Source organism: Centrocercus urophasianus, unplaced genomic scaffold (assembly GCF_019232065.1).
Source record: "Centrocercus urophasianus isolate 14NV4802_14NV808 unplaced genomic scaffold, USGS_Curo_1.0 seq_13, whole genome shotgun sequence".
Classification (NCBI taxonomy): domain Eukaryota; kingdom Metazoa; phylum Chordata; class Aves; order Galliformes; family Phasianidae; genus Centrocercus; species Centrocercus urophasianus.
Window position 1 is genome coordinate 4,964,197 of NW_024884475.1, and position 140,722 is coordinate 5,104,918.

The 140,722-nt window shown below is 44.1% G+C and overlaps 5 protein-coding genes and 1 non-coding gene across 15 annotated transcripts; 3 read left to right on the forward strand and 3 right to left on the reverse strand.

The window, feature by feature from the left end:
• Positions 1–2,441: 2,441 nt before the first annotated feature.
• MRPL35 (mitochondrial ribosomal protein L35) lies at positions 2,442–3,956 on the reverse strand. Its single transcript, XM_042812336.1, has 4 exons — positions 3,908–3,956; positions 3,628–3,781; positions 3,100–3,244; positions 2,442–2,713 (listed from the first exon to the last, which is right to left on the reverse strand). Exons 1-4 carry the CDS (start codon positions 3,939–3,941, stop codon positions 2,525–2,527), a joined length of 522 nt encoding a protein of 173 aa, XP_042668270.1. The 5' UTR covers positions 3,942–3,956; the 3' UTR covers positions 2,442–2,524.
• A 293-nt stretch (positions 3,957–4,249) lies between these two features.
• On the forward strand, positions 4,250–17,134 carry IMMT (inner membrane mitochondrial protein). Of its 5 annotated transcripts, none has more exons than XM_042811686.1 (15): positions 4,250–4,320; positions 6,326–6,402; positions 6,598–6,787; positions 7,787–7,907; positions 8,486–8,566; positions 9,076–9,177; positions 9,341–9,477; positions 10,164–10,267; positions 11,216–11,351; positions 12,360–12,489; positions 13,705–13,719; positions 14,662–14,885; positions 15,172–15,303; positions 15,698–15,827; positions 16,165–17,134. In XM_042811686.1, exons 1-15 carry the CDS (start codon positions 4,276–4,278, stop codon positions 16,770–16,772), a joined length of 2,232 nt encoding a protein of 743 aa, XP_042667620.1. In that variant the 5' UTR covers positions 4,250–4,275; the 3' UTR covers positions 16,773–17,134. The 5 variants fall into 5 exon arrangements, with proteins under 5 accessions (XP_042667620.1, XP_042667621.1, XP_042667619.1 ...); XM_042811685.1 differs by having other exon boundaries at positions 4,261–4,392; XM_042811683.1 differs by lacking the exon at positions 4,250–4,320 and adding an exon at positions 4,848–5,046.
• Positions 10,557–33,134, reverse strand: PTCD3 (pentatricopeptide repeat domain 3). Its single transcript, XM_042811688.1, has 24 exons — positions 33,055–33,134; positions 32,283–32,332; positions 31,674–31,713; positions 31,077–31,122; positions 30,045–30,113; positions 29,292–29,396; positions 29,008–29,131; positions 28,029–28,147; positions 27,280–27,353; positions 26,922–27,009; positions 26,766–26,826; positions 26,392–26,474; positions 25,577–25,721; positions 24,719–24,769; positions 24,276–24,359; positions 23,917–23,945; positions 23,317–23,420; positions 22,468–22,546; positions 22,298–22,388; positions 21,791–21,876; positions 21,066–21,214; positions 20,190–20,231; positions 19,134–19,292; positions 10,557–18,418 (listed from the first exon to the last, which is right to left on the reverse strand). Exons 1-24 carry the CDS (start codon positions 33,120–33,122, stop codon positions 18,355–18,357), a joined length of 2,010 nt encoding a protein of 669 aa, XP_042667622.1. The 5' UTR covers positions 33,123–33,134; the 3' UTR covers positions 10,557–18,354.
• LOC122157329 lies at positions 26,552–26,694 on the reverse strand. Its single transcript, XR_006167861.1, has one exon. It is a non-coding gene; the product is annotated as a small nucleolar RNA SNORD94 (small nucleolar RNA).
• Positions 33,135–33,258: 124 nt separating the features above from the next.
• Positions 33,259–63,184, forward strand: POLR1A (RNA polymerase I subunit A). Of its 2 annotated transcripts, XM_042812375.1 has the most exons (35): positions 33,259–33,402; positions 33,881–34,085; positions 34,362–34,511; positions 34,600–34,707; positions 34,955–35,040; positions 35,122–35,231; positions 36,198–36,284; positions 36,859–36,961; positions 37,275–37,437; positions 39,453–39,626; positions 39,835–39,957; positions 40,703–40,930; positions 43,358–43,612; positions 44,009–44,200; positions 44,530–44,673; positions 45,383–45,566; positions 46,188–46,270; positions 46,398–46,556; positions 46,864–46,962; positions 47,419–47,571; positions 48,096–48,178; positions 48,570–48,735; positions 49,162–49,383; positions 50,745–50,959; positions 51,595–51,762; positions 52,707–52,842; positions 53,352–53,509; positions 54,513–54,627; positions 55,181–55,300; positions 55,600–55,884; positions 56,863–57,063; positions 57,812–57,929; positions 59,098–59,262; positions 61,934–62,049; positions 62,889–63,184. In XM_042812375.1, the coding sequence occupies exons 1-34, from the start codon at positions 33,326–33,328 to the stop codon at positions 62,032–62,034; spliced, it is 5,136 nt and encodes a 1,711-aa protein (XP_042668309.1). In that variant the 5' UTR covers positions 33,259–33,325; the 3' UTR covers positions 62,035–62,049; positions 62,889–63,184. The 2 variants fall into 2 exon arrangements, with proteins under 2 accessions (XP_042668309.1, XP_042668308.1); XM_042812374.1 differs by having other exon boundaries at positions 61,934–63,184.
• A 28,524-nt stretch (positions 63,185–91,708) lies between these two features.
• Positions 91,709–112,955, forward strand: ST3GAL5 (ST3 beta-galactoside alpha-2,3-sialyltransferase 5). Of its 5 annotated transcripts, none has more exons than XM_042812599.1 (8): positions 100,835–101,035; positions 102,838–102,929; positions 103,048–103,159; positions 104,339–104,453; positions 106,799–107,142; positions 108,738–108,924; positions 110,936–111,094; positions 112,603–112,955. In XM_042812599.1, exons 3-8 carry the CDS (start codon positions 103,050–103,052, stop codon positions 112,864–112,866), a joined length of 1,179 nt encoding a protein of 392 aa, XP_042668533.1. In that variant the 5' UTR covers positions 100,835–101,035; positions 102,838–102,929; positions 103,048–103,049; the 3' UTR covers positions 112,867–112,955. The 5 variants fall into 5 exon arrangements, with proteins under 5 accessions (XP_042668530.1, XP_042668533.1, XP_042668532.1 ...); XM_042812600.1 differs by having other exon boundaries at positions 100,840–101,035; positions 103,048–103,169; XM_042812596.1 differs by lacking the exons at positions 100,835–101,035; positions 102,838–102,929 and adding an exon at positions 91,709–91,770.
• Positions 112,956–140,722: the final 27,767 nt, after the last annotated feature.

Consider the following 140,722-nt stretch of genomic DNA (forward strand, 5'->3'; position numbering starts at 1 on the left):
ACTGAGGTCACCTCTCAGACTCTTGTCTCCAGGCTGGAACCCCCCAGTGCCCTCAGCCTCCTCACAGGACGCGCCTCCAGCTTTGGGGCCTCCTCTGAATGCTTCCAAGAACCTTAACATCCTTTCTGTGTTGTGCAGCCCAGAACTGCAAGCAGTATTCAAGACGAGGCTGCACCAAAGCTAAATACAGGGGAGAATCATCTCTCTTGACCTGCTGGCTGTGTTCTGTTTAATGCATCCCAAAATACATTCAGCTCTTCGCTGCACACTGCTGGCTTGTGCTGAGCCTGCTTCAAATAGGTCAGCCCTAGAAAATAGGGCTTTTAACCAGCACAAGGAACATGCGTTACTTTAAGTTGATGCTGAAAGGAAGGAAACTGCATCTGAAGATGGTCTGTGGTAAATGAGTCTGTAAGTTCACCAAGTGCACCATAAACACACCTCAGTTATGAACACAGTGAGTTCAGAGCAGCTCAGTGCAGTCCCCATGCCTTCGTTCTTGCTGTTGTGGCCAATGTCAGTGCAGTTAGTGCTCTGCGATTGCTCAATCAGGATCACATCAGCTAGAAGGACACCATGTATCACCACCAATCATTGCAATAACCCCACACTGATCTAAATTGTGTAAGTGCAAACCCAGCACAGACAGAAAAGGAAAATCAGGCTATTTACTCTTAATGAGAAGGAGAAAGCTGCTTGGAGAGACCCACTGCCCCCTAGGCTCATGTAAACAACCTGCTGCCTCTGACTGCTCTGCAGTGCCCTCATTTAGCAACGAAACCCCTGTGCTTGTGACAGTGCTCGTGAATACAGCCGCCTTCTGGTTCGCTTTGGGTACCTGCGATGCACCTCGCACTGCATTTGGAATAGCAGAGAACACCGTGCTGGGAGTTGTGTTACACAAACTACATAAGGATCATCACTGGGCACCTCGTGATTCCTTCCCTGTGATCAGCAGAAGAGACGCGATGAAATAAACGGTAGATGTGATGTCTCACAAGAATGCCAAAAGCATTCCAGAGGTGGATGTTTTGCTGGTTTCGTTACACTGCTTGATGTGTATCTGGAATAAAGTCTTAATCTTTTCTTTAAGAAAAATCAAAACAACTTCAGTCTGTTCAATGTATCTGGCAGGCCAGAATCATTCCTTCGATCGCTGTATGATTTTTACTCTCACTTTTGGCTGACTGCATATAGATGTACTCAGTGCTGCATGTCCTTCACAACTTTTCTGTATGATGAACTGGAAAAAATACAGCTGCTGAACACTCTGAGTAACCAGTGAATTCATTGATGCACAACAGCCGTGTGCAGCAAACCATCTCTTACTATTGCAGATGGCTCGGGAGCTGATAACAGGGACTGCCTAATTAATAATGGGCTCATTTCTAGTGGATGTGTTCAAACTGCTGCTGAAAGCAACTGCTTTTCACATACTTAAGTCACTGATTTTGTGAGAAACCCTCTACCCTAGCCCTCTGAAAGTGAAAGCAGACCAGTTACACTGCAGCTTACACTGCAAAAGGACCCTATGATAAATCCTTGGCCTTGGTTCACCTGTGCATGCAAACTGAGATGTACAGCATGCAAAGAACAAGAGAATGTTAAAACTGACTGTTTGAGACTGCATTGTGGCCTTTCGATATTTGAGAGTATAAACAGGAGGGATACAACTGTCTATGAGGGTGGATAGTGATAGGACAAGGGGAATGGTTTTAAACTGAGACAGGGGAGGTTTAGGTCAGATATGAGGAGGAATTTTTTCACACACAGGGTGGTGATGCACTGGAACAGGTTGCCCAAGGAAGCTGTGGATGCCCCATCCCTGGAGGCATCCAAGGCCAGGCTGGATGTGGCTCTGGGCAGCCTGGTCTGCTGGTTGGTGACCCTGCACATAGCAGGGGGTTGGAACTGGATGATCATTGTGCTCCTTTTCAACCCAGGCCATTCTGTGATTCTATGATGGTGTGAGGACCCAGCAAATCTACTCCACTACTTAAGAACCAACAAAAGGGACAAAATTGAGTCCTACAAGGAAGGTTCTGTTAAGAAATTTGGCTAATGCCTCTTTCAGTAAGTTAGCAAAGCTGCATGTAACGGTGGGTGCTAACATGGAAACAGGGCAAGAGTTTGCATGGCACAATAACAGGCAGCAACTCTGGAATCCCTCTCTCCTTTCTTCCCATGCCTAAGGAAGGTTCCTTGTAGCAAGCTACCAAGAAGCAGAGACAAAGAATATCCTTAAGTTAAACGCGTTTCTTTTAACAAAATTCAAGATTAAATATGTTTAATTATTCACTGTCTTTTAGTAATGTTTAGACTGCATTCATCCACAAACATTATGTTAAACACAATCGTAGGAAACCACCAGACATCTGAACACGCAGGTGACAAGTCTGGCTGTCATCACTGCCAAGTAAAACACAAGTTGCTCCTCAAAGGAGTCTTTACTATTCCTTTATTTTGGGCCATACTTCTGAGCAGATGATATGCATGTGTTTATTTATAAAATAATTACAGATTCCTACAGAGGAAGATTTGTGCGGTCGTGATACTTCTGGTAGGGATCATCAACATACCAATTTCTTCTTTTCCAGAAAGAAGTGGTCATCTTATCCAGGAGTTTACACTGCGTTCTGTTGCACAACACAAACTCTCTCAAGCGCTTCTTCTGGGCAGTAGACTTCTTCCACAATTTCTTCTTGTAACCAGACTGCATAGGAAATACACAGTGAGTTGCTGCCAATACAAACATATTGCAATACCCATAAGCAAACTAGCATAAATCCCCCACTTTCAGGAAGTGGAGGAGATGCACATTTCCATACCAGCTCTGTCCATCAGAACAAAAGCAATGAATCACAGAATGGCCTGGGTTGAAAAGGAGCACAATGCTCATCCAGTTCCAACCCCCTGCTGTGTGCAGGGCCACCAACCAGCAGACCAGGCTGCCCAGAGCCACATCCAGCCTGGCCTTGGATGCCTCCAGGGATGGGGCATCCACAGCCTCCTTGGGCAACCTGTTCCAGTGCGTCACCAGCCTCAATGAGCCCACTGTTTTAAATAGGTTTATAATACCAGAACAAAACAAAATCATACCTTTCTCCTAACCCAAAGACCATTGTGCAGTCGGAGAAACCTCTTAACAACAGCTTTCACAGACTTCCTCTTTCCCTTCCGTAGACTACAATAAGTGAGAGGCCGCACGGGCTGCTGAAGTAGGTTTGGAAGTAGAGGTGTGAGTCTGAAGACAACAGGAGGAGGCAATACAACAGGAATGTAAATGTGGTTAAATGCTAAACTGTAAACACTCAGCTGTACTGGTATTCAGAAGTTATTTGGAGGATATATCTGGATTTGTTTAGCTTTGAGAAGGGTCTGGGAAACCTCACAGCAGCCTCCCAGTACTTGAAGGGAGCTTACAAGCAGGAGAGGGACTGACTTCTACATGGAGTGATAACGGCAGGTCGGGAGTGAGTAACAAAATAAGGATGAATAATAAAACCTCTCAAAAAGGGGAGATGTAGGTTAGATGCCAGGAGGACATGCCCTGCCCAGAGGGCGGCGATGCCCTGGCACTGCGGTGCTCAAGGCCGGGTCGGATGGGCGGCACGGCCAGCCCCGTACCTGCTGAGCAGCGCGGAACCCCCGCCGGGCACGATACCGAGGGTCAGCGGTTTCCCCAGCGGAGCTGCCGCCCGCGCTCGGCTGTGGCAGCAGTAGACGGACGCGGTTCGTCCCGCAGCGACGGGAGCCCAGCGCGCGAGCGGCCGCAGCATCCCTGCGGAGAGAGACGGCCTTCAGCAGCGCCGAGCGGCCCCGGGCCGCCGCCATTTCACGGGCACCCCCTCCTCCGACATGGCCGCCTGCCTCCCTCCCGCTCCCCTCCCGTCCCTCACACACAGACCCGCCAGAGCCCCTCGCACCGCCGCTGCCGCCATGTCCCCGCGCCCAGCCTACGGCAGCAGGCGGAGATCAGGCCGGGCCGCGCCAACACACGGCTGCAGAGCGCCGCGTCCCCGCTGGGAGGAGCGCGGCCCCCTCCGAGCGCTTTCTAAAATGGCGGACCGAGCACGTGACCCGCTCGTTCCTCTCTGATTGGGAGCGTCGCCCGTCACTCTCTCGGAGCGGCGGCCACGCCCCCCACCGGAGGGGCGGTCCGCGCATGCGCACCGCGCCCTGCTCGCGGTGAGGGGCGGAGGCGGGAGGCGCTGGGAGTTCTCGTGAGCGGCGCCTTCCTGCAGCCTGCCCTCGGCCGCCGCCGGTTCCAAGGCGATGCTGCGGGCCTGTCAGCGAGCGGGGGTCGCGGTGGCCGCGCAGGTGAGCGGGGCTGAACAGAGCGGAGCGGGAGGGAGAAGACGCGCGGCCTCCTGGGAGAAGCTCCACCAGTCGGTATGAGTGGCGTCTGCCCTCTGGCAGACGGCGGCAGCGCGCTGCGGGGCACGCGGTTGAGGCGCTGAGGAGCAGCGCGTCCTCCAGCCGCGGCCCCATCTGCTCTGAATGACTCCCCACGCGGCCGCCGCGGTTGGCCGCTCGGCTTCTGAGGGACGGCCGAGAGAGCGAATGGGACGCCGCGGCGGGCGGGAGCCGTCAGCTCGCTTCTGGGCTGCACTACGAGTACCGGCGTGCAGCGCGGCCTGATTCGCGTAGGGCGGTGGGAAGCCGCGGCCGCGAGGCGTGACGGTCCTCGGAGTCCGCTTGGGTGACCCGGATGGAGCCGGGTGGGCCCGGAGGTGGCGGCGCTCGGCCGGCTGCCGGGTGGCGGGACGGCGGGCCTGCCGGCGCCGGGAAGGACGTGACCTTGCGGGGGGTGGGCGCCTCGCGGCGGTCCCGCATCGAGGCCTGGGCCGGCCGTTGGCTGAGGGAAACCGCCACTGAATGAGGCTGCGGGGCTCCGGCCAAGGGCAGCCGGTGCGCGCTGAGATCAGGGCCTGTGGAAAGTCTGAGCTGAGAGATGGAAACCAGACTTCCGCTGGTGTTTGTCACATAGAGCTCTGTGCATGCGCGAGAGCATGTCCAGAACGGCTGCACAGTGCTGGAAATCAGGTGCTGTGCTTTGAATCATAGAATCATAGAACGGCCTGGGTTGAAAAGGACCACAAAGATCATCCAGTTCCAACCCCCTGCTATGTGCAGGGTCACCAACCAGCAGACCAGGCTGCCCAGAGCCACATCCAGCCTGGCCTCGAATGCCTCCAGGGACGGGGCATCCACAGCCTCCTTGGGCCACCTGTGCCAGTGCCTTTGCCCTGTTAAGGTCTGACAGACTCAGCGCAGTGTTCTGTGTGCGTTGTGTGTTGCTGATGGGTCACCCAGGCACTGTTAGCTTTGCAAGGCTCAGCCTTCCCCCGGGTTTCCTTCCAGTGTTGGTAAAGTTCAGCCCTTTCTCACCTGACCGCTCCCTCAGCCATCACTGAAATCCATCCACTTGCAGCTGTAAGCACATCAGCTGCTCCTTCTGTCAGTGCATCTGGTGTCACCTTTACGAGTCATGGAATCACGGGATGGTTTGGGTTGGGAAGGACCTTACAGATTGCCCAGAATGCTGGGGGTGCCCTGTCTCTGGAGGTGCTTAAGGCCAGGTTGGTTTGAGCCCTGGGCAGCCTGAGCTGTTATGGGGCAGCCAGAGGGGAGCGGGAGGTTTAGCTTGGACTGAATGAATGCAGAGAATGAGGTTGTGCTCTCTGTGTTGCTGCTTGAGGCTATGCATGAAGCACTTGTGTGTGAGGCAGGGCTTGTTAATTATGTGGATCATCTCAAATTCTGGAGTCCCTGCTGTTCTTCTGTTGACTGCAGGGAAGGTGTGATGTACCTTGTGGAGTGGTTTTTGTAGCAATGCAATAGCAGGTAATTAATGTAAAACAAGGAGCTTTCCAGGATTTAGGTAAATTAAATAGCACAGGAGTGCTGAGTAGGAGGAAGAAATGGCAGCAGCTGTTCCCAGTGCCCTGTGCAGGGGTCTGTGCTGTCTGCCTGGCTTCTTAGGTCAGATTTATGTCAACCCACTGCTTAACCGGTCTTTCTGGTAAATCTTCATTTTGAGGTAAAATAGGAGATAAAAGTCTTAGGTAATGTTATCTCTGCTAAGTAGAATATGGTAAAATATCACTCCTCACATGGTAATTTCATTTATAATATAATCAGATCTCTCTTGAAAGTGGCTGCGTGTTTGAAACGTGTTTGTGTCTCGTGAAGGAGCTGCAAGCGTACAAGCAGCTCTGGTTGCTGCCGTAGCTCTCAGACCGAGCCGAGCTGCTGTGCGTTGGGATGAGGAGAGGCTGAGATGTGCTCACTGCCTGACTTTGCTCTCCTCCACCCCTCACAGAACTGCCGGTGCAGGAGGGCAGCGCTCCGTCCGCCACGACTGAGCTGCGGATATGCGACCACGTCGGGGGAGTCCGGGTGCGTCGGAGGGTTTGGAGGGGTGGAGGTGATGCTTCCATCCCTTGGTCTGTCCCACACCCTTGGGTTGGTGGCCGCCTTCTGGATCACAGTGGGTGTTCCCAGGCATAGGCTGAAGTTTTAAAATCTGTTGGAGGCTTTCTTGTCATACAGTGGGATTTACGTCATTTTTGCTCTTTCTCCCTTTCCCTCCAGCGGTTCTGTAGGCAAAATCATTGGTGCCAGCGTCTTGTTTGTGGGTGGAGGAATAGGGGGAACCGTCCTGTATGCCAGCTACGACCCGCGTTTCCGGGAGAATGTAGAGAAAGCCATTCCCTACTCTGACAAACTGTTTGAGATGGCGCTCGGTCCTGCGCCTTACAGTGTGCCCATGCCAAAGAAACCGGTAAGCGGCTCCCATTCACCGCCCTCCTGCACACTTCACTTTTCCTTGTTTAGAGAGAGATCTGCCCTTAGTTTTCAAATTCTAATCAGTTTTGTTATGCACTAGGGTTAAGAATTATGAACTGAGCACTTTTGGTTTAGATTGTTACTCTTTGAGATGATACCGAACCACACTGTGGGTCCCTTCGTGTTTCAAACTCATCTCATGAATTACTGATTCCATAGAACCACTGCTGACTACTGTGTAACAGTGCTGCTTGTACGTTTCCCTTTATAATGGAAAGATCATAGAACGGCCTGGGTTGAAAAGGCCCACAGTGATCATCCAGTTCCAACCCCCTGCTATGTGCAGGGTCACCAACCAGCAGACCAGGCTGCCCAGAGCCACATCCAGCCTGGCCTTGGATGCCTCCAGGGATGGGGCATCCACAGCCTCCTTGGGCAACCTGTTCCAGTGCCTCACCAGCCTCTGTGTGAAAAACTTCCTCCTCATATCTGACCTAAACCTCCCCTGCCTCAGTTTTAAACCATTCCCCCTTGTCCTATCACTATCCACCCTTGTAAACAGCCGTTTCCCCTCCTGTTCATATGCTCCCTTCAAGTACTGGAAGGACACAGTGAGGTCTTCCTGGAGTCTTTTCTTCTCTAAGTTAAACAAGCCCAGTTCCCTCAACCTTTCTTTATAGGAGAAATGTTTGGCACATTTTGAATATGACAGTGTAGCTTTGTATACATACCTTAACTCATTTTTATTTGTAGGAGAAACTGCCACTACTGAAATGTTCAGCTTTGCAGGAATGAAAATTATAAGCATTCTCTCTAAATTAAAAATTAAGGTGAAAAATTAGATGGCCTTGCTGTCATTCTCATTTGTACTTTGAAGGCTGGATTTACGATACAGCTGTCTGGATGTGGAAGTATTCTTTGCCATTCAGTGGAGTTGGTGACACACAAGAACTGTTTGGAAAACTGACGGTATTTCTTACTCTTGGTTCTCAAGGTACAACAAGGTCCACTGAAGATCTCATCCGTAGCAGAAGTAATGAAAGAATCCAAACAGCCTGCTCCCAAATCCCAGACAAGCAAAACAGAAGCTGTTGCTCCTTCAGAGGAAAAAGAAGGTAACTTACAGAATGTCACACAGAGAGAAGCAGAAATGCAAATGTTCTCTTGTACCATGCATCCCAGAGCAGATGAAGATAGGCTTTGGGAATGGTTGCAGATGTGTATGCTGTAGGTTTTTAGAATTAATATTCTTTTTAATCATAAGGAAGTTTGCCCAGAAAGGCTTGAGCTGTTTTTGCTTAGTTAAGTTTATGTACCTTAGAATATTTGGAATCTAATATAAATGACTGTGCTCCATAGTTCTACATACAAGGCTCACTTTGGGTGCTGGACTCTTGAGATGTTCTCTCTCTTTTTCTTAAGCAAGTGTAGTATGGCTTAATTGAGATAATTGTTGAGCTGCTTGTAAAGCCAGATTAAAAGGAACATAGAGCCACAGTTGTCATCTTTGTTCCTTTATGTGACATGTCAGGTGAAGATTTGTGTGTGTGTAATTAATGCCGTCTCCTTTTCTGTAAATAAAACATGAAAGTCCAAATAATGTTCCTCCAGAGGAAAAACCCAGTGTTTATTATTTCCCTGTTCTCACTGTAGTGCATACTAACTGTTTCAGTTCTGTAATTGTCCTTAACAGCAGGCACAGCTGCAGCACAGATCATCTCTGCAACAGGGGTAGCCGTGTCGGTGCCAGCTCCGGGGATACAGACTGAAGAAGGTGAAAAAGACTGCATGAATTCCACACAGAAAATCAAAGTCTTGTCACTTCAAACGCACCGATTTTTGGTTCTGGGCTGATATTTGTCATTTTTGAGAAGCACTCTTTGTGCCTTTTGTAGATCTTCCATCATTTGTTAATAGATTTTCAGCATGCTGAGCAAGTGAGATTGATGGTGGGGAGAGTTACAGGGATGGATGTGAGGGGAGAGTCTGCCTGTCTGCTGAATGGAAGCTGCACGGCCCAGTTTGCCTCTGCTGTTGGTGGCTTTCTGACTGTGCTTTAGAAGAGCTCTGCAGGGCCAAGTGAAGCACCTTCACTTTACAGTTATGGATACAAAAAAGCTTGAGGTACTTTTGGTACGGCTTTGTTCGGAAGTCAGATTTATAAAATGATGCTAACTACCAAAGTCAATTTTAAAAAGAAAGTTACTTCCTACAAGTGGTCTGTACAGCAGTTGGGATGGAACAGTTGAATCTGATGCTTAAACAATTTCTCTGCTTTTATAGATAAAGAACACGAGGGTTCCCATGCTATAAAAGAACGATCACCAGACGAAGTTGCAGCTCGTCTTGCCCAGCAAGACAAAGAGGAGCAAGAGAAGATCTCAGGTAAATCCATACCTGGGGTTTTCCCACACACACTGTAAGGGACTGAGGAGTTGTTTCCCAACTGACCAACTCCTGTGGGCCACAGAAAATTGTAAGGCTACATTTGAGATGTAATGTGGCACTGCAGTGATGAGTCTTCAGTTAATTCCAGTATTTTTTCCAGCCCTTGCAGCAACGTTGGAAGGAGCCCTGAGCTCTACGGCTCGTATAACACTTCAGGCAATCACTGCACAGGAATCTGCTGTGCAAGCAGTGAATGCTCACTTGCAGATACTGAAGGAGGCAATGGATGACTCAGAGGTAAATTGGGCAGCTGGGGACTTGTGCTCAGCAGCAATTCATCTCGTAGTTAAAATCTGAGGTTTAATCTTTGTCACAGTTTTACCTGATCTTCCCACTTGCAAAATGTATGAATTAATAATAAAGTGCTTCTGCTTTTGACATGTTTTTTCCCTCCAACTCATTCCCTTTCTGTGAGTAGAAAAGTTAAGTCAACATGCTGATAATCTTCAATGCCTTGTGGTATTTTGATTCCCAAGCTCCTTGTTGTTAGGCTGAACAGTGTGACACCCCAAGATAATTCTGTCAAACCATTCCTTTTGCCTAAGTCTTCCTAGAATATTGTTCTATTCCTGGTCTGGAATGGCTTTGCATTGTCTAGAGATGGGTAGGGGTTGTGAGCAACAGCAGCTTGTGGTTCCGGTGTGCTGATGTCCCACTTTGTGTAGGACTGCTGCTTCCTGATAAGTTCTGTTGCAGAGGGTGTGATGGGGTGGTTAATCACAGCGTCAAGGATCAAAGCCAAAACAAAACGTTGGAAGGAAGAAATTGTTAGAGCTTCAAGCTGCGTTGTTGGTGAAACAAAAGCATTTGCTCAGGCTGAGTGAAGTGAGCATAGCAGATTCTGAATCTTGGATGTTATCTGTGGGGTGATTTTGTAATGTAGGGATTGCCATAACACTGATGAAAAACGTGTTGCTTCTCAGACCGCTGGGGAGAAGAAATCAGCTCAGTGGCGCACTCTGGAGGAGGCTCTGAAAGATCGAAGGAGGGCAGTGGATGAAGCTGCTGATGTCCTTCTGAAAGCCAAGTGAGTCCCTGGCTTTACGACACAGCGCGCGTGGGCTGGCAGCCAGTAGATGAGTTTCTAGACAGAAAGTAGCATCACTTGTGTGTGACGAGTTGATGTGTTTGTTCACATCATTAAAATAGGGTGAATATCTGTTGATGAATATCTGCAGGTTTGCTGCCTGCACATCTTAGGTGCCTACCATGTGGTACAACACTCTCATTTCTCTCTGTAAGAACTTATCTCCTGTCTGTACTTACATACAGTGTTGGCTAGTTCAAGTAAGATTAAATAAGACAATCAGCCGTAATCCTTTTAATATCATTGTGGATAATTTAATCATTATGCCTACTGTAAGAATTCCATTGCTGCACTGTGTGTCTGTTGAGTCAGTAACATCATTAGCTTCTCGTAGCTGCAGTGTAAAATTAAATCATTAGCTTCTCCTAGCTGTGATGTGAAATTCTTACAGCGCTGTTTGTTGGTTCCATCCTTCAGCAGAGCTGCCCATAAGGCTGGATATTTCTGAGATGGGTGCTTAGTGAAAACCTGAGTTCTGAAGCGAGGCACTGCTCGTAACCTCAGGTTCTCTATAAATTACACTGATGTACCTGATAAGGTCATTATGCAGTGATTGTAGCAGCACAAGTAAGTTGATGGACAAAAGCTGTTCTTGTAGTGAGGATAGAAATAAATTTGGGAACTCCTGAACGCTTCTGAGGCTGAGGGGGCAAATAGGAAATAGAGGGGAACATCTTTGAAGCAGCACAGTTGTAGGCTGTGTACAGGCTGGTAGAATCTTTAGGAAGAAACCTCTCAGATCACTAAGTCCAACTTTTAAAGCATCACCAGTGCACCCACTGGTTGTCAGGGATTTCTTCCTGTAGAAATAGCATAAAGTGATCTTTACTCTGGGGTTATGCAGTAAGACCATTATGTGTTATAATCAGCAGCTTCTTTTCTTTTCAGAGAGGAGTTAGAGAAAACAAAAGGAGTAATTGAGAATGCCAAGAAGTCTCAGATCCCAGGAGCCAAAGCTCACATTATTGCTGCAGAGGAAAATCTTCATCATATGATAGTTGACTTGGACAACGTAGTGAAAAAGGTAATGCTTCAGCTGTTCTTCATCAGCATTAGAACGAGGACTCCGTGGCAGCTTATGAGTCCCCCTTTCTCCAAGTCCTCTCTAGTGGATCAAATATTTTCTAGTTTAAATCCTTTTTCTAAATGTTATCTTTAGCTGTAGTCATTCTTTGAGCTGATTATGGTACCAGTGGGTAGACTTGACAAGGACTTTGCAAGAAAAACCTGAACTGTCTCCTAGAAGATTGTGCAGCCAGCTTGTTCGGTGTCTGCTCTTTCCTTGGGCGGCTTGCAGTTCCTTCTGTCTGATGCTGGACTGGAATTTGGAAGATGAGACAAAGCATTCAGTGTGCAGATTGGTTGGGGTCCTCTCACAAAGTGTATCCAGTTGTTCTGGTGGTGGCTCTTCGGCAGGGCATGGGAGACTTAGGGCTGACTGCTGAGAAGGTTACTTTTTAACCTTGAGAAGGAACTTGTTTCTTTGGATCTGGGGCACACCTATATAATGATCAGGTTGGGGAGGAGTCTGCTGATGACTTTGTGGGTAGATCACTTTACAGCTCAGGAAATAGAGGATGAAAAGCCAAATTGAAACCATGTCCCTTTGCAGGATAATTGATTCCTCTGATGCATTTTCAGTGGAGAATTTCTCTTAAGAGTGGCAGTAGGGAACTTACCGAGGGTTGGGCAGCTCCCTGCTGGGGCTGTGTGATAGCAGCACTGCTCTGATGGCAGAAAACATTCTGTAATGAAGGAGTAGAGCTGGATATCTTTAAAGGCAGCTACTGAGTTTAAGATACTATCTTGGTTTTTTTCTGGGCTACAGATTGACTACAAAGTTACAGTGTGCATGTGGAGAAGTAGATCTGTGCAGTTGGTGTGAAGAATTGCTTTATGCAAGAGGCTTGATATCACAGGCCAGCTTTTCCCCAAGTGAGGATAAAGATCTCTGCCACTAACTCAGGTTTGCTCTTAGATGAAGTCTCCATGCCTTGAAAGATAAGCCAGTGTCCTTTTTTGTTTGTTACAGGTTCAGGCAGCGCAGTCTGAGGCCAAGATTGTGGCTCAGTATCACGAACTTGTGGCTACAGCAAGAGAGGAGTTTCAGAGAGAGCTCGACAGCATCACCCCCGATGTGCAGCCGGGCTGGAAGGGGCTCAGTAAGTCTGGGGTGATGGCAGTGCAGTAACCATAGAGCAGCTGTAACAGTGTCTGCTTTCAGGATTCCCTGATTCTTTTTAAATGACTGAAAGAGCGAATTCACTGCTCTTTACATACTTTACCCATCCTGCTATGTTAGTTCTAAATGAGAGTGACACAAGAGCTGATCTGGAGTAACAGAAGCAGTGAATGGCTGCATGGTGTTTTCCAGCTGATACAGTTCTTTGTCTGATGTCTGATATCTGGCACACCCATGTTTTTGAGGTGCTTGGGTTTTTCAGCTGGAATTCTTTCCTTCTTTCCTTATAAAAGAAAAAAGTGAAGCAAGAAATGTGATCCAGAAGTACAGTTAGAATCTTTCAGCCTCACTAGAGGGATAAATGTATCACTTGGAGTTGTTGGAAGGTTCAGATACCACATCAGGCAAGCAGGGAAGAAGTCAGGTTCACAATTAAGTGCTTGTGGCTTAAGTAAGTCAGCTCCACATCTGTGATCCTCTTTCTTAATAGTACTTAATGCTCTAGAAACATGAAGGTTAGTCCACAAACGAGCTTTCAAAGCTAAATGAAAACACTAGGTCTCTGGAACGCTCAGGGTCTTTACTGTTAAGAAGTTAGAAAAACTTGCTAGGTTAACAAACTTTGCAATTTGCTGTGCTGTCTCTTATGTACAATCTTCTGGGGTATTAATTCTGAAGAAAACAGGATTTTGGGATCTGGAGATGGAGCTGCCATTCCTAATGCAGGATAAGGGAAGGACGTCCTGAGTGTTGTGAGCACTGCACTTTTCTGAGAGGGAACCTCCTGGCAGCTTTCAGGCGTTCAGTTTCACACCAGTGTGACCCTACGAAGTGTACAGGACTGACCTGATAGTGGCTCTCACTGCTGCTTGGAAATTTGTCTTTTAACCAACTGCTCCTCATTGCTAAGAACCTGGAAATTCTGTGTCCTGTTGCACTTCTTTACTCCAAACCTGTATTCCTCGCTTTGGCTGAACCTGGAGGTTCATCTGTGGGTTTCCAAAGGCAGCTGTGGTGAGGATGTTTCAGGTTACATCTTGCTTGTAACGTAGAGAGATCAGCATGCTGTTCTTAAACTCCTGAAGCCTTGGATCATTCTAGAGCAGAAGCTGTTAGTTGTCTCTTTACTTTAGCACGACCGACTGCTATAGTGAATGTGCATTAACTTTTCCATCCTCTCCTCTTTCTGTTGCAGACATAAGTGATCTAGGTGAGTTCCTGCAACTTTTCCTGGTCTTGTGAATGTTCTCTCTTTCCTCTTTGTCCTTTTTTATGTTTGTGTGGTGCACCACTTTAAATTATACACAGTGTCAACAAAGTGGTGAAAAGTATCCCTGAAACATTTCAGACTGGGCTGTGCTTTGGGATCCTTCCCACTAGTTCTGCATGTGCAGCTTAAACCAGACTTTGCCTAGCAGCTCTCACTTGCCAGGTGAGTGTGGTTTGCATCTGAAAGCCACTCTTCCACTTGCTTTGTTAATTTCAGCCAGTCACCAGTTGAGCTCCTGAGATTCCAATGAGAAACAGAAACTAATCAATTCTAACTAACAGTGGTTAATTCTAATTGGAAGGCCCAACTTCTGGCCTGATTGAGGCCAGCTCCTGCCATACTGCCAGCATGCCTGGGTGCTCTGAGCTAGGTCACCAAATCGATTGACTGAATTTGAATTTCATCTTCATGATTGATTTACTCTCGATTCTGAGGTTGATTTTCTTTTTTTTTTTTCCCCCTTTTGATCAAAGAAAACTAAATTTTAAAACTGAAGTGGGGTAAACCCCAGCTTTGTTTTATAATAGCAGTAATTTCAACTGCTGAGCTCCCTAGTGGTGCTGCTCAGCTTCCGGGTCAGACACGAGCACTGCTGCACCAGATAACAAACAGCAAATCTGGCTGTGAACAGTTGGCCTGGAGAACTGCTGAAGAGCATAAATCACAGATGTGAATGATTCGACTGAACTATGGTAATTTTTCTCCAAGTGATAGGAAGTACTTGTAGATTTGGTTCAGAAAGGAACATCGGGTGGGCATTACCACCAGTCAGCATCTCCTAAAAGGTGCTCACAGGTCAACCGTGTGTGGACCCTTGGAGCTCTCCAGGGGGAGGTGGGGCAGCTTCTCTGCAGCCCTTTCTAACGTCCAGTTGTTTTTCAGCTGGGCAGCTGTCAACAGACGACTTGAATTCTCTGATTGCACACGCGCATCGTCGCATCGACCAGCTGAACAAGGAGCTGGCTGAGCAGCGGGTCAGGGAGCAGCAGCACATCGAGTTGGCCCTGGAGAAGCAAAAACTTGAAGACAAAAAGGCACTTGAGGCAGCTGTGGCGAAAGCACTGGAGCATCACAAAAGTGAGATTGAAATAGAACAGGAGAAGAAGGTAAAGTGGTGGAACTCACCTTGAAGAGGGGCACAGGGAGCAGCAGGGGGCTTCGGGTTGAGGCCCCCCTGCCTTGCTAAGCGTGGAAGGGAGGTTTTGAGTGGGGAAGCTTCTTCAGATATAGAACAGCTGCTCTTTGCAATCTTTAGGAAAAGGCTTAGCTGTAAGAGTGGCCCTTGACAGCTCTGTAAGATGAAATGTGAGCTTAAATCTGCAACACTTCTATGAAAATGTACTCTGATGGGTAACAAGTGCAGTGCAATAGCAGCTGTTTAATTGTGTGCAGGTTGAAGAGGTCCGAGAGGTGATGGAGAGCGAAATGAGGACGCAGCTCCGGCGGCAGGCAGCTGCCCACACCGATCACCTGCGGGATGTTCTTAAGATCCAGGAACAGGAACTGAAGGTGGAATTCGAGCAGGTGAGGCAGAGGAGTTCCCCCAGGGGCTGAGTGGGAATTTGGCTAAAATGCTGGTGGTGAAGCCTCCAGCTGGAGGAGACGTGAACCATCTTCTGGAACACTCAGTGGGAGCTGGGGAGGGAATGCCCTCATCTGCGAGAGAAGAAGTCCTTCAGCATGTAGGTTTTATGCTGAGTTGTCTTAAGCTCCTCGGCTATATGTGAAAATTTGGTAATTAGAAATTCATTAACTGTTAATTTCACCACCTTAAAAAGACTTATTACCAGTGTATTTACTATGTGTGTTGTCTGTAGCAAGAACAAAAGCTTACAGAAACATATCTTACAAAGAGGTTGAATACAGTTAGTTAAAGAAAGAGCTCTTTCTGGCCTGATGGTGTACATATCTATTTCAGAACTTGTCAGAGAAACTCAGCGAGCAAGAAATGCAATTCCGACGCCTTACTCAGGAGCAGCTTGACAACTTCACGCTGGATATAAACACTGCCTACGCCAGGCTGAAAGGAATTGAGCAAGCAGTTGAGAGTGAGCACTGAGATCTCATCTCTTTAAGGAGCAGTCACGGTTCTTATCCAAATCCGGTGCCTGAACACTGGATCAGCCATGTGGCTGATGGTTTGCCCTTGGCTGAGTACTCAATAAATCCCAGCTGCAGAGTCCAAAGCTGGTTCTGCCAAAGCCACAGCTTTGCTCTGTTGGCAGGGACTCTGACCCTGAGGTGTGGAACAGACTTGCTGTGAGCAGGTGGCAAGGGGGTGGCTGCTTTAGGAAGTGTTCAGAGGCATGGCTTTTGTTGCTTTCGTATTCCATGTTTTTTCTGTCTGTGTGCCCCAACTGAGAGCCCCTTTGACTTACTTTGCAGGTCATGCAGTAGCAGAAGAGGAGGCCAGAAAGGCCCATCAGCTGTGGCTTTCTGTGGAGGCACTCAAATACTGCATGAAGACAGCCTCTGGTGACAGCCCCACAGAGCCACTGGAGAGTGCAGTGAAGGCCATCAAGGCCAGCTGCTCTGACAACGCCTTTACAGAAGCCTTAACAGCAGCCCTCCCCCAGGAGTCTCTGACACGAGGGGTGTACAGCGAAGAGGCCCTCAGAGCACGTTTCTACACAGTCCAAAAACTGGCAAAAAGAGTGGCTATGATTGACGAAACAAGAAACAGCTTGTATCAGTACTTCCTGTCGTACCTGCAGTCCCTTCTTGTGTTCCATCCTCAACAGCTGAAGCCGCCAACCGAGCTCAGCCCCGATGACCTCGATACATTTAAATTACTGTCTTACGCTTCCTACTGCATTGAACACGGAGATCTGGAGCTGGCAGCTAAATTCGTCAACCAGTTAAGAGGAGAGTCCAGGAGAGTTGCACACGACTGGCTGACTGAAGCTCGAATGACCCTCGAAACCAAACAGATAGTGGATATCCTGACAGCATACGCCAGCGCTGTGGGGCTGGGAACAACTCAAGTGCAGTGAGCTTGGACTGTTGGTGCAGAGGCAGTTCAGCAGTTGCTCACGCTGCAGAGAAACCCAATGACCTCCAAGGGTGAGCTCCTAAGGGTTGCAAACCAACCAGCTGGTGGGGGCGGGCTGGAAGCGTTAAATCAAAGCGTGGGTCCCGTCCTGTTTCCTTGCACTGTATTTAATTTACCACCTGTTGTATTTGTACTGGTTTTGCGTTATCATGACCACCGACTTCAGGAAGCTTCTTCACAATTTGTGTAACTATTTTGTTTCCCCATCTTATCAAGCAGGCTTGTGATCCAACCAAAATGTTTGTAACCTATCATTATTGATTTGCCATGTTGTCAGCTGAATAAAACAAGGCTTCAACCACTCTCCCTGCTTTTCAGTTTCCTCCTTCATAGCAAAGACAGCTGCCATGCAGGAACTGCTTTTCTCAGTGAGCTGAAGAAGACAAGGCTTCATCTCTGTACTAATCCTGTTCTCAGAATTCACTGCTTTGTGAGCACAACTTTGACAAACGTATGTAGAACAGGCATTATGGTGGACACCTACCCTGTGTGGTTTTTATTAGACCCGTTCTGCAGTTTCAGAGCACGTGCACCAGGCTACAAGCCAGACTTCAGTTCAGCCTCACTAACCACAAAGAACAAGCTCCTTCCTTCCCTGGCTCCCAGCACTGCCTTAATTCTCAGCAGCACTGAAGGCAGTGATGAAACTCAGCACCCAGTAGCTGAAGTGAATGGCTGTGGCTTTGGCTACTTGCTGTTCTGTTAAATTGGTGGTAGAAAAGGCACCAAACAGGAGCTCTCTGTCTTTGATGCCCCTAACCAGTGAACATTTACTTCCTAGAGCAAACACTGCCTTCAAACAGCTTTACTCAGCCTTACAAATCTTTTACTGTTCTGCAAACAGCACTTTCAGACTTCAAGTTGTAGTTCAACCTTTAGCAGCTGCTGTCTCCCAGTCTCATTACTGACTGATCCCTAAGCTGCCTTCACAGCAGTCAGGACTTTTCCTGCAGCATTACACCCACCAAGGTTTTATTTTTTATGAAGGGAAGTGGCTGTTAACTCCTCCACCACTGGGATATTTTTCAGCACCATCCGAAAAAGGACCTTTGCAAGTTCACAATAAATTACCTCAAAAAGCCTACCAAGATTCCTCTGCAAGCTGAGAACAGGTTACCTCGTGGCCTCTCCCAGATCAGCAGCACTTCGTAACCAACACTTTTTGGACAGAGATTGCCAGAATTCAGCCATTTATTAGACACAGCATCCAGCTGTACAGAGGCTGAAACAAGTGGCAGTTTCTCCTCTACAGTCCAAAGCCTGTCCCAACACGAAACGGATGAGAATTAACACCACAGACAACGAATACCACGTTACTTACAGCATTTACATACAGAGTAAACTTCATACTTAAGTGAAGTCAGCATGGAAGGAATTAAATTAGTGCTGGTGAAGTCCCAGGAGGTCCCAGCAAAGTGCTGCTCGAGCTGCCAACAAGCTGTGCTGCTGAGCAGCCTCCAGAAAGCAGCATGTTTCTCACTGGAGCACTCCAGCTTTTCTCAAAGGGAAGGCAGGGAGGCCAGCTACTCATGGTCGCTGTCGCTGTCGCTGCTGTCACTGTCTGACTGGATGCTCTCCAGTGCCTTCCTGCAGATATTAAACAGCTGAGTAAAAATATGTTGAAAAAAACCTTTGGAACCTTTAGCTTGAAACAAAATATCCAAAACACAGGGTAATCCCACTCCAAGGAGCACACTATGGGCTGCTGATGCCTGTTGCCACAAGGGACAGGTCCACCCGTTTGGTCCAAGCACACCCATCTCTTTCTGGCACAGCAGACTACTGCAGTTAACCAGACTGGTGGGCCAGCTATCAAGGCTGCAGGCACTTCTACTCATTTGCTGGCTAGGAGCAGGCTAGGCCTGTCCTCTGAGAGTGACCGCAGAGGCTCAGCAATAAGCCGCAGTGGTCAACAGAACGCACTGAGGGTCGACCACAAACCTCAGAAGCTGTGAAATACACTGGTGGCCCTGTACCATTTCCCTGCTTAAATGCACCTGAAATCTATGTCTTTTCAGAGGCCAGAGCCTGCTCAGAAAAGATGCTGGGGAGGAAAAGGTGATAGCAGATCTGAGCGGTGTTGTGGTAACTCCACAGTGAAAGGTCACACTCATTCCCTTCCAGGTGTGATCAAGGGGGGGTTATTTTTCGAGGTGTAAATGCAGCAGTCAACACAAAAGCACATCATTCTGAAAGCAAGCTCTCTCAGCTGTGCTAGCAGAGAAAACTTTGCACAGGAATTACCCCCCAGCACCCTGCCTACTATACCCCTACAGCAATACCATAAAGCAGTCCAACTTACTTCTGGTTTTCAGAGAGTTCAAATTCCTTCTCTACTCTGCTTTTTAGCTTCTGCGATGAAGGAAGACCAAGGGACACTGCCAGCTTTACCAGCTTAATTGCCTCAACGGGAGAATTGGTTTGTTTAGCACAGTTCAAGAACTCCTCCATCACCAGGTCACTGTAAGAGCAAAGGCAAAGGGTGGTGGTTCACAGGGCCCCAGGTGAGGTGGCCATGAGCTCACTGCACGCAGCTGCCTTAGGAGGAAAGGCAGGACTCTTTTCAGATGATAAAAGCAGGCCAATTCTGCTCCTGCCAGAGCTGTTACAAGTGCATCTCAGCCTTCATCCCATACCAGTGTGATGCGCTCTGGAATTCCTAAACTTACAGGAAGCAGTACTGCACAAAAATAATGGCAGCAGCTCACTGCCCAGGATGAAGACCCCACCTTTACAACAGCCTAAATAAGCTTCCCTCCTTTACAGCCCCCCCAAAGCCTACGCTGTGGCTGGTAGAGGTACAGAAACAGCAGGAGAACAGTGATTAAAATCCCAGGCAGCGAGTCTCTGCCAGAGGCTGCTGTGATGTCCATGGGCACAGGGAGCCATTGACTCCAGCTCTGCTCCTCCAGCTCCTTCATGCTGTAGGGCTGGCTCTGCTCCTTTGCTATCTATGGCAGCTGCTGCACTTCTGTTGCTTTTCAGCAGGGAAGCAAGCAAGTGTTCACAGCTGGTGCTGCAGGGGAGCAGGGGACACTGCAACCAGAGAGCCTTCAGATCCATTTGTACAACATGGAAACCACCTTCCTTTCACATTCACAACCCACAAATTACCAACTACAGCACAATCTCAGAGAATTCCTTTCCCTATTCTCCAAACTGATACAGGGGCTCTGGAGGGACCTGGCAGTATGAAGCCTTCCTTCCAGACTAGCAGAAGCTTGCAGGAAAGGGCAAGCACAAAGTGCTGTTAACAGCTACCATCAGATATGGGCCACTGTTATCAGTCACAATGGAAGTGCAAGGGCTCAGCCAAAGGGGGTCTGGGTACACAAAGCCAGAGCCTGGATGTACTCACGTGGGAATCCTATTGATTTGCTGGAAACGCTCCATCATGCTCCTGTTCAAAAACAAAACACAGGCACAGACAGGTAGTAAACAAAGGGACAAAGCCTAGATGAAGCCTAGGTGAGTTCTGTTTCCTGGAGACATCCCCAGTTCCAGCAGATCCCACTCCAGATGCTTACAGATGCATCCTAACCTAACATCACTGAACAGCTTAACACAGAACATCTTCAAATACTACAGAACAAATGACAAGTGTGACTGGTGACAAGTTCACTTTGAAATCTTAGATGCTTTTAGAAAGGTTCTTACTAATTTTGTGTCCAAGAAACAAGTGCAAAGAAACACCTCAGTTTAACAGAAAATGGCTCAAAACCTCATGTTTGGAAGCTGGGTATTTTAACCTATTTTAACCTGGGTATTTTCAATTTGAGAGCATGCAGGACAGCCAATTCTAGCTTCTAAAGGGTTCTAAAAATGTTCACTTTAGTTTTAATCAGACATAGGTCTAATTAAGAATTTAATTATACCATTTAAACTCTTCAGGAGTTTGGTGAAGAGTTCTAAATATTAGGAAATGGGAAGCTGTAGGAAATCAGCTGTTCTTATTAAAGTGAGAGGAAGTCATACCTTGCCACAAGCAAATGGCCAACACTATGCCACACTTACTGTGCTTACTTCCAACCATCTTAAAGGCATACAGCTACAGCTTGGTATCAAAAATGAACAAGAAAATTAAGAAAAAAGCCCAGTAACATCCCCAGCAGGACTGACCCACATCCCTTTATCTGCACTAGCATTCCTAGAGAACCAGCCATTAAGATTTGGATTTTCTGATTACACCTGAGATACAGCATCACCAAAGAGCTCCTGACAGCCACAGACGTACCAAGCATCCTGGGTTCTCCCAGCCCTGGAAAACACCACAGTGACACTGCCCAGTGCACTGCCTGTCCATTCCACTGGGGCCTGATCCTTCCCAGATTGCTCTTGGACCGTTTTGATATCTTCTGCACACTTGGCAAATGCCTGCTGAATCTGTGAAATGATCACACTGTTAATGCTAAAACCTCTGCAACCAACGTTATCCACTTCAATGCCACTTCTCCTACATCCTCTACAGATGCTGTAGGTCTGCCCCAGCATGATTTCATTCTGCGAATTAACAGCAGATGATCTTGGCAGAAAGATCTGCTCCAAAACAACACTGGAGAGGAGAGCTGTGCTTAGAGATACAAGCCTATAACTGGTTTCTCAAGATGAAGAGTTATGGCAGTGACATCTATGGCAAAAATCCGTGAATGCTGCCATGAGCACCCCCAGAGATGTGTTATGTTCTTGCTCAACAGCCCTCACTGAAGGATTCCTCTTCCAAACCCTGGTACCAAAGTCATCCCTTTCTGTATGTGAGGTTTCTTTACACACTGAAGACAACCGGAAGAGCTCAGCAGATCTGGACAAACTCAGACAGATCTGGAAACTTGTAATGGCACATACACAGCAACTGGACCTCACAGATCCAGGGGCAGTAAGACAGCTCAAGCACAGCACAGCCTAAGGACAGCAACACCGTGCGCCATACACAGAAATGGGCTTTTTACTGGCCTTCCTTACCTCTTCAGGGTGCTGATCCCTGCTCATCAAGGACAAAAGTTCTTCCAAAAGATCTCGTCTCTTACTAAACCCTAGCTGTTTCATATCTGTTTAGATAAAGATAACAGTCAGAAGGATATTTTCTATATGCTAAAGCCCATATTTGCATTCTCGTCTCCCCAGCGTAAAAAGCAAAGAACAGGCAAAGAATTTACACGAGTCAAACCTGGGCAGTTGCTTAAGCTGCTGCTCCCTGGTAAGCATTGCGTTTCCCAGGACAATGACTTCTAATTCTTGCTGGCATTTAAACACGCACAGCCACCACTTCTCTGACTGGGCAGAACTGATAGCAGAGATTTTCTCTATCACAGTCCCCTCCCTGCTGCACTCAGGAATAACAACCTTCCTGCCAAAGCATCCGACTGCGGCTCTCTGAGCACCACCAAGTACCCCCAGCACCTCCCACTGTGCACTGCTGCCAGCTTATATCCCAGCAATGGCCCACGTAGCCACGTGGCTCCCACCAACCTTCCCAGACTGAAGGGATCACTTCCAATTGGTTGGCTGCATCCAGGGCTTGGAGGAGGTCCAAGATATTTTTAGGACTTGGATAGAAGAGCTGGCGAAGGAAGAATCACTTCAGTGAACTGTAAGTGTTCTCCACTGCAAAGCTTTAAAGCTTACAGTAAGAAACTCACCGAAGGGCTCATCTCTTTGTACCACTTCAACACGACATCAATTTGTTCCATCATACACAACAACGAGAAGAATCTTGACCTACAGGAGGGAAAACGGCTCTAATTCGGTAACAATCAGATCACACGAAACATAGAGAAGGACCAGATTATTGTCTGAATGAACTTACAGGAGCATCTCTAGCTACAATGCCTTAGTATGCTGTTCTTCAAATCAGAATACTCTAACTAGTTAATTACATTCTGTAACCACAGCACTTAATTACATTAGCAAAGATTCACATGCCATGATTACAGTCAAACTGCCTGAAGTTTGGTGCCTGAACGTATCTGTGATCATTACATGTAACAGAGACACAGCCACCACATTTGTGCTACTTTGTTGTGGTCTCCTAAACTGCCATCCTAAGTGGATAGCATGACTGTGAGGTTCAGCTGGTTGGATGGAGATTAAGCTAAACTGAGGAGATGGAAGGGCTGGGTTTACAACCTTCTACTGATCCTTCTCTGCCCTCCTGGACAGGTAACAATGTAAGAGGGACCATTAAGGAGGTATGACCTTCAATGATGACCATCTCCGACACGTTTTACACATTTGGCCTTCTGACATTTCTGAACTCATGAACTCTCTACACTCCAAGATGCTTTATTTCAGTTTGGGAAAGGCCATAAACCAAAAATAGATCCTAGCTACTGCTGTTCTTAAGAGCTTCTTTGTGAACTAATTTCCAAACTGCACACACAATATCTGATGTTTAACAAAGCATCTTCCCGCACAGTGTTCAAATCTCAGTTTGTACTCAAATTGATGACAACACTCAAGACACTGAATGTTAACCTCACTTCACTCACCAGTACAAATTTAACCGGTCCATGTCCAAGAACTTCCAATTGTCTCCCTTCTCCATTGCCTTATTTAAACGATAGGCAAGCTTGATATCCTTAAGATCACAGCACTGCAACAAACGAGTCAGATTTTAAAGCTGCCAAATGTAACACTTAATACTTTCTTCCAAGACTCCCTTTCACACAGACAAGTAATGGTCTGACAGCAAATGCTCTTAACAGAGTGCAATTCAGCACAGTGACTGCCTGGGCATTTTTCTTACTTGGGACAAATGAGGGCTTTGCCCTAGGGGGAAAAACAATGCTGCTGAATGAGCTACATTGACACTCTCTGGTGTGGAGGGAGCTGACTGCTGCTAGAAGCAGGATGCAGGCACAGAGCACAGGCAGCTGTGTAGCTCTGTGTACACAGGCAAGTTACCAACTGAGAAACATCACACAAAAAAACTCAGGATTGTGTAGGGAGGTTGCAGAAGGTGATGGACACAGGTGAAAAAGACAATGACACAGAGCTAAATCTTACATGACAGGCTGGAAAACTCACAGACAATCCAGAAAAACCTAAAGGGCTCAAACGATTTCTGACTGCAGGGATGAGTTACTTACCACCTGCATGGCACTGGTAAAAAATTTGGCTGAAAGGGAAAAAATGAAGTCTGTTAGTTTGCAGCTTTCAATGAGACATACAGCAACCCACAAACCCAGCCTCCCAAGGCAGACAGGACATTTTCAGTTAGAAACTGAATGTGCAGCTAAATTTGACAATATAGAAATATAGGTGAGCTGTCTGAGCCTGGGCAGTTTCACAAAAGCTACGTTCTCTTCTTTGACCCAAGGCAGAGAACACGTGCAACAAAGACAGGTGCTGGAGTTCATCATCCACCTTTTCAGCACACCCACAGCTGCCCAAGCCGTTACAACTGCCCCCTCCAACACCTGACTGCCAGACAGATTGAAATTCATACCATCATCAGGGTCCTGGGGAGTGAAGCTCCTCTTTTCAACATCATCTAGCACCTCGGAGATGATGCCTGATGGGGCAAGATCAACTGTGGGACAAACAAATAAACAGTATCACATCTCAGCTGTACTATGAACTTTTTGGTACAAAATCTCCTCCACAAAGACTGAGTAGCCTGTATCAACTCAAGAAAATAGGTTTTCTTTTCAGCTTCTGCAGTTAACACACAAAGCAGAACCCTTTCATCTCTTCACGAAGTAATGATACTCTGTATCACTTTGTTCACTCAACTGGAATCAGACAGAACAGTTAACAGGGCCAGGACTGCACACCTAAGCAGCTCTATGTGAGGTCATAAATCAATTGCTCTTATCCACTGCATTTGGAAAGCATTGAAACCAGATGTTACTTGAGATACACTCACAGCCAAGGTAATACTGCACGTACCAGTTCTATAAAATATGGAGAGAAGATGATCATACGTTGCAAGGCTAGGCTCTGAAAAGCAAAAAGATGGAAGTTACCACAACATTCTTGACTGAGCACTCTGCTCAAGCTCTGATTCACTGTCTCCAGGCCTTCTGGTCAGGCACTACTCACAATTTACTCAATCACCCCTCTCTCTTTTCACGCTGTATGGGAACTGCTGAGTCACGGCCTGAACCTCTGATTAATCACCTGAGGTGAGCCTTGAGTCAGCCAGAGGAGCACAGGTGAAGGCAATTCACCTGTGCTGCCGGAAGGGGTGGAGCCAGGCTCCACCCCTCCTGGACCTATTTAAGAGCTGGCTACCAGAGAGGAAGGATCTCTTCTGGAGATCCCCTCTTTTGGTATCTTCTGGTGAGCTCAACCCAAGGGTAAGCTCTTCCACTTATTCTCTTTTGTGATCGTTGTCTGCTTTGCCTTACTTTCTTGATTATATTGCAATTATAACATCTTGGTTATACACACGCTAATGACAGACAGACCTCGTTTACAAACACTGTACTGGAAGGGACAGTATCTAAGCATGAACAATCAGCAGGAGCATCATATTGCTAAGGGACATGTGGCCAAGCTTCCCTGCTCTAATTTAAAAGCAGTAAAGTTTTGTACCTAGTTTTCCTCTCTGCACGTCTTCAGCGTATCAGCAAGCTGCTATTTGGGCAAAGCACCCTCCACAACACATCAAATCTGTTGTGCCCACTGCGTGCCCACACCGCCCTTACAGAGCTAGATGTAACCAGGTCGACAATAACAGTAAGCACGGTCCTAACTTTAGCAACCAAATACTTTATTCTGGCTGTGGCACGCTGGTTCCCTTACCAATTTCAAGTGCTTCCATCTCCTTCATTACTGGCACAGCCATACTTCTGCCTACACCACCACATCTCCTCAGAGTCTTCAGAACAGCGTTAAAGGTTCGCACGTTTGGCTGCACTTCCTGCTGAGCCATGTGATTCAGGAACATCTCAAAGAGCAACAACAAAATCCTTAGTGCTTCATACACGATGGATCATGGTTTATCATCATGCAAGGAGGCAGAGATATTTGCCCAGTCTAAGCCTTCTCATGGCCTGCAAGTGAACAACACTGCCTCAAGTGATCACTTCAGGGAGAACTACCTCATCTTTAACTAATTTGACTGAGGAACAAGACTGCCAAATGACAGCACATCAGGTCTTTGAGACTTCTGAGCAGAACAAACACACTGTTAAGTTTACTCACTACTCTTCCTTACTGACGTTATCATCTCATCACTACTGGAACCTCTAACGTTACTACTCCTCTAAATTCCATTTCCAACACCATTAATCACAATTCAGAGAGGAGCTTTAAATCTATTTTTTAAACTTCCCATTATATCCTACGATTTTACGATCATAATTTCCACTTTCTGGCTTGGCAGTTCTTGGATCAGTGTGTTCTCAGAAAACAAACTGCTCTGCAAGGACAAAGCTGGATTTTGTACACTGTTCACTCCTCAACAGCTAGTTGGTATCTAAACCAGCATTAACTCCTTTGCAGCAGATACTGTTATCTTTTACAAAGCTCATTTTTAGCATCAATCTGTGAACAACTGCAAACTTACAATGCAGACTCAGTCCCTGCACTATTAACCCATCCTTTTACCTGCTTACCTTGACTAATTCCCATCTTTCCAGGAACCTGTCCTTCAGAAACGGGACTGCTGTAATCAGTGCATTGAAGGTGTGCACATCAGCTGCAAAACGTAACAAAAAACAAGCCTAACTCATTCCAACTGACAAGGATGTTCCGTGGAGAGCTACTTGTTGTAACATGGCTCAGTCTTTGGCGAAGTTCTCATGCAAACCTGTTTCCAGTGAGCCAGCCACACGCCAGCTGCACTGAACTCAGCAGTTTGCACTCAGCTCCCATGATCCAGCTGAGGTCCGTACCCCTGCGCCAATCATCACTGCCATGAAAGAAACATTCACCTACCCACAGCTTTCTACTACTTAGAAGACCATCATTAAAAACAGGAGATGCTTACCCCTGTGCCTGTCATTCAGCAGTTCTGTGTACATGTCATAAGCTTTAGCAGAAGCCCCATGCTGGAAAAAACAAACGAATGAAGCAAACAAACAATCTCTGCATGTGAAATTTCATGAGCTGAAAAAAGCCCTCCTAGCACTGAGGAGAATTTTACCTTCACCATGCCACGGATCACTGTGCAGTAGGAGTGTGCGTTCCTCTCCGGCATTACCTTAAATATCCTTTCAGCATTGTTGTTTTCCCTGGAATTGACACACGAGCTCAGAGTTAATGAGCTCAATAAAAGGTATCTTCAGGGCTGACACTCAAACACATTCATCCTCACCCTTTGAACTATTCTACAATCACTTTCTAGATCTCCACCAATACTTCAAACATGTAACCAATGCAGATGTACTTAAAGATTAGTATCTGCAAGTATGGACTGCTAATAAGTGTTCACATCATTTTTCTAACAACAGTGTGAGTGCACAGCACTCTGGAAACAGGAATAGTGGCAACACTTCCTGTACCTCCATCTAGAGGCAGATGGGTGCGATCCTCTCTGGGGAGGCCTCTTTGGAGTCTCCAGCTCTGAAGCATTCACCTGAAAAGATTTTTGCAGAAGTGAGTTTCATAGAATCCAAAGTTAAAACACATCATTTGATGTTTAATTGTACTTACAGAAGTTCAACAGCAATTTTTATGCTACCAAAGATGAGTATTTTGAATGAGTTATGATAAAATTGTTTAGACTATGATGTTTAAGAAGCGATAATGAGATTAAAAATACTGTTTGTTACTAAAAATACAAGATGAATTAAATGCACTTGTGGAGTGGAAGTGAATAATTACATCATACAAAGTATAAAACCCTCTCTCTCAACAACCGTCCCAGGGACAGGTAGTGCCAAACACATCTATTGCAGCATCCAAGGACTGATTCTCCGAGCTGTCAATAAGAAGCCCTCAGCTTCATTAAATCTGCATTAGAGAAGTCTTGGAGGTGAACGATAAAACCAAATCTGGCAGTGGGAACAGGTATTTAAACACAGTTCAGCAGAACGAGTCAATACAAGGTTCCAGATATTAAGCTCAGCTTTTGCTGGTAAGTCATACCAGGATTTTTATAACTGCTGTATTTGTAGGAGATGCTGACTGCATCTGACCTGCCTCACACCATCTGCCAGGTAAATGGGCACGGGGCAAAAACCTTGAAATCACCTTTATAAGCTCTTGAACTTAAGAAAGAGAGAAATAGAGCTCAACAGCTTTTTCATACCTCTGCGTCTTCCAAATCCTCTTTTTCTTCAGATTCCTTTTCCTGAGTAGATTCTCCATCTCCATAAAAGCATAACAAATCTAAAAGGCTGTTCGTGGTTTCCAGAGACACGGACGTACCTACAGGAAATAATGATGTACAGCAGTCACAAAGAAGTGAGAAAACATCACCAAAGTACAGTCGTAACAGATTACTATTTTCTCTTCCGACAAAGAAGTTCTCTGGCAATTCTGTGAAACAGAGGTATGAAATTAACACCTTAATGTAATCTTCTACTTATAGTAGAAGACAACTTCAGCAGTGGATATGAGTATTTCTTTTTCTTTTAGTGTTACTCAATGAGTTTTTCTGGTCAAGTAAGAGAAGGAAGTAGCAGCTGGCAGCCCAAACTGCGAACAGCAACTGAAATGTCAGCTGCTTTTCCTGACTACAGCTTGCTTTGAGACTACTGGGTAATTCACTTCCTGTGATACAAATTTAAAACTGACAAATGAGCAACACAGTCATGAAATTGCCTCCATACAAAGCCTAGACCTCCTCCAGTGGTAGTCACCCTGTGCAAAGAGAGAATTCTATCTTTATCATGGGTCAAACGACGCTCCCTCGCAGACAAATTCAGGCAGACGTGGCAAACGTGAACCAGCTACATTTCTCACTCAAGGTGACCATCTCACATTATGCCACAGAATCACAGAATGGCCAGGGTTGGAAGGGACCTCAAGGATTGTGAATCTCCAACCCCCCTGCCACATGCAGGGCCACCAACCTCCCCATTTAATACTGGACCAGGCTGCCCAGGGCCCCATCCAACCTGGCCTTGAACACCTCCAGGGACGGGGCATCCACAGCCACTCTGGGCAGCTGTTCCAGCACCTCCCCACTCTCTCTGCAAAGAACTTAAAGAACTGTGCCAGCTACTGAAAGAAGTTTTTGCATGATTTAAGCAGAGCTCCATCCTGGAACAAGGTGATGCCCATACCTGCTTGCAGGAGCTGATCAAACAGGTCCACTGAAGCTTTCACCATTCGGAGGTTGATGCGCTCTTTCAGAGCTTCCTCACTCACACCTTCAATCTGAGGTGTACAAATCTCAGGCATCAAACTCTACAAGCACAGAGGACAAGTCAAGCATATGCTCCAACCTCACCATTACAACACTAGTTAACAAAACCAACTGTTTACATTAGTTTTGGCTCAGTCTTACCGTTGATTTCACTACCTGACAACACACAAATACAATGAAAACAAACAGCAAAAAGCTTACTGGTATGTTAGGTTCAGCAAGGATCTTGTCAAAAAAGTGAGGAAATTCCTTAATAATATACTTGGCAGCATTTCTCCCAGACTCCTTCGACAACGAAAACAGACGCTGCATAGGAAAGAGAGAACAAGAGTCTGATGAAGCATGTAACTGTAAGGCTGACAGGGAGGAAAAACAGCTTCCGTAACACAGAGGGATTCAATGGGACGAATGAAACTCATGCTTTTTCTTCAACTCTTAATAAAAGCACAGGGAAGAGATGACATTCCAAATACATTTTCTGGTATTACAACAAGGTAAGGATGTCTGTTCCTTAAATTACACCATAATATACTTCTCTATTACTTAGCTATGGATTAGATGCCTTAAATCTCACATTAGTACCTCAAGATTCTCTTCTTAGACACATGGCATGAGGAAGTTTCTCCCTGTTTTATATCTACATTTGCTGGCATCACCCAACTTTAATCCACCCAGCTGTTCATTGATAAAGCTAAAATTCCCAGGGGTTGACTAGGATGATTAATTAATCACATGCTGTTTGTGTAGTAACAAGCATACCAGTAACTACCTGGTTTTAAATTACACGTAATTCAACTTAAATAAACTGCAATCACAAGATCTCTACATAGCACTGATTCACACTCTATACCCAATGTATGCAAATACAGCTACAATGAGTTAAATGCCCAGCCTGAAGACTCACGGTAGGATTCCAATCTGACAGCTATCAAGGATTTTACAGGAAATACTCACAGCAGTGGCTGAATTTCTTGGCATAAGGTAAGGGTCATCCTGGAACATATAATGAGCAGCAGTAGGATCCTGTAGGAAGGAGAACCCAGGACTGAAACTTTTTGTTATGCACTAAGGCACAGTGCCTCATGGAATGGAGGCATTACGGACAGCTCCACCACCTCAGCTGCATGCTACAAGAATTCCACTCTCAGAATGGGTTCAGCTATTTGGAAACTGTTTAAAAAGCATCTGCATTATGCACATACATGTGGGCTAACAGAGCAACCACAAAATGGTCTTTACTACAACAAGGCAAGCACTGAGTGCAAAGAAAGTAGGATCACCACCTCTAACACTCTCAGGAGACCTGAGATGATTTGCAAAACTTAGAATCCTAGAATGGCCTGGGTTCAAAAGGACCACAGTCATCCAGTTCCAACCCCCTGCTATGTGCAGGGTCACCAACCAGCAGACCAGGCTGCCCAGAGCCACATCCAGCCTGGCCTTGGATGCCTCCAGGGATGGGGCATCCACAGCCTCCTTGGGCAACCAGTGCATCACTGCAACCTTGGGTTCCAGTGCATCACCAGCCTTTGTGTAAAAAACTTCCTCCTAATATCTGACCTAAACCTCTCCTGTCTCAGTTTAAAACCATTCCCCCTTGTTCCTATCACTATCCACTCTGGTAAATAGTTGTACCCCCTCCTGTTTACACCCTCCCTTCAAATATTGGAAGGCTACAATGAGGTCTCCCTGGAGCCTTCTCTTCTCCAACTTAAACAATCCCAGTTCCCTCAACCTTTCCTCATAGAAGAGGTGCTCCAGCCCTCCTGCTTTTAGCAAAAGTCTGATCAAAATGCACAGCCTTCACTGGTAGTTGAGCAAAAGTGAGTTGAGCAAAAGTGAAACTGTTAAAAAAACCAAACTTGATGTGTGAATTCTGCCTTCTATTTCTGGCCATAGTAGAAGTCAAAGCCTTCAGAATGACAAGCAGTGTATGAGATGATGCACAAACCAACCACTATCCGTGATCATAACAGAACTACTCACCCTTTTTACAGTAGAAGCCAATGTTTGGAGAACTGCTAGTTTATCCCTAGGTGAAAAAGAAGCTTTCATTAATACCAGGTTGCAGATTTTTAATGTTAGGCAGCATAAGTACAGGATTGTAAAGATTTTCAGTTCTTAAAAAAAATAGTTGTTTTTGCTTCACTTAAAAAACATCTTTTCACAATGGGATGGAAAATTCAACTGCAAGAACAGTCTGTCCTCAAACCACACGAAAGACAAGACTGAGGAAAAAAAAACAAATCAGAAAAGAATTTAAACCTCCTGCTATGAACATTGTCTTTATTGTACATTACCAGAGAACATACAGAAAGAACAAAGAAAAAAATCCTTGAATGCTCTTCTCAGAAGCCCTTAAGAGTATCCCAGCTGTGAAGATGGATATATGAGTTCCTCTCTTCTACCAATGGATCCTTAAGACTTCGGTTATGTTTCAGGCAAACAAGGAACAGACTACTGAAAGCATTCAGGTAAAGGTGGTCTTATTTGGAGCCTGCATGCAGACATCATTTGGCTATTTAATTTCTGCTGTACTGTTCTGCAATTTCACATTAAGTCCTTCCCATAGTACACACTCACCAAGTTTTCCTTCGTGGGAGCACTATTTCTTCTTGAGCATCTACAAGAAACAAAATCATTATTAGAAACTAATAGAAAACCCCAACCTAAAGAAAACCAATGATTTAAGCTAATATAGTCAAAAGTACTTAATCAAAGTCTTCAAAACCACAGTGTGACATAGACCACTACTACATCAGGTAACAGAAGAAGCTGGCAGCAGCTGTGTGTAGACAGGATCACAAGTCTAAGTCTTCTACTTCAGAGAGACCTATCCACTTACTCATAGACATCTCCATAATCATCCTTATCCCATATCTTACAGCTTGAGCCCCATATTTTCTCAGTCCTCTCTGGATTCTCTAGACTAAATGACAACTCCTTGTCATTGGATGTTGGGGATATCAAAACCTTATTCCATTTCAAACAGTAATTGGGCAGCTTGTGGATTGGATATGGATAGCTGCCTGGAGTGAGGGGGACCAAACATATTAAGCAAGGAAATATCTGCAAAATGAAGATGATAAGGAAATAAAAAGGGGAAAGATGGCACTCGCTATCTCCTTTGTACGACAGACTATGCTGTGTGGAAGCTGGAAAAGGAAAGAACTCATAATTACAGCATCGTACCTTCTGAGTTTTCAATAGTCTTCCCAAGAGCTGTGTTAGTAGAAGAGCACCTATAAACCAATCAGAGTTATGAATGAATAGAGGTCAAACTATTTGAGCAAAACTACATTAATGAAGTTCTGGACAAGTCAAAAATTTGCAATTGAACTTGAGGGTAGTTTGGCTTTAAGGTAGCTTTCATGAACAGCGGCATCTAAGAAAGCAGATTGTGAACATAAATTAAAGAAGCTAATTCAGTGCAAAAACTGGAACAAGGCTGCCAGAGAGGTTGTGGTGTCTCCACTGAAGATATTCAACACCCTTCTGGATGCTGAAGAAGATGCTGTTAACACAACCACATGCTTTAAAGCGACGTAACAACTGCTCCCATCTGCTAGGTATTTATATACAGGCCATGCCCTCATCACCTCAGACACGAGCCAAGCTTTGCCCACATGCAGCACAGCAGGCACGGGAGCCTTTCACTCGAGGAACACCTTTAAATCAACCCCAGTCTGCCGCTTAGGCAGGTGTTAGGCCACTTTAACACCACAAGTCCAAGCCTGTGGTGCGGAGAGACCCAAGAGAGAACTCTACAGACAGCTGGGCCGCTCTGCCGGGCCGCTTCACGTCTCCCCGAGGCCGCATCGCGCATGCGCACGGCGCGCCCACACACGCGCACAACAAAGTGCCTGCGCGCCTTTTCGCGCCCTTTCGCGCCTCAACTCCCCTCCGCATCCCCTCACTGCCATCGCTCCCCTCTACTCGCCCTGAAGGAACGGCGGAGCCTTACCGGCCGCACCGCCCGCTCAGCGACAGCACTCGATGCCAGGAGCTCACCCCTACCCGCCGTGCCGCCATGCCGGCCCTCGCGCAGCGCTCTGTGGGAAGGAAGGCGCTCCCACTCCTGCGGTGGCGGGGGACGAGCTCTCCGTCCCGCCTCCCCCCGGCGATGCGTGGTAGCACCCGGCCCCGCCTCTCCCTCCGCTGCTGGGACCGCGTGCTTCCGCCCTCGGGTGCCTGGCGGCTCCGAGCTCTGTTTCGGGGAGACCTGCCCGTTCGCCATGAGGCCGCCGAAAGTGGTGCCGTGGTGGCGGTTCGCCAAGGTCTCCTTCGGGTTGTACACCGCCGAGGAGATCAGGTGAGGATCCGAGACGCGCTCCCGCCTTCCGGCCGAGGGGGCTGCCTGCTCGGCCTGAGGGACCGCAACTCCCAGCGTGCCTTGCGCGGCGGCGGCAAAACGCGGCAATGGACTGTGGGCGCGCAGCATGCCGGGATGTGTAGTCCGCCTGCGCCCCGGCCGCAGTGGCAAATGGTTCCCCCCCTGTGGTCACTGAGTGCGGGGTGCTGTGTTCCCTGTGGGGAAGACGGAATAGTTTTATGGCATGGGGCAGCCGGTGACGTTACGTCTTCCTCCTGCAGTTGTTAAATATATAAGAGATGTATTTACTGTGCGTGGTGCAGGCAGCCCTATCGATATGCCCGTGCATGCCCAGCATGCTTGCAGAAAGGAGTTTTCATCACTCAGTGTCAATGCTGGCTGTAACGTTAAAATGTGTTTCCTATTTTTCTTGTTTGTTTTTTTTTTCTGCCACTGATTTTTATCCTTTCTACTTCAGGAAACTGAGCGTAAAAGCCATAACAAATCCTCAGTATTTGGATAATGTGGGGAATCCTTCTGTTAATGGATTGTACGACCTGGCTCTGGGGCCTCCTGATTCCAAAGAAGCATGTGCAACGTGCATGCAGAACTTCAGCAACTGCCCAGGGCACTTTGGCCATATAGAACTGCCTCTGACTGTCTACAACCCTCTGTTTTTTGATGTATGTATGCTTAATTGTTGTCTCACAACTGAAGCGAGGGATGGTGTCCAACAACTACCTACTTTTATCTTAGAGTTTCCAAATGGGCATTCAGGTCCTGTTCAAGCTCACAGCAGAGATATTTGTGTATTTGTACCTGCAGGTCCTTGTACACCAGAAAACTAAGTCATTGTGGATGATACTTGACTACTTATATAGCATTACTCTTGAGTGACAACACACATGCAAGCTAATACATCTACCAGAATAACTTTTTTTTCCTTCTTTTTGTTCCAGAAACTATACCTTCTAATTCGAGGTTCTTGTTTAAATTGTCACATGCTGACATGTACTCGAGCTGTGGTTCATTTGCTGCTAAGTCAGCTGAAGGTTCTGGAGCATGGGTTGCTTCATGCTGTGCATGATCTTGAAGTCATCTTAAACAGGGCAAGTAGTCCGTCTTTCTCCGTTCTTTTTTTTTTTTCCAGTTGATGGTGCTGCAATTACAAACCTATCTGTATTCTATTTCTTTCAGTTTTTAGAGCAAAGCGCAGATGCGACAGCTCTAGAAATTGAAGAAGAATTAAATCGCCATGTTGATGAAATATTGCAAAGTCAAGAACTGAGTGATCAGTGTTCAAATGTAAGTAGAATCAGTGCTCCTCTTGGGACCTCAGATTTTGTCTGTGTAATATAATAATGTACAGAGGGAAGTCTGTGTTTGATTATGCATACTGTAGAATTTCTTCTTGAGATTTTGACCTGTGTTACATTTAGAGCAAAATGTCTAAAATGTGTAAAAATATTTTCCTCCCTGGCCCAAAGTTTGAGTAACTATTAGCTTTGTATGAAATATGCTTTCTTTTCTGCTTTCTGTTTTTTCTCACCAGGTAAAAAATGTTTGTGAGTGTAGAAATAAATTGATATCCCAGTTCTGGAAAGCACATATGACTTCAAAGAAATGCCCAAACTGCAAGTAAGTTTAGCTACGTGAGGAATTAAACGGGTGGTGTGAAGTCAAATAGTGTAAGTCTCTTCTTTTCTTTTTTCCTTTAAGATCAAGGAGATCACTGGTGCGGAAAGAGCATAACAGCAAGCTGACAGTAACTTATCCTTCTACAGTGTTTCATAAGGCAGGAGAGGAAGGTGTTGTGGATGAACCAGTAGGTAAGATGTTTGCCTTATGCTCAGATATGTTTGCACTTACTTGCCTTTATTTAAGATGGACAAATTTCTAACAATGAATATGAGCTTTTGATTTTTGTATTAAAAAATAAAAAATCAGAAAAACAAAAGGAAAAAACACAGTAAATTCAGCAGTAGGAGATTACCCAGATTCCATTAAATTCCAGGTGTCTGCTCTAGCATCCTATCTGTGACGCATTCAACAAAGGCAGGAAAGTGTGGATATCCCAGTGGTAGTACTTTTGAGTGACAGCTGTGACTCCATGAGGTTGTCAAATACTACTTTGGGCTTTCTATCTCTACACTCCTTAGAGCAGCTGCCAGTCTGGTGGCATGTTTTGTTATCTTAGTGATTTAAATAGTTGTTCTGGAGAGTCAAGAGAGTTGCCACGGTTAGAATAGCTTGCCTTATTCTTGTGGACACTTCTAATGTTTGCATGTGAAGTATTATTAAGAAATATTTCCCTCCTGTCAGTTAGCAAAGACCAAGGTATTTCTTGTATATCTTGACCTCATTAGTAATACTTCAGTCCTACTTGTGTCTTTTTGAGTTACAGGTGGGCTCTTCATTTTTGTTCTCGTCTGTGGAGGTGATCATTTAAGGAAGTGGTACAGTTTGCTGTTAATCAAATAAAACATGCTTCAGCTATTAGAGATGAGTTTTGTTTCATTTACTTATTTTGTCATCCAGTGGTCACACAAAAAGCTTACTTTTTCAGTACTGAGAAGACTCTTAGATTAGCATGATTGCTTTTAGGATATGAAATTAATGACACTACTTTAAAGAAGGTAGCACACCAAATAAATACATTGGTTACTATTTTCAATCTTTCCCTTTGCTGGAAACATCACTGTAAGCAAAACAAAACAAAAAAAACCAAAAACAACAACACACCTTTCAAATTAACTTATTATTCTCACCCCTCTCCCCTTCTTCTTTCCTTTTAGCTATTGATGAAACTCAGTTAGGGAAGAGAGGATACCTGACACCAATGACTGCCAAGGAATTCGTCTTGGCTCTGTGGAAGAATGAAGGTAATGTTTATTCCTTTTCAAATCTGTATCTTTTACCTTAAGAGCTCTTGGTTGAAAGATGGATTTTTAGGGACAAGAAGGGCTGGTTCCTAGTGAAGGCAGAGCATTTGGTGACCTAGTTTGATCGGCTGTTATCAAGTTGCCCTTTCTCAAAGCTTGGTTGTTGTTTATGGAGAGTATGATGTCTGTGTGGCTCTGTGCTTACCATTCCCCATGGTTTTATTGGTTGAAGATTGAATGTTCTGAATTTCCTATGCACTGGATGTGCATACAGTTGGAAGGAAAAATTGAGGGATTTCATGCTGTAGTCACAGCCAGTAGCTGTGGACTGTTTCTTTCAGCTCTTCTGACATTTTTCTTTTGTTGTGCTCTGCATTTCCATTCATAATCATTTCTAAAAAAAGATGTGACCGAAAAGAACAATAGCATTCTTTGTAAAGTATTTTTGCCTATGTATTCTCTTAAACAAGCTCTCTGGTATTTAACTGGGCAGAGTCTTTTGACTTGATTGACCAAGTGTATCTGGGGGTTCGAATTCCCAAACAAAAGCATAATGGTGTGTTCATCTCTTCAGGTTTCTTTCTGCGTTACCTCTTCCCTGGGATGGATCCCCATAAGGACTCAGCTTTCAGCCCGGATATGTTTTTCTTAGATCTGCTTGTGGTTCCTCCTTCAAGGTAAAAATTCCCCAGACAAGCACAAAAGAAGTCACAGGGTCCTAAGGAGTCAGAAGATGCATGCTAGTTTTTACAAAAGCATATTTTGGTATTAGTATTTCAGCTTCCAGAATATGTGGATATTATAGCTGTGTGGTGCAGTAGGATTTCTTCTGTATGACTGCCTCAGTGTAATAAATGAAGTTTTAAATGCTCACTGTTAGCTCTTAGGCATTATGTTTTACGCATTGAAGATTTAGCTCAGAATGCTTGAGGCTTGTTATATTCTCTTTTGGCAATGTTAATTTTCTAAAATGATTTTGATCTGCTGTAGGTATCGTCCTGTAAATCGTGTTGGAGACCGGATGTTTACAAATGGTCAGACTGTGAACCTGCAGGCTGTCATGAAAGATGCCACCCTGATCAGGAAGCTCTTGGTTTTCATGGCAAAAGAACAATGCCAGCCAATTAAAATTGTAGATGACAAAATTCAAACGGTAAGAGTTGCTGGTTATCTTATTATCTGCTTTTTTGATGTATGCTTGCAGTTCATGGTAGGCTCCTGTTCGTACTGTTCCAGTAGCAGGTTTTGCCTGGACTGCTGGAATGTATGCTGCTAGATCTGTTCTCCATAGATATGTTTCCTTGTCTCTTTCTACTCAGCTATCTGGTGCAAAAGGTAAAACGTGTTATGTATGCTTCCTTAATGCTGGTTTTGTGTTAGACTACTCTGTGAGACACAGCTCTCCTGTTACTGGAAAATGAAATATGTACAGCAGAAACAGTTTAGAGTAAATCTTCAACGTCTTCTCGAATGAAAAATGGTGGAGAGGAAAGCTACTTTATCTCCTAGGCCTAGCGGGGCCACTGAGATGATCAGAGGGCTGGAGGAAAGGTTGAGGGAACTGGACTTGTTTAGCTTGGAGAAGAGAAGGCTACATGGAGACTTCATTGTGGCCTTCCAGTACTTGAAGGGAGCATATGAACAGAAGGGGGAGCGGCTGTTCACGAGGATGGATAGTGATAGGACAAGGGGAATGGTTTTAAACTGAGGCAGGGGAGGTTTAGGTCAGATATTAGGAGGAAGTTTTTCACCCAGAGGGTGGTGATGCAGTGGAACAGGTTGTCCAAGGAGGCTGTGGATGCCCCATCCCTGGAGGCATTCAAGGCCAGGCTGGATGTGGCTCTGGGCAGCCTGGTCTGCTGGTTGGCTGAGGGGGGGAAGGAGGATGTTGAAACTAGATGATCTTTGTGCTCCTTTTCAACCGAGAGAATTCTATGAAGTGTAATCTTGGTTGTTTTTAACCATAAAAGTAATTAGAAACAATTCTTGCTTGCTTCCAACTAGCTTATGTAATAATATAGTAGGAATGAAGTGTGTCACTATTACTGATCCAAGCTATATGGCTTCATACTGTTTTTCTGTATCAGTATTGAGAAGCCTTGCAAGGAGAAAGCTTCTGTGTTCAGGCTGTGAATCACAGGGTTCCTCCACAGAGGGGTCTGACTGTAGGTTGGACTGTGAGTTTGCAGAGCATTAAATATCTGTGCAATCCATTTAAGTCATGAGAGCCCTTCTGAAAGAATAACTGACGTACAGTGTGCAGCTGTCAGTGCGGAGTTTTAAGGCATGTATCCTTTGCCCTTGAAATCCCCACTTTGAGAACATAACTGTGAAGAAAAATAAGCTAGATTTAATCTGGGTTACATACAAAGCTTTTGCTTGGTTTTGTTCTGTCTTACGGTTATACACTTTTTTTTGAGTTTCATCAGTGTTCCAGCTATTTGCTTCCATTGATACGAAACAGAATATTTTTCTGGAAGTCTCTGTGGTGCTGTGCACAACTGGAGGAAATCCTGTATTTCTGGCAGATATGCTCACTGCAATGTACTGCTCTACAAAGGAAGAAATTTGTATCTCATTTGGAGTAAAAAATAGTGCAGGTTAACCAACAAACATAACCTACAGAGCAGGAACAAATCATAAACGTGATGAATGCTCTTGTTTTGGATTTGTTTATAAATTGTGTTGTTAAGAATTCTTTGATATTGATGTAATTTCAGCTGGACGTGGTTTACATCCTGAAGTGTAAGGGTTTTCAGTACGTTTCAGTTACTGAAAATGTAACCACTAGGTGGGGATGTGCCCTTAAGTCTGTACACACTTCTTCTGGACTATGAGAACAAAGTGATGCAAGCTCTCAGATTTGTGCTTTTATTTTAACATTGGTCTTTCCAGTAGCATGGTGGTTCTTAGCCCACACTGACTAGCCAGTAAAAAAGCTAATTTAGATGGAGGACTGTTTACCAAGCAATCAGTTATTAAAATGCTGCTGGAATATAGCTGCAATCTTTGGAGGTCTCTATGTTTCTAAACTGTGACAACAGAGCTCTCTGAACACTTAGCTGTAGTAACAGTGCTAAATTAATTTTATGGATGAGTTGCACTTGCTATGTCGTGATAATCAGCAAGTATTTGTTTGTTAAATCCAAGTCTTCTCTGTTTCTGTAGGAGACAGGGGAGAGTGATGAGCCTCTGGACCGTTCTGTGCTGGCAACGATTCCAGGACAGACCATTGCAGACAAACTTTATAACGCTTGGATTCGTCTTCAGACCCACGTCAACATTGTGTTTGACAGTGACATGGACAAACTAATGACTGAGAAATACCCTGGTATTCGTCAGGTGGGTAGCAGGGGGGTCTTAAACTCTGATCTTTGCGTATCACTGGCAGCTAAAGGGAGAGAAATGGATGGAATAAGAAATAAATGAAATATTTGCACTCAGTATGTTGGTGTTTTCATGATTCTCATTGCTGTAATGTCTTGAGAATCTGCCTGATGTTGCACGCTTTTATTTTTCACCATTTAATTGTTAACTTTTGTTTTCAAAGCTATTAGAGAAAAAGGAAGGACTGTTCCGCAAGCACATGATGGGAAAACGTGTGGATTTTGCAGCTCGGTCGGTCATTTGCCCTGATATGTACATTGGTACCAATGAGATTGGCATTCCCATGGTAAGAAGAAATAAAGGAGTGCCTCCTTATGATACTGAACTGTACAGCAGTGCTTTCAGCTGCATAGTAAGCAGTTTAAAATGGAGAGGTTTACTGATTTTTGCTTTGACTTTATTCTACCTTACCAGTATGTTAATGAAGGAATATTGAAGAGCAAGAAATTCTTACAGTATAAACTCAACACTAAACCTAGGAAAGAGGATGGAAAAAGAAGAGCTGCCCTTGCTTCCTTGGTTAATGAATTAGTACACATTTCATAAGTAGGTCCTGTTTCAATGTTGATCTTTGTACAGTGTATCCTGTAACAGGCCTGACTTAAAGAAAAGCCCATAGGTGTGTTACAGCCTTCATCCTTAATGAGTCTCAGGGATAAAACCAGTCCTGAACTTATAAACAGTCTTTTCTGCTTGCCTACATGAGAACAGTGAACTTGATGGTTATGCAGTTTTTACCTTTATTGTAAGTTTGTTTGCAGAATCTAAAACAGTGCTTTGTTATTTTTAATTACTAATTCAGTGTTTCTCTTCTGCTCCAGCTGAAAATCGTAAGGCCATAGTTTACTGCTCTTAGACTGCAGATTTTAAAGCAGAAATGCATCCATATGGCATGACAACAGGTTGAGAAAGAATTTCTGTTTACATTTCATGAATTAACAGGCAGCCCTATTTTCTCAGTAGCTTGTTATTATTTTTAAAGCAAAAGCTGAACAACTAGTTTTTTCTCTCCTTTCTTCTTTCCTGTCCAGGTATTTGCTACCAAACTGACCTACCCTCAGCCAGTCACTCCCTGGAATGTCAAAGAACTGAGGCAGGCTGTCATAAATGGCCCAAAGGTTCACCCTGGGGCTTCCATGGTCATTAATGAAGATGGGTCTCGTACAGTGCTGAGTGCAAGCAGCTTGACCCAGAGAGAAGCCATAGCCAAGCAGCTCCTCACGCCTTCTTCAGGTGCACCCCAGTCAGGACTGAAGATTGTGAGTACAACAAAGACTTACTTATCAGAACCCTTCACCTTATGGTTGGATTTTTTGTTCTTGCTAGTGATTCTCAGGCCTGCTCACAAAGGCTGCCTGGGCAAGGTTCTCTTGTCTTATAGCATGTGGCTTGGGAAAGGTTAAGGTGCTATGTGAGAGGAAAAGCTGTTTGAAGTTTTAGGAGCTATATTTTCATCCTCAGTGTCTCTTAATGTGCAGTGTGTGGCATTCATCTTGCCAAGATGTTGAACAGTCACTCTTACAGCTCTCTTACAGTTTTTGGGCAGTCTTAGTAGCATGAAGGGCTTTATTTCATTATTTTTGCATTCCTCTGCCTCCCTGTCTTCAGCTAAAGTCAGTGGGTTTTTTAATCTCCTTTTGAAATATTAAAATACTTCGCTTGGAGCAGTTTTGTGATAGTAGCTCAGGTGGCTGAAATTCAGTATACTAACAGAGTAGATGTGACACAAGCAGTTTGTACGACCTGTCTTTCCTGATGGGTTGCCCACTGACAGAGCTGCACGTCCAAGATCAAGCATGGTGAAAGGAGCTGCTTTTGGTATCACGTGAAGTGGGAGTGTATGAAGAGTAGATATACTGTTGACCAGTACAGTGGTTTGTGAAGAGGGCTTCAGCTCCCAAACATTTGCCAAAGAAAACTCTGCTTTATTTGTTTTTAATTTGGGTGACATTTGAAACTGTGGTTCTCACATTTGTCTGCTGTGGCAGAAAAGCACCTGTGAATTGCTGTGCTAAAGATAAGCTTTTCTTTTTTTTTAGTAGGTTTTGTGAAGGGATTTTATTTTGGTGTATGTTTTTGGGGCTGAGAGTAATCCTTCAGGGCTACACAGAATCCTGCATGTGGTAAATATGTAATGAAGGAGTTTTCTGTAGGGTTTCCAAACACAGGCTCAGGCATTTAAGTTTGGGGTCCAGTTCTGAACTCTGTGGACATTTCCAAACAAAGAACAAGCTCAAGTCAATCTAACAGTTTCATAGAATGGCCTGGGTTGAAAAGGACCACAATGCTCATCCAGTTCCAACCCCCTGCTATGTGCAGGGTCACCAACCAGCAGACCAGGCTGCCCAGAGCCACATCCAGCCTGGCCTTGAATGCCTGCAGGGATGGGGCATCCACAGCCTCCTTGGGCAACCTGTTCCAGTGCCTCATCAGCCTCTGGGTGAAAAACTTCCTCCTAATATCTGACCTAAACCTCCCCTGTCTCAGTTTAAAACCATTCCCCCTTGTCCTATCACTATCCACCCTTGTAAACAGCCGTTCCCCTTCCTGTTTATAAGCTCCCTTCGAGTACTGGAAGGCCACAATGAGGTCTGTTTGGAGCCTTCTCTTCTCCAAGCTAAACAAGCCCAGTTCCCTCAACCTTTCCTCTCAGGAGAGCTGCTCCAGCCCTCTGACCATCTTAGTGCCCTCCTCTGGACCTGCTCCAAGAGCTCCATGTCCTTCCTGTACTGTGGGCCCCAGGCCTGGACACAGCACTGCAGATGGGGCCTCACAAGAGCCGAGTAAAGGGGGACAATTACCTCCCTCTCCCTGCTGACCCCCCCTTTTTTAATGCAGCCCAGAACACAGTTGGCCTTCTGAACTGCAGGTGCACACTGCTGGCTCATGTCCAGCTTCTGATCTGCCAGGACACCCAAATTCTTCTCCACAGGGCTGCTCTCAAGGAGATCTTCCCCCAGTTTGCATAAATATCTTCGATTGCCCTGACCCAACTGCAGCACCCTGCACTTGGCCGTATTGAACCTCATTAGGTTTTCATGGGCCCACTTCTCCAGCCTGTCCAGGTCCCTCTGGATGGCGTCCTTTCCTTCCATTTTCTTTGCATGCAAACAGTTATTGAATCTTCCTTAAATTCCACCCTATTATAAGGCCCCAGACTTGAGTGTTGCAGTGAGATTGGCAGGGGTCTCACAGGTGTTGGTGTGATTATTGAGAGCTGGAGTAATAATTCTGGGGGAGATTACTGCAGCAGGGACTGCAAAATTGCATCAGTTACGAATTCACACTTTTGTGACTTTTGGAATTGTCAGTCCCCAAACACAGTTTCACATTGGCTGTTTTTATCAGGAGGATGACTTGAAATGGGAAAATATAAGTTGGTTGATTTTTTTTTTTTTTTTTTTTTTTTTTTTTTCCATCGTCTTTGATCCCTGTATTGCCAAGGGAGAGGAGACGTTGATGGGGTATGGCTTGAATGCTGTTACCTTGGATTGATCACTGTGGTTTGTGGGTGTTAATGGAGTACACACAGTCTTAGTATATGGTTAGGTGGAGAGCAGAGAGATTTGGGAGCAAGTAGTCTTGTTTCATTCTCTTAAAACTTCAGCACGGACTGCTAATACTAGAAGGAAGATGTTTTGAATGCACGTGTATTTTAAGAGACAGTAACAAAAATCCCCTTGCAGGTTTGCCGTCATATTAAAAGTGGAGATGTCCTGTTACTGAACCGCCAGCCCACTCTTCATAGACCCTCCATCCAAGCTCACCGGGCCAGAATCCTGCCTGGAGAGAAGGTGCTGAGGCTCCACTATGCCAACTGCAAGGCATACAATGCTGATTTTGATGGTGATGAAATGAACGCCCATTTCCCACAGAATGAGCTGGGTAGAGCAGAGGCCTACACCTTAGCCTTTACTGATGAACAGTATCTAGTTCCAAAGGTAAATAAAACTTCTTCCCACGTGAAATCACATTGTTTAAAATGTTGTTGTTTTCTCTAAGGATAAACGAGGTTAAACTTGTTCTTTGTGGGGTTTGTTTGACTTCGTAGTTACTTTTCTGTCTCTGTTGCCAAAGGTGCCACATCCCTCAACAGATTCTTGTCCAGGCGCTGTTACTTGCTTCTTGTCTCCCCAATCCCTGCTGTTCTCCTTGTTTAGGAGCACCCACCACATCTAAACAATCTTATTCTTTGTCACTCTCAACGTCCAGAAGAGTTTCACTGTGAAGTGCTCTTCAGAAGTAACTTTGGTGCTTTTATTCAGCTGCGCTAACTCTGGGAGCTGCTAACACTTGACTTCTCATCCCCAAATCTTTTTTCTTCCAAATTTCTGTAGGATGGCAAACCACTTCCTGGGTTGATCCAGGACCACATGATTTCTGGAGTCAGCATGACAACCCGGGGCTGCTTTTTCACAAGAGAACAATATATGGAGCTTGTTTATCGAGGACTAACAGACAAGAAAGGAAGAATTAAAACCTTTCCTCCTGCCATTATGAAACCACAACGATTATGGACAGGGAAGCAGGTAGTCATAATTTATTGGAGTAGAGAATGTTGGTCATTCCAAAGTAAGCAGAACACTAATATTAAGACCAGTGCTGCTGAGAGCTGCTCAAAAGCTGGATCCTATTGTCTAGGCAACACCGTATAGATCTTGGTGAATGTTCCTACTGGATCTCCAAGATTATCTTTTCATTTAAAAAGCATACTCTGTCTTGTAAGCATTAGATTTTTAAGCTTTTAAAGATTTGCTTCTATGCATAGAACATTGTTTTTCTCCTTCTTGCCAAATTCTTTACACCAAGAAGGAAATAGAGGAAACAAATAACTCTTGCTGTTTCTGCTGCTTTATAGGTTGTTTCTACATTGTTAATAAATATTATCCCAGAAAACTACGTCCCATTGAATTTGACTGGGAAAGCCAAGATAGGTGGGAAAGCCTGGATGAAGGGACCTGCAAGCAGATGTCTAAATCTTGACTCAATGTGTGAATCTCAGGTATGCTGGTGGCTGGGCTGGGAAGCATTTTAATGTAAATGTGTATGGAGTGGAGGAATGAGAAGGGAAAGCAGAAGGATGATAAAGTTACCAACAGACATTTCAAGATATTTACTGCCCGAAGGTAGAAGTTGGAGGGTAGGTCTGGGTGTCTAGAGAAACTCTTCTGATCCTGACTGATGTGGACTCCATCTCGTTTTGTTAGACCACATCTTCATTGTTTTATTTTACAAGTTGAGAAATATAGATGGTATTAGAAGTTCTCTTTTTGCTGTAAGGACTGCAGCCTTCCAGTATTTAAAGGAAGATTATAAATGGAAGGGAAAACTCTTTACACAGGTAGGTAGTGATATTGAAAAAGGGAGAGTGTTTTTAAACTAAAAGGAGTGAGATTTAGATTAGATGCCAAGGGAAATTTTTCACTGAGAGGATTGTGAGGCACTGGAACAAGCTGCCCAGAGATGCAGTGGATGCTTCATCCCCAGAAGCGTTCAGGGCCGGGCTGGATGGGGCCCTGGGCAGCCTGATCTGGTGCTTGATGTAGCAGGCAGCAACTCTGCCACAACAGGGGGGTTGGAACTAGGTAATCTTTGAGGTCCCTTCCAACCCATGCCATTCTGTGATACGTAGGTAACATTGGTCAATGTATTTAACCTTTCACCAGCTGGTGGTGGTGGTGTTCCTCCTGAATAGCTGTTTTCTTTTTCAGGTTATTATTAGAGGTGGGGAATTACTTTGTGGTGTGCTGGACAAAGCTCATTTTGGCAGCTCTGCCTATGGCCTAGTCCACTGCTGCTATGAAATTTATGGGGGTGAAACCAGTGGAAAAGTGCTGACGTGCCTGGGACGCCTCTTTACTGCTTTTCTGCAGCTCTACAGGGGGTTTACAATGGGTGAGTATCACAAGGACTTATCCACTACTGCACTGCAGAACCTCGTGAGGTGTAAAGCAAACATTGTTGGGCAGAATGCATGCCAGGAGTTCTGTAAATAGTCTCATGAGACATTGTCTTTGAGTAGGATCACTGTCTGGCAACCTTTTTTTCTTTTTCTTTTTTTTTTTTTTTTCCTCCCCTCTCCTTATTTTAATGTAGCTGGCCTTTTAAGAATAAAGTATAACCTTGAGCATGTCCTTTAAATTCTCTTGTCTGTCCTGCCTAATCAAAATGGGTTGAGTCTTGTATATAAGCTTTGATTAGATACAGTCTCCGATGAGCCTGTATGCTATTTTTTACTTCTGTGGTTGCATACAAACCATAAAAACTGATGAGTGAAATAGGAGGACCTTGAGGGGTTCTTAAAGTCTTGCATATCTCAATTAACTGTAAGTCTTTTGGTAAATATTTGACTTTCATTATTGCCACATCTTTAAAAGCTACATAAATGCATCTCTTTGTCTCTCCTCGTCCATGATGTGTTCTACACACATACATGACTATTTCTGGTGACTTCTGCAGGAAGTGAATACTTTCTCAGTTCTTTTTTGGTCACTGTGGTCTGCCTGTCTTTAACAGGGATTGAAGATATCTTGGTTAAACCTGAAGCAGACCGCAAAAGACACAAAATCATCAGAAAATCAAACCAGTGTGGTATTGAAGTAAGTCTGTTTCACATAACTTTTTTCCCAGTGATTTAAAAATTTGGAAATTCTGCCCTGTGTGACTATTTGCTTGGCACCAAAAAAAAAACACCAAAGTACAACAACCAAAGTCTTTTACTTTCAGGTTGTTAGAGCAGCTCTTAATTTGCCAGAAACAGCATCATGTGAAGATGTACAGGGGAAATGGCAGGATGCCCATCTCTGCAAAGACCAGAGAGATTTTAACATGGTTGACCTGAAATTCAAGGAGGAAGTAAACAATTACAACAATGAAGTTAACAAGGTTGGCATTGAGGCATCTGTATATACTAATTTTGTTTAGAGCCTTTCTGTTTAAGTTAATTTCATGTTGATGCAGGGTGATAGACTGTTCTGGAGGCTGAAGCTTTCCATCTGTCTCCAGCATGAAGCTTCACATACCACCTTCCCAGAACACCTCAGCCTTCTCCTTCCTGAATGACATATTCAAAATGCTTTTAAAATTATAAACAGGCATGTCTGCAGTTGCTTTGCTTTCAACAGAAATTAATTGTGTTTATTATTTTATTAATAACAGGTTTTTTTTTCCCCTCACCACACCCCAACTATAGGTTTGCATGCCATTTGGTCTGCATAGGAGCTTTCCAGAGAACAATTTGCAATTGATGGTACAATCAGGAGCCAAAGGATCCACTGTAAATACAGTACAGGTAATGACAATCATAATTCTTAGCAGCTATGTGCATTGATACAATTTGTATTAGAATGCATGTTACTGGAACTTATTCTGTGGCTATCTAATAGCAATGCAAATGTTTATTGTGGGCTTGGGAATGGCAGTAATATAGGGACCAATATATGTGAAACTAAAATATTGTACATATATTTGTATTGAAATATTTATACAGAATGGAAGTGGAAGTGTTGACTCAAGTCAAGATGCTGAGATGAGATTATTTTAAAAGACCAGATATGATCTACATGCCTTTGCTGCCCATCGTTAGCAAGAACCTTCACTGAGCATTTCAGCATTTAATTAAAGAACAGTTAGTGCACGAGTCATTTTTCTTTTCGGTGTTTTCAAGGAAAAAAATCTTTCACTTACAAGAGTAAAATTTGATGGGGAAAAAATGATGTTTCCTTTTTTCCTTCCTGTTCAAATGTAGATTTCTTGTTTGCTGGGCCAGATCGAGTTGGAAGGTCGAAGGCCCCCGCTGATGGCATCTGGCAAATCTCTGCCGTGTTTCCAACCTTACGATTTTTCCCCTAGCTCAGGAGGATTTGTGACTGGCAGATTTCTCACTGGGATCAAACCTTCTGTAAGTTTAATATGCCTTCTGCTTTGTAGTGGAAGTGCTATAAGCCATGGCCTGAAACAGTGACTGAGCACCTGATGGGAAGGCAGGGCCAACCCAGGGGAGCTCAGGTGCAAGCAAAACACCTGAGTGACTGTAAAGGATGGAGCCAGGATCCATCCCTTCCCAGACCCCATTTAAGGGTTGGCAGTGGAGGTGAGGGCATCTCTTGTTGGAGATCCCTGCCTACCTGAAGTCTTCCAAAGGTAAGCAGCTCTTCTCCATTTCTGTGTCTGTGCTGCTGCAATTGGACTTGTTCTCGTTTGCTATAGCCGAAGACTTTGCCACCCTGCTATTATCGTACCATTATAGCATTACATGCTTATGCTGGAACTTATATAGATCTTGCTATTGTCAAGGTTTTTGTGATTACAGATAAATCAACTATGTGCACTGTACTTTCAAATATAGCTTTTCAGAAAGAGTGTGAATTACCAGCCTTGGTATACCTGTCAGCAGAATGCTGATGCTGTTGCTTTTGTGTTTAGGAATTCTTCTTTCACTGCATGGCTGGCAGGGAAGGTCTTGTGGATACAGCTGTCAAAACCAGCCGTTCTGGGTACCTGCAGAGGTAAGAGGATGTTATTCTGGATCCCAATCCAGGCCACGTCTGCAGTATGTAGAAGGTGGAACTTCTAAATTATTTAGAGATAGTGAGGGGTTCTGGTGGATGACTACTGCCTCCTTGCACTCAGCTGATTCAGTGTGACTATGGAAATAGAAAAAAAAAATTGCTTTTTGATTGTAAAACCCCAGGAAATTGCCAGAGAATCGTGCAGGAAGCTTTTCAGTATCATTGCATGTTTTGTCTGCACGTCATGTCTGTAAGAATTTTTCTTCCAAGGTTCCTGTTAAGTCCTTAAGTGCACTTAAGGTTTTAATGGAAGCAGTATTTTTCACGTTAGGATTGCATCATCCTTATTACTTTGTAGTCTCAATATTTGTTTTCTTCTTTGGGACAGGTGTATCATAAAGCATTTGGAAGGGCTGGTGGTTCAGTATGACCTGACTGTACGGGACAGCGATGGCAGCGTGGTGCAATTTCTGTATGGAGAAGATGGGCTTGATATCCCTAAAACTCAGTTCTTACAACCCGAGCAGTTTCCTTTCATTGCTGATAACTATGAGGTAGAACACTTAAATGTTAATTATGTGGTGTAAATAGACTGAAATGCATGGTTAATATCTAGCTTATCTCTAGTGAGGTAGTGACACAGCTGTGTGGCACTGCCAGACTATGCCATGCTTTTTTTGCCACTGTATTTGAAATACAGAAGTGACTGTTCAGTTTTACTGACTCTTCTATCACTGCACTTGAATTTGTATCAACAGAGATGATGTCTTTGCTCAGGTTTTCACATTTGATGACTTCCTTTTTTTTTTGTCATTGCAGTCACTACTTAATAAAGAGTGGCATTAGTCACATAAAGATGTATGGACTGAAAATTGTTTTACAGCAGCAGAATGTTTCGAGTTGCAGTAGATGACCTATTCATCTTTTCAGCTACTGCAAGTGTAGAGATTGGAGTAATCCCACAGGTAACTTTCTTCTAGGTGATCCAGAAGACAAATCATCTGAACGAAGCCTTAGCAAGGATGGAGTTGCACCAAGCGAAGCAGCAGTTTAAAGCCATCAGAAAGTGGTGGGCCAGGCACCAAAACCCTGTGCAGAGAGAAGGAGGTTTTCTGTTGTTTTCTCAAAAGAAAATGGCGAGTGTAAAGACACAAATCTCAGGAGGAGAAAGCAAAAATGGAAGAGATCCTGCTACTTTACAGGTAACACAGAAGCAGTTGAATTGACCTAGCCCTTAAAAAAGCAAAACAAAGGGAAGGAAGAAAAAAACTATGCAGAATCCAGTGACTTTTTTTTTTTTTTTTTTTTTGTCCCTCCATGTTTTGTTTCACAGGTAGCTTTTCAGGTTTTGAAGGGATCACATGTCAGCTGTGTGGGTAATGGAGATGAGATTAATTTATTGCTGCTTAAAGTCTTTAGGCCCAAGAGCTAGGGCAGAGGCCAAAACCTCTCAGGTAAAACTGGTTTTAGGAAACAGCCAGTGGCTGTTGCATGTAGAATATAGCTCTCACGCCAACCCTGTCTACTGTTTTAAGTGTGCTTATATACTCTTGTACATCAGGATACTGATTTATGTATTATTGCTTCTACTGAATGAATGTAGGACCATGAAATGCAAGCAGGTGCTACTTCACAGCCATATTTTTCACAAGGGATTTGTCCTAGTACAATGTGGACAGTTTACACAGAGCTCCAAACTGAAGGTGTTGAGATATATAACTTGGCTGCACATGTCACTAGGATGTTTACTCAGCTGTGCTGTTGGTTTGGTTTTTTTTTTTGTTGCTATTGGTGTGTCTAATGACATCTAGATCAATTTGACCTGAGGACTCATGCATTTGTTTTTTTCCTCCTTTCAACAGGTAAATAGTTACAGACAAATATATATCTGTCTCAGTATATAAGCTCAAAGCTCAGTGAGCAGACTACCACGTGACAAGCTAATTTCTCCTTCATAAAACAAAAAACCTTATAAAACATATATTTAGCTCATTCCCTGCATTGACTTTTTTCCCTTTTTATATTAATGTCTGTTAACTTTTACATCTATTAAATGTAACACTCAAAATGTGACTTGAAAATCTGGCCAACTGAAGAATAGAAATAAGGCAGATCAACATATATAATTAAGATATAAGCTGCATTTAAGATCAGTGCTAAAATCATAAGTGCAAACTAATTTAAAAAAGAAAAACTCCTTTGTTCTGTCTACTTGGGACAGGTGAGTCAGCCAGGAGTGAAGATTTAAGTATGTCAAGAGGTTTCACTTGAAAGTTAAAAGCATTCTTAACTCTGTTTCACTGGTTTCTGAAGTAGTTGCTATGGATAGGCAATCTATTTCAAGTGTGTAAAGAACCTTGAAGACATGTAGGATCAAAAGTGTGAGTATCATAAAGTGGAGAATAGTGTATTTGCCATTGAGTTGTTCTTCAGTGTGTGTTACATACAGCCTTAAGTGTTCTGTGGATAAGCTTTTCTTGCTTTGCTAGGTCACTGGTGGAAGTGGCATTATTCTCTTTCGGTCCTGTTGCGTAACCAACCTGCTTAAAAATTCTCTCTTCAGTTATTGAAGATGTGGTATGAACTAGATGAGAAGAAACGAAGAAAGTATCTAAAGAAGGCAAATAAGTGTCCTGACCCAAGTCTCGCTGTTTGGCGTCCAGATTCCTACTTTGCATCTGTTTCAGAAACATTTGAAAATGGAGTCGAAGATTATATCAACAAACGAGAATGTGAGAAGGGAGGAGGTTGCATGCAACCAGCACTTTCTTCTGATAGGTAGTAACTTCTGTGCTCACTCCTTTGCTGAGACATAAAAATATTTCTCTTTTTGGACTGAGTTGGCTAACAGTGAGAAGTCTTTATCAACTCTTGGTTTTGCTGTGACCTTTGTGAAGCAAATGCTGTGGGTGTCAGAATGGTTCCTGAAAGCCACGTTTGTGTAGTGCATCATGGAGAGGTGTTTGGGTTATCAGTTCCTTCCAAGCCTGGATTTTCATGCTAGTGAGGACTTTAGTAAAGGCTTCATGGAATAACAGCAGCATCTTTGTGTTCTACATATAAAATAATTCTTCATAAGAGTTAAAAATGAAAATGTGCTCTTGCCACATCGTAGAGTTAGTGAGAGAGTAGAGATAAGGAAGTGAGTAAATAGATTTTTGTTTGATAACATGAGAATTAGCAGTAGAAGTAAAATATTATTTGCCTGTGCCCTGGTTTTGTGTTAATGGGGTGTAGTTCTCAAATTAGATGAGGATATCTAGATTTATGGCTTCTGAAAGGGATCTATCCAAAGGCTACCAAGAGAAATTGGCTGGAAGAGCTTCATTTGCCTCAGCCCTGTTTTGGGCTATACAGAGTTCTTTACTTTGTACTCGTTGAACTTATATCTCTGCTTACATCATGTCTTCCAGATTAAAGGATTTGTTATATTTGAAGTGGCAACGGTCTCTTTGTGACCCAGGAGAAGCTGTGGGTCTTCTTGCAGCTCAGAGTATTGGGGAGCCTTCCACACAGATGACGCTGAACACCTTCCATTTTGCTGGCAGAGGTGAAATGAATGTCACGTTGGGTATTCCAAGGTGAGAAACCTGTGTGCTCCTTGGGTCCTTAGCTATTTTTGGCACTTAAATAGCAGTTTTTTGTCTTAATGGCAGGGATGTGTATTCTTCAGAGCAAATGATAAATCAGTTTATTGTGTGTTTTCAGAAATACTTCAAATCTTTACAGTTTTGTGGCTTTTGTTTCACTTTCCAGAAACTAAATAACTGGTTCCTTACCCTTCCTTGGTTTATAACAAATGGCCTGTTTCTGTATCTTATTCACTACAGTATAGCCCTAAGGCAGTCATGGTTTGTGGATTTGCTCTTTGTCTCACCTTAGTTTCCCCTATTAACTTTTAAACCTGTTTGTCCTTTATTAAAATAAACAAAAATCACTGTAAATGATGACAAAGTCTTGCAGTTTAGGATTATCATCACCTAGGCAGAACGGGACCTGGCTTATTGCATCGAGGTTTCTCCTGGTGCTTCTGTTTGCTGGCAGTGACTTTGCCAGCATACTCATTTACCAGCCAGTCATCATTTTTTAGTTGTACACATGCTAACCCTGGCCTTGTACGTGGCACCGATGTCTTAGGTGGCAGATGGTGTTACTTCAGTGAAGCAGAGGAGAGGGAGAAGGCAAGAGAAGCATCCATTATGCATTTGTAGGAAGCAGGCTTCATTAGTTCTTTTCTGGGAACAACTTATCTCTGGTTTCTTCCCGTAATTGGAATGATAATCTAATGGAATCAGTAGAGCTGCTGGTGTGCTGTGCATGATGTGGAACCAGGGAAGTGCAAAGGAGTGCTGCAGTGGTAACCACAGCTCTTGATACGTATGGTTTTGGTGAGACTGGCAGTCGCTGCATGCTGGCTTATTAAATAAACGTGCTGCTGCCTGCTGTCTTATTAAATGAAAGAGATGTTGATTTGATTGCATAGTACTTCTATTGCTTAATTTGAAAGACTATTCTTTGTTTAAAGGTTGCGGGAGATCTTGATGGTAGCCAGTGCAAATATTAAAACGCCAATGATGAGTGTTCCTGTGCTCAGTACCAAGAAAGCTCACAAGAAGGTGAAACAGCTCAAGAAACAGCTCACAAGAGTGTGCTTAGCTGAGGTGAGCCACCTATGCAGTGTATCCGTTGAGAATCTGCGCAGCAGAGACAGATATGCTGAAGTCTGTTCAGTTCTGAGGCCCATCTTTTCTTAGGGGCGCAGTCTTTTCTGTGCTCTCCTGCGTTCTCTGTCTTCTGTCTTGCTTCTTCAAGTCAGAAAGCAGCAGTGATAGAGTTAAGACTCAATTCTGCTAAAATACTGGTCATTTTCAATGACCGAGGAACAGAGGTCAATAAAATGAAGCTGTTGGCTCACTGAGTGTGGGCTCTTGTGAAAAAGTGGGACAGGGGGTCAAGCTGTTCTCCCGTTATTGTCTGAATCAATCTTTGACAGGAGTTGAGGCCAAAAAGAATGCAGTGAAGTATTGTCATCTTCCCCAGGAGCTGCCACAAAGCCCGCAGAAAAGTTTTTCAATTAGTTTTGTGTAATTCTGGTCCCATATGGAAAGCATGGGAGTTGCAGGAAGTAAAGAAGGTGCTTTCACTAAGACAGACCTGTTGCTACTTGTAGGTATTGCAGAAAGTTGAGTTAGAGGAATCCCTGCACTTAAAGAACAAAGAGAACAGCCATCGCCTCTACAAAATCAAATTCTGCTTCTTGCCCCATGAATATTATGGAGAGGAGAAGTGTGTGAAGCCCAGGGACATCTTGCACTTCATGGAAACAAGGTTAGTTTGCTTTCACGTGCTTTCCTGTTTCTCTTCTCTTGGCCTTCTGTGCTCTCTGAGGATCACTGCATGTTTGTTATTACCACTGCTGTGGTTTTCAGTGCAGCAGGGCCCTGAAGGTGTGCTAGCAGAAGATCTACACGGCTGCGTTTTGTCGTGAGCAATCCTGGGTATCAGTGGCTTGGCCCTAGTGCAGGATGCTACTGAGGGAGACCAGGGATGACCAATCTTTTGCTTGCCTGGCCCACAATAAGTGAAAAGGAATTGTCTCGGGCTGCATATAAAACACATAGTTAATGTATATAAGTAACAGAACGAAAAGGGAGAGAGCAATAAAAGCATAAAATGTGTTGTTTGGACAAATGAGGTAAATCTTATGTGGGAAGAGCCTATGCAAGCAGCATCACATTCCTTACCTTTGGCTGCTGAAGTGTTTATTTTCGGTGTGCTTTAGGTATCCCTTGGTGCTGTTACTGAGCTTAAATAAACCTTGTGGATTTTGTTGTTGTTTGTTCTTTAAAAATTGGAAAGAGTGAGGGCTTCATTTGTTGTTCGTTGTTGTCCAAGTCGTGTTGATGCTGAGTTATTTCATTTAACAATTTTGCTTGTTGGTTTAAAAAAAAATAATAATAAAATTCCCGTTGGTGTGATGCCCTGAATTTTATATCCAGATGAGCTTAAATCAAAGCTTTTGGATGCATGGCTGCATTCATAGAATGGCCTGGGTTGAAAAGGACCATGATGGTCGTCTAGTTTCAACCCCTGTGCTATGTGCAGGGTTGCCAACCATTCTGAGAGATTTGATACCAAATTTTTATTCTCAAGGATACAGGGAAGGGCCAAGCAGAAAAATAATTTGCCTTACCCTAAAAATATTCTTGCATGCACCAAAGGATTATGTCCTATCACAAGTTGACTGGCTTCTTAAGGCATATTCATTTCCTGACAACTTAAAATCATAGATTAGCTGAGGTTGGACGTTTTGGGTTGCTTCTTCTTTCAGGTTCTTTAAAATTTTCTTAGAAGCCATTAAAAGGAAGCGTGCGAAGATGTCATCTTTTACTGAAGTCAGTACCCGCAAAGCGACTCGTAGAGATGTGGAAGATGTTGGAGACAAGGTACAGGAACCATAACCTGAGCTCAGTACTTCACTTCTTTATCTGTTCTTGAGAACCAGGATTTGGAAAAGCATAGCCTGTTTTGATAAGACCCTAAATGTGTGAATACAAAAGTACTTGTTAATTATTTTCTTTGCGCATAAACTACCTTTGTATTCTCTTAACAACTACTTCCTTGTTAATTTTATTGTAGATAAAATCCTCATTTACTTAAGACTGTACTCTGAGAGTGCATATATGTTTTAGGTTCAGCAAGACCTAAAAAGCTTACTGCTCTCCCAGAATGAGATCCTGTCACAGAACTGCTCCCCAATACCTTTGGGGAAATGATTTGTTTGCTGAAGAGCTTTCGCATGCTTCTTCTGTCACTTCTTTCTCAATAAGGGCTGTCTTAGAACAATAACTTACATATTGTAGAATGTCTTCTTTAATGTTAAAGAATGTCCATCTTAAAGATGGACAGGGATTGCTAAATTACAAATGCATAGCTAAAGGCTTTTGATGGATTTCATGCATTCCAGCAGAATCAGATTATCTCATTATGGATTTCTAGGCACAAAATAATCAAGAAGCTCCAGAAGGTGAGGAAGAAGAAAAGATTGTTGATGCAGAACCTGATGAAGGGGATGGTGATGCTACAGAAGCAAAAATGAGGAGGAACCAGGAAGAAGAGGTAATGACTTCACAGGTGCTCAGCACTGTGCTTAATTTCTGTTTCCTCTGCCTTGGTCTGCATAGGCAGGAAAATTTCCATTAATGCAAACTCCAAAGCTGTGATTCTATGATAAGTAGGGTCTGAGCTGCATCTGCTGCTTTATTCTCTTTACAACAGCTATGCTTTCATTGTGCCATATGGTACTGGCAAGGTACTTGCAGCACATCTGCCAAGAAGATTTATGCATAAAACTGCTTCGTGTGTTTTGTTTCCCTATGTGTTCTGGCTCAGATGAGTGCCTCGTTATTTCTTTGTAGGTTGATTATGAGAGTGAAGAAGAGAATGGGGAAGAAAATGCTGCTGAGAATCCCGAAGATGAAGAGGGTGAATCAGAAAAGGAAGAGAGGGCCCCAGATGCTGATGAGGAAGATCAAAATGGAGCAGATGGTGATGATTCTCCACATCTTTCCTTTATGTCTCAGACTAAAAAAGAGAGAGCTCAATTACTTAAGTCAGCAGAGGTGCGAGTGAATGCAGTTCTGAACAGTCACCCATCTATACAGGACTACACGTTTGACACTGAAAATGAACTTTGGTGTGAGGTAAGATGGTAGTACTTGGAAACATCTGTGTGGTTGCATCTAGAAACATCTAGGATTGCTTGTAGCTCTTGTAACGTGCATCTCCTAGGAAAGTTGAAGTCTGTGCTTCAGCACAAGTGTACTTAATGCCACTTTTAGCAACCCTCTGACTTACAGAGCCCCTGTTGAAACTTATTTTTTTTTTTTTTTTAATGACAACTGATGGGTTTATGTTGTTTTAATCCTGGTGGGGAAAAAAATTGGCTGGACTGCTGTAAGAATGAGAATGTGTCTACAAGGCAGGAAGGGAGTTTCATATGGAAAGCACATTTGCTCATAGAGGACTCTAGAATAAATAAAGCTGGAGTTCTGTAACTTTGTGATACAGTAGTTAGAGGGGACAGGAATTCGTGGTCAAATGTAACAGTGGCAGCTGGAGAAATCGAGCAGGAACGTGAATTTCACTTATCCAGCAACGTTTCCCTCTCCTTGTTTTTAAAAAACCTTTCAACACTTCCAGAAATAAAACTTCCTGTTTCATATCTAACCAGTTATTTTTATACTGTCTGCCTCCCTCAGTTCTACTCCTATATCCTTCCTCCCAAAAAGCCATCCGGCAACAGTCTGTCTTTGGCCTCAGCTGTGACTCATCAGCCATCCCACTGCTGTGAAACTATAAAAGATGTAACCAAACAAGTTGCAGGCACTCAAACTTGCACAGTCCTCCTGCATAGTGGAAGATGGAAGGGAAGAAGTCTAGCCATCTTCAAAAAAATAATAATTAGTATAAGCTGTGAGGGCTTGAAAGCAATGTGAATAAATGGCTGGGATGTGGTGTTCGTGTTGGCGTTGCTCAGCTGTAATTCAACTTGGACATTTTTGTTCCCAAACATGCAATTAGGATAATCCCACTTGGCTGCTTTTTGCCTGAAAAGGAAGCAGGCTGGTTGTTGAGCATAAACACTGTTGCTTTTTTTTTTTTTTTTTTTTTCTGTTTAGGTTTCGTTGACGCTTCCATTGATGAAGGTGTACTTTGATATCTCCTCTTTGCTTCTTTCTCTCACACGAAACACAGTCATACATGAAGTGAAGGGGATCACACGATGCCTGTTGAATGAAAGTACCAATGAGAAAGGAGAGAAAGAACTCATTCTGCACACTGAAGGGATAAATCTTGCAGAGCTGTTCAGATACGCTGATGTATGTAATCTGTGTGTAATCCTGAACTGGAATGGCCCTTCGTGTTCTAGGGAGAGGTGGTGGATGATGGGTGCCAGTTAAGCTTAGCAGGGTTGGTGTATAGTCTCCTCAGCTCTTAAGCACTCTTCTTTCTCTGTTTTTTTTCCCCAGATGTGTTCAGAGCTCATCAGAGTCTTTTCTCAAGGGTTGATTATAAATCGTTTTTTCTTGTGCAGCAGCCCAGGATCCAATGACAGATAATTCCACACTGTGCTTGTAACTGTCTTTATAAATGTTACTTGAGGGAGTTCTTCCATCTAAATGAATTGCAGTACTTGGAGATGAATAGTTCTGTTATGCCATCTAGCCCATAACTCTACAAATAGAGGATTGTTTTATGCTACATCTTTTCTACTGCTTTTGTTAAAAGTAGTTCTGGCTGGCTGAGACATTGCTTGCAAGACTTTACCATGTCCTGCTGCTGGGAATGGTCAGTTTGTTTGTTTTCTGAATTTGGGTCATTTTTTTCATCTGTGCTGAATTTTGATTCTGACATAAGTGTATGAAGATTGAAACAGATCTCCAGAGTCACCTTTGTCTGTGTTTGGCTCTGAGGTACTGCCTTGCTGTTGTGCAGCTGTTGGCGTTGACTTAATGGAAGGTGAAAGGGGGGAAAAAAGCTTTTTTAGCTTACTGAGCTTTGCTGAACTTATTTGGAAAAATAAAGCTACCGTTGTCCTAATTTATATCTGTGCTTTTTTGCTTTCAGATTTTGGACCTGAACAGACTTTACTCCAATGATATTCATGCCATGGCTAAGAATTACGGTATTGAGTCTGCCCTGAGGGTCCTTATAAAGGAAATAAAAGATGTATTTGCTGTCTATGGTAGGATTTCTCTCTATCATTGAAGATGGTCTTTATTATCATTAAGCTGGTAAAAACAGCCACTTTGCTCACAGTTATGTCTTAGTATAATTAAAAATCATATTTTAAATCATGTCATAATTTCAGTCACTGTAGTGTATTCTGGGAAGAATTTCTTGGTTAACTTCTGTTTAATCATAGTAGAAAATTGACTAGACAAGGTTATATTTATCCATGTGTCAGATTTTTCTTTTATACTATATGAACTCTGCAAGTTGGGAAGTCCACAGGAATTAATTATTAACATCTGAGGAACACTAACTATGTTAGATGTGCAGAGTGGCCCTGAGAATTGGATTTAATCTTGCCTCACTTCAGCTTTTTAATGATAAGAGTTCAAGCTCCCTTTACAGTTCAGTTTGTATCTTCCCTAAAATAGCTGTGCTGCCTTCACTGAAGGTTATTCCCTTTGCACTGCTGAGAGAATCCAGATAGCTAGCTTAGGGAAGATTCTTGATGGGCTCTGGGCAACCCATTCTAGTGAATGGTTTAGGGGTTGGCAACCTTACCTGTGGCAGGAGGGCTGGAACTAACTGATCTTTGAGGCCCCTTCCAAACCTAGCCATCCTATGATTCCATTCTATGACTGTGTACAGTGGGAATTTTAGCAACTGGTTTTGTAAAAACAGATTTACCAGCTGGCAATCCTGAAAGCCTTCCAGTTGTTACGTTCTTCTAGTTAGATGTTAGCAGAGCAGTTAATGATTTCCCTTCAAGTAATAGCTGTTTTATTTGAGCCTAAGTAAGGTTTTCTGTGGGTGCTTAACATCATACACAGAAAATATCAGCACCTTTCTGCCTCCATTGCCTGGCTAATATAGGCCACAGGGTGAGGGCACAGAGCTCCATCCCGTCACTAGTAGATGGGTGCATGTAGACAAAGATGATAGAGATCTCACTGTTGTTTTACAGCACTCTTGATGTTCTAGTTTCCTGGTTTACATTACAGTGAGGAATGCCTGTCTTGGATGCATCAGGTGAGCAGCTATGCCAGCTGCATACAAAGAAGTGCAACAGCCAGAAGAATGTGAATAAAGATGTGTTCTCCATGTTGAGTACATTCAGGGGTTTAATTTAGATCAGACCTCTTTAGTAAGAAAGCTCTGATTGCTCTTTCCTGTGTTCTTAGGCATTGTGGTAGACCCTCGGCACCTCTCGCTTGTGGCAGACTACATGTGTTTTGAAGGAGTTTATAAACCCATGAATCGTTTTGGAATCCAGTCCAGCTCCTCCCCTCTGCAACAAATGACATTTGAAACCAGTTACAAATTCCTGAAGGAAGCAACGATGATGGGTAAATGGTTTAGTTTGAACTGTCTTGCTGCAGGATTTCACGTGTGCTTTGTTTGCATTGGAGCTTTCCTCTATTTTGAGTAATGCATAATTGCATTAGAAAAGAATGCCAGAGGCTAAAATTTTAATTAAGTCCAAATGTTCCAGACATTTTTAATAAAATTCTGCCAGCTTAAATGAAGTCGGCTCCCACATGTAGTTTGTGGGGTCTGTGATTCCATCTTTAAGAATTAGATAGGCTGTTTAATAACAAACCTTAAGATCATTAAGATTTGTTCTAACGAGGCCTTTGAATCTGCCTTTTTCTGTCTTTACTTACACCATTAACATTGCCATCTCTGCTTGGTTTTCATGTCTCCTATTGTAACTCCTGTGTTTTCTCCTTGCCATTCAGAACTTTATTGTAAGAACAGTCTTAATGGTTGTTACTTTGATTCTGTTTTTCTTCTTTTCTGCTTTTAGAGCTACTTTCTTTGGTTCTTTGATATTCTTTTTCCTCTAACACAGACAAAGGGTCACATTAATTTGCTTAATGATGGGTTTCTGCTGCCATTTGAGATGACTGTGTACCCTTCAGTGGCCTCTGCGCTGCTCTGGAAGTTGTGCAGAGCTTTTAGTTTCATCTACCTAACCATATCTCTGCATGGAATCGTTGAGGGCATTTGAAGTGGCAGATGCCCTCTATATGTAGGAGTCCCATCCAAAAACCATGACTCTTCTGTCATTGGACAGTTTGGTATCATGTTTTGGATACTAATTACATCTCCTTTTGGAAATACTCCTGGTTGTTATCACTTGCTAGTTGGATGCTCCTCCTTGAATGCTCCTGTGCCATCTGCATTACCTAGTGCAAAAGGGAAAAGCTGTCATCATGGCCTGTTTATCCAGTGTCTTTAAAAGCATGGCACCAGTGTCAGAGAGAGAGACTTCTGCCACTGAACTTCTGTCTCTTATTGCTGTTTTGCACCCTGTCTGGGAAAATAATGAGGATTTTGCTGAATAGTATAGTTACAGTTGACTTGTAATTCATCTGAACATCAGAAGAAATGTAAATTCAGGGTAAAAATGAATAGAAGAGGATGCTTCTTGTACAGTTGCTTCCTCTGGGTGCATTATATCACATGTTGGCTTATAAATAAGGTAAATTTTTTGCCCCAGAATCACAGAATGGCCAGGGTTGGAAGGGACCTCAAGGATCGTGAATCTCCAACCCCCTGCCACATGCAGGGCCACCAACCTCCACATTTAATACTGGACCAGGCTGCCCAGGGCCCCATCCAACCTGGCCTTGAACACCTTTGCAAATAAAGCCCTGAAGTGCATGCTAACAGAAGGGCATGGTGAATCTGTAGGAAAGCCAAGCTGACTACAGGTGCAGGGATTTATTTATTTCACTAAGATGGAAACCAAAATCCTAATGTGGATTACAGCAGTCTGGATCTAATTTGTTTTAATGCAAGTGACAACTTGACTGTACGTTGAAACAGACACTGTGCCCATGTATGGCCTGAATCAATGAGAAAGGATAGGAAGAAGCAGAGGGAACAGCTACAATAGCAGGGAAATGCTGTCAGAGTGCAGGTGTGACCCAGTGGGCTGTTGGTCAGGAAGATTTGGTGTGGGAAGAGCACATCTGCATCAGAAGTGGGATCCTTTTGGCTGTTTGCTCAAATAATAACTCTTTGTTAACATCACGTGAGCAAACAGGACGGTTCTGACTTTGACCTAACAAAGAACCTTTTTCTTTTTTTCCCCTCTCTCTCTTTCTTCAGTTGACACACATTTAGGAGCAGCTATTTACTTGTACAGCTGTAGCTGAGATCAGAGCAGCGCGTGCCATAAATTGTTATGATGCAGCACCTTCCCCACCATCCTCTGTTTAATAGAAAGTTTGGTTCATTTTGCTCACTGGAATAAGTAAACACCAACTTAATGAAGCTGTAACAGTTTTACTTCCAATCTTACAGCATGCTTTCATTAAAAATATATCTCCAGCTTACTGATATTTAGGATGAATGAAAACCACTGTGGTTGCTTATAAAAACAGTGAAAGCAAAACACTACCAGCCAAACTTGTCATGTGGAGAGATTCCAGATTTCTATGACAGTATCTCGCTACAGTGAGCAGCCACAAAATCAAAGGAATGTAAGGAATGTTGCTCTCCAGTCAAAAGTTCTCTTCGGATCTTGCCAGAAGGATTTAAAATCCACATCAAAAGGATTCACGCTAACAAAGGAAAAAGACTCCACAGGAGAAAGGCAGGAATGAAAGCAAAATCTTTTTGGTTTTGCCTCACTGGTGCATTTTTTTTCTAGCAATTAATTTAATCAGCAAAATGTGTTGAGTGGAAGTCAGATCTGTGTGCTCTCGGAATTCAGAATGTGTTCTTTTCATCCTGAGTGGGGGAGAATTGAGAATTGTGTGGCCCTGTTCTCTACTTGCACGTGAAAGCTCAAAAGAGCAAATAGTTGTTATAGGAAAAGTGGGAAGAGTTTTCAAGTTCCACTCTAGGAATATAAAATCAGTCTCAACAGTAGGTGGCAATGCCTTTCTGAAGCTGGGGGTCTGAGCCAGATGAAGTTGTTGTATGTATAATAGAATGCTTTCTTTCAGCACTGACCTTGGAGAAGCCTTTGGGGACACACTAACCTGAGTTCTAACTCTGTTGTAGGTGCCTATGATGAACTGAGATCCCCTTCTGCTTGCCTGGTGCTTGGAAAAGTTGTTAAAGGAGGGACTGGTTTGTTTGACCTCAAGCAACCCCTTACATAGTGCTTTGCCTGTAATGTAAGGATTCTGATTTGTTCATCATAAGTATTTCTATGTGGATGCTCCACAGCTGTGCCTACAGTATCTGTAATGAGCACACATGTGCTGTGTCTCTGGTCATCTTTCCTGTGCCAGCAGATGTATTAATCTGGACACCTGATGAGCCTAATTTCTTTAATGAGATTGTTTGCACCTATAGAGCAAAAGAAATGTTTCCAAAGAACCATTTTCTCACTGTTCTATTTTTTTAATTATTATTATTTCTTACATAGAAATAAAATGGAGATCACCTGGGTCTCACAAAGGCAGAAATCAAAGTAGAATCTGTTTATGGGGCCTGAATCTTGCAGGGCAGAATGCTGGGTGGGTGGTGGCAGTTGCCATGTGGATGTTGCACTGTTAGTACAATCCTTCATCAGCCAAAGACATGAATACAGAAAATTCCTTAGGCATCTTCCACTGTCTACACGTGGAACAGTTCTGACACAGTGGGAAACCTGATATTTGATAAAGGTTTTTTGTTCATAAGTGGCAGCATGAGGTGCTGTACAAAACAGTCCCAGAAGAGTTATTAACACAGAGGTTTTTAAACTATTTCTGCTTTATATTTTGTATTTTAAAAAAAAAAAAAAAAAAAAAAAAGTGCTTAATAAAGTATGGGGCAGAGAAGTGTTAGGAACACCCTGTTATGTGACTGTGACCAAGGGAATTCTGTCATGCAAGCAGCAGCCATCATACTGCTGGCTGTTAAACAGACAGACTCTCTTTGTGAATCAGACATTTTTAATACAATTTTAATCAGAATGAGATGCATGTAAATTGTTGCCATTCTCTGATGCTTGCTTACTACTGTATAGGCACACTTTCTGCCTGATTTCAACCCTCTGCCCCGCTCTCCTGTGCCCTTAAGCCAGCTGAGGAGCTCCTGCTTGCAGCAGAGCTGTCCTAAAGGGATTCGCTCAGACACTGGGAAGCACTGGTTTACACTTGGGAAAGAGTCTTTGTGGATTATCTCCATGCATCAGACCCTTAAAACTGTGTGTCAAATGCACTGCACATTTTGTTGAAGCTTAACAAATGCATTATACCAGCAGCTCTCCAGTTTCACTCTGCAGATTGTTTTTTAAATAAAGGATTTCCTTTCCAATCTTAACACCTGCCGTGCATTTCTCATAAACATGTGAACAGCCAGGATAGAATTAGTTGGACAGAACTTTGTAAATGGTTAGATAGGAAAGAGCAAATGGGGTAATGAGTCTTAATTTCAGATTACAGTCTGTACTGTTACAGACTGCTTGCAGAGAAGGATCTCTAAGTATTGCTTGTTGTCCTGCAGCGAACAGCACGTTGTGTGTCTCTTGGTCCCTGCACAATCAGCTTTGCAGGAAGCAGGGGTGAGTTCAGCAGGCAGGGAGGCATGCTAGCAAGCTGTCTGATGCTGGTGAGTCTTTAAACAGAGCCTTTGGAAAATTGTGCTCTGGCTGTGGCCAGATGAACCAAACTTCCCTTTCCATTTTGAGTTGTCTTTAAATTTTAGACAGCAGGCCAGCATCAGAAAAACAATTCTAATTCAGGCTGTAGTAAGTCAGGCTGTAGGTAAGCTACCAGAATTACAGTTCAGATTCTAAGTCATCACAGATGACAGAATGGCCAGGTTTGGAAGGGACCTCAAGGATCGTGAAGCTCCAACCCCGCACATGCAGGGCCACCAACCTCTCCATTTACTAGACCAGGCTGCCCAGGGCCCCATCCAATCTGGCCTTGAACACCTCCAGGGACGGGGCATCCACAACCTCTCTGGGCAGCTGTTCCAGCACCTCACCACTCTCTCTGTAAAGAATTCCCCGCTGATATCAAACCTAAATCTTCCCTCCCTCAACTTAAAGCCATTTCCTAAGTCATGTCTGCTTAGAAAAACAAAGGAGGTGGCTGTTCCTGTTCATGGGCAAAAGGGAGTGAGTATGGCAGGGCCGCAGCTGTCTGTGGAAGCGGGCAATGTCCGTGTGTTGGCATATGAATGGGGTTAGTTTACTTTGCCATTCTTCATGCTCTATAGCATGAAGGCAGCTGAGGTAGCAACTCCTGTTAATCCTTAGTATCAGCACTCTGCCTAGGGACTCGCTGCACTTTCTTCAGGCGAGTTCCAATTTGCTTAAAATTCACATGCATGGAGAAGAGGAGAGGTAGAAGAAAAGTTCTGCAGGACTTCCGTTTCTGTCTGTGTGACGGGCAGCTCTTGTGCAGCTGGACCTTGAATGACTGACTTTGTCTTGCTCGGTGCAACAGTTATATACAGCTCTTTTTGAGGATGTGATCTTCCTGTCCTCCAACTCAGCCATGGTAATGAATGGGAACAGTTTTATGGGCCCCAAAGTGTTAGCAGTAAGTGTGATTATCATAGAGAAGAGGAAAACATGACTGAAAGCCAGGAGAATGGTTAGAAAGCTGTGCTGGAGCTTTTGCAATGAGAATTGAGCTTTGTAAATACTTAAATAAAAAGAATTCGTAACAACCTTCTCCCTCCCCAAATGTCTCACTGTTCTGAATCAGAATTTGGTGTAATTATTATTTCTTAAGTTACTTCTCTCTTGGTTCTCTCTGGTGGCAGATCGAGCTCAATTAATAAGTAGTGAAGAAACACATCAGATACGTGAAGAGTTCTCAGTGCCATTGGTGACTGTTTTCCACAGGATCAGCTGAATGCACACAGTTTACACGTCCTTCTTCCAGTGTCTTTGATGACATGATTTTGACAATCATCAAAAATAATGCAAAACTTGTACTGAACAGTCAAACCTTGTGGTAATTCCTGTAGTTTTTCCATATATGCTGCATTTCCATCTGTAGAAATCACGTAGCTCTGCCATTTTCTGATCTCTTCTTTTTCCCTCAGAACCATCCGCTCTTTTAATTATGTGCTGCACAGTACGGTGCCAAGATGCTGTGAAAAAGCAAGGAGAGAAGAAAAAGTAGCTTTCAAAATTGCTTTTTCATGTGTTCTCTCCATGAATAATGCTGCATAATGTCTCTGAAATGCTGAAGGTTTGAGGCTTCACAGAAAGTTCCCTCCAGGATTGGGATGGTTAGTATATGCAGGTAGGGCAGCTGGGGGAAGAGGCTGCAGTAAATGTAAAATACTTAAAGCTGCAGCATAAGGAACTTCCAGTACAGGCAGCGGGGCTCAGAACTCTTGCATATCTGGTCATGCTTGTTTTGGTGGTGTATCCCTATTGTGTACCAACCCACTGCTTCAGATTTGTTACCTGAAGATATGGATAACAAATTGCCATTGTGCTGGAAATGGCAAATCAGTTACTTTTATTTGTACAATAATTGAAAAGTGAACTACATTTATGCTTATAAAGTAATCATCAAAGGCTTAGTCGTGGCAATAAACCATTTTTTTTAATCCCACATCAGGCAACAAGAATGGATACAAATAGCAATCCATGCTTTTTCCATTTCGAAAGTGAGGTTGAATGTTAGAAGACAAGAAGCAAAAAACTGTTTGACCAGATCTTGGTTCACATGTTGTTGTGCTTGTGTTGTTGCTACTGCTTGGTTACTGACATGCACAGTATGTCAGTAAAAGGTCTTTAATCATTCAGAAGCTTTCTGGACAGACTACTTGAAGCTTGCCAGTAAATACTGGAATTTGGAAGCTAATCCTTAGCTCATCTGCTGAGGATTTTGGCAAGCACACAGACTTGTGACACCTCAGGGACACTTCACACAAGGTCAGATTGTGGTGATGGGGCCATGCTCCTGGCTCCAGCTGCTCCAGCTGGCTGCAGGCAGAGCAATCCAAAGCAAAACCTCTCTTTGCGATGAGGTCAAGCTGGAGAACTTGTTAACATCACTCATAAAGCTGAGATGTGAGAAGTGTTTTGAAGGTTTCAGTGTTAAACATGGCAAGGTTGGCCTTTCCCTTACAGTTTACATAGCATGCTGAGTAGAATCATGGAATGGCCTGGGTTGAAAAGGACCACAATGCTCATCCAGTTCCAACCCCCTGCTATGTGCAGGGTCACCAACCAGCAGACCAGGCTGCCCAGAGCCACACCCTTAAATGGCCTTGAATGCCTTCAGAGATGGAGCATCCACAGCCTCCTTGGGCAACCTGTTCCAGTGCGTCACCACCCTCTGTGTGAAAAACTTCCTCCTAATATCTGACCTTAACCTCCCGTCTCAGTTTAAAACCATTCCCCCTTGTCCTATAACCATCCACCCTTGTAAACAGTTGTACCCCTTCCTGTTCATACGTAGCATGGATGGTTTCTCACCCTAAGGACCTCTGCTGACATTGTGGGAGGTGTCTCTGCCCTTGGCAAGGGGTTTGGAACCAGATGATGAACCCTAAGGTCCTGTCCAACCCATTCTGTGATCCTAAGACTTGAGGCTTTTTGTTTTTTAGGTAATTGCGTGCAGCTGAGAAAGTGGAGGTGAATCCTGCGTGGTTGTATCTGAGAGGCTGATGCTGAGAGCAGTTGCTGAGGATGCAGAGGTTGGCTTTTGGCTCTGGGTGGTGCCCCATGGAGCTTCACTCTATCTCCTGAGCACCCCAACCAGCTCAAAGCCTGGTGGGGGACAGGGAAACTGAAGTCTTCCTGCTCTGAAGCTCTCTGCTGCTGTTTGTAGGGATAAGAGAGGATGAGCTGGCTCCCTGTTCCCAAGGGAAGATAAGGAAAATGAGGCCATATGCTCCCATGGCTTTCTTGGAAAGCAGAACTTTTCCTTAACATTTGCGCAGCCTCATCCAGAGCAGCGGAGAGAAAACTGCCTTCAAAACAAGATTACAGCTGTGTTGGTTTTCTTCAGGGTTTAAAAGCACTGCTGTGATGTGAAGGATGAGTGTCTGAAGTCTCTTGGGTTAATAGAAGGTTGCTGATGCCCTGTGTGATGGATGGATGCTGTAACCCCCAGGTGAGGCAGATCCCAGCTGCTCCACCTTTGCCTTTCTGTGTTGTTCCCAGTTTGCTGTGTGGAGTTACACTGGTTTGGTGGCACCTGGAGGCCTGTGGCTGGTCCTGATGGGAGCTGGGCAGTGATGGAGCAGCACCCATTGTAGGATCTCCATTCGGACATCTGGAAAGCACAAGGATGGTGTATCTGAACAAAGGAGCCATGCCAGCAGAGCAAGCTCGAAATCCTACTCCTGCACTCATTACTACAAATGTCCCAGAGCCAGGATTAAGCAAGCTGCTTGTTAATGATGGTTTCCAGTCTTCTGGCTTGGATCCCTCTAGAGTAGACTGCCCAATTGACCTGGAAAACTTCAGGTTGATGGCAGAGCCAGCGAGCACGCAGGGCTGCTCCTGTCTTTTTGGGAGCATCGTGCTATGTCAGCTGGGGGAATAGAACTGCCCCCCGGCCCTGCTGCATTGCATTGGGCTTTTGGTTGTGTCCTGGAGACCTGCCTGGTGCTACAGTGAGAGTAACGAGTGATCAAGAAGTAACAGCGGAACATTAATGCAAACTGCAATAAATACGGAGATGCATTATTAATGGGACATTAAAACTGAAAGGGCAAGTAGAGCAAATCATGTGCTGACAGCACAGTGCAGCAGCTCTGCAGAAAACTCCCAGGGCAGTGTGTTGGAAAGAATCAAGGCTCTGTAAAACACTCCAACACAGGCTGGTTCTGCTTTCCGTTATGCTGTGTTTCCTCTGCATGGGTGCCTGCCTTGTTTCTGGAAGATCATAGAATGGCCTGAAAAGGACCACGGTGATCATCTAGTTTCAGCCCCCTGCTTTGTGCAGGGTCACCAACCACCAGACCAGGCTGCCCAGAGCCACAGCCAGCCTTGAAGATGCAGAATTTTTGAGAACTGCTCTGGCCCACCAGCCTTGTGAATGTAAGTTAGTTGTACAGAGTGTACATGGCAATCAGTTGTGACTTTGTGGATATTTTGGACAGAGCTGCAGACCTGAATTTTGATGGGAAGGGAAAGGCAGCTGGATCTGAGTTCCTGCTGGTGCCAAGCTGACTGTGGGAGGCTTGGGACTGGACATGAGCTCTCCTCTTGCCTTTTAGCTTCGTGCTGCATCTGGTGCCAAGGGAGGGTAGATAGCCAGGAGTGCCCGTTCATCTCCTCCTCCTTGCTCAATGGCGTTAGGGAGAAAGCCCAAGCCACTGAGGTCAGAGCAGATGGGGGTAAACTGACTTTTGCTACAGAATTTCACAGCTTCTGCCTTGAGAAATGACCCACCCAGGCTGCTGTCAGATCTTCCAAGAGCTGATGGGACCCAGCAGGGTGTGAGCTCAGAAATGTTTCTCACTCCATGCAGGTCCGTGTGCTTCCCCTGCTGTTGCACCGCTCCAAAGGAAATGCTGTGGCTCTTCCTGCTGCCCTGCCCGGGGGATAGGGGCAGTGAGCAAATGCAAAGCTGATAGCTGAAGTCATCGCCCTGTAGGCCTTTGGGTGAGCTCTTCTCTGCCGCTTGGCATAGGATGAATGCAGGATTGAAGCTCATGCAGCAGCTCTTGTGTTTTGCCTCATGGTTTGGGGTCAGGCCAGGGCTCTGGTTGGAAGAGTGCTGCTGAAGCAGCTGCTTTAAGATGCTGATGCCTCTGCTCCTCCACCCACCAGGCTCTGTTTTGGCTCGGTGACTTTGGGTACAGCAAGCATGTGAGCTCGCTGTCTGAGCTGCTCATCTTCATTCATCCGGGAGCCCTCATGCCCACAGGAATGCTCCAAATCCATTCTGATGCCAAACCAGCAACCAGGCCACTGGCTGAGAGCTCCAGCTCTTGCCTGCGAATTTAATAGGCCATGCTAAAAGTGTGGGGCAGAGCCTTCCCCTCTGCTTCTCCTTTGACCCTCGAGGTCTCATTGACCCAAATCATCTCCCCATGGTCTAGCCCTGAAATCCGTGCTGAACTGTGCTGCTAGGAAAAAGAGCATTGGAAATGCAGTTGTTCCAGGGAAAGATGTTACTAAGCAAAGCTTTCTTCCACATGGGGAAATGAGGGTGCAGTTGGATTTGGACTCCTGCATCTTAAGTAAAATCAGGCTTTATAGATGGGAAAGCTGAAATGAGTGGAATGCAGCTGTTTTGAAGGGTCAGCTTCACTTGGGCTTTTCACCTCTTTGGGTCACAACAAAAAAAAAAACAACAAACCCAAACCCAAGCAATCCCCAGAGCCAGATATCAGTGTTCCCAATGCAACAAAACCAGGCATCTTGTTTACTGTCAACCAAAAGATTTCGTTTGATCCTCGGTGCAGAGGAGGTGCTTAAAAAAAACCCTCACCATTTTGGAAGTGCTCTTACATATGAAAAGGTTCGTGCTGGAATGAAATAAAAACAGCAGCCGCTTTTTCAACATTCTCAGTTCTCTTTGATATATATATATTTATATAATTGTTTTCCCTAGAATTATTTTCTAAATCCAGCTTCAGTCTGTGGAGGAGTGCCGGAGATTTGAGAGGGTTTATTTACTGCCTAATAAATCATCTGGAAAACATCCGCATGCAATTAAATAAGGAAAACTTGTGACAGTTGTACACTCCCAGGGCTTGAGTCACTTCGAAAAACAGAGCTTGCCCTTCTGTCCCTCCTGGAAAACTGATTACAAAGCATTTCTGAAGTAATGGGTCAGAAATCCCCTGCTAGAGTCAAAAGCCACTTCAGTTATTGCAGGATATTTGCAGAAAGGATTGTTTCAGGAAGTCGCAGTCCTCATCTTGCACCTGCAGGGATGGGCTCTGAGCTCATCCTTATCAACAGGGACTGTGATATTTTTCACACTTGAGTATCACAGAATATCCCAGCTGGAAGGGACACACAGAGATCTTAGAACTGGTTATGTTGGAAGGAATCTGTAAAGGCCATCTGGCAATCCCCTACAATGAGCAAGGACACCTACAGCTCCATCAGGTGCCCAGAGCCCCATCCACCCTGACCTTGAGTGTCTCCAAGGATGGAACATCTACCACCTCTCTGGGCAACCTGTGCCAGTGCCTCAATACCCTTACTGTAAAGAACTTTTGCCTTATATCCAGTCTAAATCTCCCCTCTTTTTAGTTAGAAACCACTTCCCCTTGTCTTATCACAACAGACCCTGCTAAAGAGCCTGTCTTTCTCCTAGCTCCCATTCAGACACTGAAACATTCAAGGTGTGCCATCCCCAACGCAGCTCTGTAGCGCTGCTCTGGTTTCCTAGCAAGATCTCACCCGGAGTCTTAGAAACGGGGTTATCAGACCTCGTGTAATAGAAACTGGTATTAATTTAGGTGGGAGGATTTCTGATGCTGTATTACAGTGGCTGCTGGAGACAACAGGCCGAGAAACATGGATGGATATGCTGAGTTAAACACTGGGAATAAAAAGGAGAGGAAAGGAGAAGCGATATCCTGGCACTCCCATTAGAGCTGGTTTTAGTATCTCTAAAGGAGGGTGAAGGTCACTCTCTCACTGCCAGGCTTTTTTCTACTGTGTCAGAAAAATGCACTGCAATTGACCCTTCCATGCACCGGGGAAGAAAATGTCTTCTTAAGTATGCCTGTGTGCAGTGACAGATGTGTGCCAGCCAAGGGGTGGTTGCCTCTGTGTGCTATCTGAAAACATGACAAAGGGCTGTGCTGGGTAACACCATGGCGACTCTTAGCCGCTGCTTCTGAGTGGTGATTTGCATCACATTTGTGTTTGGGTTTTTTTTGGCTCAGTAGCAGCAATGTCACTACAAATGAAATGCTGTTTTCTCACTACAGCGTTCAGCAGCTGCTCCTGGTTAGCTGGAGAGCAGAGCGCCTCCGGTTCCACTCTGGCTTTGCTATGGGCTGCTACGAGGCAATGAAGCAGGAGCAGCTCCGAGCAGCTCCAAGCAGCCCAGACACAGTGCGAGGAGAAGCTGTGTGCTCAGAGCAAATGTCTGTAACGCTCACAACATCTGGGCTCTGTTCCCAGCTCAAACACAGATGTCTCGTGATCTCAGACACATCACATCCCTTCTCATGCACGGGGGTAGATGCAGATGATCCTTTAATGCTTTGCAGCACGCTCTAAGACTTGCCAGCAGAAGATGGTGCTCCTATGTAAGGGCTCATGAGCCTGCTTCCTGACTGCACATGATGTCCATTTCTGCCTCGATTCTGGTCACTCCAAAGACACTGTTCTGATTGAACTGAGAGCCCTGCGAAGAGCTGGCTGGCACTTTTGAGTCAGCACTCATTTTAGCACCCTGCAAACCACAGTCATCCTTTGTTTTGCTCAGCTTGGCAAGAAAAGAATTACGGCTGGGATGAGTGTGTCCAAACGGTGCTTATTATATTGTCCTATTAAGACAGACGAGACCATAAGCATTTCTGTCTTTGTCTTGCACAAGTCCTCTGCTGTGCTGGTCCAAGGAAGAGGGAACGTTTCCTAGCACAGAAGCTCTTTCTCCAGCTGTAAACACCATCTGTGCTTTTAGTGTGAGGGTTCCCAGTTCTCTTCCTGCCTTCTGGCCACTGGGAATTATCACAGTTCAGACATGGTGGATCTAAGGAGAATCTGGAGCACACCAAACCATTGCCCCTGCCTCTTTGGAGCTTGTAATTCCCATTTAATTTGAGGCACACTACCCCTGAGGTTGTGTGATGCTATTTCTGCAAACCTTGATGGTGTGGAGGAGAACTGGGGCATGTTTGTGGCAGTCCATGCTTTAACAACCCTCATACTTCATTCTCCTCCTGCTCTGTTCTGACTGACAAGAAGAATGGTGTGTTTGGGAAGCCAGCAGTGCATCTGAATGCGGTTTCCATCTGCCAGATAATCCTCCTTCCAGGAGTGAGAGGTGTGATGATGCACTGAAGAGGTTTAATCCAATTCCCAGACATCAATTACACTTGGTCTCATTAGTGCTTTACAGGCAATTACTCCTTACGCTAAACCTTTCAAAAGACAAAATACCCAGGAAGCTACCAAGTCCCCTTGGGAAAGGAACAGAGGAATATTTTTAGGTTTCATCAGGCGCTGGTGTGGATTGCTGGCAGACTGACCAGAGCCATCCATACACGTACCATGGCTTACAGCTGGGCTGCTGCCATGTAGCAAGTTGCATTGCCTTGATGAAGTCTCTGTTTTTTTCACTCGGTTTCAGCTGGTGATTCTAGTGCAGGATCCCAACCCACCTCTCTCCCATAGCAAAAAGTCCCTGTGGGATGTAAACTGCAGACACGGGTGCGCAGTGCACATGGGTGCTGACAGGAACAGGGGAATACCCAGAAACAATCTTTCCCAGCACCAGCCTGGGGATTTCCTGAGATAAATCCCACCAGCTCCACCAGGTCGTTGCCAAGATGTTAATCCCTCTCCCCATGCATCCATGGGATGTGCTCTTCCCCAGACCTGTGATTTTTTAGGTCTAATTGGGATTCACTGAATTGTGAACACGTACATATTTGCCCTGCTTCTTTGATGACAAAGCAGAGAATTTGGGTGCAGGTTTGAACTGTGTGGCTTCATCAAACCACAGAGACACGTCAGTTCGTCAGTGTGAAATCACATCTAGCCCAAAATGGTTGGGTGACAAAGGAATGGCAGTTTTCTAGATCTGCATCAGGCACTGCAAGGTCTTTGTTCGGTTTTCTGTCTGTGATCACTTCCCTGCTCTCAAGAAGCCACAGTAGTGATAACTATCTTGGATTTATATCATGTGGTGATGGGTGTTTTCTCTCTGAGGTTTGAGTGATTGAAAATACTTGGGTTTGTTTCTAAAAGAGGAAGTGTCTTTGCTGTTATGATTGCACGTAAAGACTTGAATATCCGAACTCAGACCAGTGGACACAGAAACGAAAGCAAACTCCCTGTGTGTTACTTTATGAAAATGTCATTGTATTGGGGTAGCATCAGGCTGAAGTTATCTGAGATAATTAATACTAAAAATAAGTAAATACCTCCTTTTTTTTTTTTTTTTTTTTTTTTTTTTTTTAAGTAGTAAAGAGCTGGGAAGATGGAAAAGATACAGATGAAGGAATGGAAGGAATCATAGAACCACAGAATGTCTGAGGTTGGAAGGGATTTTAAAGACTGCCAAGTTCCAGCCTTCTGCCACAGGCAGGGACGCCTTCCATTACAGCAGGCTGCCCAGGGCCCATCCAACCCAGCCTTGAGCACCTCCAGGGATGGGGCACCCACAGTTCTCTGTGCCAGGGCCTTGTTGCCCTCACAGTAAACAGTTTCCTAACAGTTATCTTCCAACACGTTCTCTCTGTAAGATCTGGCAGGATATATGTTTTCTTCTTCCACAGGGGAGGAGGTGATGTATCGCTTCATCCTTTCAGGAAATACTTCCATGCAGATTGCATTCCCGGTAACTAAATGAGAAGTGTTGCACCCACTGACCCAGTTTTAAACAAACTGCAGCTGTAAGCGTGCATGCAGTCATGCATTTGAATACAAACAAATATACCTTAGCCCAGCTAGGAGCGAAGAAGTTAACTGCAGCAATCTCTTTGCAGAATGAGGGTAACAATCCCTGCAAACAACCAGCTTGAGATGCGCCTGCACGGCTGCGTGCTCTGTCAGGCTGACAATGTGTGCAGTGAGAGCAGTGGCTGTGTTTGCCATGAGCTTTTGTGAGGCTGTGAATAAGCACTTGGGGAGGCATTCAAACCCACGGCCCCACAGCCCTGCACGTGCAGTTGTGTTTGTACCCAGAAAGACAAATGGACAGAGTGAGGCTTTCTTCTGAGACACCAGAGCTGCGGATCTTCTGGCATTACTGCAAATGGTTAAAAACCAAGAGCCTGGAGAGGGAGAAGACACATCCCAGTGATGCAAAGCGTGATTTATGGAGAGATTTAAATGTTGCAGACAGGGAGTTTGGCTGAGGGCTGCTGCAGCCACCGAGAGAGATAAAAACCCCAAAGAAATGCTTGTTTCCAAATGCAAACTTGGCTGAGAATTCAAAAATACCGCAATTCTGAGTTAAGCAAATTAATTATTGACTATCTATTAGGAAAAAAAGCCTTCTCCAGAGTACCTGCTTTCACCAGAGAAGCATATGCCTGGAAAATGATGCAAAGTTTGACCTGGGAAATGCTGGCTTCCTCTATCAGCATGGCTTCAGCCCTGAACCCTGGAACAAGGCTGGCTTCCAAAGGAAGAATTTCAGGAAAGGCTGCAGTGTCTGGGTCAGGCAGCAGCTGTGGAGAGTCTGATGCTCAGGGGATGGCCTCTTCGTTCCCCTGCTCCAGGTGTGGGATGAATGGATTCCCATTCCTTCTCCTCACCATTCAGATATATTCTAAGCAGCTGGGACTTGTTTTGTTATAATTGCTTGATGTGGGCATACTTATCTGATTCAGGGCAATACTGACTTCCTCAATACATGACTACAAGGATTTATAGTTTATAATACTGCTCTTTTGCATTGCTGTGATGACAAGGACCTGCACTCTCCATGTTGTGATGTACAAAGCAAAAGCCATGCCTGCCCCTCACCCCACCACAAAAAGAGGGCTCTTGAAGTCCAGAGGGATGTAGAATGCACCATACACACTTGCAGCTCTCATGAGCAAATTCCTTCAATAAGAAACTAATCCTCATATTATAGGCATGAAAGATGCATCTCCTCTCACTCAGCCAAATGCTGAGCTCCTGGGAAGAAAAACTCAAGGGTTTTAAAGTCCAGCAGTGGAGTGAAAATTCATTCTGTTGCAAACTGAGGTTGTTTCAGAATTTTCTTTCTTTTTTTCAGTACTTTGGCTGATATTGCTGGATGACATAATGCAAGAGCCCCAGAGTTTCTATCTGGTCGTTCTCCTAGCTTCTCCTTGTTACCTTCACCTCCTTCCCAACAGGCTGAGCTCTACCTATAGCTTGTGTCAGAAATGCCATCACTGTAATCAATACTGAGATGGGACAGCTGATCCCCCTCAGTCCTTAAGCTTTATCTTCTATGCCAGGAGTCAGACTCTATAATCCTTGTAGGTCCCTTCCAGGTAGGGATACCTGGTGGGTTGCCACCCAGCAGATCAGGCTGCCCAGGGCCCCATCCAGTCTGGACTTGAATGCCTCCAGGGATGGGGCACCCACCAATTCTCTGGGCAGCAGTGCCAGTACTAAGTTTCTCCCTGCTCTCAGGCATGTTCCAGCAGAGCTGGGCTTACCAAAACGATAAATTTGGCCAGAGAGATCTGGTGTCTTGTCATAAAAAAACGAGGAATTGTTGACTCAATGAATTATTTTGCTCTTTCACTATATCTAGATTCTCATCTATAATAGCTAAACCAGCCGGGGCAAGTTTTCTAAATTGATTTTAAATTGACCTAATTAAAGCATTAAGAGCACATAATGGAGATGTACTTAACCCAATTTAACCCTTCCTTAAATCAATTACATGAGAATTTAGTAATCTGCAGAGGAGCTAACCCAATTTAAGAAAGTTAAGGCAAGTTACACATATTTGTAGGGCAGGTGTGTATCACTTCAGGCAAAAGAAATTCCATCTAGTGCATATCTTCATGTAACCAACCCACAACAAATGTCACCCAACAATATATGCTTAATATCAATTCATAATTCTGTTTAGGCCAGAAGTGCCAATGACTTCCAGGACATCACAAGCTACTACATCTCATTTTGTTCCACCTGTACTTCACCCACTACTACTTTTGTTCAAGTAAACTAATCATGCTGATCGCCTCTTCCATAGGATCTTGCAAGTCTTCTGCCCCTGTCTGTGATTTGATGCACTCCCATCCCACATGGACACCGTATAGGGCCACCAGTTGAATGATCTGATGAGAATGAATCTGTGGATGCACGTGACAGATATCTGACGTCAGGTCGTGCTGAAGAAGCCACTGTGCCCCAAGGGAAGAGGTCAGCAGATAGTTTACTACAACGCTCCTTTCAGAGAGCATGTCTTAATCTGAAGGCCTCAGAAGAACACGTGGCCATAGCTGCAAATGTCAGTTGTTTCCTGTTAGAATTAGTCTGGCTTCAGCTCACACTGCCTCTTCTGCCTCTTATGAAGAGCAATTTAATTCGGGTTTTGTTTGCTTTTCATTTTCCTTTTTCTGTTTGTGAAGACATGTAAGCCTTTCAAGCACTATAAGCTATGTTACCATTCATGACTAATAATTGCTGTTAAAGAATACAGAAAAATAAAACGATCTGTGTGCAACAGGGAATGGGCAGACGAGAGAGGTGCTTTCCAAACCATTAATACTTGGTTAAGAAGGTTCCAAGGGCATTTTCTGAGGGATGGCTATGAGATCAAGTGCTGGGGAACTCTACCCCTCTGCAAATGGGAGCTCCATCACTCAATTCCTCCTGCTTCCTTTTACAAACTGAGTTATCTTCCAGCTTGTCTCTATGGGCACTGCCCCTAGGCCCCTTATGTCCTTCCTCCAGCAAAGTATGGTCTTGCTCTCACAGAAAACAGGAAGAGAAACATAAATCCAAGGGAGAAGGAGAAGTGATAAAGCCCTGAGCACAACCAGCACAGATTTACTAGAAGGTGCACAAATGCAACCCCAAGAGTCTGCTGTGGCAAAGCAGAAGCAATTACTGAGGAGCAGATATGAGATGGCATTGGGCATAAGCAGCCTGCAGGCCAGATAGGCACATATCTGCTGCCAGTCTCTATAGGAAAGCATCTGGAAGGAAAAATGCAGCTAGCACAAGCCTGCATACCATGTGCATGGCAATGACTCAGTGGGGCAGCAGGTAAAAAGTATTACGATTCAACAAGCTGAAGCAAGAAACTGGCTGAGATGATAATGCTCATTCCTGTGGGTCTCTGTTAATTTAGGATATTCTATGATTGTGCAATTCTGTGAATGTGATAGACACCAGGCTGGAAGAAGGTGGTTTGGGAGATAGAGTGTTGGGAAAGGTTAAGCATCAGCAGCTTCTTTGACAGACTGGGATGATGAGGATAATTGTTGCTCTACTTTGCTATCAGAAACAGCATCAGGGCACTACGTGTTAAGTTAAACAAGGTCATGGTACAGAGAAAACAAGTTCTAGAGTAGTGTTGTTGACTGTCTGTCAACGTGACCTGGGGATGCAGAGATGGCAGCAAAATACTCTAGTTGCCAAAATGCAGCCTGGGGAAGGGGGATTTAAGGAACAGTGCAGCAGGAAGAAAAATTACTCAGTGTTCCAGGTCTACAGCCAAAGCGGGGAAGAATAAAGCTAACACTTTCTATCAGAGCTGTGTCCTGCAGCAGTTCTACAGGACAAACATGGGGGGAAATACTGGTGGTAGTGGATGGTTGGACTGGGTGATCTTGGAGGTCTTTTCCAGTCTTGGTAATTCTATGATTCTGTGAAATGAAGCAGTCTAAAGACACGGCTGGAAACCTGCTGGGGGCCGGGCTTGTGAGGTGGTCTGGGCATGCCAGCACCAGCCGCGCTGTGCAGGCCTGGAAGCAGTATGATTAATGTAGGAGACATGAACATCGCTACAGAACAAGAGGAGAGCTGCCAAACTGTGAAGAGGAACTAAAATAGAGTCAAGAAGGTGAGATTTCTTGTCTTCATCATATGCTGAAATCTCATACATTCTTCAAGCATTGCCAGAGACTTGAAAGGTGGCCAGACTCAGTAGGAGTTTATGCAAGAGCAAGATTTCCCTTCCTGTAGGATTAGTGCTCTATGTGTCCTTTTCCAAGGTCTATCATCTGCCCAAAGGGGATTCTTCCGCTGGTGCATTTGATTTTATTTGGTTGCCCCATATCTATCTTTTTCCCCATCCTTGGAGGCATTTGGGATCTGTGTGAATGTGGCACTGAGGGACACAGTCTGTTGATGGGACTCTGGAAGTGAGTTTGGTGGTTGGACTTTAAGTTATTTTCCAACACAGATATTTCTATGATTTAAAATTAAACATCAGAGATCTCCATATGCCTCCTACTTGCCAAGTCTGAACAAAGTGAACTCTTGATAAAGATAAGGCCAATTCTTGAACTCTTTTTACTATTATTTTCAACTGTCGAGGAGGTGGGAGGAAAACAAACTAGATTTCCTGCAGAGCCACTGGACTGCAGGGATGCAGCAGCTCGCTTTAACCTTCCTACAGATCAGCAATCAGCTCTCAGCTTTTGTAACCAGAGGGGGAGATGAGCAGGGGATTGTCAACTACAACATTGGGAGGAGAATGCTTTGCCTTTGACATTGATATAGAAAGTAAATCTAAAGTAGTGATCATCTGTACTGGATCCCACATTGGCCTCCTGGCTGAGCCTTGTGGTAGCAGTGTTATTTGAAGTAAAAAGGTACAGGTGCATAACACTGGTCCTACCAGTTGGTTGAAGAAACATCACCAACAGGATATGGAGTGAAAACAGTGTTTTTAGTGCATTACTGATGCAAAACAAGCTTAAAATGGATTTTTGCCATTTTTTTTTAAGATATCCTTTGTCTAATAAATACATATGGTAGATATATTGCCAAGTAAATTGTACTCATTTGTGGCTGAAATGAAGATGAAGTTGTAATTCTTAAGGTGCTAGAACAATGACAAGCAGCCCTTGTTATCCAGCCTGCATCCTCTGCATGCAGGGGCTGTGAAGCTGAGGACTACCAGGTGCAGAGCAGTGCCCATGGCCTTAGACTGGTGCAGAACAAGGATGAAAACCACAAACCTGTCGAGCAGCCAGAGCAGGCATTGAACACCAGGAAACTGGGCAGATGTCACTTCTACACAGGACCAGACCCAGGCTGCCGTGAGACCTGGCACTGTGTTACTGTTTGCTTTTGTGGATCCCCTTCAGCTACATTGCTCAGAGAAGGCAGATGGGTGGAAGATTGTTTACAGCAATCATTGCAGAAATTTGGTCAGTTGGTTTCTCTTTCCATTGTTTCTGAGCTGACATTAAACTTCTGTGCCAAAACCTCGTCGTTCCACCTCTGCCTCTACACAGAAGGAACACTGTGTCGTGTCCAAGTATAAGAAGAAAAGGCTAAGGGTGCCAATGCAGTAATTACACCTTGAGCAGACTTTTTAGAAGCTGCTCTATTAAAAGACTGATTTTTCATTAGCAAAAAGTAAAGAAGGCTGGGGCAAGTGCACCAACCTCGGACTTCTCACTGCTAATTACATAGTAGTAATATTAATTTAGCAGAAAGCCAAAGACCTCATTTTTCAAGATAGTTATCCACCTTATTCTCCACAACTTTCACCAGAAGCAATATAATGCTTACCCTTACCCTCCCCAACACAGTGTAAATGATCAGATGAACGTACACATGGAGACAATTCATTGAGAAAACAACTATCATATCACATAAAACAACTACGTTATCCAAAAAGTTTATAGCCTCTACCTAATTTGATTTAAATTATCTGTGTTCTATGCCTCATCTGTGTGGTCTGCAAACAGGCTATGTCGCGAGAAATCAGATTAATCACTTCTGTTTGCTGCTGTTGCTAAAGAAATGCCACAAATAGGTGACTCACAATGTCATTCCTGTGTGAGTCATCTGAAACATCACATTCTTTGGTCTCCAGTTCTGCAGATCCGTGTTAATATCCATCAGGGGTTGTCGTGCTAATTAAATGAGCTTTTTGTTTTCTTGCCCTCTTTCTAGTCTTTTAATACTGTTCAGCCTCGCTGATGGCGAGGTCTGTGTATCTGCCTGACTGGCCTTGTTTATCTGAAACGTGATGCTGGTTTCCCCTGAGGTTCACCTGACCCAGTCTCCAGTGGGGATATCTGAGTCAGGCATTCAGGGATTCCTGACATGGCAGCCAGAAGAAGCGGGTGCATTTAAGGCAGGATTCACGTGTTGTCACATAGTGATGTAGGGCAAGGGAACCCTACACTGGCCATAGCATAACCACCATAAGCAAGTGTGGGTACCACTGGGCAAAGATGCTCCAGTAAATGCTGTAGGAGACTCATCCCACTCATCTTTCAAATCAATAGAAATGTCACAGAAGGCACTCAGCTTTTGACTACAGAAGCCCAAGACTGAGCCTGGCCCTTATGGTCGCAGTGATGGTGAATGTCCTCAGTGCATGGTGTTCACTGTTGAATAGAAAATGACAATAATAGCAAATACTGTACTTCCTCTGAAGCCATTTCCATCCTTCCACTTGTTAATGCACTGCTTTATCTCTAGTGCTTTTAAATGAGTAAACTTTAAAGCAGTAAGTATTTAATAGTGATAGAAGTACATTTCCATTTGGGGAGAGAAATTAAATGTAATGATATAAGCATGTTTATACTAAAATATTTGTGGCTTTTCCTGGTAGGATGCTTCTGCCAAGCAAACAAACCAACAAGCAGAAGAGTTCAAACCCCTGATGAAAGGGGTGATGATGTTTGTACGTGATGATAAGACCAGAAGCCAGACTGACATCCGCAAAGCCCTACCAACAAAGCTTGCTGCCTTGTGTTCTGGTGAGTGAACTGAACCGCCGTCCAGAGGCAGAAGCACAGGGAAATTCAAGCAACAAGCTTCTCTTTCACCTTAAGATTTCTCACAGATCTTGAAGAGACCTCTCTCCTTGCTGACATTCTCAGTGCATGGATTCACGGCCAGTTAAAGTCTCAGCTAAAAATAAAATAGACTTGGGTTAACCTCAGGCTGCTTCCTGGACTGAGGAATGCCCTGGCTCTGCCCAGCCTTCAAGGGGAGAGAGTACTACAGGCCCAGATGTGGCATCACCAGAGCAGGAGCATGGCTGGACAGAAGGAACAAGGGAGGGAAAAGGGATCTGGCAGTGCTGCTGATGAGAGGAAGAAGAAAAGAAAAAAGGAAAAGCTAGGAAAAGCCCTGGTCCTTCCCACAGGCTTGGTGTGGCAAGGACAGGAAAAGGCAGCCCTGACATGTTACGAGGGATGCATTGAAATCCTCTTCCATCCGCAAAGCAAGGAAATATTTTGGTGGGATTCCTACAACAGCTGTCATGTTCACAGGTGTCAACAGGGGACACCAGCACAGAAAAACCTCTTGTGGCAGGCGTCAGAAGGGTGTGGAAGAAAACCTGCAGCTGAGAGATGCTACAGGGTCCCAAAATTGCACTTGGAGTAAAGGTTTGCTGAGGAGAGGGCAGAAAAATGCAGAACCCAAGAATCTTCTGGAGCCAGACAGGTTGTATCTACTTATATCTTGAGATGAAATAACATTAAGGCAGAAGAGTGAAGTCTGGAAAGGGGAGCTTAAAGCAGCCATAGTGAATGACGTCTTAACTACTTTTCTTTATGACTCTAAATCTTTCTCTCCTCCCCTTCAAGACAGAGTGGATGAGTTGACTTCAATTTCAAGATTGTGCACTGGCAAGAAATACTGAAATGTGTCTCATTAGAAAGAGAGAGCTTAGCAATGGATGTGCATTCCAATTACACTTCCCCCCCCCCCCAAAAAAAAAAAAAAGAAATAGAAATGAAATGCAAACAAAAATAGAAAGAAAAGACAATGCAAATCTAAGTCAAAATAAAGACATGTCACAACACACAGCATCCAAAGCATGGAGAAAGTCCAAGTGCCTCCAAGCAATTCTGCATTCAGAGCATTCAGGTTACACACTTTCACAGGAAGAATTCACTATAAATCTATTACAGTGTCAAAAACACATTATTTTGGATTCTCAACCTGAAACACTACATCTTAAGCAAGTCATTTGGCAGCAGCTGGGAGAGTAGAAATGGCATGCGTTGGCTTAGGGCACTTGGTTTCAAGCTGGCAAGCAATATTCTCTTTGTCAGCACTGATTTATCTTGGCCCAGGTTTCTCTTTTGTTCTCTGGCAAAACTTCAGCAGTATTAGCTTGATTTAACATTTGTACACTTCTAGGAAGAGCAGCTTTATTTCTCCTGTCGAGATAAGACATTATCCATGTGCAGGAAGTGTTGGTGGTCTTTCTGCTGTGAAGAGGCTGGCAGGTGTGTCCAGCATCCGAACTGGGATGTAAAAGTGCTGCTGGACTCCCAGCTCTACAAGCACACCTCTGCCTCCTGCCTCGGTGACATTAGGTCACTGCATGGGTATCCACAGGCTCTTACAGAATCAGAATCACTCAGGTTGGAAAAGATCTCTAAGATCATTTAGTTCAAACCCAACCTGTCCCTACCATGCCCACTAACCATGTCCCTCCGTGCTACATCCCCATTGTTCTTAAACACCTGTAGGGTCGGTGACTCCAGCACAGCTTGGGCAGCCCATTCTAATGCATTACCACTCTTTTGGAGAAGAACTTTTTCCTACTATTCAACATGAAGCTCTCTGGAGCAATTTGAGGCCAATTCCTCTGCCTTTTGGTTTACCTGGGGGAAGAGACTGAGCCCCACCTTGCTACAACCTCTTTTCAGTTTTAACATTTCCACGAATTTACAGAGGAAAAAGTGGAAGGCGGGTTATTTTTGTACCCAAAGTATTTGGTTTAGCAGTGACTTGGGCTAGCCTCCTTTTGATGCGTATTCCTCAAAGAAAATCTGATCCTGGCAATCAGGGAAAGGAACAAAAAAAAAGCAGATGTTCTGGAGATGCTCAGAAGGTGCTCTGATGCTGCGTGAGGGACACGTCTGACCCCACGATGGCAACAGAGGCACACAGCCACCATGTGTGGTGGGGCCATACCATGCTGTCCTACTGGACTTTGTGTGAGACAGAGGAACAAACATTTTCTGGGGTAAATTTTTGAGAAAACACTTTTTTTTCCAGCAAGAAAAGAGCACCTGTGGGATTTCTACCTTTTGTATGTGAGATGTGTCAAAACTGCCCAGAGCTGGTGTCCTCCTGGCACCTGAAAGCAGCCCCATGTCTCCCCAGTATGAAAAAGGGCTGCTCTGGCTCAGCCCTGATCTGGGACAGGGCATGGATTGCATGGATTCCATCTTGCCTGTTTTTTTTTTTTCAAGATTTTTAACTGTTTTGTCCTACTCTATTTCCTATTATGGAACAACAAAGCTGTGTGCTGAGGAGAGCACACTATTTAATTTGTTATGCCGTTCAGAGAAGTAAAAGAAACTCTTAGATGGCAGATCCTCAACAGATCCTCAAATCCCTGTATAAACTCATGACACAGCCAGGCACTATTTATTCACACAGTAACATAAAGCAGGACCGTGTCTGCCTATGGCACATTGTCAAAATACCCTCTTTGTGCTTTCCTCAGTTGAAAAAAGCCTTGATGGGCTCTGGTAATTGCTCTTGGGTCTGTCAAGCAAATTTAAATCAGCTTTCCACCTCCTCATTGCTCCATCAGGCTTACAAAAAAAATAAAAAATACAAAAATAAAAAATAGTAATAGTAACAGAGAGAAAATACAGCACAGTGCAACACAAACAGAAATGTTTGCGTGTGTTTGGTTGTCTGGAGGTCAGCAGTTGCCCATAAATAAAAATCCTTCTCCTCCCAAAGCAAAGCATTAGACTTTGACTACAGGGCAGGGCCTTGGGATGTGCCTGCAGATGTGGCTGGAGATCAGCAGCTGTAGCACTGCTGCCCTGTCATGTAACAGAGTTAACTTCAAATTTTGTACTAGGCAAGGACACTTCTGATAAAACATACCATAAAGCAATCAACAGCATGCACTCCCAGTCAGTTGCCCAGATATTACCAACCTGAAGAGAAACCCTTTCAGGCCTGTGCAGAGCTGCATGGGCTGACAAGCACATATCCCTTCTATAACACATCTACCAGTACATCAGCCTGACTTGCATCTTGTACCAGGCAGCCTTAGTGCAGTTCTGTATTTCACCTCAGCTCAGCCTCAGCTGCTACTTCCCATTCTGCTGCTCACATTAACTATATATTTCTTAACTGCAGCTCTCTGGCTTGTCTTGAACACAGCCCAGGTACCAGGAAGGTGCTCTCGGAAGCTGCAGAGTGAAGGGCAGTAGGTTTCTTTCAGTCACAACCCCACTGACTTGTTCTTTTCTATTGTAGGGTTTTTCTTCCCCTCCCCTTTTTCACCCACTGCATATCAGGTTTACGTCAAACAAAGGTGCTGTGAAGATTACAGAGGGGACTTTCTCAGCAGCTTGGTGATTTAGCATCAGTTTACAGCAGGCTGAATCAATAAAGATTTTAGTTCTCCTTTGCTAAGTTTGAACCCAAAGTTGGCTGTATTTTATGTGCTAAGCAAGCGCACAAATGAACGTTGCCTTGCTGTAAGTTATCTGTAAAATACAGACGTGTCTCATTTAAACGTGCACATGGTGTAATTTACCCAGCAATGGATGAAGGTCAAGTTGTAGATAGATTGTACTTGAACTGTACAAGTCAACGCGACCTGACAAAGTGCATGCACAGTGCTAAGAACTTTCTGATGTCCTGACAAGGCCACTGTTGTCTTCAGAAGGTCATGGAGATTGGTGGAAGACCATGGCAACTGGTAAAAAACACATGTCAAATCCCCTTTCCAAAAGATCAGCCTGGGGAACAACTGGGTCAATCTCATTTCAGACCCTGGGAAAATCATGGAGCAAGTCCTCCTGGAGCAGATTGGCAAGAGGTCTGGATTTGCTAACAGAACATTGTGCCTGATTAACCTGAATCAATTCTATGATAAGACGATGACTGGATTTGTGGGCATGGGGAGAACATCATGTCCCCATTCACTTTGACTTCAGCTTGCTTTCAACATCATCTCTAACAACACTCTTGTAACCAAATTACAATGTTATAGTCTGGATGGGTGGGCAATGAGATGCTTAAGAGCTTGGTTGGATGATCAGGCTAAGAATCCGTGGTTAATGGGACATGCTAAGAGGTGGGATATTGTAGGGGTCTATCCTGGGACTCGTTCTGTTTAACGTTATCCATGTTGTCCATTGCTATCCATGACCTGGAGGAGGTGATGGAGTGGCTGCTCACTGATCCTCCAGGCTGGGAGGAGCAGAGCATATGTTTGAGGGCAGGGTAGGGCAGGGCAGCCAAAAAGATCTACAGAGTTGGAAAAAATTGAACAGAACCTCTGTGAATTTTGACAAGAACATGTGCAAAGTCCTGCAATGGGGAGGGAAGCACCCCTGGATAAGGGTTGGGGAATGACAGGGTGGGGAGCAGCTATTTTGAGGAGAACTTGGGATCTTGGTAGACAGCAGGCAGCCCATGAGACAGCAGAGTGCTCAGGAAGCAAATAAGGCCAAAAAAGCCTCTTGGACTACACTAACAGATCAATTAAGCCATCTACTTAGTACTGAACAGACCTCTGGACCTCTGGAGGGTTACCATCATGTCTAGGGGCTGGATTCCATGAGGAGATATTGAGGAGATATTGTCTGACCTAGAGGAGAGACCAACTGGAGATCTGATGGCAGCCACTTGTATCTGTTGAGATCACGGAGAAGATGGAGTCAGGTTTTTCAAACATGGCGGGGGGGGGGAGGGCATGGTGGAGGGGTGATGAGACAACAGTGGTCAGTTGAAACATGAAAGGTTCTGCCTAGAACACTTTTTCACCATGACAACAGACAAACAGTGGGGCAGGTTGCCCAGGGATGTCGTGAAAATTCCTTTCGTTGACATTTGTAAGCCTTGACAGGGTAACATCTCAAACAACCTGTTCTGAACTCAGAGCTGTCCCTGCTATGAGCAGAAGACTGGAGAACAGATCTCCTGAGGTTCCTTCTAACTTCGGTTGCCCCATGTTTCTAACGTACGTCAGTGAAGTTTATCTCTAGAATAGTTTATCTACAAAGGGAATGTTTGCTTACTGATAACAAAAGTAGTGTGGTCTGTGGCAAATATGCATTTCCAATGAAATGCTTTATTAGTTCCCTCAGAAAAATGCCAAAGGTTGCAGCAGATATGCTGAGTAAATAGGCTAATCAAAACTACAATGTTGGAATTTAAACCAGCAAATGATATTGTTTATTCTTAAGGAAACTATTATTTTGCCTAAGCAAAATTCAGGAAAAAAAAAAAGCAAAATGGAATCAGTGATCTCTATTGGCTTTTAAATATATTTGCTAAAGGAACTGCATAGGAATTAGCAATGTTACAGAATAAGAAAGGTTAAAAAGGCAGCATTTACATAAATGCAAAGGAAAATTTACAAAACAAATCTACACACCTGCTCCTTTTGCTCGGTGTTTTCAATTTTTTGATTATAGCTCCATTTTAATGCGCCACCCTGATGGAGGTTTCCATAAAGGTCTTGGGCAGGGGAGAAAAAAAGGGGAAGGAGGAAGCCAGAAAAGTCGACTTCCTGGCTCAGGCTGGTGTGATGATATTCAGAATTCCCTGGAGTGGCAGCCTGCAATCTTGTGGCCAAGAGCCTTGGGGTTCTTGTTACAGCCTCCCAGCTGTCTGCCACGCACGATGAGAGCTTTTCTCCTCTCACACTTCTTTCCTCCAAACGCTTTTCAAAAATTTTCCTAGACATCTGCAGTATCACCAAATGATGAAAGGTTGAACTTGCTTTCTATTACTAACATTTTGTGGCATTAGGTAATAACTTAATTGAACATTTAGAAAAGCATTAATATATTTTCTCTGGAAATGCATTATTAATACATACATTACAGTCTCTGCTGTTAAAGCTTTGTACAATTATTAATAGGTTTACAGTGATATGAAATGGATGAAAATAGCTTCTTCTAGGAAAAAGGCATGCAAAAGGATACTGATTGTATCTGGTCTATCATCATAAGTTACAACTTTGTTTTCACAGTTCTTTACTCCAGTAGTCCTAAACCTGTCTGCACCAGTCCAAATGGGAAGTGTGAATATTTCTGTTTCCCCTTAGTTCACAATAACAGTTTAAGGGTTTGGAGAAAAAGAAACTGCTTCGTATCCATGCATTTTGACAACTGACTTGTCCACAATGCAGTGCTGTTTCTTTCCCCAGGGTGGCACACCACATATAACACCACCCCTTCCATCTTGGCTCTATTCAGGATGGCACCCACAACCTGCCTTCCCCTGAAATCGAGAACAGCAGTGCAGCTACAGGCATTAACTTGTTTTCAATGCTTCTGGGAAGAACGCATTAATGATTTTTAATGAGATGTTTTTTCAGATTACTGGGCAGTGCTGAAAACACATTCGTGCTTAAACATAACACTGAAGTACAGGAAATAGTGAAGGAATCAAGGCAAAGACAAAAACGAGGCACAGAAACCCTATGCAATTATTTAATGAGCGGAAATGGTTTAAGGAGATTATAAAAGCTGGCTGTTCTAGGGTTGGGAAGTAAAATTATGAGGCTATGTTAAAATAATCATTAAAACATCAAAACCAATAGCGGGTCAGCTCAAAGCTCCATCCAACCCAGCAGGTTGTGACAGCAGCTGATAATATGGGAGCAGAAAGAATGTAAGAACAGGGCAAACACATTCTGTATTTCCCCAAAATGCATTCCCAGGAACTTGATGAACTCCAGCAAGAAGCTTTGAGATTTTTCAGTCACTTTTTAAACCGATCTAAAGTTTTGGTATCCACAATCCCTGAAGCAACGAATACTCATAACTCCAAGGCTGTGTGAAGGATTGCCTCATTTTATTCTGAGACTTCCAAGTTCTACTTTCATTTGAGGTTCCTTGGATGCCATATGTGATACACTAGTGAATAGCCTTGTTTCCTGCTCCTTGTTTGGTCCACTGAAGATTTTACAGACTGCTACCGCTTGCCCTCAGCTGCAGACTGGAGTGACCCATTTGAGGTAGCCGTGCCCATCTGGAAGTCCTTCTATTACTTCTCTTCAATGTTTTGAGTCTTTTCCAGTTCTACCAGATTTTTTCTAAGCTAAAGATACTGCAGCTGCACGAGGAATTCCAGATGCATCGGGGATTTATACAATGGCATTGTATAAAATCTTTCTTTCTTTCTGGTCTTTCCTTCTCTCCTAATAATTCTTCTAGTTGTAACAGTTATTGGTTTATATTTTGATCACTGCTGAGTGCTGAACTTGACTTTTACAAAGAAGGTTGATAGATCTGTGAGATACTCATTTTCTGTATTAAAGCAATACTGACTCCCTCAAATGTGTCTTCTCCACGTGCTCATTAAGTCTCTTCTGCTCTTCAGCATTATTTCTACTTATTTGTCTATTAAGTATATCAGATTTCCGGGCCTACGGTTTCCAACATGTTCTCCAAAATCCTTTAAAAAGCTGCCCTATGAGCAATGTTCCAGTCCCTGCTGATGCCAAAGTACTTGTAAATGAGAAGGCAGAGAAGTCAGTACTTGAGCTCTTTTCTACTTCCACTTCATCTTGAGACATGAATTCCCAATTGCTCCCTTTAAAGAAGTTTCAGAGTATTGGAATTGGCCAAAGCTCATCCATGCCATCCACTAATCAGTAATTTATAAATTAAAAATAAAAATAAAATTATAAAGTAAAAATAATTTTAAAAAAAAGTGGCTACATCTTCTCCAGATGATCCTTCTGCATCCTAAAAGCCTACTGGCTTTACAGACCAGTCAAACTTCCCAGCAGGCTTCCTGTCTCTTGATTTGTTTGGAGAGAGATTTAATATTTTTTCTATCTTTTGTGGGTTATTCCTAAACCTCCTTTTCTAACTTCTTTGTCACATTTTTGGATTTAAATCATTAGAGTTTACAGTCTTTTCTGACTTTGGATACAACTTCTGCTTGTTGAAAGAAGCCTTCTTCATAGACTCACAGAATCATAGAATTGCTCATGTTGTAATGTTCCTTATGATGCTTTTAATTGTATGGTCTTCCTTTCTCTGTTCTGGTGCATTTCTTGACAGACCAGAGAATTTATAGAGCCTCCATGTCACCCTTGAAAACTTAAACAGTTCAGATGTTCCATTTAGTCCCCTTTTATTGAAATACTGTCTTTTTTTTATATACATATATTTTTTATTTATTACTTCTCTTTTCTGAAAAGAGAGCAGCAGAATAGAACTGATTTTTTTTCCTAATGCTATAACAGTTCTGAGTCTGAGGACATTATGGTTACTGCTCCAGTGTGGTTGGTTCTTTCTCAGTAATGTTATTAAGGTATTAAAATTACAGTATCTTCCCACTGAGATTAATAATGCTTTGGAACCTGCCTTAGTTTGGAAGAAGACCAACAGGCCATGGTTTTACATGCTGTCTGTAGGGTACAGGCATTCTGCAGAAATATTCTAGTTATCAGTCCTCCATTAACATAGTGAGGGTGTGTGGATTTCAATGATGGATTCCTTCCTCCATTACTCCATCCTTAGCATTTCTGGAACATATTCCAACTTCTTTGTGCTGGCAAGAAGTATCTTCCCTCACCAGTAAAACAACAAGTCATATTCTAAATAGGAGAGTCAGATATGTCCAACCACAGGAGCACCATCACTTTCTAAAATTGCTATGGAAAACCCAGCCTGTATTAGTAGCAACAAACACCTAGTTACAGAAACCCTCTGTTGAGAAAATGCTTCTCCTATGAACTACAGCATGACAATCTAAGCACTCATTCTCTAGTACAACAGCACTGTCACAATTTTGTAATTCAGTCATCAATCAGAATGAACATTAAAGCATAACACAGCCTAATAAAACCATTAGAGCTGTGCCACAGAAATAATTGCAAAGGCTAGTAATAAGAGAGATGCGTTTACTTAAATGGAGCATCATTTACCTTATCCCACCTATCCAGGACAGCTAGGATGTGGGAGACAGCACAATCTATGATCCAGACTCTTTTCTACAAGGCAAAATTGACTATTAAACCGAAAACTGCTTTTGGTGCAGATCTAATTATGCCCAGAACCAGGACCTCTGAAATTCAGCCATATAAACTGAAAGGTATCCAAGGTCCCAGTTATGCTAGAGAAAATCTTGTGGAAATTTTTAGATACAGACTCAGGGGACAATTAAAATCCAGATGGGATAAGAAGGCATTTAAAACAAACATACAAACAAAACCAAACAAAACCTAAAACAAAACTCAGAAAATGGCATAAGCACATAAACTTAAAATGAAACTCAAAAAAATGACTTTCTTTGACTGGCTGGTGCATGTGTTAGGGGAATGGTGCTCACAGGGTTGCTTAAATAAAGACACTGAGGATAAACATATGGCTAGGCTTTCAGAAGCACGCTGGTGCTTCTCCCATTGATCCAGCAAAGAACTGCCCAGATTAACTAAAAAAACCCTTCCCTTGCCTAACTGTATGTTTAAGTATCTGCGTATCTACACGACAGTATCTACATCTACAACCATTCTGGATCATGGCAATGATCCTATTATGATGTACGATGAGATTCTGGCTCTCTCCCCCATCTGCTCTCCCAACATGGCCGAGCAGTTTGAACTACAGGCAGACCGCTGATCCACTGAGAGCACTCCTGCTGGCTTTGACTAAAGAAGAATATAATGCATCTTTGTTGCAGCTGCTCTTCTTCAAGGCTGCTTGCAAAGCCCGGTTGTTCCCTGGCTGAAGCCTGATGTGGCGGGCCCTGTGACACCCTGGGGCATGCCTGGCTGCACAGTCAGGGCCTTTATTTGCATCTTCTGGCTTCATCTGTAAATCCAAAGCAATGAATGGTTGCTCGCAATTATAGAAGACGAGAAATAAGAGCTAAGCCTAAATGAATCTTCTGTGTTTGGTTATGTCCATGGCTGAAAAAATTGAGATGGGAGTATTTTTTCCTGAAACATATATATTTTCCCTAGAGCTGTACAAACAGTGATCAAGGATCTGACCTGACTATAAACCAAACACCAAACGGCCAACAGAACACAAAAGCAACGCATTATCTGCTATAGAGAATAGGGACACAACTTAGCAAGAAAAGACGACGCCAAGGTGTGGATAAGGAGTATATCTACATTTAAATCACGTTTAAAGTTTCAAATAATTTAAGTCCTTCTCTTTCAGGATGTGAGCTCATTCAGTACTTTGCAATAAGGGAACATACGTGCCTATCTGAAAATTGTGGGCATTTTCTGAGTTCTGCAGTTATTGTCACTGGTGAAAATACCTTCTCCATACCACACCTTTTGAATTGTGAACGACACCAGCTCCCGCAGCTGCTGCACAGGCTGTTTAGCTTTGCTCCAGCGTTGTGTTTTCATATATATATATTTTTTTCCCCTGCCCGTTTATTTTCTCTCCTCGAGGCTCGGGGCGTTACTTACAGCGCTATGGTAACGCCAGAAGGGGCTGTGAGGGCGCTCCCCCCATCCCGCGCTCCTTTGCATGCGCGCAGCGTACCGTGCACGCTGCATCAGGTGTATTTTCACGGCTTTTCGGAAATAAAAGCTCCTCAGCAGCTGTGGGGAGGTCCGTAACTTCCACCCAAGGTACCGAGATTGCGAAGCGAAACAAAAGGAATTTAAACCCCGTGATGGTCGTGGTAGATCTCGATTCCCCCACGTGGCTCGCAATCACAGACGAGGCTGAAAGCATTGCGCAGAGACAAAGGGAAGAGCGGGGTGCCAGCCTGCACCACCGAACCCTCATCTGAGGGGAACTATATATATATATGTGTGTGTGTGTGTAATTTATTCATTTATTTATTTTGCAGAAAAGAATGAAAAACGCGCATTTTGAGCTAAGGGGGGAAGAAAGAAAGAAAAAAAAAAAAAAAAAAAAACGGGCGGGCGAGCGAACGCGCACGGCGAGGAGAAGGGCTGCCCTCAGGGCGGCGGCGCGCTGCCCCCGGCTCGGCGGGCTCCCGTAGCTCGGCGGTCTCTCCCGGCGCCGCAGCGCGCCCCTCAACGCGCAGGCCCCGCCGCCGCCTGTCACCTCCGCCCGCCATTGGCTGCGCTCCGCCACGTGCCGCGGCGCTGCCCCCGCCGCCTCCGCCGGCTCCCGCGGAGCCGTTACCTGCGGCGGGGTCGCCCGCCCGCCCGCCCCGATGCGGAGGCGAAGTGACCGGGCCGAGCCCGGCGCAGGTAGAGAGCCCTGAATAGGGCCGGGCTCGGGGAGGCCGCAGCGGGCGGGTACGGAGGGGGGGAGGCGGCGGTGTGGGGCTGCGGGGCTGGGTTTGGTGAGGGGAATGAGGCTGTGTTTTATTTCTTCCTGCGGGATGAGGGAGCCGCGGGGGTTTTGCCCTCGGTGGTGCCCGCACCGCCGGGACGTGGCAGCCACCGTCTCCCCTCCCCCGGTGCGTATCCCGGGCGATAGAGGCGAACCGGGAATGACTTTAGAGCTGCTGCCGCTGGCAAAACCTTCCCGTCTCCTGCGCTGCTCAGGGAGGGTGGGTTTGGGTGCCTCGATGGGTTGTGTCGTTCTGTCGTGGTGGGCAAGGTCAAAACATACGGGTGGTGGAGGGGAGAGGTTTGTTCGGTAGTGATGGAAATGGATGGGAGATGTTCATCGTGTGCCTTTCGTGTTGGATACGTGGAAAAAGTTGTTCTGCAAAAGAGGGGTGATGTGTTGGCACAGAACAGCCCAGGGAGCGGTGGGGTCACCGTGCCTGGAGGGGTTGAAAGAGCTGTGTGGATGTGAAGGACGTGGTTGGTGGGCATGGTGGGGATGGGCTGGGTTGGACTGGTTGATCTTGGAGGTCTTTTCCAGCCTTAATGATTCCACGTGTCTGTGATGCAATCAGTGGAGGTCAGTAGCTACCCCATGCCTGCTTTTGCCGTGACTCTGACTGCTAACATTCAGAGGTTTCTTTTCGTTCCGAAGACAGGTGGTGGACATTAATGCTTTTACGTGAATATATATTGATGTATCTCTACTAGAGGTGTATTTTTAAGTCTGCTTTATGCTGTGGCTGGTCAGATGCAGCGCCTGGTATCGTGGAATCATAGAACGTCCTGAGTTGGAAGGGACCCCAAGGATAGATTCCAACTTCTTGTTTAGACGTGGTTCTCCATCCATTTCACTGCTGCTGGCTTGCTGCCTCCTATCTCTGTTCCAGTTCAAGCCCCAGGAAGTTTCTGGTCCCTGCTAAGCACACTGAGTTTCATTGGAAGGTCAGAAGAGCACAAGGGGCTTGGCACATTGGCAGCTTCCTTTGGAAGATGAGGGATGGGTTTTCCTTGGCTTTGGTTTCCTGGGGTGTTCAGGGAAGCAATGCCCTTCCTTCCTCCCATGGAAGGGCTACTAAATCAGCCCTACAGTTGACTGGCAATTAGGGACAGGATGTAAGAAAATAAAGTGCAAGAGCAGAAACTTCCTTTTGATGAGGGAAGCGGGCTACAGATGTTTAATTTGTGTTGTTTTGCATGTCTCTGACAGCTGTGGAAAGGTCTGTTAGGTGCAAAACTCACTGCAGAGTTGCAGGAGTTGGAGAGCTGGTAGTTTTGCTGATGTAGGAAATCCTGGAAAGCTTCAGAAGATCTCATGCTTTGCTAAAGATGAAGTTATTGAGCAAGGCATGACCAGAACTTCAAATTTGTCATTAAGTAATTTTCAAATGACAGATGTGAATCTGGACAAAGCTTACTCAAATGCAAGAGGTTAAAGCATCAGCTAAAGATGCTTTGAAGCTGCACAGCAGTGATTCGGATGGAGGACTTCTCTATGATAAATCTCTCCATTGCAACTCTCTCACAAGGTCATTCATGAATTGTTAAGGATTTTCTTACAACTTGTGTAGGCTGTCAATTTTCATTGCTCCTATGGGAAGGCTGTTTTCTTGCTGCTCAAGCATCTTTTGCTCCTAGTTTGTATTTATTCATGACCACTGTGTGTAACGTTCTCCTTTTGTTTGTTTGCTTTTGTCTTTGACACACCACGCATTTAAACACCAAAGAACAAACTCACAACCTGTTTGGTGAACTAAACAAGTTGAGCTCTCTGTGGGAGCAGCCCTTCATTCACCATCCCACCAGTGCGCTGAAGCCTTAACTTCAGAAGTTAACCACTGAAATTGATTGTAGCAATATTGCAATTAATTTTAAGCCTTTCATCAAGGGGGACTTCTGGCATTGGCTCTTCTGCTTAAGTGTGACTTTTGCCATGGTCTCTTGGAGTGTTAGATGATACGGTGGTAAAAATGCTGCTGTGCCATTAACATTGTTCCATAATTACCAGTTGTTCCGTGCTATTCTGCTGCATAATTCAGTTGTAATATGAAACATCTTGGCTGTGTAAGTCTGCTGGCATGTTTCCTTAGCCCAGTAAAGATGAATGCTATGCCCTGTCTTTTCGGACCATTTCCTTAGGGATGATTTATTCTTCAAAATTCCCATGTAAGGGGAAAGATTTCATTTGTTTTGGCTTCTTTGCAAGGGCTCAGAAATGCCTCCTGCTTGTGCTACATGAACTTACCCAGCTTGTGGTGGGTGCAGTGCTGATATACTGTGTGCTTTCTTCTTCCCCTCCTGGCAGCTCAGCTCTTTTGCAGAGCAGCGTTTCTGCATTTGCACAATTTGTGGTGCAGAGAGAAGGCTGTGGAGAGGATCATGTGAGATGTACATAGAAAGGGCTTCTGAGCGCAGCCTGGTGCACTTGCTCCGTTCTTCGTGCTTGTTTTCCTGCTTCAGCTGATACCCTGTGGCTGATTTTGAGTTCCGAATGCTGCTTCTTGCACAAGTGACCCATAAAAGGAGGGTTTGTTTTCAAGAACGAAGACTAGCTCTTTATTATGATGCTTTTCACAACAGCAGTGCTTTGGCTCACCTGTTGATTCTTGCTCGGCCGGCAGTGCTGACCTTCTGTAGCTTGTTTGGGAGCCAGAACAATTCCAAATTCAGATACCATTTTCCTCTGTCACAAGACATTGGTTGCCTCCTAGGTGTTGGAATGGAGTTTTGTTGATAATTGTGTTTATCTCTTAGAGATGTTTGCTGCTCCTCAGCCTGCAGCACTTGAGAGAAATTTCACAGCAAAGCTTAGAAAAGTTTGGTAAGTTTGACTAAAGCAGAGAACGAAAGGCAGAAGTGGAGGGTGAGCCCTATTTTGAACACTGAACCATCTTTAGAACCAGTCGTTCACCTACAATGTTAGTTCAGCAGGAGCTGTTAATATCCACACAGTTTGCTGTAGTGATGCTGGAAGGAAGCATTCCTTCAGGAGGTATCACGTGAATATTTCTTATTTTGGCAGTAATTGCATCAGATTTGGAATAAGTTGCTGTACACTGGATCAGGATGACCCAAGGTTAAGAGCAAATTGTGGCCTAGCTATGTATGTCCTTCCTTGACAGTAAGACTGGGCAAATGGACACAACAATTATAATAAAGTTGTTAATGATTTCATGAGTTAATTGGTTCTTGATGTTATAATAAGGATTTGAGGTTCTCCATTAAACAATCAGAAGAAATGAAAATAGGGCATTGTATGGCACAGAGAGAAAATTGTCTCCGAGTTGCTGTTGCTTCTTGCTGGTTTTTGTGGCTTCAACCAAAATAATTTTTGACTGCAAACCTGTTGGTGCATTTGAGAGCATCTTGCTAACTACTCTGCTGGTTCCATGGGCTCCTCCTTTCAGCATTACACATTCTCATTTTTGTAGAAGACAGATCATGACTAAATGAATTGCAGGTTGTACAAGGTACCTTGGTTTTTACATCTTATTGTTTGATTAAAAAGCCTTACCAGTTACAGTTCGTTTTGTGAGACACACTACAGAAATGTAATTAAATGTCCTGTTGTGGGTGCTTATAACCGTATTATAGGCTAAACTTTTTGTCATCAAGGAAGTATTGTTTCTGTTACCTTTATTAAATTAGCTGAAGCAGCAGACTCTGCTGTTGATCAGAAGAAGCATCTATGTCAAGTGCTTGTTTTTCATTCAGTATTAGTAGCTACTAAACAGATAAATCCAGAGGAGTTGTATCCAACATCTATGCTAAAGTGCCAACTTTACTGTGGGTAAAGTGTCTGCAGAAGAAAAAATTGACAAAAGTCTCATAATTTTTTAACTTTAGTTGCAGGTTTTTTTTCTTCTCTGCTGAGAAGCTGCAGTCTGATCTGCACCTGCTGCTATAGCCTCCTGTCATGTTTGGTGACCATTCCTGCTAAGAAGTGAGAAGATGTCGGTCAAAGAATTATTTGAAGATGAACACCTAACACTGCTGTAATCCAAAGGTTTCATGCTTCTGCACCATGATAAACCTGCATCAAATCTTAAATATTTCAGGAATTTCTTCTCATGCTTCTAGTTTTCAGGGATCACTGTTGTGTGCTATTGAGGGAATGTCCTAAGCCCCATCTGCAGTACTGAATCCAGGCCTGGGGCCCTCAGTGCAGGAAGGACGTGGAGCTCTTGGAACGAGTCCAGAGAAGGGCACTAAGATGATCAGAGGGCTGGAGCAGCTCTCCTGTGAGGAAAGTTTGAGGGAACTGGGAGTGTTTAGCTTGGAGAAGAGAAGGCTCCAAACAGACCTCATTGTGGCCTTCCAGTACTTGAAGAGAGTGTATAAACAGGAAGGGGAACAGCTGTTTATGAGGGTGGATAGTGATAGGACAAGCAGGAATGGTTTTAAACTGAGGCAGGGGAGGTTTAGGTCAGATATTAGGAGGAAGGTGAGGCTGGTGATGCACTGGAACAAGTTGCCCAAGGAGGTTGTGGATGCCCCATCCCTGAGGCATTCAAGGCCAGGCTGGATGTGGCTCTGGGCAGCCTGGTCTGCTGGTTGGTGACCCTGCACATAGCAGGGGGTTGGAACTGGATGAGCATTGTGGTCCTTTTCAGCCCGGGCTGTTCTGTGATTCTTAGAGGATGTTTCAGTTTGTGTTACAGAAAGATTTCCTAAGTCAGGAGCAGTTCCTTTGGACTAAACTGCCTGTTTCTTTTTCCTTTCCTACTCTTTCCTGCGTATTTTGTTACTCTGGTCAAATGGGCCCTTCCAGATAAAAGGATTTTTACTTTCATTGTGTCGGTCTGTGATCCAATTTCAACATCTGGGCAATTTTTCAATTGGCTTTTCAATTAGTCCTTAAAACCCACGTTTAAAATCTGGTGTGGAAGTCAGGATTCGTAGCAGCAGATGCATTGGAAAGGAAGGCAGTCTTTCTCTGTGGTGCAGTTTTTGAGTGTCTGTTGCTGGAGGGAACACTCATATGTTGTTCCAAGCCACTCATATGTTGTTTATCTAATTACAGGTTCTTGAAATTCATGTGAAGAGTTTATTTCAAAACTGGTTTTGTATTTAAGGAAGACCCCATGTTTTGGGAGGATGAGAATGCCTCTATTTCGCCACAGTTCTAAGGTGACAGTTTGACCACACAGCGCTTGCAGCTGCTGAGGCCTCCCTGTGCAGTCGTTTTCACAAGCAGCTATCTTTAGTTCCCTTGTTTTTATTCTTTGTATTACTGCATTTTCTCTCCCTGAATACTGGAAAGCGGTTTCATCCACTTTTGATTAAAAGAAATCATTGTTTATTATGATTCCTTTAAAACGGAACAGAGATTATTTGCAAAATTCTTTCCTTATGGTTTAATCTTTCCAGTGAGAGTGAAGTTTGGAAGTGTAGGAAGGATCTGAAGGCACTGTGGATTGGCTTAGGAGCCTTGGAAGAGTGTGTTGAGTGTAAATGCCAGCATCTCGTAGCAGGGAGCAAGGGCTTTGAGGATGTGGTATGAAACTATCATGGTTCCATTCAGATTTCTGATTGGTTTCTTAATGAATCTGTTAATTCCTTCATCTTCTTTTCAAATTCTCCTCCTGCTAAGAGGCTGTGTTTAACAGGTGCACACCACAGGAACTATCAGCTAGTTAACTATTTCCACCTCTTTTTTCTTGCTTTTCTTTAGTCTTAGCACTTATCTACTGTGATATCTGTGGTTTATAGTACTGCAAAAGCAACAAAATTCAACTATAAATTTTAACCCAACTGATTTTTCTTTTGTTACCCAACTTGATAACATCCAGTTAGAACACTGCTCTTCGTTACGAAAGTTTTCAAGATGGATATGGTGTCATCAATTTGGTCAGTAATGACAACAAAATATGTAACCTTTCTCATGGGCAAAATTTTGGCCAAGTGCTGGCAGTGGTATGGCAGAGTTGGTGCTTAATTTTTGTCGTTTGTTTTCTTGAATTAAAGTTATTTGATAGCCTGATTTGGAAGAGAGGGACATGAAAGGAGCACTTTGTTCACAGAGGTGCTTTGTGTTAGTATCGCCATCTGTTTTACTGCATGTTCCAGCTCTATTGCTCTTGCCTAATAATTGATTGATAAAAGTGTGTCTTTCAGTTTTCAGTTTCTGTGGACTTTATACTGCAACCTTCCTGATCATTTCTCACACACTTCAAAAGCTGGGTCATGCCTCATGGTCTGGCCTTGTTGCCTGGATGCTCCTGGTTGACTCACAGAGCTGGCTGCTACTTGCTACCACTTCCCAGCATGCTGCCAGGGAGAACGTTAGTTGGTTTTCTCAACTCCTGGTAGTTTCATTTGCTGTCCATGTTGTGTTAGATGCCATATAGCTGGAGGACAGCTCTTGTTCTGCAGGGCTTTCAGCACTGGCTTGCCTGGGGCAGCTTCCCCATGGGTTCAGGTGAAGCTGGGTTGGACTCGATCATCCCTATGGGTCCTTTCCAATTCTGTAAATTCTCTTGTCCACGTGCAGATATTTACTGAGATTAGGTGGATGAACAGAGCTGCTTCCTTGCAGTAACCCTGTGGCTTCAGTTCTTGCCTGCACAGAGATGGTTGTTTTGGAACAGTGGCTGCTGTCACAATAATGCTGAGCTCAGCCCTAGAGGCTGCTAACTGGAGTTTTGGTGTGTCTGGAATGTCCTTGGATTGACAGGGTGAGGGAGGTAAGTGGAAACAGCACCCCTGCATGGGATTGTAGTTCTAGTCCTGAATGAGTGCATGGTGACGGATGGAGGTACGTCTCCTCCTGCGCTCCTTTGCAGGATGCTCTGGTTCTGCCTCTATGAGTGACATGGCTACTAGTGCTGAAACAGCAGGGGCTCAGAGCCCTTGTCTTTGCTTGTGGGTTTATCTGGGTGCTGGGTGTAATTTCTCAGGGTGTGGCAGTGGTCGTTGAACAGTTTGACATATGCTAAGCTTTGTTTCTTAGCATTCCCACAGAAAAAGGCTGAGAAGGCCCAATTAATTGCTTCTGAAATACTCTAAGTGATGAAATCTTGTCTGCTCGAGAATAACAGGGAGACAAATGTAAATTACGGTGAAAAGAATAACACCACAAAAAGCTTTGGAGTGCATTCCTGCTGATGGCCAATTCAGCTTTCACAGCAGCTTTACAGAGATCGCTTAAGTTCAGTAGATGAATAGCAAATTTAAGTCTCTGGAGTCCTCGCTAATTACACCACAATGAGTAGCTATAGAAATATCAGTGCAAAATGTGATTGTAATACAGCATTACTACTGAGACGTCTTTTGTACGCAAATTGGGACATTTGTGTTAATGACTCTCTGAGAAACCATAGGCTGCTCGTTTCTGAAAGGGCACAGTGGTGACTGTATGCAACAACAAAATGTGGGTATATGCACTCTGCTGTAACTTATCTTCTGTGCTTGGTTTTGTTACTGCTGCAGTTCTCTCCAAATTCAGATTTTTTTGGAAGCTCGGGAGGATGCTGATAGAGATGCCTTTCCAAGTGCTTGTTACTGCCTTGCTCTTCTGGGCACTCCTCTGTCATTCCAGTGAGTGGGAGATGTTTATTGACTCAGTTAGGAGTGCAGCGTCAATGTCCAAGGAATTTTAAAAGAATTGAAAAAAAATTTAAGGGGGAAGTTTTTCACACAGAGGGTGGTGACACACTGGAACAGGTTGTGGATGCCCAGGCCCAAGAGGTTGTGGTGGATGCCCCATCCCTGGAGGCATTCAAGGCCAGGCTGGATGTGGTTCTGGGCAGCCTGGTCTGCTGGTTGGTGACCCTGCACATAGCAGGGGGTTGGAACTGGATGAGCATTGTGGTCCTTTTCCACCCAGGCCATTCTAGGATTCTATGAAAGAATGTGCTAAGCTGATTGATGCAGTCCTGTTTTTCCACATTCAGAAAGCTGGCTTGCTTTCTGCACATCTACAATGAGTAAAGCAACTGTTTGGGGATGGCTGGAATTTGTGTTGCTTAGAAGCAGGGAAAACTTATTGCTCTACTACCTGGCTATTTCAGGCTTCGTTCCTCGCTAATCTCCTTCTATCCTCATCGCTCCCCTCCTTTCTGTTTCCTTCCCTTTTTAGATCTCCACAGCCCTACTTTTGTTTTGAAAGGCTTCGTGAAAAGTGTGTCTTTTGTGGGACCACTGTCTCCAGTTCTGCAGTTGGAAGTTCTTATCCTCAGAAGTTACTAAGAGCTTGCTGTTTGCAGGCTGCTCTTTCATGGTTTATCCTGCAGAGGAGATTGGCTGCGTCATTCAGTGCAGCAGGGTGACTCCAAGAGCTCTCTGTTGCTGTTTGTCAATATAAAGTTGTATGTGTGTTGGGCAGACTTTCACCAGTGAAGGTTTCTGTCAGACTGCAGTGAAACCTGGGCCCTAACACAGGACAGACTAATTGGCAAAAAAAATAGAAACCTGCTCTGAACAAAGCGAGGACAGCAAGGTTCTTTCTTCTGCCCCTGTAATTCAAGCCATAAAACTTTATGGATTTGATTCAAATGTGTACTCAATGCAGAGTGTATTCTTTTGTAAATGTGGCCTGTACCAGGGCCAGAACTCAATGTATCGCTTGGTATGTTACTGCAATAATTTCTTCTTATCAGGATCCTCCGATACAAGTTTGATAGTTACCCTTTCATTCAGAAATGTCTGATCTATGTTCCTATAGACTGCCTTCAAATTACTCATTGTTTATCTGAGAGATAATTATTACTTGCATTCTTCTTTATGGAAAATTGCTGAAGCTTATTTCCTGTTGTTTTTTTAATCAGCCTTTTTTCTTTTTCAAAGGAAGGATCTTTTGCCCCCCCAGTGTGCCTACAGAGACCTGTGGAAGCGATAGATGTGCTGATTGTTTTGTGCATCGCAGCTTGGCCATGCGCTGCACTGGATGGTCACATCCGTGCAGTAAAGCTGTCCCTATCAGGGAGGGATCCGCTTCCCTCTTGTCAAACATTGCTGAGTGCCCCTTGCTCGTGCTAGTCTGAGCCAGTCTCCGAGGTGACCTGGCTACGTGTACTCTCCGTGGTACGTGGAGCAATCCTGGACTTTGCACGTGTTCTGCAAGCCTCTCTTTATGTTCTCTGCCATTCTCCAGTGCGCTCTGCTCGCTTCGTGCGCTGTACGAGACCGGATCCAGGCATCTCCATGTGATACCTGCCGCCTCTGAGACGTGGGTATAAAGGTACCGGGTCCCAAGCAGTGGTCAGGGGTGCTTAGTTGTCTTCTGTGCACAGTGTGGCAGGAAAGGTGTGTGTCGTGTCCTGGCGCATGAGGGGATCATGCAGGTGCTGTTGGCGTGGTGCTGGACATCTCAAGGTAGAGCAGTTCATCTCGGTGATCCATACTGGCTTGAGGTTATGGCTCTTGGAACAAACTTTCCTGAAGCGTGCTGGATCTCTACCCATGTAGATGTGTTTGGGTTTGCTGCAAGTCTTAGCTGAGAACAAAACTGGCTTGTAATGTTGGTGAATGGGGTGGTAGTATTGAAACACATTTTTGCTCCTTGGTGCTATTGTTGGTCAATAACACAAATGCAGCCAATGAAGACAAGATATTGCTCTGAAGGAATGATGAGTTTGTAAGGCTTGGTAAGTTCCCTGAGACCTGCTGCAAGCGTCCTGGCAGAGGGTGTGGGAGCTTGGAGCTGGGTTGGATTTCCAGCTTAACTGTTTGCGTTCAGGGAGACCTTGGCTGTTGCTTACAGCTTGGGTTTTAGTTTAGCTTGTCCCAAGACAAGCATAACGACCTCGGTTTGTGCAGTGCTTTCAGACCTACTAGAAGCGTTGAGTAAGGTACTGCTGCTTTGTTACAAAGGGCTACTGATGAGTGTGACATCTCAAGAGAGTCTGTGCAATTAGTAAATACAGACAGGTGAGTATTTGGAGGTTCTCGTGTGATTTGGTTGCTTTTCTATGCTACGTTTGAAGTGATTGGTAAAGTTTTCTCCTGGCAAAAAAGGCACAAGTTCCTTTTTTTTTTTTTTTTTTTTTTTTTTTTGCTTACTCTGTTTTGTGGGAAATGTCATTGTGGCTTCCTGGAGGTGGCTCTAGAAAGTGTCACTTCACAGTTGTGCGCTCTTCAAAGGATAGAGGATGCTGGTATTGATCTCTGCCTTGTTACAACTGCTTGTGGCTTCACAAAGAGAAGGAGACTTTATGTCATCTTCTGAATTAGGTATCCTTGAGATTTCTGTGGGCTGGATTTGAGAACTGGAGGGGGAGCCCATCTGCCTCATCAGCTCCTTCATTCCCATGTGTCAGAACAGTGGTTGGTTGCAGATGGACAGTGGTTCAAAGTGGCAATTATTTTTTTTTTTTTTTAACTTTTCTTGTGGTAGTTCTTGGCAGGAGAGCAAGTATGTGAACATCTTGGCACTGGAGAGCGGGGAGGGCCAAGGGCTGAGATGAAAGGGGATGAATAGGGCTGAGCTCCTCCATTGTGGAGGACTGCTGTGCCTTCTGCAGTTGTCTGATCAAAGGGAGCTGTGGACATTCAGACCTGCAGCATGCTGATACAAGCTTGTGGGCCCTTGCAAACTGTCTCCTGCAAAGTGGTGAGATTGCATCTCGTTAGCTAATGACGAGTGACTGGCTCATCTGTGTGGGAGTGTTTTGACCTCCTGTTGGGCTCGCAGAGGTCGGGGGAGGGAGCTGCTGCTAGGTGCAGGAACTGCTGCAGTGCTTGCAACCTCCTGGCCGTGCTGCCCTGCAGGCACAGCTTCTGTGTATCTGTTTTATTACTTGCTGCTCTAATGACCACATTGGCTGGGGCTGCAGATATATTGCAGTACGCTTAGGATAATGAGTGGGTAAACAAGATGGTGTTTGGCCGGGGTCAGGCGCAAATAACTGTAAGTGGCTGAGTTGGACTTAGGATCATAGAATCATAGCAGCACAAGGTTAGAAACGACCTGCAAGATCAGGCTTGTGAAGAGTACAAAGGCAAGTACATGGAAAATACATGGAAACATTTTTGTATTCTTAGAATCATTTCCTGTTGGACGTCTGAAACGAGCATGGTCTTGATCATAAGGCAGTCAGGAGGGATTTGGTATTCCTGACATGATAATAATCATAGTAAGTAAGAGTCACAGTCTTTGCTGGCAAACAAAGCACATCAGCAGTCAGTCAGTGTCCTTTGAACATTTTGTCCATTCAGAAAAAGTTGTGATAAAATGTTATTTTCTTTTCCCAGCAATGCTGAGTGACAATAACTCTGTGAAGCTGAAAAGTGATTGTTTGCCTCCTGTGCAATGGTGTAAGGTAGCTGCACATGAAGATGAGAAGACCAATCTGGTTTTTAAAAGGTACTCACAAGTAAGTGTCTTTGCAATGGTAATATAGGGGCAGTTGCTCTCCCCTAGCTTGGGAAGTTACAAAAAGAATAAAGAAATCAAGGTGTGGGATTGCCACAGGAGCTGAAGGGAGGGTTAGGAACACAGCTTCTGTTGGGGCACTCTTTGAGGAGCTCAGATTGTCTTGTATTAAACGTTTTCCCAAGGCGTTGTGAGATTCCAGTTCTTTGCTCACCAGTGCTTGCAGTCTTTTTGAGGTACAGATAAGTACTACTGCCAAGGCTTTTGTCTTTTTTTCTCTTCCTGAAATCTTGGGAGCCTGTATCAAATTTGTCTGCATGGGTTTCAAGAAGCACTGAATACTGAGGTGGCGCATTTGTAAAAACAAATGTACAGACCTTAGGAAACCATAGGAAATAGTTAAGTTTTAAAATAAAAGTCAGTAATAAAGCTCAAACTATATATCTGAATCACAATCTAACCAAATAAGGGTTTAACTTTTGTGTGTTGGTTTAAACATGAAATGAACCAACAGTGGAAATAAACACTGAGGTTCCATAGCAATGAGAAATGAGTAGATCAAAACCACAGATAGCTTATATCACTCAGTTTTAAGGGATTGTGTCCCCAAAACGGGCATAGAAGAAAAGAAATAATTAAATTGGGTTCTTCAGTATAAACTCGAGCATCTAAATTTTGCAGTCTAGCCTGCCTGTGAGTTGAAGGTGTTGCTTGTGAATGATAACTGTTAGCTGAAAACTTCGCAGTTTGAAGTTTCTTTCCTTTTTTAAACTTGCATGAAAAGACATATTTTAAAATAGTATTTCCTTTATGGTGTGAAAAGAGAAGTAATTTCTTGGTTTCTGTACGTGAGAAGTGTTTGACCCACCAGAGATGCGTTTAAAATGTGCGCAGAGAGCTTCACAGCATCAGAGTGTCAGTATGCAATGGTTTCCTTATCGAAGCAGTCTGTATGTTTTCATACTTTCCTGTGCATAGCTCTGAGGAGTTGTGAAAAATTGGAGGAAGAAGGACTTAGGTTTGTTGGTTTGAATCAAATGCCAATCCTCATCTGAACTTCTTCTACTGTCCTTATTAAAAAACAAACTCATTTAGCAGTTGGTGAGTTGCTAGAAAAAGTGATTCTGTTTTTCCCCTCCTAACCCCTGCATAAACCCGTTTGTCTTTTAGACTTCTTGCACTGTTTGTGATTGGAGGGTGCTTCCTTTATATCCTCAAATTACATTTTTACCCTGAAGAATGTGACAGAACAAAAACACCATATGTGGACTTTGATCGCGTAAAGGTCAGTATCTGGGGGTTTTTTTGTTTTTTTTTACTTGGTTGAAACAAAGTGTTGTTAATAGTCGTTATGAGTCCTTATAGTCGTTATGAAATGACTGTTCATAAATGACATACCATATAATAAGGGTTATAGGATTGCTGCACTTTTAGTTCTCTGGGTTGTGCTGGAGCAGTGATCTGCATGCATGCCAGAAAGGCAGCTGCAGCCAGGCTTCCTGCATGGTGACCCAGAGCCCATGCAAGGCCCCAGTTCCTCAGCTGGCTCCGTGCAGCAGCAGAGCAAAGGGCAAGGAGACAGCCCAAAGTTGCCAGGGAGAGCAGTTTTCTGTGAGCCTTTTGCTGGCACTCAGTTTCAGGGAGTTACCTCCCTTCTTGCTGTTTGCCTTTCTGTTGCATCAGCGCCAACTTTTGTGTTCAGAAAATTTGTGCAGATGAAAAATAAGCCACCCAGAGCCAGTGCATTAAACCAAAAGTTTATTTTTACTAAAGCCAGTTCCCCAGTCTGCTTTACCTTCTAGATGCTCCCATGTTTTTGGATTCACTTGTCAAATGTGTAGGAGAGCTCAGCTCTTTATTTATGTGCAGCTCTTTGTTTATTTGTTGAAGGTAGCAAATACTTCAAGTGCAGGTTTGCACGTGGCTTCTCAGCTCGTGTGACAGAGATCAGTAAAGTTTTCTTTCTCTCGGTTCTTCCTGACATTTTTCTGCCTTTGCTACTTGACCTGCTTGCTCTTTATATGCGTTACTTAGCTTGGGGTTGTTATGTTTCTGTTTTTGAACGTCTCGGCTCTGACACAATTTATATTTAGCAGAAGCCCTCAAGCTTTGCTGCCTGTGCATCCTTCCTTCCCCACCTCCCACCTTATTTAGTAGGTTTTCTACAGGTTCAGGGAATCTCTTTGCTTCTCATTTGACTTCTTTCTTTTCTTGGTAACACATTCTTGTTTCCAGCCAACATCCACCGTAAGCCAGGCAAGCCTGAAGTTTATGTGGGCATGTACATATTGCTGTCCCATTCATTTTGTTTATGCTAGATGCAGGAGGAGGAAATATTGCATTTTTGTCTAGCTAGGTAGCTGCCAATTGCAAACTGTTTGGAGCAGCTGGTGATTGCTATTAGCTGTCAGCCTTAAAAATGAGGCTCTTCCAAAGGTGCCGATGGTGAAGTGCAGTATGAAGTTGCTCCATTGTGACTTGCCCAGGAAGAAGTGCATTGTTTGTGCTTGGACTTACAGTGGCCTTTGCAGCAGAGATAGTTCTGTGGATTAATCTATTTTAAGAAAACACAACTGCAGAAAACCCCCCCACAAATGATGCCCATTTTACTTCCTTGCATACTCAGATATGCACTTCCCTTTCCTTAACAGTACAGAAGGGGAACTGAAATAGCAACGCATCTTTTAATGACTGCATCTTCCATCCCCAACTTTTGCTACTGTAGTTTCATTGGAGGTGGTTGTTCTTGTGTTTGTTTTTTTTTTTAATTTGAATTAAAGTGGATGAAAGATAAGCAGAATTACATCAGGGAAGAGAATATTCTAAAGGATGTATTTTTAAGTGACTCAAAATGCTACCTTTGCTGTTTTTTCTTCTTCTTTGCCTCAGATGCTAGCTTGCCAGTACATAGTTTTGAAAACTATGCATGTTTAACTTCTTTGATGAGACAGATCAATCGTAATTTATCTTGCAGCTTAAGCTTTCTCTGTAACTTGGTACTGCAGCCCTTTTTATTCTGGTGATTCGTGTTTTGAAAGAAGACCTAGAACTCCCCCACTTTGCATTCCTCTTCAAGCTGTGTTTTAGTCATTAGCAAAGCCACTTCAGCAGTACCTCTGGGGAGAAGTGTTGCTTTCCTTCGATCAGTAAAGCAAAAGCAGGCTGCCATTTGCCAGAACTTTTACCCAGCTGGTGTGTCTCTGCTAAAAGCTTAGGAAGGGCAGAATTCAGGTTACACAGTTGAGCAGTGGATTAGAATTCCTCTTGCACTTTCACTGCTGAATTAATGGGTGAGGGTAATTTCACATTGTTTTTAACAAGAACTCTCCAACAGATCTTAGGGAAGGTCTCTCTTGAAGAAAGTGTAGCTTTCATTAGCCTCTTTTTACTGATTTAATCTATTATTCAGAAAATCTGCTAGCCAGATAGTCTCTGTCCAGTCACCTCATTCACTTGCAGGTTTTCACCCTGAGCTGCTTGTTATTTGGTGACCTCTTTAAAATGCCTTGTGCTTCCATATTTAAGTTCTTTTTATGAAACTCTGCTTAACTGCTAGTGGTCACCTGGTGGGTTGCATTAAGAGTTTTTTCTCCCATTCCTGAGACTGAAATTGTGTATGTTTCCTTTCAGAGAGCACAGCAATATGCCAGTGCTGTGTTGCAGGAACAGTGCCGACCTTCGTATGTGAAAAAAGCAATGGGAAAGTTATTTGCGGAGAAATACAGCATGGACATCCCTCCCTTTGTAGGAAAAAACATGGATGATGATGAAGCTCTATTTAAATACGGACCTCCCTTTGGATTCCACAGGTTCTTTAATAAGCTTAAAAATCTTCTTGAACTCTTACCAGAGCACGATTTGCCTGAGGATTTGAAGTCAAAACACTGTAAGCGTTGTGTCGTTATTGGCAGCGGTGGAATTCTGTATGGATCAGAGCTAGGTCACTTACTGAATCAGTATGATATTGTTATAAGGTATGTATTTTCTATTTAAAGACTCAAGCTATTTTACTTTATTAGCCAACGTGTTTTTTTATTTTTTATTTTTTTTTAATTTTTTTTTTTTTTTTTTTTGTGAGGAAAACATCTCCAACTAGTTATGCAGCATTTCAGGCTGCTTCTGAAAGTGTTTTTGTGAAACGTGTTTGTGAATGGATAAAATTCCAATCTTGTGTTCACATTCCGTGTAATTATTTGTGGACTACAGATAACAGAAAACGTGGGCAGAATTGAGTTAGGAACCAATAAGATCCTAGACAAATAGGCGACCTTGTTTTTATCCGTTCATATATTTAAACTTTTTGAGGTAGCCTTTAAGATTCATTTCTGTCTTCCCCCTTTTTTTGTTGGGATGTGTGGTTTCAACAAGGAGAAGCGCTACGAGAATGTGTCCTATGAGGAGAGACTGAAGGAACTGGGGCTGTTTTGTCTGGGGAAAAGGAGGCTGAGGGAGACCTTACTGCCCTCTTCCAGTACCTCAAAGGTGATTGCAGTGAGAGCAGGGTTGGTCTCTTCTCACTGGTGACAGGTGACAGGACGAGGGGAAATGGCCACGAGTTGCACTAGGGTAAGCTTAGGTTGGATATCAGGAAAAATTTCTTTACAGAAAGAGTTGTGGTACTCAGGGACATGATTTAGCAGAGGACTGTTAGAGTTAGGGTCATGTGGTTAGGTTGTGGTTGGACTCGATGATCTTTAAGGTCTTTTCCAACCTGAGTGATTCCATGATTCTACAGTTACCCATATTTGCTAATGTCCAGAGTATGATTTGTGTTCATGTGTTCTGAGTGTTTCTATTAGAGCTCTTTTCTTTGTAATTTGAGTCATGTAACATCACAAATTCAATAAAAGTGTGTTCATGAGTAGCTTTGTAAAGTAAAACTTCTTCCTTTTACAAAGGGAAGAGTTGGTGCAGTTAATCAGTGTCTCTTGTACAGAGGTGAGCAAATCTTGGTATGGAGAGGGCAGAGAGTTTGCATTAAATGTGCACTGAGATTAGGGTTGGCAGCATGCAGTTGACTTTCCTGTTGATAAGAAAAGACCATGAGGCTTTCACTTCCACAGAAGTGACAGAGCTTACAGTCTCTGGTTCTTACAAGCTTCCCAAATTTTGGTGAGCTGGAATGATGTGAGCACACAGGATGTGCTACACTGACCTGTGTGGGAGAGAAGGGATAATCTGAATGCCTTTTTTGTGTGTAATGCTCTTGTGTGTGCGTGCAAGCAGTTGTGCAGGAAACTGCCTGTGTGTTTTTCTCTTTTAAGATGGAACTGGCACAAGGCAAAGAATGTGAAATTCTGCGGTGCTGGTTTAAGTTGCTTTTCTATTCAGGCTCTTCCTTTTGATGTTTCGTACTTTTGCCAGCTGCTCCAGAAATAGAACTGGCATCTTCTCAAAGATAAGGAGTGGATGAGTGCGTGAAGCGAGGAACATGGAGATACTGAGAAAACATTGTACTCTGCTAAGAAATCTGTGGGCCAAGGACGCGTTCTTTGCTTAGTGTCTGATGTTTTAATGAGACTGTACTCTGCACTTATTAACTACAGTTCCTATCTGTGTGTTTTTATAGGTTAAATGATGCGCCAGTTCAAGGATACACAGATCATGTTGGTAACAAAACTACTATAAGGATGACTTACCCAGAAGGAGCTCCACTTTCTGAACATGAGTATCCCCCTGCTAGTTTATTTGTGGCTGTCCTCTTTAAAAGTGTTGATTTCAATTGGCTTCAAGCAATGGTAAAAAATGAAACACTGGTATGTACAGTGACAGTGTCATGTAACTGGGATTTTTTTGTTTGTTTTCTGTTTTCTAGTGCTTAAGAAGTTTACTGATGCATTGCTTCCTCATTTAGTATATTGGGGATTTCTTATGTAGCTTTGGTTTTGGTGTTGGTTTTTTTTTTTTATAGCTACCTCCTAGTTACAGTTGATAGCAGCACTCAGAGTTAGGCTCCATGCTGACAGTGACTTCTTTTTTCTGCAGATATTGGTAGATTACAGACACTGAGCTACGTGACATACTGAGCATTTAACAAAGTAGAACTCATTTCACGTTGGATTTAAGTGACGTGTTCAAGTCTGCAGAACCTGAAGTAGAAATGAGATTTTGGGATGCTAGTCCCATTTCTTTAACCACTGACATCTGTGCAGCTGCAGTGGTGGGCATACATGCAATTAACTGTATTGAAGTCATTAGTTCACATTTACCTGTGGTTCCTGAATTAAGAGGTCGCTTATTTCTCACTAAATGAAGTGCGCATACCTCTAAAGAGCCGACAGGAGAGTTCCATGTTTCCAAACTCTTTAAACCAGTAGTTTTTTACCTCTTTCAATTTGCAGGCACTTACTTTCCATAAGTAGAAACACCCCAGCTAGGCTTTTCAGTCCACACTTTGAAAACAGCAGCTTTTTTTTTTTTTTTTTTTTTAAATTTTTGTCTAGTTACTCCAAGTTTCCTTTTAGTTCTGTGTGATATGTGCTAGTATATATTTACTTTTTCAAAGTGAAAGCATATGAGAGACCTGTGATATTGATTATGGCTGTCTACTACTGCTTTAGTGAAGGTGTGTAGGGATATTGCCTTGTTTGGAATACTTTAAATATATTTTGTGGAGAGGAGATACTCTTGAATGTGTGAATTGGTGCAGTTTTAAGAACTTGTGCTGCCTAATTTTTCTTTTTTCAAAGCAAGGACAGGACAATGTTGGTCTGTCCTGTTGGTCCTGTTCTTTTCCCCAGCCTTTTTCCTCTCATTGTTCGTGTGCTACGGATGGTTAAACAAAATGTATTAATGTTGAAAAGCAGCATAAGGGAATGTGGCTCTGCAGCAGTTTAAATCAGTTCAAGACCAGGTTGCTGTGGCTCTTTTCTGTCCCCATGCCTGAGCATTCCCACTTTTTTCCTTGCTCCACTTTTTCTGCTGTGACAGCCAGTTTTGGGAACTCATCTGGAAGCTAAATGTCTTTATTTATTGTTTGAAGTGCTCAGAGAACAGGCAGGAAGATGGGGCTGCAGCAAACAACACTCGATTGGTTTAAGCTGCTGTGGAGTTGCACCTTAGAGCAGAAAAGCCTGTTTAAAACAATACAGACCTACATTGCAGCTCTACCAGTTTTATAATTTCTTTACTGTTGCACATTTTTTGGAAAGATTTGTAAATTAGCCTGATATGGTGTTGCTTTTTGCATCAGCGTGCATCTAATTGAGTGTAAATGGCGTAAGATCAGAATTGAGTTTGCTGAGTCTAATGTAAATCCTTTTCTGAAGTGGTGCATTTATCACTGGTGGCTGCTGTCAAACAACAGCTGCTTGCTTCAAAGCCTCAGCAATTGTTTTAAGACAGGGGCTTACTTCAAAATGCCCTGGTTAATGTTTGTAGAAAACTGATTCCCTTTCTCCTTTCTTCAAATACTGCTGCTGCCCAGTTGTGCTGGGGAAGGTCCAGAGCTCCTGGAGGTGGTGGTAGATGCGTTGACTGATGAAACACACAGTGCAGTCAAATACTCAGAATAAGCAGACTTTTTGCCTGCTGCCCTCTCTCAATTCCAAACACCTTGAAGGTTTTCTCTCTGCTAGGTTGCTCACTTGAACAGTGTACTGCTATTCTGGAGCCACCTGAGCTGTAAACTGTTTCCTGAATTTCTGTTTATGGGTGATGACTTCTGTTTATGGGTGATGACTTCTGTTTATGGGTGATGACTTCTGATACGCTTCATAGTGCCAGAGGTTCTGTTGGGCTAACTATTTATTTATTTCTTTATCTTAGTCTCTGTGGATACGACTTTTCTTTTGGAAGGAAGTTGCCAAGAAAATTCCTTTTACATCAAAACAATTTCGGATTCTCAATCCAGTCATTGTTAAAGAGACAGCCCTGGACATCTTAGAGTTTCCCAAACCTCGATCAATATTCTGGGGTTGGGATAAGGTAAGAAGTTTCATTTTAGGAGGAAGAAATTGTGTGAAAGACTGAAATAAGAAACTGAAAAATGGTTCTTCTTTCAGAGTTGGTTTTTGTAATGCCAGTGCTTGTATGAAAAAATAGGGAAACGAGCTCTTTCTCAGAAGACTTGTATTTTCTTCATTTGTGTAAAATCAAATGAGGATTTCAGTTCACTTTTTTAAGCTAAGGTGTTGTGCCTGTGATGAGAGGAGATGGCCTGTTGTACAAAGCTTTCAGATGCAGTAAGACGTAAATTCCTTCCAGTGCAGTGTGTTCACTCGTGCATCATTGTGACTAGTGTTAAATGTTCAAAGCATACACCAGAGTGTGTTGACAGCAGTCCTGTTAAGTCGAGCCAGAGGTCAGCTATGGACAGGCACATCTCCGGCTGTGGGAAAAGCAGAAAGAGTATGGAAACAGGGGAATTGTAAAGCAGACTTCCCACTGGCAGGTTCTTCCCACTATGGGAGTTTCTGTGTGTGTGCCCTGGTGCTCAGTAGCAGCTGGTGGGTGTATCCTCTCTCGGTAGCCTTAGCTTTTAGCAATGGCATGGAGTGATGAATCACCCGATTTAATTAAACACTGCATTTTTGTTAAATTTTAATTATTCGTCAAATTGTGTCAGCAGTTCTCTTGAGCTATGAGAAGTACTGAGTAACCATTGCCTTTTTACATTGCATGAAAGCAGTTATTGCCAACATATCACAGAATCATAGAATCACTCAGGCTGGAAAAGACCTTAAAGATCATTGAGTCCAACCACAACCCAACCACACTACCCTAACTGACAGCCCTCTGCTAAATCATGTCCCTGAGCCCACATCCAAACAGTTTTTATACTCATCCAGGGATGGTGACTCAGCCACCTCCCAGGAGAGCCTATTCCACTGCTTAACAACCTTCTGTAAAGAGGTGTTTCCTGATATCCAGCCTAAACTTACCTTGGCGCAGAAATGTTTTGAAGGATCGTCAGATCTCAAAGTGTTTCTTTAAACAAATAATGTAATATTTTAGGATACAAGGAGGCTATGCATGGTTTGGTGTACTCACCCTCATCAGCAGATGTTCAGTGAGAAGTAGGTTTCTAAGAATACTGTTAGGATGTTACTTATTGAAGGCTGAAACAAGCATCTATGAAGAAATGCCAAGTGTGACTACATGTCAGGAGTTGTTTATTTGGAATGAGGGTTCACTTGCAGTCAGAATACATAGTAATAGGGCATTTTGCCCTCAGTTCACAGGAGAAAATGTAGTGTCAAAAGCCAAAATTCTTATGAAGGGCAAATACTCAAGTTGTATTAATACAACTGAAATTTTTGGTTTAGGTCCTTGAACTCAAATTTAGTTTTAAGAGATTGATTTAATCTTTGGCTGATTTAATTTGTAAGTGAGGAAATAGGCTAATACCGTGAAGTGTTGTAAAACTGCCAAAAGAGAGCATCTGAAGCCATTTGAATTCAACAGACTTGTTTTTTCTCTTTTCCTCTTCTTAGAATGTACCCACGATTGGGGTCATGGCAGTTGTTCTGGCCACGCATTTATGTGATGAAGTAAGCATAGCAGGATTTGGGTATGACCTGGACCAGCCCAGCACACCTTTGCACTATTACAACAACCTCTGCATGGCTGCAATGAACAGACAAACGATGCACAATGTGACAGGTGAAACCAAATTACTGCAAAAACTGGTCAAAGAAAAAGTTGTGAAAGACCTCACTGGTGGAATACATTGTGAATTCTGCAACAAAGACAGCTAGTGATTGAAGTGCAGCGTGGTCTGGATTTGTTAAATCCCCAGAGGTTTTGTTGGAACAACCTTTAAAGCTTATATAAAATGGACTTGGAATCTCTGCTGTCTTTTTTTTTTTTTTTTTTTTTTTTTTAATATAAATTTAAATTTTTTATAAAATTAAATTTATATATCTGCTTTTTTTTTTTTTTTTTTTTTTTTTTTTTTAATGTCAAGTTCCATTTGTTGGACTTTTACATTTATTTTGATGTTCGATTTTATTTTGCACATTTTTGTGGATAACTGTAAATACAAGTCAGCATTGAAAGAGATCCATTTAAAATATTTGATGTTTTAAGTTGTCAGAAGAGAAGCAGAGATTTTGTTTTCATATGTATATGGTACACACAGTGCTACCCTGAGTTGTCTGACAGCGTAGAAGATTTATTTCCCATTGAGCTGCTGTCTTTGTGGATCCAGTTCCTGGTGTATGACTCCTTTTCATGCATGCCGTGAAAAGAAAGGCGTATGTTTCTCAAATCCCACTTCTCACAACTTGACCATTGTGTTTCTCCCTCAAATATTAATATTATTTTGTTTTTGTGCTGATGTTTTTTTTGGAGGAGGGATATGGGAGTGGAGGCGAAGGAAAAGGAACTGTTATGGCCACAATTGACGAGTCAGTACTTCGGTGTCCACACTTGATGTTAGAATCCTCGATCCCATCGTGCATCAGGTTAGAGCCCTGCTTTTGCATGAGGCAATTTGGACCACAGGGCATGTTGTAAAATGATGTGACCTGTTGGAGGCTGACACCTGAACCCAGTTCTTCCTTCAGGCCATTCCTGCAGACCCAGACGAATGTTTCTAAGTAGTTGATTTGCAGCAGAGTTCAGCTACTCCAGGTAAAAAAGTGGCATTAATACAGAATCTGTCCTCTTCATTTCTAGAGTGACTTGAGAATCTCTCAGTCGATAAGACATTGGTTTGTATAAACCTTCAGTTCAGCAATAATACAATCTATGAGTAGGCTGAAATTTATCCTGGTTTATTTTACAATCCTTTAGCAATTAATTATGGCTATTGTTACATTAAGGGTTATCATCAATGTAAACTATTATTATGAACTCTAGTGTTGGTTGTTAAAATTGAAGGGAGAGGTTGGATTATCCTGGATAAGTTTTTAAGTCAGCAGCTAGCTGAATGTATGTAAGAAAACCACAAAATCATACTGAGAAAGTATATGACCTAGGAAGAATGCCTGCTGAAAGCAGCATGCTTCTTGAAAACCAAAAGCTCAACCTATAGGAACATATACTCTTGTGACTGGAAGTCAGTGCATTGCAAAGAAACTGGACTGCGCAGACCTGCACGCAGGTGTAGTTGCTAGCTCTGGGACTGGTAGAGTAGTAGGTAGGACTGTTTGCACTGAGTGTTGTTAGTCAGCCTACAGCATCTGAAAAATGCTTTTTGGGGGAAGCTTGTTAGCAAATCCATTAATGGTTGGCCTAGGAACATTGTTTAGAGTCATGGACTCTCCACATCGTGAACATTCCCACCTTTTTTTTAGTTTTTATTATGGGCTAAGGGGAACACAGTATGGAGGTTCAAATATTCCAGTATCTAATGAGGGAAAGTAAGATTATGGTAATTGTGGATTTTTTTGTATTTATTTTTTCCCTGGTGAGGAGATCTAATGAATGGTAATGTTGAAACACAGAAGCAGCAGATGGATTCTGGCTGTTACACAGAAAGGCAATAAAATATCATGTGACCATAAAGCCTAATTCTGAATAAGAAATTGTGGAGCCTAACTTTCCTTAGTCCCATGTGTGTCCTTGAAAGCCGGTTGTGGACGATAAGGAAATATCAGAATCAGATTCTTGTCTCTGGCACTGTTGGTGTTCATAGCAATAATGTTAATCTAAATTCTCCTCCTCAAAACACGTTGATTTTTTTTTGTGGTAGCAATAAATTTCTAGTTTGTTTTCCTGTAAGTATAATAATTATATTGTTTAATTTAAAGCTATTTCATGTTTGAAGAGTTTTATACAGATGATCTTTTAGTTAATATATTGAAATGTGCTAATTATTTTCTCTCGATATTTAAACTAGCAACAGAGTATGTTAATTCCATTTGGTATTAATGAAGAAATGATGGCGTTCAGAGCGTGTGCGTTGGGAGGATGTCCTGAAAACACCAAATTATGTGTTTCAGAGCACTTGATCCCTTACCACTTTGCTTTAATCAGGAAATTGAAAAAGAATCAGTTGATCAGTGTGAATGCCAGTAGCTTTTTGGAGATGTCATATTTATTGTCAGGTTCTTAAATTATGTTGATGTGGGGTTAGTTTTTGTTTTTTTCCAACCAGTTTTGTAGCTTGTGATAAAACATTGCTCTCCGTTGTAGTGTGTATGTGGCGTTGGGTATTCCTTCATGGGCTCAACCATACATCAAATGGCAGCAGAGTTCACCTTGCAAAAAGCAATAAACTGATGAAACCACTTCCTATTTATCTGTCTCACCATTTGCAATTTGTTCAGCCTCGTTTGTTAAGGACGTTGTGTGCTCTGTGGATCCCGTTGAAAGTTTCAGTGTGATCCCATAGTTTCAACTCTTTCCTCCCTTGACTTTAGAGTGGTTGCATGTACTTGGATTATTATGCTGCAGTCCTTCAGGTGAGTTAAACAGAAATTCTCTGCGTTAGGAGTGAATAATTCTGAAAGTGTTTTGAAGATGCTTAATATCTGTGAAGCCTTTTTCTTCCCCCTTCCATGTCCTTCTAGAAGATTGCCAAGATATGAGCACCATGCATATTTTGGCTAGGTCCTTTTTGTTCAGACACACCGTGGGAGCTTTGAATTGCTGAGTGTGAATTCATGGTGCTCTCTTTCAAGTGTATATGAATCCTGCGGCAGCCAGAAGGTGGAGACAAAACATCACCTTGGGAAAACCCCATGGGTAAAGTTACAGTTCATTTGTTACCATACCATGAATCTGAGCCAGAGTTGCATGAGGGTACACAGCCACTGGGCTGCAGTGAGATGAAGCTGAAGGGGATGGTTTCTGTCTGTCTGTCTCACTGACCAGCTGCTATCAGAATTGGATACTGAGCATGCAGGGCTGTTGGCTGAGGTGCTGGTAAGGAGCTGAACAGCAGTTCAGCCTCTTTGGTGCTGCTGTGTGCTGATGGCCTTGGCTCTTGTGCTGCAGTTGGGAGCTCCAGCAGGAGACAGAAGGCAGCTGTGTAGCACAAGTGTGATCTCCTGTGCCTGTTGCCTGAGCAGCTGAACAAAGAGCTCGTGTGCCCCAAGCACAGATGCAGTGCTGTGACTTCCTGCCAGCAGGGAGGTCTTATAGAAATAACCTGAGTTAACAGCCCTGCCCTCTGAAATCTTCCTTTTTCTCTTACCTTTTCTAATCTCAAATATACCTGAGGTGATGGTGTTCCATGTAACTCTTTACTATTAAATATATCCAGGGTGTACATACTGACTAATGTTAGTTGCTGTGCTCTGAAATGAAGGCCTTTTATTTCCTGGAAAAGAACCTGCCTGTGTTTTAAAAACAAAAAGGACAGCAAACTCCTGCCTGCTGGGGTTGAGGTAATGACCAGCCCTAGCAGACCTGGATGTAAGTGCTTATATGTAAACTGTTTTTGGCCCGGACCATCACTTCAGGTGACTGGATTTGAGGACAAAAGAGGAACATCTTTGCCCCTCTGTGAAGTGCAGCCTCTGTCCTGCAGCCTTCTGCTTGAACTCCACCTCCACACCCTTGCCCCTTTCTATAGAAAGTGCACTGTACCTTTGTGCTAAGGATAATATGACTTTTTTTAATTACCAGAGTATGATAGCGGCCCTGCTTCAGGTGAGACAAAGGAGCATTGTCAGGGACCTGATTCAAGTTTCTGAGCAAGCTGGAGTTCAAACTTTATCCCATGCGAACTACTTGAAAGGTCAGAACACCTTTATGGTAGTTCTGAGGTGAGGTAGGCAAGTATTAAAACAGTGTTATGACAAAATCAGTGTAATGACAACCTTCATATCGATGTAAAGTTGCCAAGACTGGGTTTTTAGGTGGGAGAGTGGAAAGGCAGTGCCCTCGGACGTTGTTAATCTTTCCAGATACCCATGCCTTCCAGTTAGTTGACACTTTTCTTCCTGTCCAAATGCTTGTTGTGTTTGTTTTGCTTTGTTTTGTTGTTGTCATGTAAAGTCATTGAATCTTAACCCAAATTATGCTGCTTTGCTTTTTCCAGCCTGTGAATTGGACGCGGATCAGCTGCTCCTCTTACGTTCTTCTCCTCTCCCCGGGGTCAGCTGCCTTCTCATTCATTCTCCTTACTGCCTCTTGTGCTCGTGCCAAAACCAACTTGGTTCTGACCTCCAATGTACGCCCTTCTGCAGCACAAAGCATTTCTGTTCAGTGCAGCCGCTCCTACTCCCTTTTTCCCAGCTCCTTTCTCCCAGCTCCATCCCTGGGGCACATCAGCAAGGAGCTGTGGCCATAAGGCAGTGTTTTCCCCACACCCTCTCTGTTGGGCATTTGAGCTACTCGGTGCGTGGGGCTGTCAAGGACCAACAGGAAGGTGATGGGCAAGTTGTGGAACAACAAACCTTACAATCTTTTTGGCAAAAAAAGAGCAAGCAGGCACTGAGTGCTGCCTTTTGCTTCCCTGTCCTGCTGTGGCTAAAATGCTTATTGTTGCTTAAGGAGGTCCTCAGCTCCAGTGTGGGGCCAGAGCGTGTGAGCCATGGCAGGGGAGAGAGGAGCAGAAACAAGGCTCTCTGCAGATCTTTCCTCCAGCATAGCTAAAAAAGGCCCAAAGCATGTTTTGTACCAGCTGCAGTCATTTCTCCCCACCACTGCAGCCTGCGTAGAAGAGGAGAGGATGTGAAGATGTGGGCAAAGCAGACAGACATCCACAGAGGTTTCTTTGCTGCGATGTTGCTTACAGCTTTTTGCCTTGTGTCATCAATTCTGCCTCCTTTGCTCCATCAACTTGTATCTATTTTTTTTTCCCCATGGTGTTTTCCTCCTTTCTCTTTTGCCCCATCTAAGTGTCACATCATGTCAGTTACAATCTCTCTGCTATCTTTTCCAGGCTTAGCAGCCAGAGCAGCTCCTGCAGAGGAGAGTGGGGTGAGGATGCTGGTTATGCACAGAAGAACAGAGTCTGGTTTCAGAGCAAGGGTCATGACCCTAAAAAGGAAGCTTACATCCCATTGTGTACTGCTATGCAAAATCTTGAAAGAACAGTTGGTTTTTGCTAACAGTTCGGTATTGAAATCATCATGAGCAATTTGGGTTTTATAGCTGGCTGGAGAGGTCTGGGGTTATTTTTAAGCAAGTTCTCTACTGTTAGTAGAGGCAGCAAATTAGGACAAGTTGCAGCTTATTTCAAAACCCCAAGGGATTTTCTGCTGCGAGTTCATGAGTGTCTGAACCTTGTGACTATTTCTCTGGTCTGCTTTTACCCTGCTGGATTGCTGAGCCTGTTCTTCCCTCTTGCTGGGGCTGTCCCTCGTGTTACCAGCCAGCTGGCCCCTGGCTGATGGCATGGGCTGGGGTGGACAATGGATGTCAGCAGCTCAGGCAGATGATTAGAAGGTCTCACTGGGGCTGCCTGCTGCACAGGCAAAGTCATGACCTGTGTAATGGCTCCCAGTTGGGCTGGGCTAGGAATTTCAGTGATTTCAAATCTCTTGGTACCAGGAAGATGTTAGTAAGCCTGGCAGCAGCCCTTGTAGTTCACAGGCAGAGATGGACTTGCTGAATTTCATACCGTGCTGTAGAGGCAGATGCAGTGAAGTGCTGTGTGAAAGCAGAGCCACGGAGCGCCGAGCGTTACCTATTTGCAAAGGGTTGGAAGTGATGAGTGGATGTGTAGCCCCATCTAGTGCTCTGGTGAGAGCTGTGTTGCTGAGACAGGTTGTGCTCAGGCTTGGAGGAAAACCGTCCTTCACCAGTACCACAACAGATGTGTGCTCGCTGCTAGAAGCAGGAAGGAACAATTTTCCTTGCTCAGCACGCAAGCGGAGCTTGAGATAAGAACATGTATCCTATAGCTGGGTGTTAAGTACAACCAGCTATGGAATCACAGAATGGCCTGGGTTGAAAAGGACCACAATGCTCATCCAGTTCCAACCCCCTGCTATGTGCAGGGTCACCAACCAGCAGACCAGGCTGCCCAGAGCCACATCCAGCCTGGCCTTGGATGCCTCCAGGGATGGGGCATCCACAGCCTCCTTGGGCAACCTGTTCCAGTGTGTAATCACCCTCTGTGTGAAGAACTTCCTCCTAATATCTGACCTAAACCTCCCCTGCCTCAGTTTAAAACCATTCCCCCTTGTCCTATCACTATCCACCCCCATAAACAGCCACTCCCCTTCTTGTTTGTATGCTCCCTTCAAGTGTTGGAAGGCACAATGAGGTCTTCCTGGAGCCTTCAACCACAGTATGATAAAGATGCAACCAAAGACCTGCACTGTTCAAAAGAATCCAACATGTTTTTTCCTTTTAAATTTGATTTTTTTTTGGGGAGGGGGGGGGAGAGGGGGAGATAGAAGCTTCCTTCATCTGTGTCAAAGAAAGTATAGCAGGGCTTGTACCAAATAACCTTTTAAAATACCCTTTTGTAAGAGCCAAAGCTTCAGCCTTGGAGTCCACCATGGCTCTGCAAGCTGCTGAGGAGGCCTGGTGGACTGACTGCACCCTTGACCCCAGCCCATACCCAAGAAAGAGCCAAGAGCACAGGGCAGGTGCAAGAGGCTACTTACTTCAAGTAAGTGACAGTGCCAAGGTAAGTGATACCAGGGCTTTCTCTCCACCTGTCCCAGAGGCACTAGAAGGTGTTCTGCGGGTTTGTTTCCTGGAGCTGTGTGACTTCTAACAGCTTCTCAGTTGACTGAACATGGGATGTAAGTCTTCTGTGTGCTCTGTGCCTGGATCTGGGTCTCACGCAGGTGTAGTGCCATAGGAGAGAAGGTACCATGCTGCAGCCAGGCAGCTGAGTGATGACTTTTGGGGTGTGCCTTCTTGCTTGTTAGGGGTTCATTAACACCATGGTGGGATGCATCGCAAGAGGGATGGCAGTAGGGTGAGGGAGGAGGATTGTCCTCCTCTTTTTTGCCCTGGAAAAGCCCCATCTGCTGTACTGCATCCAAGTCTGGGGCCCCCAGCACAAGAGGGATGTGGAGCTGTTGGATCAGATCCAAGCAGAGCCACTAAGATGACCAGAGGGCTGGAGCACCTCTCCTGTGAGGACAGTCTGAGGGAGTTGGACTTGTTTAGCTTGGAGAAGGCTTTGGGGAGGCATCTCTGTGGCCTTCCAGTGCCTGGGGGGAGCTTATACACAGGAGAGAGACCAACCTTATATATGCAAAGTATGGATATGTGAGCAAATGGAGACTGACTGGTCCTGGGAAGACCATGCGAAGGGTCAGTAAGAGTGATTCCCTTCTTTCTCCATCACGCTGGGCAAAGGCTAAGATAGACACAAATAACATCCTGGGATGTTTAGATTTAACACAAGACAATTTTTCCAACATGAGATTAGAGCAGTGTTGGCATGAGTTGAGCAGGGAGGCCCTAAGGCCTTCTGAAAGTTTGAGGGCAGAGCTGGAGCAGCTCCAGCTGGGGTGGCTTCAGCTGTAGCTGATCCCCCCATTTGGCTGCCCCATGGGAGGGAAGGGAGCATTCTTCCCAGACTCTGTCTCTGCCCTTTCAGTTCAGTGTGTGATATCATGTGCTGATGCTGGGATTGCAGTTATTCATCCTTTCTCCTCAAGCATTTTCAGCTCTGTTTACAGAACACGCTGTGAAAAAGCAAAGCACAGTCATAAAACTGGGGGCAGGCTGTCCCCTGTGGCTGAATGAGGATGGAGGGAGTTGAAGGTTAGGTTGTAAGCTCTTGATTGAGAAAGAGCTGTAGATCCCTTCCAACTGAACTGTTCTATATTCTATTCTATTCACAGTCTTGGAAAAGTTCCTTATCAGATTCCTTGTTAGTTCTTTGGAAATGCATCTCCAGCTGTGCTTGAGTACGAGGGCTTGGATTTCTCCCTTTTTTCAAGTTAGTGTTAGAGAGTATCAGCTTAGGCAAGGAGATCTGTGGACAGAAGGATGTTCTACGTTGTGTAAACTCAACAGAAAGAAGGGGAGTGTTTGTCTTCAAACCCTCAAGTTCTTTCTTCTCTGTTTCCATTCATTTTTCTCTCTCTTCCTCTGAAAATATTGGGTGAATATGGAAGCCAACTGGAGCTGGAGGATGAGTGAGCCCTGATGGTGTGATAGGCTGCAGCCTATCTGGGTAGGGGAATTCCTCTGGGACTAGAAAACTTGAGCATTTTTTCCAAGCTGCTCATCCCTGACCCTCAGTCCAGAGCTTGATTACAAAGAGATTGTATGCATTCTGCTCCTGAGTTTGTCTGGAGACTGACTTGGAAGTGGGATCTCTCTTGGCATCTCATGAGCCTGTGCTGCTGTAAGAGTACTTGGGTGTCCCTATCCTTCTGAACAGCACTTCCCAGATCAGAGCTTCAATGTTCCTTTTCTCTGTGGTCCTCAAATGACAGAATTGTCATAAAATGGCCACAGTGAGCAGCACAGCAACCTGAGGTCCCCCTTGGAGACATCCTGATGCTGGCAGTCATCAATGGGCAGTGTTCCAAGTAAGGTGCATTCCCATGGGGCTTTTGATCCTTTCTCAGAGGTATTTCCCAGAGTGATGCTGCCATGAACAGGGGAAGCCAAGAACAGGTCACTTCTTAGATGGTAGTGCTAGGAGTGCTGCTTCAAAATGCAACCTGGGTGGGTTTTGTTCCAGTTCTGACTTTTTTTTTTCTTATTATATGAAAATTTGGGCAGAGTGGCATGAAGTATTACAAGTTCATAGACAATGTGAAAATCTGTGCGTGGGCAGGGGAGGAAAAGGGCAGGTTACTTCCCACCAGTTCTGGCCAGGGCTGGATGGAAAGCTAGACTTGCTTAACTGTGCTGCTCATAGAGCTTTCAGCTCTTGCTTTTATTTTTTTTTCAGGTACAATTTTAGAAGTGACTTCAGTAACGCAAATGCATAACGTGTGTTGCTTTTCATTTTTGCTTGGAAAAATTGTGCAAATTACACCAGAGGGCTTTTGCAGGTAGGAGTTTCATCTTCACCATAGGAAACTGCTGACTGATGGCTTCTTTGCTAGTACTGAGCAGGGAGTGGAGTTGGGTCAGGATGGAAGGACCTCACTCACCTTCTGCTGTCCTTTGTGTTGCTCTTGCTGCTGTCATTCTGCAGCTTGAGCTGCTGCTCCTTCAAAGACATGAAAAAGGCACTTGCACCTACAGTCACCCACTCCTTGAAGTGTCTCATCAGTGGTTTTGCTTTCAGCATTCAAAGCGTGAGGGATATAAATCAAAAGTGATGAGAGGAATGTATGAAGCAGGCTGATTCATCACCATTATTGGAGGAACTGATAAAGCCTCCAGCAGCAGTCAGAAAATTCCAAGTTTGGCTGTGAGACCTCAGCCCATAAAAGTTCCTGGGGTAACTCTTGATATATGGTTCTTCCAGAGCATAACTATTCCCTGGTGCTTTGAGACCCTCATGAGTGAGGCGTTCCCTTATCTCTGCCTCCTTATCTTCTTATAGCTTCCCATGCTGGAGAAAGTATGGCTCTGGTGGCCACCACAGCTGTCTCTCATGTATGTAAAGCCATCAATGGTGACAAGAGGAGTATTCAGGGAATGTTGGGGAGTAATGAGAGGAGTAGAACTCACAGCTGCCAGGTGCTATCCTCTGCCTGCTGCTGGAGCTGTTGTTTTGCTTTAGGGAGGGGGGTGGAGGTGTTTGGTACCTACGTGATAGGGCAAGTGAAGCCCCATAACGTCATAGAACTGTTAAACCTGGAAAAGACTTCTGTGATCATCAAGTCTAATTGTCAGCCCATCGTACCATACCCACTGAAGCATGCCCCTACATATATGGGTAATTATAAAATCATGAAGGTTGGAAAAGACCTCTAAGATCGTGTCCAAACATCAACCCATCACCACCATGCTTTGTCCCTCAATGCCATGTTGCAAATAAACCCATCTGCCTGTCCATCTGCCCTCCCATGGTGGTGGAATTACAGATGACTGTGACGGGGCCATTCAGGAGCTTGATGCATCAGGTCTGTTTTGAACTGCAAAACTAAATTTTGCTAAATTCACACCAGGCTTCTTGTTTCCAGAGCTGGAGCACCCACATCTCTCAGGGCAGCCTGTTCCAGCGCCTCACTTCCCTCTGAGTAAAGAATTTCACCCTAACTTCTCAATCTCTCCTCTTTCAGTTTAGAGCCATTCTGATGCTCCTCTGGGAGCGGGTCCCCGTCAGCATCCTCCCCTCTGCAGCCCCAGCATCACCACTCGCTGCAAGGCCCCGAGGCCACAGCGCTCCCCGGCAGAGGGCAGTGGCAGACAGACGGACAGGCATCTGCACACCGTATGCCGGGCGCTGTTTTGCTCCTGTCTGGGGTCCTTCAGCCAGGGATGCCGAGTTAAGCTGTACATACACCACATACTTCACTTCTCTGCTGCATGAGGCTGCCCCGGGGGCTGGCGAAGACCAGGACGGTGCCTATGCCTGCAGCCCCTAAAATGAGGTCTCCTGAAGGACAGGCATGCGTTATAGAGGTCCCGGAAGGATGCTAGCTCCTGCACAGCTCTTGGTCAGGGAGGATTTGTCTCCGGCATCTTTTTTTTTGGGTGGATGTGGTGGATTATGAGTTGGTGGAGGATTGTTCTGGCTGTAGGTTTGTGCCTGAGAGCTGATCGCTTGGAAGGTGATGCCAGGAGAAAAAGCACCTCCTGAAAATGTGTGTGAAAGTAACAGTTTCTTTTTCCTTTTCCATCCCCTCCTCCCTCCTGTGCTGCTCTGAAACGCATTCAAAGCCTCATGCAGAAACAAATGCGTGCCAACAAAACCTGTGGGGTTTCTCTGCTGACCCATTGGTGGTTGAGATGTGAAGCAGGAGCTGTGAAGCAGCTGACACATTCAGCATCAGCCTGTTGGAAATCCAGAAGGCTCTTTCTCCAAATTGAGCATCCTGAACAGCACAGCGGCCTCCTTGTCCTGTGCTTGTGAGGTCTCACAGGCATGGCCTGTGGAAGGGCCTGCTTAGCGTGCTGATGGGAGACCTCCAAGAGCTCTGGGTTGTTGAGAAATAAGTCTTGGAGGTTCAGTAAGTGGCATTTTCTTCTCTTGAGTCAGTGTTGAACAGGCGCCCGTTCCAGCAGAAGCAGATGTCATTCCTCAGCACTGTCGTTCTGGCACCCAAAAGCTATGTGAAATTAAAGCTTGTCTTGTCAACATGGGATGCACTGAGATACTGCTGGTGCTGTTAAAGGGAGACAGACAGACACAGGGCCCATCACAGTGCCTGGGGTGATAGGTGGGATCTCTGTTTTCAAGGTTAGGAAAAAATGGATTTTATTTTTAATACAGCAGTGGTCAAGCTAAGCAGTGCTTTGGAAGGAGGGATTTGGGTTTCTGTTCTTCTCTCTTTGGTATCAAGCTGACAGCAGCTGATCCCAGCCCATTTCTCCAAGGGCTGCCTTCTCTCGCAGTGCTGCTGCCCATCATTTGTATTCTGAAATCACTGAACCACAGAATGTTTTGGGTTCAAAAAAATCATAGCTTTGGTTGGAAGGGACCTCACAGATCATGAATCTCCAACCCCCCTGCCTCATGCAGGGCCAGCAATCTCCCCCTTTAATACCAGACCAGGCTGCCCAGGGCCCCATCCAACCTGGCCTAGAGCACCTCCAGGGTCAGGGCATCCACAGCCTCTCTGGGCAGCTGTTCCAGCACCTCACCGCTCTCTCTGTGAAGTAATTTCCCCAAATATCCAACATAAATCTTCCTTCCTTCAAATTAAAACAATTTCCCTTTGTCCTGCTATTATCTACCCTTTCACAGAGTTGATTCCCCTCCTGTTTATAGGCTTCCTTTAGGTACTGAAATGATTGGATCTATTTCTGACCCCCTGTCATGGACTGAGGTGCCACAGAGCAGAATATCTGTCCAGTCTGTACTTGCACCAGATTCTTCTTTGTGGATGATATTATTGCTAATTTGCCCCTGAAGATAGTGCAGCAGATGGAGAAGATGAGGATGTTCTCCTCAAGCAGAAGCAGGAAAAACTACACTCAGAGCGTTTCTCCACTTGGATGTCTGCATGGGAACAAGCTCCAGAAGCAAAGGGAGGCAATGTAAGAGCTTAATTTACCAGATTTTTACTCTTCTGAATGTTTCTACTCACACTCTGGAAGGCACCAGAAGCTGAAGACAAATTCAAAACTGGTTGCTCAGTAGAATCTGGGGTGAGGGAAGTCTGTATAACACGACTCAATTTTTTCTCTGTGGGAGAAGCTGTGGGTGCCCCATACCTGGGAGTGCTCAAGGTCAGGTTGGATGGGGCTCTGGGCAGTCTGAGGTATTAGGGGGCAATTGGCCCACAATAGGAGTTGGAACTGGGCAGGCTTTAAGGTCCTTTCCAGCCTTCAGCCACTCTATGATTCTATGACTGCCCACTTTGGAGGCTTCCCACCAGTGGGGAGTTAACCAATGACTGTCGCTACTTCTGCAGGGCAACTATTGCAGCCCATTTATACAGGCTACCTTCGTTGGTTTTTTGCACTCTTGCTTTAGGGAGAAATAAGAAGCCTGATAACAGATTTTTTTCCCTGATTTCATCCCCAGACTGACGTGGGCGGAGAGGCTGCAGTGAACACTGAGGACACAGCGGAGGTTTTTTGGGGTCCTAGAAATTTGGCATGAGTGCCTCAAGCTGGGTCTGTTTCGTTTTAAAAGAGAACGTGAGCTGTTGGGCCTGGCGCCGTGGGATGCTGACAACACCTGGCAGAAGGGCTGAGCTCAGATCAGGGCGACTGCATGTGTTTAATTTTGAGTTGGAGGAGGAAAACTCTGGTGAGTCCTGGGTCAGTGACAATGAAGTCTGGAGGCCAGATGTGCAACGCCTGGCAGTGCATGTTGAGAGAAGAACATTTTGGAAGTCTGGGGGAGTGCACAGTGGGATACCAGATCTCAAATTAAATCTTCAGCCAAGAAGGGAGGAATCTAGCAGCAGTTTTATCAGGCTGGGCTACTGCAGAAATTGCTTCAGCTGCAGTCCAGAAGCATTGCTGAGAAATTGGCTCCAGCAGCTGCCTTATCTGATGGGTCAAGGCAACAGCTTCCAGATTTTGCACAGCAGTTCATCCAAATTCAGGGTGATGAGGCAGTGAGCTGCCTCAGGCTTGCTTGGTGAACTTTTGGAGGTGCCCAGTGTTGAGTGGGGCTTTTGGCTGAAGCCTGTGTTGGGAAGCAGCGCTGCAGACAGCAGGGCACATCACTGCCAAAACCTGCTGAGCATCTATGGGTTTTGAAAGCTTGACTTACCCCTATAAATGGTGAACAGGGAGGAGATTCTGCAGAAAATGAGCAGCAGAGGCTGCAGATGTAAAATTTCTTGCTAAAACACCAGCTATTGACATTGTCAGCTCCTTAGATAGGAGTGCAAGATGACCATGGATCACTGAAGACAGCATCTCCTGCTGCAAGATCACCTCTCGTAGAATCAGAATCATTAAGATTGGAAAAGACCACTAAGATCCAGCTGCTGATCCACCCCTACCATGCCCACTTAGCCATGTCCCTCAGTGCCACTTCTCCTTATTTCCTGAATACCTCCACGGATGGTGACTCCACCACCTCCCTGAGCAGCCTGTGCCAATGCATTGCCACTCTTTCTGAGAAGAAATTTTTCACCACGTGGCTCATGCTATACGTTAGCTTGATGTGCACTGCATGGTAAAAATAAAAAAATAAAAAAAAAAAAAAGTCCCTTCAGATATCTGACATCTTCAGAAGTAAGCAGCAGCTACAAGGAGTTGAAGGATGTGAGTGTTGAATTAAGTACTGAAAGTGTCTGCTACATCTCTGTTAGGTGCCCAAGATCTTCAGTGGATGCACACCTGCAAACCACTGAAGAAGATAAGAGCTCAAGACAGAAGGAGTAATTTGTATTCAGGGCACGTTTTGAAGCATGGTGAGAAAGAGGACAGCCAAGAATATTATTTCAGCATTGTGTTTTCTGTGCTTTTAGTGGGGCAAAAAGGGAAGTGTGAAAACAGATATTTTTATCGTGAAGAGTGTGACTTTGAGAGGCTGCACCATTTGCCAAAGAAAGTTCAGAGCCAACCTGTTGACTTGCAAGTTGATCTCCATCAGGGACTCGCTCATCTCTGTGTGTTTTCAATCAAGCTGCTATTTGAGTGCTCTCAAAACCAAGAATTCACTCCTTTTGTGGCAGAAATGTTGGGTTATGATCACCTGATTCTGTAAAGACATCCAACAGCCAGTCGGCCATGTGCTCCTTTCCTCTCTCCAGGGGTTTCCTGCAGGCCATCATTGGCAGACATCGGTTTCTATGCATTGCAGGGATTTGTATTGGGCTCTCTTGGCTTTGGTGGTAAGCTGAAATTTTCAGCTTAGGTTCACCCTCTGATTCAGATCTACAGTGAACCATCTTTGTAGGCTATAAGGAATAGGAGTGGTGAGACATCTTATTAAAATTACAGCTGGGTAGAACAAAGTCCATCCTCAATCCTTTGAGATCTGAAGTGCTTTGACCTTCGGGAAACACTACATTCATCAGCTTTTGCCTATTTCTTTTTCATGTTTGCTTCATCTCTACATCCTTGGCTGGGCTGAGAATCGCATTGCGCAGAGTGTTCCACTAACACATCTTGTTGCCATGCTACTCCTGAGTGATGCTGGAAGTACTGCTGGGAACCTCATAAAAAGTTGGTTTTGCTGTTAAAAACTGCTGGTGGCAGAAAACCCTGAGTGAAACTCCAAATCCAGGCCCTTCAACATAGACACAAGGAATGGATCCCATTTTGGTCCCAGCTCTAAATTCTGCCTCCCTCCTGTGCCCTGGTTCCAGCCCCTAGCAGCCTGCAAAGGATCTGGTAAATATAGGAGTGTTTTTAGAAGTGGTTTCTTAACAAGAAACCATACTGTATGGGGTGATGTACATTAGGAGAAGTGCAATCATGCACAACAGAGCTCGTATGTCACGAAGCAGCATCTCAGCCCAGTCTTGTGTGCACTTTCTTTCATTCAAAGCCATCATACCCTGCTGTGGAGCTCCAGGGACAGCCTCAGGAGCAGGTTTTCGAGAGTGGGTGTTGTGGGGACCTTCCCATTGGCAGGTGTGGGGCAAACGGCCAGATGACAACTCAGTGCATAGCAGAGAATGGGGCAAGCCCTTACAAGGGAATGTACAGTATGCCAGGCACACAGAGGCAACGTCCATCAGCAAGTACAGTAGCAGCCTGGAATAGTTTGGCTGGGTAGCCCTGTATGAGAGAACAGTCCTGAAATAGGCTGATAGTCTTGATGTTATTTTTGTTGCTCTGGAAAATGCAGCAATGGCATCCTGTATGGCTGCTGGCTCCCAGGTGGCTGCAGTGGGGCATCTTAGCGTCGGAGGTGAGGAAGCTGCCATTCCTTGGGCAAAGGAGGGTGGGTTTTTTTTTTTTTTTTTTTTGGAGATAAGTGGTGAAGGATTTGAAAGAACCCAAATCATCTTGCAGTGCTTCGGAAGTGAGCACTATGAGCAGAATAGGCCTGTGATGCTGAGGACCAGAGAATGAGGAGAGTGGCCCATCCTCCCTCTCTTCTTGCACTGCTTCTTCATACAGGTTGTGGTGGAGCCCATGCTGCACAGTAAATGCTTCTGTCAGAGCCACCATCATGCAAACCATCTCAAACTGTAAAATATCTTCCAAAGTGATACTATCGAAAGGGAAGTGAATGATTTCCTGCTTCAATCAAAGGCTGGCCCTAAAGAAACAATAGGGTTATAACTCCAAATCACTTAAACCTATAGAGTGTGAGAACTATAGAAACTTTCTGACTTTAGTGATCCACTTTAAGCCAAAGTCTGTGATTTTCATAGCTCAGCATGAGACAGACTTAAGCTCACAAACATAGCTTCAGAAAAAAAAAGGTGTTAAGCCTAAAATTTCTTATAAGAAATTTTGGGGAAAAAAAAACCTGAGCCAATCTTCACAAATGAAGCAGACCCTGGCATTTTGGGTCTTCAGAATTCATGGCCACTTTTACAAGGCGATGATGAATTCCAGACTGCACATTCCTGCAGTCTGATTGCAGGAGTGATTAGAGTTGGGGTGAAATTAGATGATTTGCCATCATTGGGTTTCAAGGTGGATCCCTTTTTCTTACTGCACATGGAAGATACACAAAGTAAGGAAATAGAAATTGAGATGTTCCCGTATGGGTGTGTATAGGCATCTCATGTCCTGGTGATTCCCTTGTTAGGAGAGGCTGTTCCTCTTTTATAACAGGGAACTGAAATTGAATTAGATGAATATGTAGGGAGAAGAGGATTTTAGGGAATTCACAGGTTCCGCAAATTCCAGTCTAATTCCCTATGTAATGCTCTTAAAGTGTCATGGCTTGTTTATGCTTGTCACGATTGTGAGCTGCCATGAACACTTCTGAATTAAGTTATATTTTGATAAAACACCAATATGAGCACAGAAAGAAAAATTCGTCATGATCTTGTCCTACTCCTCAAAGCTGAGAAGCCAAGGTCTGGTTCCAACATTTGAAACCAGCATCCCAGCTTTCTCTTGCAACTTTTCATCATTCTTAGCATGAACTAAATCCCTCCCATGGCCCTTCCAGTGAACTTTCTGCCTGGAAACCCTGAAGCTGTGGCTTCTGAGTGTGAAGGGGCCAGCTCTGGATTGTGTCAGGCAGGATGTCCTGGGACTCAACGACTTGAGCAGAAGTGATGGATAGAAAAAAATTGAAATAAAATGCCATTTCTGTTTCATTTCCCGAAGGCCTTCTTAATACTCTTTCATTTTGAAACAAAAATGTGTAAGAGCTGTGTGCTGGAATGGGAAGATGGTCTCAATTCACAAGCATGGGGTTAGCTCCTGGACTGGTGTTACTCTCCTTCAGGGCACATGGTGATGGGGAGAATGTCGAAGGGCAGTGCAGAATGGAGAGGACTTTAAAATGCTTCCTTCTTTCAGTTCCCTTGGGAGGAGTGGAAGCATGTTCCTGAAATCTGCAAACCAAGTGCATCTGAGGTGAAGATGGTTTTGGAATAAATACTGTAACACATGAACTATTGCACAGTCAATTATTGCACAGCTGCAAGAGTGCATTTCTCTCCATTGCTAAACTCAATTAAATTCAGTTGTTTTCTTCTAGATGCACTTGCAGATGAGGTGGAGCCTCTCATGAGCCTTGTGAAATCAGGCAAGTTACATGAATGGACCCTCTCCTGTTAGCCACTTATCCAGCATCTCTTACATCTGATACAATTGCTCACATTTTTCTTAGTTTCCATTGGCTGGAAAATTTTAAAAATATGTGAAGACAGTGGATCAGAAGCAGAGCGTTTGGGGTGTTGTGTGAGGTGATTCTGTTCCTGTGAGAACAACCATTGATTTTTACTGAACCACATCAAGAAAGCTCAGTAATGCTTGGTAACTGCATTCCCAAGATCAAACCTAAATGTATGGAAGGACTGAGAGTTGAATACGAGTTACGAGTTCAGTAATTAGACCTTTCATGTATTCATCTGCCCTGAATTGGTATTATTGAGGGCTTTTATTTTTATTTTTAACAATCAGATTAAAAATTCCTAGTGAACTTTGTCTGTTAAGTGTGTAGTATATGGGGAACATATGATATGGGGTGTGGTAGGAAGGCTTTATTGGTTCTCATTTGGGATGACTGTGGTAATATAAATGGAGTAAACTGGAAGGATAATACAATTAATTGTTGATGGAATGAACTTATGTTACAGTACCTGAGTTATCAAAGCTATGCTCAGGTTATCTTGGATGTCAGCGAACTCATACATTGTATGTTTTTACACATCATATTTGGGTACAAACCTACTTCTGAAATCTTTTTCAAAATGTAATCTTATGATAGAATTTGTCTTTCAGCAAATCTCCAATTGCTAAACCAGAACTTATGTACAGCATGAGCAGAAGTGAAAAAAATACAACAAATGTGCTTTTTGGAGACCTTAAAATTTCCCTCCAATACTGTCAGTGCTGAGGGCTGGTGAGTAGTGCTCAGAGCTCCTTGGGAAAGCTGAATTCTCCCCTTTCATCCGCCATGCAATGTTTCAGGGGGTTGCATCCCTTCCTTTATCACTATCTGTGCAGGGAGAGGATGGGACTGCCAATGCCAATGCTGTGGCAATGCCCAGTGCTACTGTGCCAGGGCTGCACTGTGACTCTTCTTTCCTTCTGAGGGCAAAGGCAAAGATCTTCCTCTCTGCTCCATGTTAGGTCTTCGTTCCACTTCTTTCTTTGTCTTCGGAGAGCAGGGTTGTGACACGATTGTTGCAACCAGGATGTGATGCTAGTGGCTCTTGACAGCAGGGAAGGTGAGTCTTACTGTTTTTCTCCATCTGCTCTTCAGCCTGGGTTCCAGCGTTTCCTTACTTCTCTCTGTAGGAAGAGTACTCTAATCCAGCACTTCCTTGTCAAAGCAGTGACGTTCCATTTTACTTGCACTTTGGAGAAGACCTGAGCTAGATTTGTGGAGCAGGGACCATGGTTCCTTGGCATCATGATTTGCAGTAGGGTCCTCGTGTACAGCAGCACAAAATGGGGTACAGAAATGGCCTAACTCGTGAAACACGGACACTTTGATGAGGCAGTGGGGCAGCGTAGGTCACATCTAGCATTTGTGACCATCTCTCTGTATTTGCTTAGTGTCTTGCACAGTGATACTCGCATTCTCATAAGAATGTGGGACGTGGTTCTAGGAGGTATCTCTTGGAAGCACGCTGTGGTCCTTTGTGTTTCAGAAAGCAGCCACATGCAGTCACCCTATGTCTACCACACATCTTCATTACTTTAGTGAGAGCCATCTGATCCAAAAGTGCGTTTTGTAGTCTAACCGTAAAGCTGTTCCAGGCAAGAATCTCTCAGAGGACTGTCTTCTTTCTCTAATTTCTTGCCTAAATTTATTCCTGGCCTCTTCATACCCGTTTGTTCCTGTGCCAACATTGTCTTTTTGCTTCAATAGCTCTACTGCCTTCCTGGTGCTTGCCCCTGATGTATTTACTGACAGAAAACGTAACCCCTTTAGCTTTCATTCTGTGCTCTAAATGAGCTTTTTCAGGAGATGAATATCCTTGGAGCAGAGATGTGTAACGCATCTCAGCTGGGCAGTGCCTGGTGCCCATGGCAGCCCCAGAGCACAGAGCAGCCTGAGCAGGTCAAGTCCCTGCTGGGACATCCTAGGTGCCACTCAAGCATGATGACACCAAAGAGATCTGATTTCTGTGATATTAAGTGTGGTGCAGTCAAAAAGGAAGCAAAAAAAAAAATTGCTTTAAGTTTCCAGGAGCTTCTCAGGCAATGCCAGAGATCACTTCCTGCATTGCTCATTGTTCACCTCTGTCTCTGACCCAGCTGCTCATGTTGCAGAATTTACAAGAGTTGACAGTATTCCACGGGAAGGAAATATAGCTGCATTTTAGCTTATATTTATATGGTTCTCCTACTCCACCTATGCTTGGGGCTTCAGATTTGTCATCACTCAGCAGAAAGAAAGGAAACAATGAGCCTTTGCCTGAAAGTGATTTTTCTACTGCAGAAACTTTTGACAAAAACAAAAGTCTTTTCAGCGCTGTCAGACAGAACTGAGATGCTGCTGAAAGTGGCAGCTGTGAGTTGCTTTTCCTGTCCCAGTTCACTTCTGCCACCTGGTTACCTGACCTGAGGCCTCCTTTTTGGCTGCAAGCTGGTCTTCTGGTGCGTTCATGGAGATACAGTCTGGCTGCAGTCCTTGGCCCTGAGGAAAGTGAAAGCCCAGGGAGAAAAATACAGCTCCAATGTGCATTTTTTGGTCTGATGACGTCCATAAAAAAAAATCTATGATAAAAATGATATTTTCTGGGAAAAAGATGAAAGCAATTCTGATGAACCTGTATTGGACAGGACAATCCATCCTAATTATGTGTACCTGACCCTTTCAGTCACACTGGAAAAGGACAAGTATTGTATGTAACCACTCTGCATGAGATGTGCTGCTTTCAATCTTGTCTGCACCCTAATGCAAAGACAGCAACTGCACATCACTGATGTCAAGAGATAATGGAAATTTATGGTAAGGCGCTCACACACAACTCAAGGAAATACTGTAGAGAGGACATCCTACAGAACTTGCATCCACTGCAGAGTTTTCAGTGAGAAAAGTGCTTGGAGATGACTCCCCTTCTCATCTCTCTCTCACGTCTCTCCTTTTGATAGTGTGTCCTGATATCACTGCCTGTTTCTCACCTGCATGAGAAAACTCCAATTCTTCCTTTGGTGCTCTGAAGAGATTAGCAAGCTTCTTTCTTGCACCCGGACAAATTCCAGGATTGTTTTAGAGTATGAAAGTAGGACAGAGACCAATGAAGACCAGCACAGAAGAGCCAAACCTTGGTGGCATGGATGCTGGCATGGGGTAAGAGATGAGCTCCGGCATGGAGTCATCAATCAGGGACTGAACCACAACACTTTAAGCCACCATGTGCACTAGTTGATGGAAAGAAGATGATCCCATTTTGCAGTGGGACTCATGAGATCAGATGTTTGTCACAAGGGGAGAGGACACACACGGCTCACTATAGTGGCCAGTAAGGCTCTGGGACATGTGTTGATGTGTGTGACCCCACAGATACAAGCTGTGAATGGTGCTAGGGGTACTTGGAACATGCCCATTTTGATGCTGTGACTTGGCTGTGTGGTGTCCCTGCTGACTCACAAGGACAATCTGTTGCCATCCCTTCCTGAGCTGCAAGGGGCATTGGGTATGGATGTGCTGAGTGCTGCATCCTGCTAGAGCTGCACTGGGGTTTATAGGCAGGCAGAAAGCAATTTACCAAATTGCTGTGCTTACTCTCTCATGACCTGTGTGATTGAGAGCAAATTACCCAGGAAAAAAAAAAATAGAAAAAGAAAGAAAGAAAAGGGATCTGAGCTTACAGCTTCTTGCTTGCAAGAAGGAGTGTAAAACTGTATTTGAGGGAAATGCTTGGTCCTTCCCATTGCAGATTTTCAGCATGTGCAAGTAGTGCTAAAGGGAGTTGACCATCTCAGCTTTGTCATCTCTCTCCTCAAAGGCAGAACTTGATGTCCTGCTTCTCTTTTTCTCTCATTTGTCTCCCCCTTTCCTCTCATTTTCCCCTGTCCACATGACAGTCATAAAAATATAATGGGAACAAGATGAGAATAGTGCTGGTTAGAGCAGCTTCCTTCTGGATGAGAACCATGCGCAGAAACTGGGGAAACCATGAGATGCCTTTGGAAAGCCACTGAGGGAAGATCACAGTGGTCACAGTGACCATGTTTCCAAAACCCAAGCTGTGCTTCAGCCATACCTGGGCATCATGTGGACAGGATCAAAAACCCCAAGATGAGAATTTTAGCTTTAATTTTTCTTCACTATGGAAAGATTCTTTAGGGCAACCATCAGAGGGTGCTCAAGGCATCTTGAATCCTCTATACCGGTCAGCACATGCACAGATTTCTGACCATGGGGATGCTGGTCCCTCCTGAGCAGGATCTGCTGGAGATGTCCCTGTGGGCTGCTGCTGTCAGGGGGGGGCAATGTACCCAGCTTGCTGATTGCAGAATTCAGTTTAATTGTTCACAGCACACTCTTTTAAAATAAACTGATTTGGCTTTCCCAGGAGCGACACTTCTGAACTGACTCACCTTCAAAAAATTTGTCTCATAAGCAAATTAGATGGCTTGTCTTAAACAGATTGAACCCCTGTTCTTCTATCAGCTAAGAGGATCCTGTGTTATTTAAAGATCCTAAGTTTCCTTATATAAGAGTTCAATTGTTTCTTCACCAGAAACAAATAAAAGATCCAAAAAAGAAAAGAAAAAAAAGAAAAAAAAAAAAAAAATCCAACCCGCCCTTTAAACAGAATATAAATTTATACATCATTGAGTTCTTAATTTTCATGGAATTTCTCTCCCCCTCACAGACAGAAGTTGTATATACAGGATTTTAGTATTTCCTCTCCGGCTCCAGCCCCAATTTGAAAGACTGTAAAAGTTTGAACTGATTCCAATAGTGCGTGGTTTGCATGGTCTCTGCTACGCTGCAGAGTCAAAACAGCCCACACAGTAACAGACATGCAGTAAATCTTGAGTGAAGTGTTTCCTTTCTTCACACACACACACACAGAGGACTGAAATTCAATTATAGTATAAAAAAAATACTGCAGTTTCAAGGCAGAAGATAAAAAAGTGAGCGCTGCTCCTCACAGTGAGGAACTCGGTGTGTTTTGAGGCAGTATCAGGTTTCTCTGCCTGGGGCTGATGATAACATGGAGCATATTCTGTGGTCAGGCTTGTTTGCAAACATGGGCTCATTATTAGCGAATAATCATAGCAGTTAATTGTCTTTGGAGAGCGATTTGGAGTCCCCTCACACTGCATTCTGCCTGTCCCATGTACTGTTTCCCAAATCTGGGGAAGAACAGAATGTAAAACCGCAGATCATCAAATTAGCTGTAATAAATGCTGCAAGACCTGTGTGCTCTGCTAATACATTGACTCCTTCGTTCCGCTTCGCTTTTTCTCTCTTGTACATACTACAAACAAGGGAAGAGAACATCAAGATGTGTGCCATATATACCCTCCCCTCTAAGGAGCTGTAGGCCGCCATGAAGGAGCTGCAGCCGCCAGGAGGACGTCTCTCAGCCTCCTCTGCTCTGGGCAAAACAACCCGAGGGATCTCAGCTGCTCCTCCTACGTCTTCCCCTCTAGACTCTAAAATACACTGATGGCTGACAGAGGGTGGATCTGTGTGATTTTGCGACAGGCAGGAGCCCTGAGTCCTGTTTCTATCTGTACAACATGGCGTGGGTTATTTGCAGAAGTCACCTGTGGCCTGATTTTCCATTGGCCAAAAGATGGCTGAACCTGAGCTCTGGGCTCTGGTGAAGACGGTGGATATTTGGTATTTTGGGAAAACAGGCTCCAAACTTCTCCAGCCCACTGTGTCCCCACGTGCAAAGCATGAGGTGTTGCAAAAATCAGCTTTCTTTATGTGGTGCAATTCGGAGGGAAGGATATATTCGTTAATATATGTCTGTCTCAATGTTGGAATTTTTTGGTCCTAAAAGGCTTGTTATTTAAAGGTGCCATCCGGGCGATTTGGGCATCTGTCCTTTATTCCTCAGAGGGACTGTGCTGAATCACAGCTGGGGACTTACCTTCTAGAGGGACCTACTCTAGCTAAAGTGCAGCCTCTCACTTCAACTCATTTTGAGTTAAAATCAGCGAGACACGGGCCTGGCTGCTGGTTGGTGCCATGAGTGGTGCCATTAGAGATCGTGTCACAAAAATTCTTCAAAAATTCTTTACTTAGAGGGGGTTGAGGCACAGCAATGGGCTGCCCGGAGAAGTTCTGGATGCCCCATTCCTGGAGGTGCTCAAGGCCAGGCTGAATGGGACGCTGAGCAGCCTGATCCTGTGGGTGACAACCAGCCCACAGCAGAGAGTTGGAGCTTGATGGTCTTTAAGGTCCCTTCCAATTTAAGCCATTCTATGATTCTATCATAAAAAGTCACCTGGAGGATGATTTTTTTTTTTTCCCGTGCCAGAAACTCAGGCTCGTCACTAAAGAGGATTTTGTTCTAGTTGTTCTTAAGCAGAATTCTTCTAGCCTCCCAATAGAGAGACTATCAAAGGTGGCATCTCATACTTCCAGAAAACTGGTTTAGAGAAAGACCACTTACCAGGATGAGAAGCTGAGCTGTGAGAAACAGATTTTTTGTTTGTTTTTATGTTTCAGTTATAAAACCAAACATTTGTAAAAAATTTAGGTTTTGCTCCAGCCAAGCTTTAAATTTTTTGCTTTCTTTCAGTAACCCAAAAAATTAAAAAACATTTTTGTGCCAAACCAAATGTTCTTTTGTTTTAAATGAAAACATTTTATTTCAGGCCTTTGTGCAGAAACCAAAGAACCCAATAGCTGTGTGGAAGCGGTACTTGTCTTGTACCTTCACACCTATCTCTTCAAGAGCTTGCACATGGTGAAGCAAACTGAAATTTCACTTGCTCCACCATTGGTAGAGTGGCTCCATTGGCTTCAAAATCCTTCCTCTGAGACAATTAGCCTGCCACAACTCTATACAGTAGTCATCAGAAGATATTTCTCAAATCTACCTCTTAGAGCTTTGCACACAGTGTCATGAAACCCTAAAAGTCTCTGCTAAAAAATAGAAGGCCATGGTTGTCTCTCTCATACCTGTAGATCAAGTTTTCGATTACTCAGATTTATGTATGAAAAGTTGAGTAGAGTCATAAAGAGGAGATCTTATAATAGGGTGACTCAATTGATACATTGCCAGTATATATCTTGTCCAGAGCTCACAGTTCCCCAAAACATTATGGCCATTTCTGTATGTGATTTTGTGTCTCCTACAAAGAGGTCACCTCTTGGGTGGCACCTGGAGCCAGGTTCTCCTGTCACCAGCCTTGGAAATGGTCCCTGGCTGGCACACAAAGCAGCATGTTGCTCTTGCAGAGCTGATCTCAGTACAGATTCATTTTTGTAATCTTTAATAGCACAGCTATGTCCCATAGCCTGGTGGTTTTGGGGGCAGAAAGATGAGAGATTCAAATTCAGATGGCTCCAGGAAGCGGAGGAAATTGAGGCAGGGTTCCTCACAGGCTAAGTGAATGTACTAACCATGAAACTATTAGATAAAAGAAAGGGGTGTTGATGTGTGTTAGGGAGAAGCAATCATAACTACATTTTTTGGTAAATTTACTCTCCACTGAAAATAAATAGTCTGGCCGCCTCTACTGAGAAGTCACAATCTCCCATTCAAATCCTTGGGTTCTCTGTTTACAGAATGACCTTTAATTGTTTTAAAGACTCTGCAAATCTCTGTTTCAGGCAGAGCAGTAGCCAGAATGGAATGGCTCCTTACGTAAAGCAGAGAGACATGAATAGTTTAAGGCAGCTGCAAGGATTAATGCTTTGCAGGACAGCTCTTTGTCTTGGGCCACGGAAAGGACTGGTATTTGGCACTCCATTTTGTTGCATATTTTATGGTCTGGAAGAGGTCTTAAGATCTTTTGTAATGCAGTCATTCCACAATGGCTCTCTTCAGTGGTGCTTTGGAACTCATTGAAGGGCTGAATGGAAACGTGCTATTTTTCTTTTTGTATGGATGTATAGGATGAGATACTCTCTATCAAGGAATTTTTTTCCAAGTAGAGGCATAAGAAGGCATAAGACACACTTTTAGGATATGAGATTCCAGAGGTCATGAGACCTGGGATGGAGTGGTGAGTTTTGGCTAGAAGACACATGGTTTTGGTTTGATTTCTGCTTTTAGAATGGTAACGTGATGATGTAGTGAGCCTTTGGCACATGGCACTGGGGTCTGAGACCACGACCATTGCTCAGTGGTGTCAGAGGCCGGGACGTGAAGGGTGTCCTCAGCAGACATGAGGTCAAGTTGTTCAGCAGCAAGATCTCTCCTGCTGACACAGCCATTTTGTAGGATGGTTTGTTGTCTGGGGCCAAATGCAGAAAAAGTGTTGTATGCACTATGCTAATGTGTTGATTGCTGCGTCTTACCAAGCAGAAGATGTCCTGGTAATGCATGCTTACTGCAGAAGCCCGCTACTGTACCAGTTACTATTCTGCTGCTTTCTTGCAATTTGTGCTTTCCTTCTACCATCGACTTGCTATTTATTTGCTTATTACAAGGGCATTTCTCTCTTCTTTGCCATCCTTTCCTTCAAAAAAAAAATTGTAGCTCGGTCTGGCCACTGTTCTTGAGTTGGAGGAAGAACTAGATGCAACCTTCTTCTAGTCTGCAGGAAATCTGTAGGGATGTGATCCTGCTTTGAACTGTGCATTGAGGGGAAATGCCCGTTCCGTGAGATCATCCACTGTGGTGTCTGCTAAAGGAACTAAAGGTGCCATGGGTTGTGCTCACTCACCCAGATCCCATCTGACAGGAAAAGGAATTCCTGTGTAATAAAAATCAAGATAATTACCCATGAAGAAATGTTTAATTGTGGAGGGATTTTCATACACATTAGTAGATGGGAGGTCAAAATCAGAGAATGTAAGTTCAGTCCCCAGAAAAAGCAACTTTGGTTGTGATTTTTTAATTTTCATGTTTAATTAACATTGTGGTTTTCTTCATGGATTGCTGCTTGGTTCGGAGGTAAGTCTCCATTTCACTTTTCTGGTGAAAATACCTGAAATCCTTCAACCTGTGAGAGCTGTCAGTGAAGGGAATATCACACTATTATCCCCACCTCTTTCACACCTATTGAGTGAGGTATTCCACATATACTGGGAAAGAGAGCAGTTTTTTCCTCTTTCATCCAAAACATGAAGCTTAGTAGCTCAGCTTGCCCTGTCTGACCCATCAACCAGGAGAGCAACATCTGGGTTCTACCAGATCTGCCCTTCTCTGAATGTGACGGAGTTGGAAGGAGTTGGCTGTGGAGAACTATTTAGTCCTCACTTTTTTCTGTTCTGATGCTGTTTGAAAAAATATTCAGGAAAAGGGTGATAAATGAAGTGTCTTTTTATTGTTAAAGAAAATTCAAAGAGAGAAAAAGATATGAAGAATGAGAACCATTATGTATGCAAGGTTGCGGGATGTTTGTCTCTGGGGTAGGGGAGGTTGGATGAAGGATTGGCAAAGAAAAAGCTGTGCAGAAGGCTGTTTTGCTCTTACTCTTCCACTTCTCTACAAATATTTGTAAACTCAGGATTATTGGGTTTGGATTCATAGTGGACTTTGCTAGGAGAGTTAATGGGAGACAGATTAAGGGGGAAAATAAACTATGGGAAGTTGCCTGAGGAGAGATGATCTTTTTGGTGTTGGCTGTGATCTTGGAAGACTTGGGCCCTGTCCTAGAGTCAGCTGTATGGTAGATATTGGAAATTTTAAGGTGTAGATGTTTCAGTTCATATGCTCACTTAGCAGTTCTAAAAGGCTCGGAGCAGCTCCAACTCTTAACACAGCACTTTGGTCCTTTGTGAGTGCATGTGCATCTCCACAGACTTCCACTGGAGTGTTGGTCACATCATTTCCTCGCAGTGGTTTAGGGAGGAAAAAAAAAATCAGAATAAGCAAACTCTTTGACTTAATCCTTTAAGAAATGTGGAGCTTACTCCATCAGTTTGAGTTACTGCATGAAATGCAATAAGTTTCTGTCGGGTAAAAAATTCCTGTCTTTCCACCAAAGGCATCTATGAAAGAGATAAACTATAATGCAAGAGTCAGGATTTTCATTCCAAAACTGTCATTGCTGGAAATTAATATGAGCTCTAGCTATTTGTTCTGTTTGTTTGCTTGTGTGTTCTGCTTTCCCTCCCTCAAATGTTGCAAGGTTTTTAGGTTCTGGTTCAAGTCCATCCCCACCAATGCTGAATGCCCTTTGAGCTGGCCATTACAAGAGTGCAGGGAGGGCTTCACCCACAAACACCTCCAGGCTCAAGCAGGGCAAATTTTCGTCATTTTGATTATAATGTTCTCAATTATTTTGTGGCTTATAAAGACCGGAACAAAGACTTGCCAGCAATGATCCCCTATTTGTGTCTGCAAGACAGGCACCTCATGCCTGGGATCTGCATGGGATTAGCAGAAGCCCAAAGCTGAGCTTCCAGGCAATACATTGCTGACAAACATGGTTCCCAAACACTCAGACTCATTCAGATTTTGATCCCTGCTTTCTTTATCCAGCAGTTTGAGGGGCTTTTGAAACAGTAGGCTTCCTCTGGTG

Bases quoted from the DNA above. Each gene is read 5' to 3' on its own strand.
- MRPL35 (XM_042812336.1), bottom strand. From the start codon at position 3,941: ATGGCGGCAGCGGCGGTGCGAGGGGCTCTGGCGG. The intron at 3,782-3,907 runs GTCTGTGTGTGA...CTCTCTCCGCAG, and splicing joins GGTGCGAGGGGCTCTGGCGG to GGATGCTGCGGCCGCTCGCG. The intron at 3,245-3,627 runs GTACGGGGCTGG...TGTTGTCTTCAG, and splicing joins GGTTCCGCGCTGCTCAGCAG to ACTCACACCTCTACTTCCAA.
- IMMT (XM_042811683.1), top strand. From the start codon at position 4,879: ATGAGGCTGCGGGGCTCCGGCCAAGGGCAGCCGGTGCGCGCTGAGATC. The intron at 14,886-15,171 runs GTAAAGTGGTGG...AATTGTGTGCAG, and splicing joins AAATAGAACAGGAGAAGAAG to GTTGAAGAGGTCCGAGAGGT. The intron at 15,828-16,164 runs GTGAGCACTGAG...CTTACTTTGCAG, and splicing joins AATTGAGCAAGCAGTTGAGA to GTCATGCAGTAGCAGAAGAG.
- PTCD3 (XM_042811688.1), bottom strand. From the start codon at position 33,122: ATGGCGGCACGGCGGGTAGGGGTGAGCTCCTGGCATCGAGTGCTGTCG. The intron at 22,389-22,467 runs GTGAGTTTCTTA...TTCCTTCGCCAG, and splicing joins ACAAAGAGATGAGCCCTTCG to CTCTTCTATCCAAGTCCTAA. The intron at 21,215-21,790 runs GTAAGGAAGGCC...ATCATTTCACAG, and splicing joins GGGATCAGCACCCTGAAGAG to ATTCAGCAGGCATTTGCCAA.
- POLR1A (XM_042812374.1), top strand. From the start codon at position 33,326: ATGAGGCCGCCGAAAGTGGTGCCGTGGTGGCGGTTCGCCAAGGTCTCC. The intron at 33,403-33,880 runs GTGAGGATCCGA...TTTCTACTTCAG, and splicing joins TACACCGCCGAGGAGATCAG to GAAACTGAGCGTAAAAGCCA. The intron at 34,512-34,599 runs GCAAGTAGTCCG...TATTTCTTTCAG, and splicing joins TTGAAGTCATCTTAAACAGG to TTTTTAGAGCAAAGCGCAGA.
- ST3GAL5 (XM_042812596.1), top strand. From the start codon at position 91,734: ATGCGGAGGCGAAGTGACCGGGCCGAGCCCGGCGCAG. The intron at 91,771-103,047 runs GTAGAGAGCCCT...TTCTTTTCCCAG, and splicing joins CCGGGCCGAGCCCGGCGCAG to CAATGCTGAGTGACAATAAC. The intron at 111,095-112,602 runs GTAAGAAGTTTC...TCCTCTTCTTAG, and splicing joins TATTCTGGGGTTGGGATAAG to AATGTACCCACGATTGGGGT.